Source organism: Thunnus albacares, chromosome 15, assembly GCF_914725855.1.
Source record: "Thunnus albacares chromosome 15, fThuAlb1.1, whole genome shotgun sequence".
In the NCBI taxonomy this organism is placed as follows: Eukaryota; Metazoa; Chordata; class Actinopteri; order Scombriformes; family Scombridae; genus Thunnus; species Thunnus albacares.
Window position 1 is genome coordinate 1,940,712 of NC_058120.1, and position 144,179 is coordinate 2,084,890.

At 38.9% G+C, this 144,179-nt stretch overlaps 2 protein-coding genes and 1 long non-coding RNA gene across 6 annotated transcripts; 1 reads left to right on the forward strand and 2 right to left on the reverse strand.

The window, feature by feature from the left end:
* Window positions 1–454: 454 nt before the first annotated feature.
* LOC122998707 lies at window positions 455–4,389 on the reverse strand. Its single transcript, XM_044375668.1, has 4 exons — window positions 4,147–4,389; window positions 3,675–3,941; window positions 2,000–2,137; window positions 455–1,501 (listed from the first exon to the last, which is right to left on the reverse strand). Exons 1-4 carry the CDS (start codon window positions 4,187–4,189, stop codon window positions 1,272–1,274), a joined length of 678 nt encoding a protein of 225 aa, XP_044231603.1. The 5' UTR covers window positions 4,190–4,389; the 3' UTR covers window positions 455–1,271.
* Window positions 4,390–14,824: 10,435 nt separating this feature from the next.
* Window positions 14,825–104,862, forward strand: rragd (ras-related GTP binding D). Of its 4 annotated transcripts, XM_044374941.1 has the most exons (8): window positions 15,017–15,102; window positions 16,425–16,617; window positions 23,610–23,905; window positions 26,342–26,541; window positions 28,847–28,961; window positions 62,173–62,315; window positions 80,587–80,735; window positions 104,237–104,862. In XM_044374941.1, the coding sequence occupies exons 3-8, from the start codon at window positions 23,663–23,665 to the stop codon at window positions 104,386–104,388; spliced, it is 1,002 nt and encodes a 333-aa protein (XP_044230876.1). In that variant the 5' UTR covers window positions 15,017–15,102; window positions 16,425–16,617; window positions 23,610–23,662; the 3' UTR covers window positions 104,389–104,862. The 4 variants fall into 4 exon arrangements, with proteins under 4 accessions (XP_044230874.1, XP_044230877.1, XP_044230875.1 ...); XM_044374939.1 differs by lacking the exon at window positions 16,425–16,617 and having other exon boundaries at window positions 14,825–15,102; XM_044374942.1 differs by lacking the exons at window positions 16,425–16,617; window positions 62,173–62,315; window positions 80,587–80,735; window positions 104,237–104,862 and adding exons at window positions 44,361–44,583; window positions 44,705–44,796 and having other exon boundaries at window positions 14,825–15,102.
* LOC122998200 lies at window positions 44,509–49,137 on the reverse strand. The gene is made up of 4 exons (XR_006407365.1): window positions 48,190–49,137; window positions 45,808–45,933; window positions 44,764–45,688; window positions 44,509–44,600 (listed from the first exon to the last, which is right to left on the reverse strand). It is a non-coding gene; the product is annotated as an uncharacterized LOC122998200 (long non-coding RNA).
* Window positions 104,863–144,179: the final 39,317 nt, after the last annotated feature.

A 144,179-nucleotide genomic window follows, 5' to 3' on the forward strand; every position in this document is an offset into this window, starting at 1 on the left:
ATAGCAGGTTTGCTTGGAGATACCCTTTATCTTTACATTTCATTACATTCATCTGGTAGACAGCTTTGTCTGACTGTTTTGACAGTTTTGTGATATTGGGCGATATAAAGTTAAAAACCTGCCAATATGGTTAGTCGCCTCTCTCTTCTTCTCAGCAGACATTCACCCTGCAGCACCTTCTTCCACATCCCACACTTGCATGCATGCTTTCAATTCTGACGTTACTGGCCTACACACACTATTGTTTGTTTGTGTTCATGACTTTAGTTTTTAATAAATGACTTAGATTTGAAGTATAACTTCTGCATGAACTCCCTCCTTGTGACCCACCTCGACCCCAGTGCGACAGCAGTAGTGGAAGAAGAAAAATGGCAGAAAAAAATGGAAGAGTAGAAAATATAAATGTAATTATTTTTTTGTTTATTTACAAACAGTAGTACTTGGACTATAAAAGAGTGATAAATATACATGATGTAAACAACAAATAGACTAGACTGCTAAGTCAAACAATATTTAAGAGTTTCCCTCATCCTGACATGCCTACTTTTACATTGGTTAATAATGTCCTACATTTACCAGAATGCATTTCTACGACCCTCAGACAGCAGGTAAGGCTGAATGGCAGCATGCCCACAATGCACCACTGCCTGGAGAAAGGAAGACCTGCACATAATATCACCTATAACTAGTTAGGTATCTCTTGAAGTAAATCAATGAAAATATGATTACAAAGTTATATGATCAAGTTAAAATATGATCAGTAATAGCTGCTCTTTAAGGATTTAAAGCAAGACTGTGTAACATTTGCTAAACAGTGTCTACTGTGGCCTCAAGTGGCAATTACAGAATAACAGCACATTGAGTTGAGAGGGAAGCTGTGTCCACTTTCGGCCATTTTGTTGAGTTGTTAGAATGATCAGTGTAAAGTTTATGCACTAAATATTGCCTCCAAATATGTCCACAATGGACGGAAAAAGTAGTGTCCATAGCATGTGCACCACTTAAAGTCTGCTTTTGATAGCTGTGAAAATTACAATTATGTTCCATTAGAACATTCCAATGATGACACAAAATGATAATGATGTATAAGTGTCTGTAATATCAATTTATTACTTACTATTGTGTAAAGTCATGAGTGTTATTTATTATAATGAATGAGGGAGTGACCACAGTTCTGTAATAAATGGATCAGTGTAAAATGGCAGCACCGGAGAGAAGTAATTTCTCTTCTGAGAGACTTAACGTAAAACCTGATGTTTACAGTTGATATTTTAAACTACTGAAACTTGATTGGCAAAGAAATTGGGATCATAGTAATTTCGATTCCTAGATCTAATCCACTCTTCCCACTGGTCCTGGTATTCTCTGTTTCTCTTCAAACCCTGTATGTTTGCAGCTATCACACTCTGTAGATCTGGAGAGGTAAGAGTCTCCATCATCCTGGTAAACTGCTCAATCAGCTGTGGATCAACTGTTGGTGGAGGGCGTGGCTTCTTCTTGACTACAAGGAAAATTGGAAACACAAACAACAACATGTCATTAAAAATACTTTATTCCTGTGTAGTAAGCAGGGATATTTGACTGACCTGTGTAACTGTGTAGGCACTCAGATTGGTACAGCAGACTGCACTTAAAAGACACTTGAAACTTTGCAAGCCTACAGTCACATCCCAACTGCTTTAACACTGTTTCAAATGTCTCTACTATGACAACAGTAAAGTATACTGAGAGGCAGATTTCATGGCCTTTTTGTGCTGCATTTCAGGCACATGACACAACTACAGATGCATGTAGTGTGCAGATATTCTGTGTGGTACTCAGCTTTATGCCTACATATTTATTTATTTTAAAGTACGTTGTGTAGTAAAGAGACTGTACATTCAATGTATTCTGTATTCAGAAAACACGCTTGTTAATACACAGAATTTGAGTTAATTAATTTTTGTAATGTGTTTTTTGTATGAGTTTTAAGAGTGATAATAAAAATAAGAAGTCTTACCACATTTAAGCAGAAATATTATTCCACAAGAAATCAGAATGATCACAGAAACCACGGAGCAGAATCCAGTTATTATAATAAGAATATCCCATTTGTGTAACTCATAAACAAGGTGTCTGCCATCAAGGGTACTCCCATCTGAAAAGAAAGAAGATTCTGAAAACATTCTGACCACTGAGGTTAGCCATCATGTCAGTGTAGGTATTTACAATCCTTAAAACTATGATTAAGAGAACTCTAATGCCAAAAATCATACACAATACCACCAGAACAGAGAGTTTGAGGGGAATTCACTTTAAAAAAACAACAACAAATACAGTGTGTATATATTCCCCCCACACCATCACCAGTTACATCATAAATTGTTGGTTTCACATAGCATCATGTAAATCTATGTTTTGATTTTTCTCAAAATACCATCTAAAGTATTTATATTTTTTGGAATTCTGTGATTAATTTGAGATTGAACAGATTGAACACATCAGGAAAGAAATTACTTCTCTCATATCCCCCTCTATCCTACACTCCATTTACATGTTTGTTATCATTCCAAATCAATCACATGTTCCAGATCCTATTCCAGGCAACTGCATAAAGGAACCAGCCAATTACCAGCATAGCATCCAAAGAAGCATATTTGTATTTAGCTGTGTTCAGACAGAACACAAGGCAGATTTTTGTGCAACTTTGACCTTGTGTTTATTTGCCCCAAACATCCAAAATACATTACATGCATTTGCATTCATTCACACCTCCTGGGGCAAATTCTCATCTACTTGTGTCTTTGCATTGACTTGTGCATTCTGCATAAAGGAACAGTTCACTTTGCTGAGAAGTCCTATTCTCAGAATCATCAGTAAGTCTCATTTTTCTGGTATCTGATACTGAAAAGACCAATCCTTGATCCTTAAATATTCAATCCAGTTGCAATAAATCCAACCTTTGTATGAGTTTTAATAAAGTAAAGAGTATAGTTTTTGCTAGTAGAATATGGCTGGTAGTATGTACAGTAGGTAGAGTATATTTTTACTTATACTGTATATTGCCATTTGTAAAGCCGTAATTAATATCAGTGCTGAATTACCAGCCTAGCATCCAAAGAAACATATTTGTATTTAGCTGTGTTCAGAGAGAACACAAAGCGATTTTTTGCATGACTTTAACCACTGGATCATTTGTGTTAATTTGCTCCAAACAGCCAAAATACATTACTGTATATTAACTATAAGCTAGCTAGCAACAACATGCACCACGTATTCACGTTCACTCGCGCTGCCGAGGGCAAATTCACATCTACTGCGTCTATGCGTTGACTTTGTATCTAATCACGCTGTGCGAAAAATTCAAATTGTCTGAACACACTGTTAGATGGCACAGCTCACAATTTACATCCCGTGCCAATATAGTTTACATGCCATAATCTTTCCCTAACCTAAACCATAGGCTACTATGCCATGCACAGATACTGGTAAAAAAACAAACAAACAAACAAAAAAAACAAAGGCACTGAATGCTGGCATGTTGTCACTGAACATAATCCAGGTTTTTGCATATTTGCTCAATGTCAATGTTTTATCATTTATTAGTGTTAGGATTCATAGAATACTGAGAAAAAATTAGAAAGACAGAATTTTAGAAATGCAGGTCTATTCATTTGTAAAATGTTAGGTCTTACCCCAAAAGACAGTGATGTTGTCACCTCCAGTTTGTACTGTGCAGCCGTAGGTGTTGGTGTTTCGGCTCAGTGAGATCTCAGCTGTCAGTCTGATGATCACTGATCCATCTCCAGAAGGCAATGGTCCAGTCACTGTGATCCAACGGGCCCTGGAAGCCCCGTCTCCAATCAGATGCACTGACCTCACTGATTTGTCCGTACTTGTCACGTGACATCTCAGCAGTACCTGATCTGTGTTAGCAGTGGACTTTGCAAAAACACGCAGTTCTGGGGAGAATGAAATAATACATCAGCATTATATTCCTTTAAATTAGTGTGTGTGTGTGTGTGTGTGTGTGTGTGTGTGTGTGTGTGTGTGTTCATGTCTGTATTTTATCAGGACAGCTCTAACCTGCCTTTCTGTTTCTGACAAAAGGTATTTACATGTGTTTGTGTACATGTGTATATTTATCTGGATTGCTCCAGCTCTCACCTGTATTTTGCTTTATTGGTTTTAATTTAATCCTCTGAATCATTTGTGTACATTGGTATCTGATGAAGCCTCTAAATATTGAATTCCTTGCTTTGTTATTGTTCCAGAGATGTTCAACAGTTTTTGCAGAGGGAGACTGGGATGTCCATCTCTGGGATTCAGGGTCAAAGCTTATGAAGTCGCTCCCATTCACTGCCCAGGTATCAAAAGCAGAGACAGTCTCATTGGTTAACTGGATGCAGCCACGCCGCCGTTGCACGATATCTAGGAAGTATAAGATTCATTAGTTTTTGTTGCATAATATCAGACACCAAAATGAAAGTTATTTACACAGAAAGTTATTTGGAAAACTTACACACTGAGCTGTTGATGTATTTTGGAATGTTATAGAGTGATTCCACAATATCAACATAATCACAGCGTGGGGATAAATGTTTGGATTGCAGGGATTGTTTGAACTCTTCTTTCTTGGTCAGGCTGTCACAGTGAGAGATTGGGGTTCCATCAAATACAGTTAGTTGCTCAGTTAATGGAGGATCTCCAGTCCTAACACGTCCTGTAGACAAGAACACCAGAGAGTGGGAACCTGAAAAAGAAAAGATATTTGAACAATTGAAACTCAGACACCCTGATTATCTGTGTTAAATGCACTGACACATATTGATTGAATTCATTCAGTGATGTTTTTAAGGTTTGGGCTTTATCTTGAGGCCATGACACTGGACTGAATGTTTACCATTGATCATACTGTACACAGGTTTGTAGTCTCTCTGAGGACAGTCCACTGTAGTGAGCAGGACCTCACCAGGGGAGTTGTCTAATCATGTAATGATGTAGTGAGCAGATTGTTAAGTAAAAATTGGTAAAATAGTGTAGCTCTAATAGTTTACAAGTTCTTGTGATCTTCCTCCAAATCCAGCTAAGCACACAGCACATACTGCTATCACAACATCCTTTAACAGAGCAGCGGCAAAAACATATTACAGAGGACTGCAACCAAACAGGTTTTCAAAAGCACATCAGTGGGCAGACTGCCATGATATGTACCACACACTAATGCTTTCGATTTGGATGTCTTCATATGATTCACATCTAGGCCCCAGTCAGACTGTCAACATAATATTTAAAACACACCCGCATGAAGAACACCATATGTGCTCACTGTCATACCACTCTGAACACAGCCAGTCATCTGATCTATGAAGATAATACAGTCCCACATTTTCTACTATTTTATACATCTTCTCCACTACATTACAGAGGAAAAATATTGTATTCTTTACTCAGCTACATTTATTATATAGTTGTAGGCCCTAGTTACCAGTTGTTTTGCAGATTATTCTTTTGTATAAAAACATCTGATGACAACAGAGCCATAATATTGTGAAACTGATTTCTGCTTCATAATGAGCACCCAGAGATCAAAATACAGATCAACTTTTAAAATATTTTAAATCCTGCAGTTTACATCCATCTTGATTCTTTGTCAACACATTACTGTCAAACTGTTGATCAACAGGACAGTCAGCAGACTAATAAGAACATTTCTCCATAGTGGACAAAAACTCCACACAGTACCTTTAATTACAGACCAAAATCATTTCTTCAGTGTTTCTCTAAAATACTAAAAAGAATTCTTTTTCATCTGAAACTCTATTCTTGGTGCAGCTCAGGGGCCTCCAGCTCATTTTTGTCCCTTCCTGGATGAATACAGCCTGAGCAGCACAGCAGAAGGTAATTTTCATGGCTTCAGTTGCCAGAAGCGCAAACACACAGATCTCTCCAGAATCACAAAACACTTGTCTGTATATATGCTGAGTTTTGCCTCTTTCATTTTGCTGTACATTTTTTCATCTCCAACAGATTAACAAGTGCATCAAAATGCAACTTAATGTGATGAAGGCAAATTAATATGTGGTAAGGTTTTTACTTTCAGCCTTTCAAAAACATCAATACTTGGTCTGGTCTGTTTTACACACCAGGCTGACAAGCTATTTCCAGGTTTAACAGTCATTCCTCTGTACAGCAGTCATGATACTGTCTGAAGTCCTTGTTCCTGCGTATTTATACTTTATACTTGATTACAACTGCACCATGAAGCATGTTGATGTTAATAAATCCAAGAATAACCAAGTTACTACAGTGTTATCCTTAATGCAAACATCTTTGTGAATTTGCTGTAGTGGATGTAGCTACAATTAGGATTTAAGTTATTGCAGCAAAGTAGTTTGATCTCCATACATCAATCACATCTCAGGACTCTCAGACAAATATGGTTCTCTTGACAACATGCAACACATGAAAAGGTAACATGATAAAGCATTTGCTTTAGTGAAATCAGCAATACCACTGTGTAAAAGAAGTCCTGCATTTCTAATTTAAAGATCCTGCTCTGAGATCAGTTTAAGAATTACAATTTCCTCTAAATACAACTTCTACTAAGTCTGAGACAATACAGTCTTGTCTTAAGTGGACTGCTACAGTTCTGTCTTTACACAGTATGCCTCAATTCTGCAGTAGCACTGATAAAATGTCACTCACCACATCCAGGTTTCAGACAGAAAGACAGAAAGAGAAAAGAGTGAATTAAACGTTTAATCCACTTCATCTGCATCCTGTGGCACCATCGTCTTGCTTTTCAAAAAGAGTAAAAGAGTGCAGGAGCAAAAATCAGAGTACGCAGTCAATCTGTCATTTGTTCACCACTGAGTTTAACTGAACAAACAGGATAAACAAGGGAGGGAGGAACAGACATGATGTGCTCATGCTGCCACTGTTCAACCTGCTGACAAGCTGGTATGAGGAAATTAAAATATTTTCCGTACCGTAGCAACTACCAAACTATTATTTTGCCCTGCGGGTGTTGAAAGACTGGTTTAGAGTTTTTTAAAGGCAAGGAAAGTTTATTTGTATAGTACATTTCAACAACAAGGCAATTCAAAGTGCTTTACAGAGAGCATAAAAGGCATCAAGACATCATCTAAATACAATTAAAAAGTTAAAATTTGGAAATAAAAAGAAGTCTATTTTAATACAACACAGTACACATGCTCTTATGAAAGATAAAAGTGTTACTGGTCACTGTAATCATCTCTGTCTTATGTAGCCAAGGCTCTAAAATGACACCCTTTAATATTAGAATTATCCCTTTAAAATAATTCATCTTAATTGAGAAGCAAATAATTAATTGGAAAGTCATTAAAATCCTTAAAAACTATTTATTTTATTTTGAAACAAATAGATAATTAATTTAGGTTAATTATGTACACTAAGATGTATCATTCAATTAACTCATATAAATGACTACATCTGTAAGTTGTTTAAAATCATGAAACTATGTGCATAAAGGGAGAAACACAGCCAACATTGTGTTTTCCAAGCAGCAGTGAAGGGCTCAGTATGACAAAATCCCCAAATAACAAATCAATGGACCTGAAAGGAAGGATGTGTGATGATATCGTTCAAAGGAAGAGCTGACGAAGTTCTTATTTTGTAGACGTTTATTAGACGATGGCCATCGGGTCCATTCCATGTACAAAGATGGTCTGGGCAATGTACCACTGTCGATGCACAGCTTATATAGGGTTACACATCTGTATCTTATCATATGAATAACATGTTTTCCAGGGGCACTACCTCAGTTGGGAGTCGTCCATCAAGTGATTGACAGCTCCCTCACAACATATCATGTGTCACAACATACCCACATCTGGAACAGTTCCAAACTTGACCATGGATCCATTGTTTGTATTTAAAGGCCCCCCAGAAGGGCTATGCCATATTACCCAAGGTGTCATGCAGACTAGGGAATGTTTCTGTCACACGTCCAACATCCAAAATCAGTAAAATACATAGGGTCAGATAAAATCATACTAACAGGACCCCACTAGCCCCAGGTGATCGACCTTAGTTCCACTTCCCTGGAAAAGGGCCCAAACGCAATAAGGACTAACTTTGGGAACAAAGGGTATCTTTTATTTTTATTTTGCCGGCTTTATTATCTTAGTTTGTTATTTTTCATACATTGTTCTTTCCAAAGAGCTGTTGTATTAAATGTTGACCTTTTAGCTTGAAATAACAAGTGGCCACAAACATTCAAACCATTGTTGTCTGTGTCATTATTGATGTTCAAAATACTAACTCTGAAAAGCTTAGTGTCTTCTGTTACTGGTCCAGTTATTACTATTGACTATTACTTACCTGTGCTCTGTTATTACATCGTAACAAGGGTTACATTTAGAAATCCACAGTTCTTGTCAGACCACCAGGAACCATTATAGCTCAGTCAGGACACTCACATCGTCAAGGTTTTAACCATTTAGTGCAACAACATGCATTTTAGTTTGGCTCTCTTCAGATGATGTTCTGGAACAAATCTGATCAAGCTTGACACAGACTGTACCTGAGCTCACAAACCCCCCAGTAGAGCCTGAGACACATACCATTTGATGAACATTAATACATTAAAAAGAAACACTGAGAATTCACGTTAATGAACATGAACATTAATACAGGAAGAGACTGGGAGGTGGAGGGAGATCTGAAGCAGGCAGCAGTGTAACAGCGAAGACATAACTCTGAATGAGCACCAATTGTGAGAGATAGTTCATGGACATACATAACTGACTTCAGTTCCTGCCTGAACTACTGCGAGGTTCCATTTTCATTTCCTTTCATTTGCATCACTTCATGGACAGTATGGACAATCTGTCAGTCTGTCCAACACTTTGGTCCAGAGCAGGATGTCATTCCTCATCATTCCTTACAATCTAGGTGACTAACTGACCTTTCCTTTAGCATCACCAGAGGGTCAATGTTTCTATTTCTGCAAAACAAATATCAAAATCTTGAAAGTTTATTTTCACAGTTCTTATATTACAAGAGTCTGAGAATCTACAGCCGTGCTAACAGCTCTGTGAGGTTGTATTGAGGCACAGTGGTGCTTGAGCTAACATCTGCATGCTAACATGTTTGCAATGACAATGGTAACATGCTGATGTCTAGCAGATAATGTTTATCATGTTCATCATCTTAGCTTAAAGGACAAGTTCACAATGTTTCAAGTCTGTCTCAAAACAACAGTCAGGAGTCCAAATGAACATATAAACATGTTTTTCTTGCTATAATCATTCCTCCTGTTCATACTGACCATTAGAAGATCCACAGTCCTCATTCTGTGCAAAAATGTATTTAAAAGTTTATCTGAAGCTAATATGAAGCTTCAGCATCCAAATGAGTCCAATAAAGTAGATATATTTCACTCTTTTTGTTACTATACTTCCACTGCAGCTGAACAGGGAAACACTGTCCAAGGAAACACAAAGAGGGAATTTGATGCTAAAGAGACTGTAAATGTGTCAGTATTATCTGAAGCTAATATGAAGCTTCAGCGTCCAAATGAGTCCAATCAAGTAGATATGTTTCAATCTTCCATTCTTTTTAGTGCCAAAGTCCCTCTTTTTCTTACTATACTTCCACCACAGATGCTAAAAAGACTGTAAATGTGTCAGATATCCACTTGATATGACTAACTCAGACTGCTGAAGCCTCATATAAGCTTCACATCAACTTTTTGCACAAAATGTGTGGACACACTGTGGATTTTGCCCCCAATCACATTTAAAGCACTTTTGAAGGGGATTTTAATATCCAGTATGAACAGGAGGAATGATTAGAGCGAGGAAAACCTCTTTCATTGTTCATAAGGACACCTGACTGTTGTTTTAACTTGAAAAATTGCCTGTTAGACACACAAGCGAAACTGAGGGGCTGCATAAAGGGCCAGTATAGGATAAATAAGGAGTTTTTTGAACTGTGAATCATGCAGCGCTACTGTAGTGGAGTCCCAGAATAAAATGTAGAGATGGAAATGAGCATAATAGGTCCCCTTTAAACATGTTACCATGCTCCACCTCCAGGCCAGAAGAGATGACAACACATCACCACATAGCAGCACAACAGTACTGTCTTCTCACCTTCAACTGTTGTTCCCTACTTTTCTTTTTCTTTTCTTAACAGAGCAGAGGCAAAAACAATATATTACAGAGAAAGACTGCAACCAAACAGGTTTTCAGAAAAAAAGCATATCAATGGGCAGACTGCCATGATATGTACTGCACTCTGCAGAGCACGAACTCTTTCGATTTGGATGTCTTCATATGATTCATATCTAGGCCCCAATCAGACTGTCAACATAATATTTAAAACACACCACCACTCTGAACACAGCCAGTCAACTGATCTATGAAGATATGTAGGGTTGGGCCTGGTTATTACATGGATTAGGGGACATTTCCATGTTTAAGTGAAGTGTAGCACAACTACTAACTGCTTTATACATCTTCTCCACTACATTACAGGGCAAAAAAATATTGTACTCGTTATTCAGCTACATTTATTATACAGGTACAGGCACTAGTTACTGGTTATTTTGCAGATTTTATAAACATCTGATGATAACAGTGCCACAACATTATGACACTGATTCCTGCTGCATAATGAGTACTTTACAGCTTTTAAAATATTTTAAATCCTGCATTGTTTACATACATTTTTACCTTTAATTACAGACCAGAATCATTTCTTCAGTGTTTCTCTAAAATACTAGATATAATTTTTTTTCATCTGAAACTCTTGGTGAAGCTCAGAGGCCTCCAGCTCATTTTTGTCCCTTACTGGATGAATACAGCCTCAGCAGCACATTGCAAGGTAATTTTCATGGCTTCAGTTGCCAGAAGCTCAAACACACAGATCTCTCCAGAATCACAAAACACTTGTCTGTATATATGCTGAGTTTTGCCTCTTTCATTTTGCTGTACATTTTTTCATCTCCGACAGATTACCAAGTGCATCAAAATGCAACTTCATGCAACAAATGAATGTGATTAAGACCTGGTCTGTAACAGGCAAATTAATATGTGGTAAGTTTCCCGCCATTAATCAATAACATTAGAACATTAGATTTGAAAGGCTCAAAGTAAATTTTGAAAGTGTAAATTGTGATAAACTGAGCTTGGAAGACACAGATTTATAACACTTTAAGAGTTACATTCAAATATTCATTTCAAATGTTTAAATCCTTTTTTTCAATCAGAAATCATATGGGAGATGAGTCCTGAGCTCCATTAAATCTGCCAGAACATTTTCACTATTAGCAAAAGTCCAAACTCTGCTTTATCGGGAGGATAAAAATATTTTTCTGTCAAGATGATTGTTAAGTTAATTACGTGACTTTTCTGGTTTGCCATTTACAATCATGTCTCTAAATATCTGCAGTAATGGCTTTATTCTGCACATTAAAGCATATCCATACTGAACACACACACATGCTTAAATAAGACCAAAATAAGACAGGCAGTAATACTGTGTTTCCTCCAACATAAATTCGGTTTAGGAAAGGATGTTGAAGAGGTTAGCTGGTAATGTCCTGCTGATTGTCTTAAGCAGAATTAATTAACTATTTCTGGAATTCTGCATCATTCTCCAATTAGATCCATACAGTTTGCAAACTTAATTAATTTATTTAGAGCTAATACTCAGTACCAAGTTTGTAAGCAGTCATACAGTATGTACAAGTCGACCACAGTTTTACTCTTCATGGATATAGTGTAGGTGTGTACTTATAATTCAGAGGGCATATCCTTCCATTGACAATACAATACTTGGATTCTTTAAAAATCAATGATTGATTCCCCATGCCTGTTTTCAGAATCCTCCAAAGAGGCTCTCAGGGGCACTTCATCCACTTCTTTTAGATAATCATCAGGAGCAGCTATCCTGCTATTGAAATCTCTGCAACATAAATTGTCTCAACTCCTGAACATATATATATATTTGACTCAGAAGATGATTACAGAAAAACAAAGCTTTCTTTCCCTATAATGATGTCTCTGGTGGCAAGTAACAAGTGAAAACAACAGACATTAAATCCTGATTTCAAATGTAAGAAATATAATACATTCCTGCTTTATTACTCCTGCTCCATAAATAATATGCATATAATAATATTTACATTAGCTCCTCTGTCAGTAGATTAAACTATTCATTATACTTGAGTTCACTTCTGTTAAAGAAAGATGTCTTCTAGTAGTTCTAACAGGCTGCTCTGTATTAATAGGATGATGTAATGTACAGTTTGTTTGTTTTAAAGGGTAAATGTGCTATTAATCTCTGCTGGTCTGCTGGGCCTTAAAGGATGAGGCTGGTGATTTTCTATTGTTTTCTTATTGTCAACCAATCTCATGTGCAGAGACAAACCAACAATGAACTGATCTTCTAACAAGTATTGTGTGTGTATCCAAAACCTGATATATCTTATTCCTCTGTGGTGTACAGCTCTCTTGTTGTCCAAAAACTATTTAAAAAATGTCAATGAGTCAAGCAGTGGTTACTGTAGCTTGTTGACACCTCCAGAGACTAATAACAGTGATAAGGTAGTAACTAGGGATGTGCACAGAGCCCACTATTTGTATTTGTATCTGTATTTGTTGAGGCAGCAAAATTATTTGTATTTGTATTCGAATAAAAGTGGAAAGAGGCTGTTTTTGCTTTTATTACAATTTTAATTTTAGAAAATTAAAGTGTTATAATAAGTGTTTCTGAATAAACTACCTTACGAAGGAGGTCCCCAAACTGAGTCTCGAACTGGAGTCTCTCAGATCATAGACGACTGTGCTGACTACTGAGTTAAAACTTTACTCTTCACCTCATTGCAGACAGACCTCTAATTAACAAATATTTTAAAAAATATTTGTATGACACAAATATTCGTAAACTATTTGTGCTTTGCCAAATAATGTATTTGTATTTGGGCACACCCCTAGTAGTAACCCTCAGGAGAGAAGATTCTCATACAGCAGACACCACTGAGCATGCACGGAAACACGGTTCAGTTTACAGAGCTTTGCTAGCTTGATGTGCTACATATCACAACCTCTTGACTTTGTACTGAAGTTCTTTGATTAATTTATGATGTAATACAAGGTCAAGTGGTTGTGTTGTGTTGCACAACAAGCTAGCAAAACTTTGTAAATGAAATGTTCCTGCGCATGTTCAGTGGTGTCTGCCGCACAAGGAACCTTTCAACTCTCATAAGGTGAGAGTTATTATTTTAATTGCTGTTTTTACTCTTTGGAGCCATTTCTAAACAAACTACAGCAACCACTGTCCTCAGGGATGAAGGAACATGTCACTCAGTGCAGCAGTGTGGCTCATTGATGTGTTTGACATCAACAGAGATCTACAGCACAGAGGAATTAGATATATTAGGTTTTGGATACACACACATGGAAGGGTGATGGACCAGGGGAAAAATGTGGTGCAGAACTTAAGTTGGAGGAAAAATATCCATGTTTATGCTTCTACTTTCAACCCAATGGATGATTTCACATATCTGGGCATAAAAATTGTCCCTGAGGTGAATAAGATTGCTCAGATAAATCATGACCCATTTCTGGAAGCTCATCAGTAGAACACTAGACATATTTACCTATTTCAATAATTGGCAGGATAAATATTCTAAAAATGAACATGCCCCCTAAATTTCTTTATTTATTCCAGATTATCCCCCTGCCCCCTCCCTCATCTTTGTTTACTAGAATTAAGAAATTTTTTACCAACTTTATTTGGCAAAGTAAAGCAAATCAAAACTTTACAGGTCCAGCTGGAACTTTTCATCAAATATAAGTGTTTGTATTCAGCATCACATTCATAGTGGCAGGGAGATGGACGCCAGTTTTCTTTGTTTGTTCTTCTGCAACATTTGTTGGATGGTGGATACAGACAATGAATAATTTCCTCTCATGCATGTTCAGAATGTTATAGGCATGTTGGTGGTCTGACTCTATCTTGTGACTCTATCTTCAGCCAGCCTTACAGGGCTTTCACACATCAAGCGCAAGTGCAACATCACATGGAGAAGGCCATCAGCTACGCTCTCCTGGACAGCTGCATGAAAGAGTGTTGCACACTGCTCTGCCAGGTTTAGCAGCCCAAAGTATAACCAATCTGAACTTTGACCTCAAATACGCTGACCCCCAACACACATCCAATGGCATTCCAGAAGTGACAAGGGGCAGAGGTTATAATGGTGAAAATTTCGCTGTAGGGCCAAACGGAGAAGGTCTCTGAATTATAGAGTTATACAAATTTACTTTGCAATCCTTGGGTGAAAAAACCTCAAGCTCTGCTTAAAATGTCTGAGAGGATGGAGACAACAGGTCAGAAAATTAATATTGTAGCATCATCGATAGCTGTGTCATACTGTAGTATAGCAATATCTGAAAACAATAAATGAACACAATAATACTGCTGATAATTCTTACTTCTTCTAGCTTCCGCCTTCATCATGTAATTCTAAAAAATGGTGCACTATAACATTTTGAGGACACATTTTTTACCTCTGTTCAAGATAATATTGATGCTGACCTGTATCGTAACCTTTTTCCCCACTTGATGTTTTTAATCTCTCTATACAATAACTTCATGGCCTCTGTGACTCAGTACCTCCTTTAGTTTGCTCTATTTTTTATTCAAATTAAATATTATATATAGCAGCCTATTTGTCATTTTTTCAGAAACATGATTTTAAGATTTCAACTATTTAACTAGCGTGGCTGGTTCTCATAAAATCACTTAAATAAATGTATTGACACCAGCTCACTCTGGTCTCCCCCCCACCCCCCACCCCCGGCTGCAGTGTGTCGGACAGGAGGCAGGGGGGGTGGAAGTTCACCAGCATGGCTCTCATATATCAGGTGACAATGTGGGAAAGTTGGACGCTAGAAGCGGCTTAAAAACACCAAAAACAAAACGACAGGAGAAGTGACGAGAACATGACGACTGAGAAGGTGTCCGTGCTGAGCGGGCAGGAGGAGGAGGACACGGCTCTGGGATATTACGACGACGAAGACGATCTGGAGGCGTTTTCAGATGCAGAGTTAGGCTGTGAGGACGGAGGTAGGCGGATATTTATGTTGCCTAGGAAGGTCACACACTAGCGGAGAGCGAGCAGAGACGCCACTTTCACTTCGGCTCTGTTGTATTCACAGCTGAAACGTCTCAGTGCGGAGTACTGCTTCTAACTTCAGCCAGCCTGTTCTCCTGCTAGCTTACTGAAGCTGCATTTCCGACTGTGTTCGTTTCTGCGTTAGCACGGCGTCATTTTTAAAAGTTACTTACCGAGGGGGAGTAACGGAGTACTTTTAGTGCAAGTTTTATACATATAACACTGACACTTAGTGTTTTTCTTGCCTTCTGGGAGACTCGTTTACCTCTCAGAAAGAAATACACATCTTGCTCCACCGACTAGCTAACGTTACATGAATCTGAAAATGACATTTTAGTGTAGTAACGTTAGATTAGCTAACGTTAAGTCAGGTTACTTTCTGCGTAGGTGCTGACATTTTACCTCCTATCAGCTTACAAGATATGAAGTTAGAGTTTAAACTAGATCTGTTACGGATTCTTTATGTTGGCTTCAATTTGAGATTATTTACTTAGCCTATATTTATTTACATTCATATTTTCAGTTTTATAGTATTGCAGTTTTGTACATTTGGTAGAGATGAAGTCTTGTGAGATCCTGTGCTCTATGATATCCATCAAAATATGTTGCCTGTTAGAGCCATTTATTTCTGTGTGGTAAAAAATTGTAAGCTATAGCCTATTCATTTATAAATTTACTCCAAAAATGTCAAATTTTCAGTTACTTCCCATCGCAAAAGCTTTAACACCAGCAGTTTATGAAGTACACCACCTTAGTTACACTGTTAAACCACTAAAGTTCATAAAAAGGAGAAGTTGACAAAAATCTGAGAAACTTTTGAAAAAGTGTTCTGTATGCTGCAGTATTGTACCATTAAATATAAAAACACCTCTGTAGGAGGACATGGTACCAAATTCATTTGAATGGATTGAGAATGTAAATGTTTGCGTGGTGTGATTTGCAAATGACCATTGGCTTTCAAAAATCACAAGAACCTTTTAAAAGCACACACCTGTTGCTGATCATGTGATGAGAGAGCCTGAGGAAGCCACAGTGCTAAACATGTTGTTCACTCACAGATCTGTAATCATATAATCATATGAAGATGATGTCGACATCCTTTGTGTGCGTTGTAATTCCTAGGAGTATTTTTCCATATTATTCCTGCTCCAGATCAGCACCCTGGTAGATGAATGAGTTAGAGCTATGCACAGGATCATTATCTGTTGATTTATTTGGATGACTCTACTGCTGTTTTTAATGACTATTGCTGAATCTCTGTGTTTTTGAGCAGGGGTTCACTTGCTGCTCAGTCTGTGAGTGGGTCAGGAGTGCAGAGTGATGAAGTGAGTCTTTGAGACAGAGGTTAGAGAAGTGGGTTGCCAGCAGGATAAATCTGCCCCTTCCTCATTCCCATCACTAAGCAAAGCTGTTAACCTCCAGTAGCTTCAGTGAGGCTGCTCAGTGGCCAACAGGACTACTTTCAGGTGTGACTGAGTGTAAGGGTCAGGTAATGTTAGAAAATAACAGGTTTGTATGACATATGTAGCTTTATGACAGAATGTTACAGAGACAGCCACCCCCAACATTAAGGGAGGGGGTTTCTGAAGCTCTTCAAGCACCCAACAAGCACTTCTGATGAAGCATACTAGCAGCTCAACTATGTGAGTGTGAACAGAGCCTTCCTGAAAAACAGGGCATTGAGAAACTTCCTACTTGGATAAATAAAACAAGGCTGAAACAAACAATTATTTTTATTAGACACACCAGCGGTGCTGGTCCAGACTGAAATATCTCAACAACTATTGGATGGATTGCCATGAAATTTTGTACAGACATTCATTGTGCCCAGAAGACGTATGATATGACCTTTCTTTTAGTGTCAATATGAAATTAAAACTATTGGATTGCTTACTGACATTTATGTTCCCATCAGGAAGTAAGTTGTGATCATGCTTGATTTTTCATCTAGGGCCATCACATACCATATTAAAAACAAAAGTCCAATACTTTGGTTTATGACAAAATACCAAATCTTCAGTAGACATTTATCAGATTAATCGTTTCAGCTCTGAAATAAAGGTTAATAGGATAAATGGATTAATAGGTTTTATATGATCATTTAAATCCATTGTACTGTATGTAAAAAAAAAAAAAAAAAAAAAAAAAAAAAAAAAAGTTTTGTAACTCTTTGTTTTTACCATTTATATGTTGTGATTTTAGTTACAGTTTACATCATGTTGAAATTCAGAAATGAAAAATGAAAATTGTTTGACTTCCTTTGCATTAGTCTTCAACTGTATTGCATTAGTCCTCTGTGATCGGCTTTTGGACCATGGATGTGGATTTTTATGATGATAAAAGCAAAAAGCTGTCTGTAGTCTGTAGACTTCTGTCTTCTTCACTTTCCTGCCCTCTTTGCCACTTTCAAGTGAATTCCAGTCAGGAGACACATGGCAGTGAAAGAGGCATGGAAAAGAGTGCGGTAATTATCATGTAAAGTTGAAACTGCTTTTAGTGATCACAGTTACAGTGATCATCTGCTTATATGGATCAAAAATCTCGGGACAGAATCATTCCTATATAAATGCTGTTTAAATAATTTGCTTATAGAAATCAATAGTCCACTTACAGTTCATTTTGGGTCTTTCCATACATGAAAACTTATGGAAAAAAAAAAATTAAACTACAGTATTTTCTTTTTACCTTACTACCATAGTCATCAGGTTTTGCAGTGCTCCTCTGCAGGGTTGTGTGGAGGTGTGGGATGTGGGTGTGATTATTTGTAACCGCTGTGAAACAATCGGAAAATAATGTTTTATTCCTCTCATTCACCGGCTTTCTCGCTACAACTGCTCGCTGTCCTCATCCACTCTCTAACTCGCTTGACCACTGCTTCTCTCTCTCTGTCTCTCTCTCTCTGTCTCTCTCTCTCTCTCTCTCTCTCTCTGTGTTGTCTTTTTTAAAATGAGTCAGGAAGCCCTCAGCAAAGCCTAACTTTACTTTTAACGTTATCAAACGAAGAGAAATGTCCTCCCCTCTTCCTAGTAATGTCTTTGTCTTCCCTCATGGCAAGGTTGTACAGCGTTACAGGTTGCATTTCTCCAAAAGTTGATTCTGGTTCAACTTTCTAGCTGCGGCGCCCATGCGGCCCCCACCCCCACAGCCTAAATGCATGACCCGTATGCTTCAGGCCTGGAGGCTGGTGCTGCATGCACATTGAAATCATGATAGGGAAAAGAAAAGGAAAAAGTCATTTTCTCTCAGTGAAAAACATAGTCTCCTTGAAACTTATGACAAAACTGCCAAAAAACGAGCTAACGAGATGCAGCAATGAAACAACAAGCATTTGAAACAGCTGTACTGTAAATAGCGAAGCTGTCCGTTTCATTACTTTATATTCATGTAATAAATATACAGATGTCAATCAGATGTTAATCTGCATGAGAAATTAAGAAAAAGAAAAAAAATTGAGTATAATAATCATCCGCTTATAGTGACCCAGATGGACGTGATCACTATTAAGCGGTTTCCACTGTAGTTGCAGATTCAGTAGCCTGGAGTGCTGCAGTTGTTTTTGTCCAGACTGGAATATAAAATGAGAATAGTGCATTGGTAATGCAAGGGAATCAGCAGGAGTTGAGATACAGTAGGAGCTGTTGTTTAAATCAAACACTGTTATTGACTCATTTCACTGTCGGGTGACTAAAGGTTAATCATTTGATACGCAGCTGATAGAGTATGTGTCTTGCTCAGTCATTTACAGCAGAAAGACTTTTTGTTAGAATGCACTTGACATTCTTCAACAGGGAGTGATCAAGGTCACAGTGTCAAAGGAGGAATGTGAGAGACACACACACACAAACACACACACACACACATGAGCTCATGGTCACTTTTGGGGACATTACATAGACTTACATTAATTTTCTGGAGACTTACCCTAACTCTTCGTTTTCAATACACCCCCGTTTTCACAGGTAATTGTTAGTCTGTCCCTCCCGCTGCAGGAAATAATGGATTAATCCTGGAAGGCTGTTGATGTAGCACTTTTCTCCTTATGAAAGTAACACAGCAGTTATCCGACCAATGAGAGTCAGACGAAAGCATATTGACCAACTAATTGACCAGTCAACCAGGAGACTACAACCCTATATGCCACGTACGCAACTCCTGTCTTTATGTGGGCACTCATGCGACACATCTTTGGAAAGCTAAGATTCTTGTGATTTGATTTATATAATTCATTTCAAGATACAGTCACAACAGCAGGTAAAATCAACGCCTCTGTCAGACCACTAACAAACAAACAAACAATTACGAAATTCACGCTACTCACCTATGAAGCCTCATATTACTCCACTGACTGACACAACTCCAACAAAAATGGTCTTGTTCCATTGGCAAAGGTCTAGTTGACCCAATCCAGTAAAACATTTAGTCCAAAACACATTATTACATCAACAAATATCCACAAACAGCTGTTGCATCATTTCAAATTAGCCGGCAGATGTCCTAATCTTCCAATGTATTGTCCATCATAACTCTCGTTAGCATGTAAGCATTAGCCACATCTTGGTATCAAAAAGGCGGCTCCACTCTGTCCTTTTGATTGACACCTCACTTGACCTAATAGGAGCTTCTATGTCCTGTCCACAGTCTACAATAGCCAACGAGAATCTGCGCTGAAATTATGTAAATATAAATAGTTTGCTGTGATTTACTTTTTATATGAACTGCCCTTCCACCATAGCACTTGTTTTGACTCTATACATACAAAGTTTCAACAGGGGAACAAAGGGCTATAATGTGTTTATGCTTCAGTTACAGGGGTTATTTGGTGTCTCTAAATGGCCTTTTTTTGGAAGACACCTGGACATACCTTTAGAAAAATGTGTAAAATATGAATTTTCTGTGGTATTGTTTGAACTTGGACTAGGTAAGACTCCATGCTGTCGTCCCATTGTGTTTTCCAGCTAATCACAGTCACAGCTATAGACCATCTGCAGTGATCTGTTTGCAAAAAAATATTCAGGTGGAAATAAAAACCTTATACTGAAGTGTGTTCAAACTTCTTTCAAACTTTGCACAGTTATGTTCACCAACTCTCTCTCCACCTTCCTACACTCACATTTTGAGTGTAATTCATTTACCAGAAAAGAGGCAAAACACACAATAAAAGAAAGTTAAAGATTATTTGACTGATAGATTTTTTTTTTTAATTTTCTATAGATATTGCTATAATATCGTTATTGTGAATTCTTTTGGCCACAATAATTGTGTTGTGAAAATCTGAAAAGATCATTAACGAGTAATGTCTTTAATAAAATTCATAAATTGAATCATTTATATCTTGACACTGTTTGGATGCTTTCAACTGGTTGTTTGTCTGAATTCTAAATTCTGCATTCTGCATTTCTAAACAAAATGAAAAAAGTAAATAATAGTCATTTTTACCCGGACAAGTGACTTTTGTGCCTGGAGGAGTAAATTTACTTGTCTGAAGGACAAGTGCCAAAAAGTTAATGTTGAGTCCCGATATATAATTCATTCATTCATCATACTGTTACAAGAGCTGCCTTTTATTAAAAAGTACAGAATTGGTTGGGTAACTTAATTTCCAAATAAAGCATGCAGTCAGTTTTCCATGGCCAGACAACTTGAGAGGCTTTTCAGCCACTGATTAGCAATGTGTGCTTTTTCCGTTGAAGGGCTGCACTCTTTTGTGAACACAACACTTCAGTAACTCAGGATGTCATTTGTTGGGGAAAAGAGAGACAGATTAAAAAAAGAGGAGTCAAAATTGAAGCTGCAGAGTCTGAGATATCCTGACTTTAAGTCCCTAGTAGAAACAAAGAAAGACTGAAACATACACTATCCATAATGCAACTCAATAGCATATTTTCTCAGACCATTCTTGAGTGGTGAATGGCCAGATCTTTCAACACAACAAAGTATATTTCAATATTTTATCACATTGTCATGAATATTGTTTGACAAAATGCAGTGTTTCCCACAGAATTAGATTTTAAATGTGGTGGTAGCTGACCGGGAAGGAATTAATTATTAAATAAATAAAAACTAATTTACTGTCCACACACACACACACACACACACACACAGCTGTATGCTTACTGTATTAGGTGGTAGCACTGGTGCTAGCAAGCTAAAGATTTCAGTAGCACAAAGAAAAATTTAGTAGCACACAGGATGGTTAACCCTTACATACTGTTCATATGCTGACCCTTCATAATATTGAGTGGGTCATTTTAGATCTGGTTCAAGTATCCCTTTTTAATTAGTTCCTGTACCAAATTTCAACCAAAATTGTATTTTGCATCCATAAATATTAGAGCCCGACCGATAATGGATTTTTGGGGCCAATACAGATAGTAGGGAGTAAAAAAATTCCAATAATGATATATCAGCTGATTCTTATAATACACAGAATATACATTCACTGGCCACTTCATTAGGAACACCTCTGCAATCTAACGGAATCCAATACAACAGCTCTGCCATAAATTCTACTTTTATGAAGCTTATACATTTTCAGTTTTTGTTGACATTGTCAGAAAGGTGATAATTCTTCTTTTATGTTTATTATTAGGTTCGTAGTGGGTGGCCATGGTGTCCTGCACTGAGTTGCACCAGCTGTGTGTAAGTTCAAACGTAGCCTAGTTTGAACGTAAATTCTTACTTTGGTCAGAGCTTACACGCTACTAACATTTTATTTTCTGAGACGATCGTTATGTGGTAAATTACAAAGTAATGATAATGAAAAATGTTCACCACAGATGTAATGTCACAAAGTTACAGTCTATGGACCTAACGAATAGCAATAATGTTATTATTTGGTTAGTGTTAATGAAATATGAAAGCCCTAAATTGTGGTAGGCAACAACCTTATCCCAGATTGTCAGCCTGACTGTTTTCATCATGTTTATGACAACATGGTAATAAACACTGAATCAAGGATTCAGATTCAGATTCTCTGATTGGCCACAGAAAGTGAAACGTCATTTTCTGCAACAAAATTTTGGTTAGTGTGGACTTTACGCTAGTGTAGGTAAGATGAACCTTACGTCTCCATGGTACAACCAAACATTGACACAGATTTGATATCAACTTTATAACTAACTAGTTTCAACATATCATTTAGTGTGGACTTTACACCCTAACTTAAGAGAGAACTTATGCACAGCTGGAGCAACAGGCTAGTGAGGTGCATTATGTGGAATGGTATTCCTAGTATTTTGTCCACTCCATTAACATACATGAGGAAGGCAAAGCATTAGGAACACTTTTCCACTCCAGTACACCACCCACTACAATCTCAATAATAAACATAAAGTAGAAGTATCACCTTTCTGTCATCATCTTTCTGAGAATTCACAGTGAGCAAGTGGGCTACAACTGCTTGCTACCATAAGTTTAACAAAATCCGGCAGTAAGGGAGATGGTATGAGCAATTATCAAACAACTGTTGAACAAGCAGAGCATAAACTTAAATACAACGTCTTTGACTTCCAGCAGTCAACTCCTCTCTCATCCTCAGCTGCTATTTTACACCTCCTCTGTTTCACCACGGGTGGGGCTGAGTGCTCCACACACACATGGATCTCAGCGGAACAGAGGAGAGACAAAGAAGTACTCAAGTTTATGACAACTACACTTGTTACATTACTGTAAGTGCAGCAAAAGTTTTGCAAATAAAAAGCAAATAAGTGTAATTTAATCCAGGTTTTAAGTCTTTTTCCAAAAATGAGTCTCAAAAAAGGGGGAGTCATATTATAACAAGGGCCGTCTTATATTCAGATCATTATGGTAATGTTTCTTTTGCTGATTTCTACAGATATGATACCAGCGCAGCCCACTCGCATGTGTGTGGATTATTTCTTTTTGCACAGACTAATTTTTAATAGCGTATGCGATCAAAACAGTCGCTCTGTACAGTCCTGACACACACACACACACACACACACACACAGGCTAACATGCTAACGGGCTCAGAAAGCTGTCCAGAATTGGACTTGTTCGGTTTTTGCTCAGTTTGTCTTTTTTTTCAACTCTCAAATTCTCAAATTCGTCCCCTTGAGCCCTGCATGCTTGTTAATAACTTATTTTAAGAGTTGGGTCTTTGAGATTGTGTTAAGAACATAGAAAGACTAACTTATTAGAGTTCATATGAATGCATCAGTTTTGGGCACATCTGTGCAGAGGTGTTTATGATAGAAAATCAATATGTAGCAGGCAGTGTTGATATTGTGGTGGGCCGCTACAAATAAATGAATGTATGGGAAACCCTGAAATTACCCTGCCATATCATGATGTTATTTTAAGGCACATCAGACATCACTCAACTCTGCTGAATAGAAACCTATTACTAGCGAATTGACTGTGACTTGTAAAATCAGTGTCTTGAGTTGCCTAATATAGGAGTTTATTTACAGTAATTTACTGTCCCTCTGTTGTCTAGTGTTGGGCTTCAGTGACTCACTGAATGGAGAGGTCAAACCTCGCATCCTGCTGATGGGCCTGCGGAGGAGTGGGAAGTCCTCAATTCAGAAGGTGGTTTTCCATAAAATGTCCCCAAATGAGACCCTGTTTCTGGAGAGCACCAACAAGATCTGCAGGGAAGACGTCTCCAGCAGCTCCTTCGTCAGCTTCCAGATCTGGGACTTCCCCGGCCAGATCGATTTCTTCGACCCCACCTTCGACTATGAAATGATCTTCAGAGGCACCGGAGCACTGATCTTTGTCATCGACTCACAGGTCAGGTCACAAGGGCTGCCATAGAGAAGTGAATCATCTCCTTAATTATCTATGATGACCCTGCTGCTGTGATACCATTATTACAAAAGTAGTGGGGTTTAGAGGGTGACTACCAGAAATGCTGCTGACATTAGCATTCATGCCAGGTGTAGGTCCAGGAGTGGGATTTTACAAGCAGCAGGAGCTGACAGATGAGGAGGCTTGCCCTTTACAGAAACATACACTTCCTGCACCAAGAAACTTCTTGTAGAAAGGGCCTTACGCAAGTGGTGCCCAATAGTTCATGATTGGCAGATCAGCTCCACAATTGATGGTCAATAGATTATTTGGAGTACTTGTGTCTATTGGCATATGTATGAGTTAAAAGATAAGTTTTAGGGGTACAGTAATGTTTTTTTTTGAGATATAATATTAATGCATCTCTTTTTCAACATTACACATACAGTGTACACAAGATGTATCTAAAGCTGATTTAACAGAGCTGACTAAAGAATTTTGAAATATACAGAGTAGCACTTGGCAGTGTCCCATCCTATCGTGGGAATGGTGCGCCTTTGCTGCAGGTAGTACATTATTTTTCGCATTCCACGAAGACCAGCCCTACTCTGCTTCTGATTGGCACGTACTCGTTGCCCTTCAGGTGTCATGTATTGAAATATGCAATCCTGAGGGAAACTGCTAGGGTTGGTTAGGTTTATGTATAATTATGAGGAAAGGGTTGGTTAGGTTTAGGTATAATTATGAGGACAGTGTTGGTTAGGTTTATGCATAATTATGAGGAGAGGGTTGGTTAGGTTTAGGCATGAAAAGTGAGATAGTTAGGATAGATCTATCAGGGTTAGGGCAATAAACAATGGAAATTGATGTGTTGCGTCTCTCACACCAACACATGAAACATCATCAGAAATGCAGGCAGAAGACTGAGCCAATCAGAGGCAGAGTAGGTCGGGCCTTTGTAGAATGCAGGTGGGAGAAAAAAATAACGTGGGGTTCACGCACTTGTGCCACAGAATAGCATGTGTTACAGTATGTTGTCAGTAGGGGGTGCTCTGCTTACACACAGCTTCATACAGGTAAATAGACTACTGCACTGTTGGTTGGGATGTGATGTCACATCATGCCGCATTGAGAGTGTAGCAGCAGTGGTGTCATAAAATCTAGTGGTGTTCCTCTTTCCAAGATGAACCCTTTGTTGCCCATGGTGACAAATATCCTCTGACTGGTTGACTTCTAGCCTGGTGCCGCTGGTTATAACACAATGTTGATGTAGTGATGTGATATATGATCGGGAGTCCGCACACAGTGTTTTATTTTGAAAATTGAGCGGATGCTTTATGCTGTTCCTGTGTCTGACTTCCTGCCTGGCTCGATCTGCTCTGTGCAGCTTGATGCAGCTTCTGTCAAAAATAGACCAGGCGCATATGTTTAGCAGAGCTGCTTCTGGGATGCTTCTGAAACTAGAGTGGCTGCGATCAGCTCTAGTGGCCGTGTCGCACCCGGAATGCGACACAGACACACCCAGTGGGTTCAAGCCGGTAGTTCAACACACTGTCAAAATCGGGACGGCCAGTTTAAATGTAATAAACAGCTGTATTCAGTGTCCTAAAATCTGATGCAAAGTGAGGGAAATATCAAACTCTGTTTATTCGTGGAGAAAACATTTGTGCATGACCACCATCGGAGACAAAGAGATTCACATTCACACCTATAGCCAGTCTTTAGTTTTGAAAATGATCAGTGCTGCTTGTAGGGAAGGTCTGGGGGAAGGTCTTAGGAGTAACAGCTGAGATCCAGCTTTCCTCTGATATGTACTCATTATGCGCCATGACACACACTGATGGTCACTGATAACTTCTCTGTGAACAGTACAGCTGCTGTCATTGACCTTTATTGTTTGGTATGTTAGAGGACTTCATGATATTCAGATGCTTGATGATTGTTTCAGTCAGCAGTGTGGGAGTTCAGATCTTTTGACACAAAAAAGCGTTTTTATTTTTTCATTTCACCAGTTAATGTGAATGAAGAGGCAGTAATGCTCACACTGTAGAGCCCTGCCGTAGGACTCATCTGTTTTACCATGTTGGAACATTCCAGTCTCTCAAATGGAAACGTCCATTTGGTCTAGAGAGATGGAAGGGGATCACATATATGTTGTTAATAAAAAGTTGTAATAATGATATGTAGTGAGTAGGATGCTGAACGGTGTAAAAAGAAACTATGTAATGGAGACAGTTTTTAAAAAACCTCAAACATACATGTCTGCCATTTCTTTACTGACATATCTTGTTACTTCTTGGTCAATATACTCTGATAACAAAATCATACAAATCTAAAATTACCCACAAAAATGAGTGTAGTTCAGATCAATTAACCTGAACTGTAAATGTTACTGTTTTTTTAACAGCATCATTTTTTCCTTTCCCTCCCGCCTGATAGGATGACTATGTGGAGGCTCTGAGTAGACTGCATCTCACAGTGACCAGGGCTTACAAAGTCAATCCAGACATCAACTTCGAGGTGTTCATTCACAAAGTGGACGGCCTGTCAGACGACCATAAGATCGAGAAGCAGAGGGACATTCACAAACGTGCAAATGATGACCTTGCAGATGCAGGTCTGGAACGAATACACCTGAGGTGGGCTTTACTTGCAGCTTTTGGACTGTTTTTGACTTCAGGAAGGATTATAGATTAAATAGATACAGTAATACAAGCTAATTTAAAATGATATAATGAGTCATAAATCTTTACAGTCCTTTAAGCCCAATGGTTCTAAGTATTTTGATGTCATGGAAAATGACAAATAACACTATAGGACCAAAGCCAAAGTTTTAACCTTGAGACCCACATAATCTGGAACAGGCTTAATATTGATTTAGTTCTGAATTGCAGAGCTTTCTTCACTGTACTTGGTGATAGTGTAACTTGTGGTTAATGTAGTCATTTCCACACTTTCTTTGGATAAATCATTTGTAGCTAAATTAAACTTCATATTCAGGGGCGGAGCTAGACTCTCAGCACAGAGGTGGCAGAGCATTCTTGAGGGGCCCTTCTGATAAAGTTATTTTAAAATTCACAACTGTAACATAGCTGATATATCCTATCCTATCATATCCATTAACAGAAATTGTCATGTAGTGAGCCAAGCAAGCCTCTGTTTAAGAGAACATACAGTGAAGCCACTTTGTCAGACAAGCTTGCTCTGATGAACAAAAAAAGAAAAGAGTTTGCCAGTTGCATGAAATGTTTCAGCACCGAGGACAGCAAGCAGAGTCTACATGCATTGATTGACGAACGGTTAAGCACCACCGCCTGACTGAAAAGTATCACTACATGTATCAAATACACAACTTACTCACTCTTGTTTCTATATGCATGAATGAATTATGACAAGCAACAAGCAGACAGAGCTTCTGCACAGGCTCATTGTCAAACCACGCAGTGAACAGGTGACTGAACCACTGCAAAACTGGGGAAAATCCACCTTATTCAAAGCCTCGGCAAGCTTGTCAGTCCCAGTACAAAATCCAGTTCATAACAGGGCCATACAGTGCGACAGTTTTGATCACATGTGCTATTAAAAACTGTTCTGTGTGATGAAAAATATTGCGCTGGTATCATATCTGTAAAAATCAGTGAAAGAAACGTTACTATTCTGCCCTCTGTTTGAGTGCAAGTAGTTTTTATGTTCTGCAGTGTCCCCACCTGGTCATTCAACAGAAGTAGTTACACAACAGGGAATTTCCTTCAGCGCTAACCTGAGAGTAGAGAGCACATGTGCTGGCATCTGCTGCTGCTATTTATTTTTAACATTGTTGCCTTGGACACTATTTGTCCGTTGGTATTGTGTGTTTTGTGATTTCTTTACACTATATGCATGATATATTCACTGTGTATTTGTTTTGTGGCAGATTAGGTCTAGAGGTGACTTAATTGATGGCTAGCATAGCTGCAACCTGTTAGCTAACCTGCTTTGCTCGGTGACACAGCGTTTTTTATTTCTTATATAGTTATGTCAGTGTAATGAATATTGTTCAGATTCTGATTCGTGTTTGCATTTTGTGCTTTGTCGCAGTTTTACAGTAAATGTGAGTCTTCATTAAACATGCAAGAAAAGTTACGCCTTGTTTTTAATGGAGGACTGCAGACTGTTGGCTAACTGTCTAGCTTTGGATAAAGACTACTCATTGCGAGGACAGTATAATTACCGTATTGACCCAAATGTAAGACGACCATAAGATGACCATCACTTTTTCAAGACTCATTTTTGGAAACAAGACTTAAAACTTGGATTAAACTACACTTACTTTCATTGCACTTACAGTAACGTAATAAGTGTAGTTGTCATTAACTTGAGTACCTCACCTGGTTCACTGTCTCTCCTCTGCTCTGTTGAGCTGTGTGTGTGTGTGGAGCACTCAGCCCCGCCTGTGGTGAAACAGAGGAGAGGTGAGAAACTCAGCATGACCATAAATGATGGTAAGATGCAGTTTATTATGCTATGTTATGTTATTTACCTAATTTCTGTGCACTTGTTTCATTTCAGTTCAGTGTGAGACTCTACTGCATTTTGCTGTCATTTATGGTCGTGCTGAGTTTCTCTCTATAGTGGTGGGCAGCTTTCATAGGACTATAACCTGAGTGCCTATTTCACTGATTTGGTGGATTGGTTAATCTAAGATGGAAAAGGAGACAATGAGTGGAAGAGAAATCAGAGAATCAGTAAATATCAGTAAATATGATCATTAGTCTTCTCCTTATATTTACATATTATCTAGAAGTTTTTCAAAGAATCTGATGACCTTGACATGCTATTGATTGGTGACTGTTCTCTTGTTTTCTGTCCATTTCTGTAAGCAGCTATGAGTGATGGAATTGTAAAGTAGTGGTGCTGTAGTGCTGTACTCATTCTGATTCAGATTATTTCCTCTTACCTTTCTAGCTTCTATTTAACCAGTATATACGATCACTCCATATTTGAGGCTTTCAGTAAAGTGGTCCAGAAGCTCATCCCACAGCTGCCCACGTTGGAGAACCTGCTCAACATCTTCATATCTGTGAGTAATCCTACTGCTGTGGCAAACAGTCAGCCTGGCACTGCAGAATGCATTTAGACTAGTCTACTGTTAAGCGGTGCAAATGTATCTGAATATTGAGACATCCTTTAGTCATATCTCCATGGAAACCTTGCACCAGTGTGCTTCTGTATTTCCCCCACATTTTAATAGTGGGACTATGCACATTATAGTTGTATGCAAAAGTTTGTGCAATTTTTGACAAATAACATATTTTGGTGATTTTTTTTTTTTTTGAAAAGATGTGAACACAGCCTCTCTAGTAAATGGAGCATAAAACACAATATTTTCAGCAAATATTAATGCATATTTACTTTTTATGTCATAAATTGAACAAAAAAAATAAAAACATCATAGTACATAGTCAATACATAGTAACACCCCCTCAGGCAGATATTGCAGCCTGCCAAATGCTTTTCATAGCCAGCTAAAAGTCTTTCAGTTCTTGTATTAAGAATTTTCTCCCATTCTTCCAGGCAAAAGGCTTCTAGTTCTGTCATATTCTTGGGCCGTCTTGCATGCACAACTCTTTTAAGATCTACGCACAGATTTTCAGTTAATTTTAAAGTCTGTGTCAAGTAGTAATAAACATGTGTTCTGAGTCTGTCACACCACAGAAAAATATGTAATTAACCACCCAGCCAAATTTGAATGATTGAAAAAGTTGCTAAGTATATAAAGTAAGGTTTCAAAATCGTGGAAAAATAAGCTCTGAAAGGCTGGGGGCGTGTCTGCTGAAGGCGCTGAAAGCACGGTCCAACTGAACAGCCTCTGAGTTAACAACGCTCATAATAAATTCCTGTATAGAAGTACACTATTTAAAACAGGCCTTGCTTGTAGGTGTAAGGCAGCAACATGGATGATATTTTAAAAATTAAGTAATGTTAGGAACCACTGTTTAATTCGGCACATATTTTGTATGTAAATGTGGATTTGTTTCAGTAAAAATGTAACTTAAATGACTAGTTAACAAGCAATCCATCACCAACCATTGTTATGTTTCATTACTCACTTCTTTGCTGAAATGTCCTTGACCGTCACCTTTGGAGCAGAAGCCTCTCATGCTGTGCTTTTTAGTGAAGTGCTGCCCAACAAATGGTGTCAGCCACTGCTGCATCAATTGACTCGCCTGTCCTCCCAGCTGAACAGCTGGTGCTGAAGCTGAAGTGATGGGTGGTGGCCAGTGTTGGCTGCTGCCAGCGCCACGTGCGTTGATTCTACCCGTCCTCCCAGCTGAACAGCTGGTGCTGAAGCCGATGCCGCTGGTGGCTCCACCCATTTAAGTCAGGGGACTGTGAGGGCCATTCCAAAACTCTCAGCTGGAGTCTCTTGAGGTAGTCCATGGTGGATTTCGAGGTATGTTTAGGGTGATTATCCTGTTGTAGAAGTCATCCTCTTTTCAGCTTCAGCTTTTTTTCTACAGATGGTGTGATGTTTGCTTCCAGAATTTGCTGGTGTTTAGTGGAATCCATTTCTCCCTCCACTCGTGCAATGTTTCCTCTGGCTACAACACAACCCCAAAGCATGATAGATCCATCCTCATGCTTAACAGTCGGCAAGGTTTTCTTTTCATGAAATGCTGCTCCTTTTTTTCTCCAAACATACCTTTACTGATTGTGGTTTACTGAGTGTGATTTACTGATTGCTGACAGTTTTCTTCAACTGACTCTTCCATGAAGGTCTTGTTTGTACAATCATCACTGCAGAGTGGAACAGTACACCACCACTCCTGAGTCTGCTAAATCTTCCTGCAGGTTTTTGCAGTTAAATGGGGGTTTTGATTGAGCTGTCTGACCAGCATATGAGCAGTTCTCTCTGAGAGTTTTCTTGATCTTCCAGATCTCATCTTGACCTCCACAGTTCTCCTAAACTGTCATCTCTTAATTACATTTCACACTGTAGGAACTGCAAGCTGGAAACACTTTGCTATCTTCTTGTAGTCTTCCCCTGCTTTGTGGGCATAAATAACTTTCATTTTCAAGAGTCTTACACAGCTGCTTAGAGGAACCCATGGATGCTGAGTGTTCACAAGGTTTGAAGAGTCAGTTAGAGTCTTTGAAACTAGTACCAGCTGACATTTCCTAATGACAGTTGTTGACATGCCTCAGGCCTGACGAAAAAAAAAAGTATCTGAGACTTTGGAACTCTTAGACTGCCCAAACTTTTGCACATGCCACAAAGATGTTTTTGTTTATTCATTTATTTATTTATTTATTGTTCATTTTATGACATAAAAACTATCTATGCATTAATGTTTGCTGAAAATATTGTGTTTTATGTTACATATTCTAGAGAGGCTGTGTTCACATCTTTTCAATTAAAAAAATCACCAAAATATGTTATTTGTCAAGGGGTGCCCAACCTTTTGCATACAACTGTATATTGCATGTGCATGTCCTCCTGCACGCCACAATCCAGTCACTAGGTGGTAGTGACACATAACTAATAAACTGGTCATCCTGCATGAATGCAGACATTGCATGGAACACCGTAATAATCATTCATGAATGAAGGAAAACCAAAGCATCTAAACTAGATTTGCCCATTGACATGCCTGCATCACTGACTGTTACATGCTGTTGGCCACCACATTAACATGATGCCCCAACTCCTGTGGTACATAGTTTTCCAGAATCTCAATGATTCCAATTTTTATTTTCATTCATGTTCTATATGCCATACTGAATGAAATATTTGCAAACCCTTACTGATGCCATTTGTTCAGGCTCTAAATTTTCAGGTGAAATCTTATTAGAGTGTCCATGTAGTATGTATTTGGCTTGGTTTACACTTTGTCTGTGTTGTTTACTCTCCCATGCAAATTCACATAAGTGCCTGTCAGGTCAGTGTCATGTAAATGAGCTGAAATGATAATGAGCTATAACTGTGTCTATTACTGAGATTCTCACTGTGCTTTAAACCAATCCTCAATGACTTAATGGCATTTAATATACCCATGTAAATTATGTTATGTTATGGAACCTATACAATGTCCTCTTCATGTCACAATAACGTGCCTTGCACAAAAGTTAAAATAAATGAAAAATGTATCTTTTCTTAAAAAATGCAGCTGGACAGCCTACAGTAGGCCTTTATTAAAATTATTAGTAAAGTATGTGTAATAGCAGGATAAGTCTACATTAACAAAATACAGCCTGTATCACAGCTTTTTTACAACGTAATTTAGACAGTTTGAAGAAAATTACATCAACAAAATACTAAATTCCTGATGCAGTCTTATGATGAACAATAAAATGTTATATTTCATGTGAGAAATTGTGCTCTGCAGGTCACTCACTTTTAACAGAGTTTACAAAGCAAACACACAATCAGAAAAGCATTTGCACTCTATATGCTGTAGCTGACACTGTTGCATCAGAACATACCTGGATTGGCCTTGATCCAGATTGGATCAGGATATCTCTATTGGTTTGTTTTCATCAGCTGTTGAGTTTTAAATGCTTTCTTATTTCCGAGCTGCGGTATAAATATTATTTATTTATACTGCAGCCGTATTCCACCCACACAGGCATTGATATTGACATTGATTGATTGACTGAATAAGTATCTGAAAATTAAACTGCAATTCAGGTTTGCCCTGCTGTAGTTACCATGATGGAGGGTAAAAACACAGTACATTGCCATTGTGATCCACCACACAATTGATAGATCAGAGATTAACAAGAAGTGTTAATTAAGGATACATGCTCTTTATAACACAGGGCCGTCTCTTCGGCTTTTGAAGGGCTCTACATTCACCGTAAAGTAGGACTGTACCCGACTCAGAATTTTGTCAGTCGAATCAGATTTGGCAGTTCAGTACGAAGATTTGACCATTCGCTCCTTTTTTCCCATATAGTCTATCTGGCAATCAGAAAATCTATTGGCATGAGTTTCAGTGAAGATTTCAGCCATATTAACATAGTCTAATACAATCATGGGAACATATTTTTTAGATTTGAATTGCCAAAATATTATGTTGAAGTACCTTATGGATTTGTCGGAATAATCAGACAGGCAACACGCATGCATTTCTGTTTAAATCAAGCTCTTATAGCCAATTGTTTTTATTTCACTTTAAACATTAAAAACAACGTGCAAATTTATAATCAAATGAAAGTGTTTAAAATAAATTCACAGCATTACCTGCTATGAAATAACCGACACCTCTCCTTCAACAGGATAGGCCTACTTCTTTATTTCTCTTTAAACATAAAAACTAATAAATACATCCAAACAAGAATAAATTAACAGATGCAATTATTTAAAATTGGAATTATTTTTAGATGAAAATTAAAACAGTTATCTTCCTCTCTCATTGTAAATTAGGGCTTTGAGGATTGTTTTAACTGTCATATGAAAAGTTTCGAACTTGAAATTAAAGTCCAAACTTTGCATGATGTTTTGACAAGCCACAGAACAAGAGATGTCCTTGCTAATTGAATATTGAGCTGTGAAGACAACAGATGACAGTTCAATCTCTCCTCAAGGGAAATTTAATTGAAAAAACAGTAATTAAGAGGCAATACTTAACTGAGCAAAGCTTTCCATTCGGTGATTTTTCATTACCTTTAAACATACCTGCACATTTCAAGGACTGCTATTGAGTTACGTCCTAAATAGATGTGAAGTGGTTCACAGTGAACTTGTTAGAGTAGACATCATGTGTGCATTTTATTATAACAAAAAATGATATCTTTCAAGATTTACTCTCTATCAGGCTTAGTAATGCAAGAGTGCAAATGAAATAAACTTGTTCCTTTTCATAATGTGTCAGACCTCTAACAAACCTGTTTAAGATGTCTTAACCAGGGGGAGAGTCAACCACACATTCATATAAACAGATAAACCTGAGCCCCAAGACCTGTTTTTTGTCCAAACACATTTCATAGTGCTTCATGTGTGGACTCTTGAGGCTGTTGTTGTAGAAATTTGTGTTTTTCTTTGAGATTGTACTAAAGCCAAATGGTATATCTAAAAAGGCTTTGCTTACTGTTTATATTCTGTACGGCTGACATTAGTTGTCAAACTACATTATACTGTAGTTATACTCAAATATGTTGATTGGATGGACTGTATGCTGTCTACTAGGGTGTGAAAAACATATTAGAGAAAAAATACTACGACGCTGAGACACAACCACAGATCTGTAGCACATTTTGCGCAAACATTGTCAAAAATCAATATGGCAGTCAAAAAAAGGCAGCTTCAGGTATCTCTTTCTGTGCTCCTGTGCCTCTAGCACGTCTTTGTCTGACTGTATGTGCAGCCCATCCTTCCCTTGCTATGTTCTTTCACCCTCCGCAAGAAATAGCAACAGACTCCACCGTGTGCAATGTAGCATCGCTACTATCATATACACCAGCGTGGCACCACTAAACTCACTACTTGGACACACAACCGAAATGAATGATTCAACCACTAACAACACAACAACAGCTGCAACAAAACTCAAAGAGTCAAGAGCCTCCGATTGTGAACCCACTTTGGCTTTCTAGCTAATGTCTTCTTCTTATCTACAATCATGAACTGTATGATGATGTCTTATAAGAACTGGGTAGCGGACTCTAAGATGGCACCCATTCATTCAAATGAAAATTGCTTGCTAGGCGCATAAGTAAAACATTTTCTAGTTTGGTTATGGGTTGTGTGGTCCACTGCACATGCTCATTAGTGTTTCCACTGGCCCCTCCTGAGCTTTCCCGCTCAGCCCATAGACTTAACATCAGTATGATGACACTTACTTTAAATTTGCTTTTCTAGGCTCTGGGAAAGTTTTACAAACATGAAGCATTCATGCATTATAAATTGATAATACAAAGAGAAATAATTGATCTTGTATGTAGTTTGAAGTGTCACGTATTTTACAGACATCGTTTATATAATGGAGGGTCTATGGGGAAAATGATTTTTGGGCAGCGGGAGATTTGCAAGTGACCACTGGGACAAATTGGCAGTAAGGCTGAGTGGTGGCATGCTATAGAATAATAGAGTACTGATGGTAAAGTTTTTGGCAGACAATGTTTTGATCCTACTTGGATCTTTGTCAAGTCAGAATGTTTTAAAAATGGAAAACACACACATATTTATATAATGCACACCAATAGGCTGACAAGCTCTATGATGGCAGGTGTGGTTAACCATCCAAACTGCCCAGGGTCATAAACAACCCAAAACAATTAGCAATTCAATAAAATACATAGAAAAAAGCAGTAATACGAAAGTCATACTCTAAAAATCAATACATCAAAAACTAATATCAAACATTTATATATAAACATTATACCGGATACATCATCCCTTTATCACCTAGCTTCAAAAATATATTGTAGTAAGTTAGGAAAAAAGAGAAGAAACCTTAAATTCTTCTACAGAAATTGGGTCTTAATATCCTTCTATGGGAAGTAGCACAACATTTTTTCATTTTTTCAAATATGTGTGTCATGGTCTAGAAATATAAAAAAAAAAATAGAGAGAGACATCATGATACTACCATCATTTTTGTTTGATCTCACACTCTTGATTCAGACCTCTAGGTGTGAGAGTCTGGAGAGTGAAAATATAAAAACTTTCTCTTTGGAGTAAGAGGGTATTTAAATCGCCTCCTCTTCTTGGAGATCTAACGTGCTCGATGCCAAGGTATCAGAGAGGCCACTGGGTGATTTGCCTCTCTGAAATGCACTGACACCGGGTTATGCTGCAGCTCCTGTGCTCTTGGTGTTTTTCCTACATATGCTAAACCACATGTGCATTAAATAAGATAGATCGCATTTCTTGTGAAACAAGATATAGTGCATCTTACTTTCATTGTTTTTCTTATTATTGGGAGGGTGTATGTGGTATACTTATGAAAAATTGCATTAGGTGCATGAACCACACCGACATTTCCCCTTTGGGTATCAAGGAAAGTTGTGTTTTTAGCAGGGATGAGATCAGATTTCATCAGCATTTGTCTCAAATTAGGGGGACGTTTGTACACTATATTGGGTGCATCTTTGAATTCATTTCACTCAAGTTTTGATTAAGGTTTCACAAAGATATAAGCAGAACAGCACAACAACATCAACACAAAAAATAATACAATAAGTTACTCAAAAATAACAGTGGAGTTGCCTTAGAGTATATCAATATTCATACAAATATATTTCAGTCATGTCTCATATAAATGTTCCATTTTTTCCAGTTCCTTTTTGAATGCATTCTCTTTGATTCTCAAGAGGTATGTCAATTTTTCCAAAAATGTCGTGGACAATTTCCAACCACTGTTCCCATTTTGGAGTGTCTACATTAAGCCAGTTCCTGATACAAGTAGAACTGATCAAAAAGAGATCTTTTTTCATTACAACATCCTCAGTGTTCCAAAGATACATCACAGGCCAAGTATTTTGGATCTCATATCCCAAAATATTTTAACACCTGCATTTACATTTTTTCAATACATTCATATCTTTGTAAAATTCCAGAAAATATGTGAGTGGTCAGCCTCCATGCTCCCACACAGCCTCCAACAATGTTGTTGTGCAACAAGTTGCCTTCTTTTTATTTTGGGTGTTATATAAACGCGAGTTAAATGGGTGCAAGGCCAAACTATTTATTCATTAAATTAAAATGTGCTATTTTGTGCTATATTGGGATAGGTATCATTATTGGGATATGAAATGATCATATTGGGATATGAGTTTTCAAATTGTTTTTTCAAAATCTTTACCCAGAACTGAATATTTTAAATAGCACCAAGGACCATTATTTGGTTAAGGTTTTTCTTTTTTGATAAGGCACTCTTCCTGTGTTACAGTGCTGAACCTGTCTTGGGTAGCTTTTAACCAGTTTTCATTATACCTATCGATTTGTTTAGTGCAGGTTCTTCTCATACGACTGAACTCGCTGATGGGGAGGCTTTTTCAGGTGGAGTGAATGGAATGATTGCCCGTGTTAGAAAGAAACATTTGTTTCTTTTCTATACAGGTCTGTCATTAATGTCCTGCCCTCACATTTTACAAGAATGTCCAAAAAACTGATTTGTTGTACATCATGATCAATGGTACATTTTAAATGTTCATGGCAGTGATTGAGATACTCATAAAACTGCAATAAACTATCAACAGGATCATCATAGATCATGAAAATGTCATCTGCATAACGCCTTCAAAGTTTGATGTGGGTATGGAAGGGAATTTCAGAGAAGACAATCATTTTCAAAACAGGCTACACATAGGGAACTGAAGTTTTGCTGCCCGTGGCAGTCCCTCTGCATCGCCTATATAAAGAAGACACTTTTTTTTTTTTTTTTAGAAAGAACAATCTCTCCCAGTTCCCTTAAAAAAAACAGTGAGAGCTGCATCCAAACGCATATTGTTCTTTGCAGATTGTCACATTCACAATCCAGTGGGATTGTGTACAGCATGCGTGCGTGTGACACAGACCAGCGCAGAATATCTAAACACAGAGCATTGCTCAACTTTTGCTCATAGTTCTGAGTGACAGACAAAACTTTGGAATTCATCATGAGGGAATAACAATGGTAAGATTTATATTATTGTTCTTGAACAATATAATCAGTGAAAATGAGTTAACATAAACAGTGAACAGATTAACAACAGTTTGCTACAGATGGTAGCTGGCCAGCTAACTTGAGCCTTGCATTTGGCAAGTTCACATTTAGCCTACCAATTGAAAGTAAATAACATGTTATTATTAAAAGAAAATAACACGCACATAGACGTATAATTGTGTCCGATTGGCTGTAGGCCTAACTGTTAGCCTGTGTGCCCGGCAGTTGTGTAAAACAGTGAGAGTGACGGTTTTTTTACCATTTAATATTTATCTCATCACTCCTTGCACTCTTCACTTCTTTGCACTAATTGTATCCTGTTTACAGAAGTGGTTTCACCTGTATAGTCATTCCTTGTGTATATTCCTGTTATTCTGTATAACTACATTGAGAATCACTAAACCGGAGTCAAATTCCTTGTATGTGTAAACATACTTTGCTCATAAAGATGATTCTGATTCTGATTTATACAATAACGCTGCAGGTAATTTACTATGGAATGCTGCAGTAATTTTGATTAAATGTTAATTAATTGTTAGATATGTCAACATATTTAATCTGATAATGTCCTCTAATGAAGCTGTAAGTTGTGCAGCTGTTTGCTGTGTTTAATTCTTTGGATTTTTTTTGGGCCGGTTGTTGAATAGTGACAGAGGGGAGCTCTTGGCTCTTGGCTCTTGGCTCTTAGCATCATTGGGTAAAAAATCCATAATAACCTTTCAGCATATTGTGATTTAAGTGGTCTCAGAGAACACTAGATGTCTGTACCTACTCTTGACTCTGGATTCAGGCTTTAGAAAATATATCCTATGACAGGATATTTAAGCCAATCACGGGTCATTTCAGAGAGCGGGGCATTCCTATTGGTTGTTCTACAAATGCCATTACACATGTTCACGTCAGTTCAGATGGTGAAGCCTGATTCAGTGGTGGCTGAGCTGGCCATTCTTCTCCTGGACAGGTAAGCTACTAATTTCATTTTACTGTAATATCTAAATGTGTTGTTTACCTTCAGTAAAGACTGGTGCACAGCAGAAACTATCTGAAACTTTTCAGTGGGCTCATGCAGGGCTGTGTACAGTTATACTGGCAGTGTGTTTATGGCAACAGCAGGCTAGGCTAAGCTACATAGCTGCTATGTCACTTTCTTTTATTTCCAGTAATGAGAATCAGTCAGTCACATGCTTAGTAAACTCACATCAGCCATGCTTAGTAAACTCTGTCACAAGTCCCTCGTTCTGCCTCGTTCTGCTGTCACTATCTTGTATTACAGCAGAATTGATTCGTGATCGGTGAGTTCGATTTTTTCACCAGCTGAATGTGTCTTAGTATCCACTAATTAGGCACTTTTCCCCTGGGACTCTGGTTGTTGCTCACCAGTTTGTGTCGCTCTCTTCAGTTTACACAACGATCTAGCCACAGTCAGGAGTAAGTTTTATTCCTATCAGATGTATTTTAAAACAGAGAGTGTCAGTTTTAAGGGAGACAACCCACTTCCGGTAAAGACCGGTGCACAGCTGAAACTTCCCAATCTCATGCAGAGCTGTGTGTCGTGTGGTGGGAGAGTCAGACCAGACTTGTGCTGCACAGCCTCCCGCAGTTCAAAAACCTCCATAAAAATGACAAACATACCTGGACACACTGATCGTCAGAGAGAACACGCAGATGGAAAACAGAACAGCTGCATAACAGCACAGATGTCTGTGTGCGTAATTTCCTCACCTATGTTTACAATCAGTGCTCATAATACAAGCAGTGAAAAATGTCATGCCAGCCTGGTATGTGGTGTTTGCTATACAGTTGTGCTATCTCTACTGTAGACTAGGGATGGGAATCGAGAACTGGTTCCAGTTGACAACCGGTTCCAAATTGTCCAATTAATTGGAATCGATGCCTCTGAATTTATCAATTCCTCATATCGATGAGTCATGTGATGTTAACGGAACGAAAAAGGTGGAATTCAACTGCGAGGGAAGTGCAGCCTCTGGACTGTCTACAGTGCACACATACTTAAGAGTTATCTTCAGCTATCTTGTAATTTCATCTTCAAAAAAGGCAGCGGTTACAAACATTTTTTGATTTATGAGTGAATAATTACCTTTGCAATACGAATGTGAACTGTACTGTGAACTTTCTACGCTGTCACTCAGAGAGTAATGTTAGCAGAGCAGAGCAGCGATCAGCTGTAACAAACGAGACCAGCTGACCAACACACACTGCAGCATTAAACAACTTAACCGACTCTTAGGTGAAGAAAATAACTTGGTGCTCAGTCTGTTTCACCTCAAAAAACCCTGCGCCCGCTCAGCGTGTTGGACAGCGATGTCTTTACCCGGAGCTAACAGTGCAGCAGAGAGGCTGCTCTCCACTAAACTGTAGAGATAATAAAACAGTAGCGTTAACTCAAACCCTGTGCAGACCTACTTTTTTTCCACACAGAAAATTGATTCGATAATGAATGATAATCGATAAGGGAATTGATAAAGAATTGGACTGATAAGCAGAATCCATATTGGCATTGGTATCAATAAAATCTCAACAATTCCCATCCCTACTGTAGACGTGATGTCAGCCCTTGCCAGCCCATGTATTACATCTCAGCATACACAGTATAACAATTTTCAGCACATGCTATAAACGACACTGTGTGTGTATTAACAACAGAGATGAAGACATCCTGTCAGGAACTGAAGGATTAGCAGAAGATGTTCTACTGCAACAGCTGGGAACAAGGCTGGTTTGGTTCAAGTCTTACTATTGCAGATATTGATTTTTATTATTTATTGATATTTACTGTTGCTTTACTTTTTGAACTGTCTTTTTTGTTTTGCCCAAATTGTCTGTGTGATTTTTAGTCATGGTGTTTTGCACCATGTTACCTGCCACCACTGAACGCTGCCCAAGAGCCACAGCAACATCTGGACTGAGCAAGACTGCACATCAGACCCTGATCTGTGGCTGAGGGATGTGGAAAAGTTCTTGCCTTTAAGGTAAGTAAATAGTTCTGCATTTTTAGTAATAAAGTGTGTGTTCACAATCACATGGTTCACTGTGGACATATCAGGTGAAGAAATCAGAGAGTATTTTATCCCTCATCTATTAGAGAAAATATGTTTAAAGTGTTTTATAATTTGCCATTTGTATGACATGTAGATCAACTGCAGAACTGGAGTCAACATCTTGATGTACACTTCCAAGAAGCCTGGATCATAACCATCATGTCCACAGGCCAGCAATGACAAACCAGGATGACTTTTTGCTGTACGTTAAGTCCAGTTACCTTAATAAACCACTGACTTACATGTATTTGCAAATCAATTGCTTATTTATCTCTTTTTATGTGCCAAATATGTCAAAAAATCAGTACCAGAGTATTTTTACATCAGAATTCCCGTCTTTTCTCTCCATGTAAAACGGTTTCAAATGTTTGATGATTCATCCTGCACTCAGTTCATCCAGTCAAATATGACTTTAGGCGAGTAGCAGCCACACCGGTCATATAAAACCACACTTCACTGTTTGTGGGCCGTAGTAGCTAACAGAGCAATATGGAGAGAGATGGGAAGAGATGTGCGTTTGGATATTAGTGGTGCAAAAACTTCATTCATCTCTCCCTCATCGTCCTTCTGATCTAACAACAGGTGAGGGAGGTGTGTGTGGAGCCAACAGTCCTCTGTAGCTCACTTTCTCTCTGCAGCTCCATATCACACTTAACTCTGTAAGCCCACTTTTATAATGGTCCAATCAAATGCAAAGGGTTTGACTTAAATCCCTCTTAATTGTGCAAAGCTCAAATATTCTGTTTCTGTCATAGTACAGAAGCTAAAGATGCGCTAACTTCTGTTTCTATTTGCTCTGTACTAGTAGGCCCAATTTAGTCAACACAGTCAAGCCTATGTGAAATTTCTTAATAACCTAAACATGGGTGTGGATGGATGTGTTCTAAGGCCAGGCACCACAGTTGATCAGATTCTTCTATCAGAGTGAAACTCTGACCCTTTTATAGACCCTTTTTTTTTCATTAAATTATGCAAATTAGGCAAACTCATGAAATAAGTCAGAACAAATGGTGCGTTGTCTTCTCTTAATCTTATATGTATAATAATAACTAATAATAAAATAAATATAAATAATGAAAAGTTATGTAGATGGTTGATTATCTGAAAGAAAAAATGAGACAAGCTTTTGCAAAAAAGAAAAAGTGAATCTGTTTCATTTCATAGATTGAAAATGGCATTGAAATGACAAAAAAGAAAACTGGCAATAGAAAAGCTGTTCAAAATCATCTTCTTCCCTTGAAACACTATGGTCGAGTATTTAAACTAGGCTGCATTAGAGAACAGCAGCAATGGTTATGTGTGGAGTGATGCTTAAATCTTTTACATATTGTGGTATTTGTATAGCAGGTGTCAAGTAATGTAACCTGTAACATGTTTTATAAATTGCAGATGGGGAATATGACTTGGCTGCAGCTGGAAGAAAAATTTCAGTCAAAAGATTGCAGGTTTTTTGGGGGTTTTTTTTGTAATCTTTGTTTCTAACTTGCTACAATATATTTTTGAACGTAGGTGATGTAGATTCTGATATGTGGGTTGATGAATCTGATGTGTTTATATATAAGATGTATGTTTGATATTTGTGATGTCTTTGGTGTATTGTTTTTTGAAGTATGGCTTTCGTATTACTATTTTTTTTTCTATCTACTTTTTTCTATGTACTTAATTGAATTGCTAATTGTTTTGGGTTGTTCATCACCCTGAGCAGTTTGGATGGTTAACCACACCTGCCATCATAAAGCTTGTCAGCTCATTGGTGTGCATGATGTATGGATATGAGTGTGTATTCCATTTTTAAAACTGACCTGACGAAGATCCAAGTAAGATAGAAATCATTAAACTTGTGTGGCTTGGAGTAAGTGTGCAGGCATTACCTTTTTTTCATTGATGCTGTTTTGTGATAGCCTTGCACCTACGTGATGTGTGCATAATTACTCTCTTTCAACAAAGTTTTAGGCAGAACCAGTCAACCCAAGCCAAATGTTGCCAACTTATTGGTTTGGTACATTAGTAAACCGCGGGGATGTGTTGCTTTTTCACAGTGATAAGAAAAAATCCATACCGCCACAGCCCTAGTTCCTATAGCCCGATCCATTTTCAATTCAGTTAATGCTTGACAAACACTTCGAGTTAAGCTGTTACAATGACAAATCTCTTGTCAAGCCTACCAATTTGTCACTCTTTTTTATTAGCAAAGAGTAATGTAAACGTGTGTTTGGAGACTCTTCTCTAGAGAAATGATCGGCTGATTACCTCACGTCAATCTCACAGTTAAACTTTAATTCATGTCATATCAGGTGCAAAATTGCCACAGGAGATTGGTGGTCCTGTTATATTTGTAAATATTGTAACTGACACATCATCAGATTCCCCCAAAGGCTGAAAGAAAGCTAATTTGTTCCCCTCAACATTAAGTGTTAGACTGACTCCAAGATGCACTGGATGTGTATCATTCACAGAAAACCTGCGTTCTGTCTGTGTTAATGTCAACCAGCAACAGTGAACACAACATCTGTTAGCGCATGTATCAAAGTTTTGGGTCTGTTCTGTTTCTGTGTGCACCATTCACAGATCTCAGATCTACACAAGTTCTCTCACACGTAGGAGTGGCTGTCATTTGATTTTTATCAATTCCGATTCTGCTTATTGATTCTGGTTCTAATTGATTCCGGGGTTTCACTTCCAATATGGTAAACAAAAGGTCAGATGTTTAGATAACAAAACTATCTTTTTTCTTTTTTGCATTTAATTTGACTTTTATTGTTTCATTAAAATAAGTAAATTCAAAGTCTCTTGTTATGTGGAATTTTCAGAAATTACTTCTCATTAACACCAGTGGTTGTTAAGTGAGCTGCAGTCAGCATCCTCTTGCTCGTGCATGTGCTCACACTCCGTTACCACAAGTGAGCAGCAGCACTAGACTATTGCAGGTGATGTCTTTTTCTTTGTCCATTTTCATTGTCCATCATCCTGGGCAGCTGCCAAAACAGTGATGTGACATACATGAGACTGTTATGATATCATGTTGATAGATGTGGTAAGTAAAATTAAATTCAATTGTTATTATAGTTTGACTAACTTTTTTTTTTTTTAATTGGATTTATAAAGCGTAATATCATTATCAGCTTGCTAGCTAGCAACATACAGGCTAGTGAAGTTGAACATCTCGTTGCATGATACATTAACTGCATTTACATGATATGCCGTCATTAGCTAGCTAGCCAGCTTTATCAATCGCTGTTTTTGAAGCTTTCACCGAGCAGCCCAGCAATGTCAGCATAGCTAAATTTGCTGGATGATAACACTAAGGGTTAGTGAACTAGACAGAATATTATAAATAAGAAATGTTATGCTCTTTATTATTGACGTGCTTGTTTCCATCACAGCTCTTGTTTCGCTGAATCAATGCGCTAATGTTTAAGCATAATAGAATAGACCTTTTTATTGTCAACTAATGTTACTGTACTGAATGGGTCTGGCAGTTGGTTGAGACAGCGGTAATCTTAAACTAACGTTAGTTATAAACAGATGATAAGAGTGGGATGAGTAATGTTAGGCTTGAGATAATGCACATAAAATGTACAGTGTACCAGGTTCTAAAGAACAGACATTTTTGGCATTATCCTGGAACATAGTCATGTATCATTGTAGCTTACCTTGCTGTATCATTTGAGGTTACCATTGTTTCTTTCACTTTCAATCAGCATACCTCAAATATGGAGTGTATGACAATAAAACTAGCCATTTTATACATTTTCATTATTTTCATTTCAGGATTCCAGTGCTGAAGGCTTTGCAGCTCTACTAGATGAAAGCAGTGACATTGATGCTAGAGGGGGAAGGGGGAGGGGGAGAACAAGGGGTCAAGGCGCAGAGGTGCAGATGGAGTGCAAGGCAGGGGAAAGGGCAGAGGCCAGGGGAGCAGTAGTTTGTTCTGTCACTGAAGAGGACAGACTCGGTTGCTCAGCTGGCTACTGCCTGGACAGCAGAGATGCAGGTTGGTCAGTCATAGATCTTTGGTAAAAAAAAATATATATTCATAAATAAAAAATAAAAAGTGCACACCCACTTGAAATGTGAATCTAACATCGAAACAGATTTTCTTGCTCAATTTTCAGACAGAATTGCAACAATTGACCCAAGCAGAGAAGGATGAAGTCCTGTAGATGATGGTCACCTGTCATCCAGGGGTTTTTCCTTGACATTACGGACTTCCGGCAAGCGACACCAGGAGCACCTATTCCAAATAGAGGACAGCAAGCATGGTACAGGATCCAGAGAGGTGTCTCAGCAGGAGGGCCCATATGGAACTTAAATGTCTCAAAGAGGACATCCTGCGTCTGGCTCAGCAGACATGGACATTCTTGCACTCAATGACTGCCAGGATCTAGGGGCCGACAACAGAGACTATCGATACTCTGCATACCGCCAGTTCACCTTTTGGCAACGTGGACATCTGGGAACCAGGAAGCGGGTGGTGATACAGAGCTGCAGCATGTGGTGGATTAGAGAAAAATACCCTGACCCCTTTAGTAACTATGTTGGCTTCAAGGAAGCACCATTTAGATGAAATGATAAACTGTGGTCAGTGTTCCTGCGTGTGAGTTCATTACCTCATAGTAAACTACATTTTATTTGTAATACAAGGTCTTTTATTTTATAAAAGTACAAACTAAAAAACTACAAATGGTACTATAAACCATACTCTCAGGACTTCTCGCTTTCTTGCTCCCATTGTCTCTCATTGCTCATGTGGCTGAAGCTATGTCCTTTATGGAGAGAGAAAAAATAGCAAGAATTAGAAGCAGTGTTTCCTCAACCCAGTCCTACAAGACGCACCTTCCAGGAAGTAGTTGTTCCACCTCTGCTCCTGCCTGCCTGATCCAATTAAGGGCTGCACTGTGTGCAGTGAATCAAAACAAAATGAACTGGTGACAACTGAAACGTGCTTCATTTTAAATTGGTTGTGTTACCTTGTGAAAGGCCATTTTGCTCACCATGATATCCTCTCGATTGTCCGCCTTCTGGCAACAAAACCAAAAATGTTTGACGTTATTCTTCAAACAGACAAGTGTGGCTGACCGACCAGATATCATCCCAACCTGTGAACAAATTTAAAAAAAAAAAAAAACAGGCATTTTCATCGAAATTCAATTTACAGAAGATAAAAACAATAGGGCAAACATGTTAGGAAAAAAAACAATGGTACACCGGTACTCACTGAAATGAACAAAGTAATGTCAACTTGTTTTCACTTATATCATATGAAGTTTCTTGGTCAGATTTTTGGCTGCATGCCAGATGTCCAGTGAATGGATTACACCTCAATCTTTGTATCTTCCTTTCTCTGAGTCCGAAATAAAGAAAAACATTCAATAACAGCACACACTAGAAGATTTTTTAAATCCTATTCAATTTTGAAACTGTGTTAGAGACTACACACTCTTTAACACCCCAGACTACAGGATAATCTTGGCAGATAATCGTTTCTGACCAGCCTTAAATGGGAACGCCCCTGCTATTCTCAGTAGGGGCAAATCGGCCTGATAATCCTTTAGTATGCATCTAGCGTTAGTTATTGTGTCAATCACAATCAGACATTTATTTGGCAAAAAAGATATACCATGGCAGTTTTGTCCCCCAGACAGTGTGCCTGCTGAACAGCAACATTACACTACCACTGCTATCACCCACATCAGTCCTGCCCAGTACACATTACTTCCCCTCACAGTCCGCTGCTATACAGCGGGCGCACACCCAAGACCATGCACACACAAGAGGAGGTACTGTTTTACACACAGACACACGCACACACACACACACACACACACACACACACACACACAGCCTTCCCCTTCTGACCTCCTGAGGTCTGGACTTCTTTTCTCTTCCCACACTACACTACATCTTTTTTTCTTTTTCTTTTTTTTTACTGTTCATAGATCATTTATATATTATTGGATTTTATAACGTGCACATTTCAAATATATTGTAATTATATTCTGTAATTATTTATTGTAATTTATTTTGTAATTTTGCACTTTTAGAGATAGAAAGTGATTGGAATAAGCATTCCAATGTACCAGTACTTAATACAAATGGCAATTGAAACTCGTGAATCTACACTCACTCATCAGTGATGAAATCTGTGTGAGTACATCTGTGACAATCTTTTTGATGTTTAGTTCCCCCAGAAGCCTGTCAATGTCTGTATGAAGGCGCGCTTCTCCATGACCACACTGTTTTGGTTGGACTGTCGACTGTAACTACACTGATTATGTCCATGGAGTCATGGTCCATGGTCATGTAAGTGCAATATTAGCTAGCAAGTAGCAGGCAGCTAACAGACATTAAAATATCTAGTTTATACTAGTTAATACTATCTAGTTAACATCTAGTTAATACCCACCCAGTTATGCAACCTATTGAGAGAATAATTAATGATGGAGAGCTGGCTGGGACCTAATACAGGAAGGAAGGATTTAAGAAGAAATTTAGTAGGGCTTATAGGACTGGAGGGAAATAGAAGAAAATTCACAAACATTGAATGGCTGAATTGAGCGTAGGGTAACAGTAGGGGTAAAATGCGACCTCAGACCATCGAGCTTGCCTAAAAACAAGAAGTTTTTACAGTCGGTAGAAGGTGAGGCAGGAATGGGAGAAAGAGGGATTTACAAGCTGATTGACAGTGCTAAACAGAAACCTTGAATTATTTCTATTACTGTTAATTAAGTCAGAAAAATAAGCCATTTGTGCATCTTTAATAGTTTGATTCAGTTCAAGCAATAACGCCTTCATATGAAGATGATGAAGTTTAAGATTATTTTTTTTCCATGTACGTTCTGCCTTCTTTGCTGTCTGATACTGTCATTGATCCAGGGAGTTGTGTTAATAACTGGGACAGACCTGGATATGAATGGAGCAGATTAATTAAGAGTTGATGTACATAAATCATTAAACTGTGGTAGCAGCAGCAGAAGAGGTGGAACCTTTCTTTACTCTGCTTATCCTAACTGCTGAGAAGACCTTCACAGCTTCCCTTAGTTTTTTTTAGTTTTAAAACACATCCACCAACACCTATGCTTAGGTTATTAAGAAATTTCACATAGGCTTTGCTATGTTGCAGATTTGGCCTATTAGTACATAGAACATAGATGATATGAAGTAGGGATGTCAATGATTAATCGATTATGTTAATTACTGTTAATAATTTTACAAATTAAAAATATATTAACTGATAATACAGAGGATGAAGGACATAGGGTGTAACTGTCAGAAACTGTTCTGCAGATTTGCTTTAGCGCTCGGTTGCGCCACCAGGTGGAGTCTCTTACTTTTCATTGACATTGAGTAACAAGTGTGTTAGGTGACTGCCTGTAAGGGCCACCCGAACTGTAAAACGAATGCACCTCCCTGCCCTCCGAGGAAAAAAAAGTCACAATGTGCCTCGATAAGATAATTTTTTACACTGTTGTGTGTACATATTGGTAATGTTGACAATGGCACTGACTCATCTTCAAAATTAGAGATTGAAAACAAACTAACTGGTCAGATTCTTTTCCATTTGCTGATGCTGGATGGTGCAAAAAACCCGGTCACTTACATGGTGTCGATGTAGTTGGACCCTGACTTTGCTGTGGTTGGCTTCTTCTAATAGCTGGGAAAAAATACAATCATATTTAGAATGCTGATAACATTAGCGAGCAAGCAAGTCAAGGTTAGCAAGATAGCTGTAACTTAGCTACTTGGATATGTTGGTTGCTTTGTAACCTGTAACGTTAGCTGATAAAATTATTTGCAAACAGCAAGCTAGCCAATCTACCAGCCAGATCAGCCCCGGGAGTCTTGATGAATTAGCTAACGTTATCCACTGAAGACAGTACTTTACGTTAGCTAGATAGCAATTTGTCCACGTTAGCAAGCAAGCTAATGTTAGCTAACATTAGCCAGCTAAACCCACAATGTCACAGTATATTTCACATTCTTTGCAGTAATATTAGCTTAGCTGTCCAATAGGAAGAAGGCCTGCTCGCGGTCAGTTTTGATCCCCAAAATCAATGAAAGTCCCTCCATGTCTCGAATGTACAGCTGATGTTGACCCTAGTTTTCCCCTGACATCAGTCACATTGCCATTTGGCCAAATGGGCTTCACTAGATAAAACTTTTGTTGTTGTTGTTGTTGTTGTTGTTGTTGTGCTGAGGTCGACTTTGTATTGAACTCTGTGTTGTGGTGGGTGCCGGTCCTTTGTTGACTTTTAGCAGACTCAACTTCTAAGCTAATGTTAGCTAGTGTTAGATCCTGTTGGCACTGTAGGAGGGGCGGGAGTCTTTTACATAGAAATCAGTGCACAGGCTGTTATAGGCAACCAAAAAACTTGGGCAAGGTCTCATTTTTTAAGCTATCAAATAATTAACTTAAAAACCACTCTTTTGTTACACTTTTCAGCAGACTTTGATCCTATCGGCTTTATGAAATAATTTGTAATTGTTTTTTTTTTTCCGTTTTTATCCCAGTCTAGACACACATTTGATCACATTTTCTCAATCTGTGTCATCTATTAGTTATTATAGCTCTATCAGCTGTACTGTAGTTTATTCCTACAGTGATAAGACACAGAAGGAAAGTGATAAAAGTAAATTATAAAAACCAAAAATGAGATTCAAACAACCAATTTATGCAAATTAGATTAAAGAATCTGATGTCCTGGTCTGTCATTATCCCAAACATTGTGAAATAAAATATGATAATAATAATAATAATACTAATAATGATAATAATAATAATAATTCAGTGTTGGATCTTGAAACTTGAATATAAGTTCACCACCAGTGGCAGATTTTTCTGAGTGACTTGTAATGTGGGTGAAAGGTCAGAAACATGTCTTTTAAATCACTGTTGGAACAATGACATAGAAAAATGCCAACACCAACATACTGTATTGGCCTGTTTGGGAACCAATGTGGACAGTAAAACATAAAACCATCAGGAGAGAAAGACCCAATAAAAGCTCATGAAATGGGCTGTTGTAACACCAGTTACAGGTATGGACTCGTATTGCCTTTGCTCCCAGTTTTCAGCCAATATTAGTTGGCTAATTTACACCATTAAATGTATGCTGAGTTCTCTATTAGCAGTTCCTGTTTGCACTGCACTCATGTTGTGTGTATGTTTACATGTAGCTGCTTCCTATGAGGACTTAATGTTGATCTTCACAGATAACACTATGTTTCTTCCCAGCATGAATAACAGAAGTCATTTGACAGCCAGCTTATACTTATACTACAATGTTAGTCTGAATGATTATGGTTTCTTTTATTTGTAATCACCATTATTGAACTTTTTGCACAGTTTCACATTTGCTTCCAGTAATTTATTGGAAGTGTGTTTAACTGGCTGCAGAGTTGTGCACCTACACTCATAGTGAGGGCAGAAAAAGTCACACTGAATAATAACAATCAAGTGTTTATGTCTGAAACATGTGTTGATATTCATGATTAGGCTTTGTCCAGCTGGATATTCATGTCTATTACAGACCACATCCTGTCTTTTCTTCATGGTTAAAATGGCGTCAGGAACCATGAGTTGACTTACAGAGGAGCACAGAGATAATTTGATTCCCCACCTCCTCCTGTGATGTTCATCCTGTCTGAATGGAACTTTACTCTTGTTTAAATCATAACATCATATTTGACAGCAGAGCTTCTACTTTCTAACATTCACAGTATAAAGTCATACAGTTGTTGTTTTTTATTTTTTTATTTTTTTATTTGTATTTTCATCAGATGTTTGTGATCAATTGAGGTGTAATTTAGTAGTTTCCAATCAGCCTGACCTGCATGTCTTTGTGTTGTGGGAGGAAACCCGAGAGCCGGGAGAAAACCCACGCAGACACGAGGAGAACATGCAAACTCCACACAGAAACAAGCAGAAACAGGCAGGCGGAGGTGTTTCTGTGAGGCTGCAGTGCTGAACACTGAGCCCGCGTGCTGCCCTGAAGAGGGAAGGAAGGAGGTTAGGAGAGGTGGAGGGGGGGTGGGGGAGAGGGAAGAGAGGTAGAAGGGGAGAGGAGAGAGGGTAGGGGTGAGGAGAGAGGTTGGCGGAGAGGGAGGAAAGGTAGAACCGAGTAGGAAGAGGGAAGGAAGGAGGTTAGGAAAGGTGGAGGGGGGGTGGGGGAGAGGGAGGAGGGGGAGAGGAGAGAGGTTGGCGGAGAGGGAGGAAAGGTAGAACGGAGTAGGAAGAGGGAAGGAAGGAGGTTAGGAAAGGTGGAGGGGGGGTGGGGGAGAGGGAGGAGAGGTAGAGGGGGAGAGGAGAGAAGGTAGGGGTGAGGAGAGAGGTTGGCGGAGAGAGGTGAAAGGTAGAACGGAGTGGGAAGAGGAGTCGGGGGTAAAGGAAGACGAGGAAAGGGGGGAGGGTGGGGGTGAGAAAGATGTAGGAGAGGAGGGAGGATGGAGAGAGGGAGGGAGGATGGAGAGAGGAAGGGGTTCTGCTTGTTTTTCGGCCTGCGCTGAACAACAAGCAACTTCTTCCACCTTTCTGTCGCTGTCGCTCTTCTTCCTGCGTAACCAGCCCCAAAAACCTGTTTTCTTCTCCTTGTTTTCTCTCTGTTTCTCTGCCATTTTCTCCTCCTTTTCTTTTTTCTTTTTTTCCATTTTCTCCTCTTTTTGTTTCTTCTTCTCTTCTTTTGCTCTTTGTTTCTTTTCCTCCTTCTCCCGTTTTTGTCTTGCTTTCTTTTGTTTCTTGTCCTCATTTTCTTGTGGTCTCTCTTCTGTCTTCCACTCGTTTTCTTCTTGTTTCTCTTCTGTCTTCCACTCGTTTTCTTCTTGTATCTCTTCTGTCTTCCGCTCGTTTTCTTCTTGTTTCTCTTCTGTCTTCCCTTCATTTTCTTCTTGTTTCTCTTCTGTCTTCCACTCGTTTTCTTCTTGTTTCTCTTCTGTCTTCCACTCGTTTTCTTCTTGTATCTCTTCTGTCTTCCGCTCGTTTTCTTCTTGTTTCTCTTCTGTCTTCCCTTCATTTTCTTCTTGTTTCTCTTCTGTCTTCCCTTCGTTTTCTTCTTGTATCTCTTCTGTCTTCCCTTCATTTTCTTCTTGTTTCTCTTCTTTCTTCCCCTCATTTTCTTGTGGTCTTTCTTCTGTCTTCTCCTGGTTTTCGTGTTGTTTCTGTTCCGTCGTCTGGCTGTGCAGAAGTGTCTCCTCTCTCAGCTGGGCAGAAGCTAACAGTATGACTTTTTCTGCCTCACATCTGGCTGTGACCTTCATACACTCCTCCTTCCAGAAGTGTTCAGTCGTGTCGGCCTGCCTGGTCTTGTTTTGGAGACTTTCTCTGAGGGAGGAGATGAGAGAATCTCTCTCAGAGATGTCCTCTCTACACTTCTGGAGCACCTCTGTCAGTTCCCTCTCCTTGGACTCCAGACGTTCCTCCAGCCTTCTCATGGCTTTGTTGCTGGCATGAAGCCTGTAGTTTGTAGTTTGGGACCAGTCGTTCCAGTCAGCAATCTGCCTGTAAGCCATGTCGAGGCAATGTTGCAGATATCCGCAGTCGCGGCAGGGAGGCCTTCCAGCCGGTGGTCTCTGCCAGTTCGGATGCTGATCTGGATGCTGATTAGGATGCTGATGTGGTGCAGCATCAGCAAATCTGCCCTGACGTCTTGGGTTATCTCCTCTGTTCATCATTTTAACAAAAACAATGTCCAGAGGTAGTAAACACTAAGATGTCGTAGACTGTAGCGGTAGACGGTAGTTGTGCGTGAAGGATGGCCTTCGTTCTTCGTTCTTTGATAGAATGTCACTCTGGAACACTATACTCGTGTGCAGGTGTGAGATGAGATGAGATAAGATGAGATGGTCTCAGCCTTATTAATAAACTCCCAGAATCTTGCATCATAGAGCCGTTTGCCTTTGATGTGTGACAGATTAACAAAGGTCACATGTCTGATGACATCCGGAACTGATGACATCATGAGCTCAACCATGGAGGAGGTCATGTGACCTAACAGCAGATATCAGATTAAAAAAATAAAAGATGGATTAAAAAATAAAAGTTGGATTAAAAAATAAAATATCAGGTTAAATCAGATTTAATCTTAAATCTCTTTATTTATCAGATTTAAAGAGATTGAAATCTTTGGAGCAAAGTTACATTGATGTTGACATTTAAATTACTGACTAATGATCACTGAACCAGCTGATTTCTACTTTGTTTTGGAAGCTGATTTATCAAACACCTTTAAGTTGAACTTGCTTTGTGATACAGACCCCTGAATAATTTATCTAGTTAAAGGCTGCTGTCAGTGTTGGAGGGATATTAAAAACACAAAAACTCAGTCAGTGGTCATCATAATGCAAAAATGAGTGCAATAATTGCTGTTCGAGACCTCATTGTCACATCAGCTTGACAATATTTACTACAATATTTGCATTGCATTTAGTGGTGAAACGCATCGTAATTTATGTGCTGCAGCTGAGCAGCTGATTAGCTACATAGCTGCTAACTGACGTTAGCAGTGCACTTTTCCCCAGTGAATGTTTTTTTTAGTGGCTCGTTCAACAAGCTGCAGGACACGACGTGTGTTCATGTTTGTAAGTTATCATCAAGTTTTGATGATGTGGACACAGAATGTTGTTTCATTCACCACCATGTTTAAAAGAGGAAGGTATCAGGCCTCATATTGCAGTTTAATTTAACAATTGAGCATTGAGTATTTTATATATTTTAAACATTAGACATCTTGAATGTTGTTTTCATGTAAGACCATGGGCTAAAGTTCCTTGCTGTAAGTGTTTGACAGAATATATGGAAAACAAAGTTTTATTTGTCCCTCCCCCTTTTTTTTTTTTTGGCTGATCCATAAAATGATCTGATCCGTGACTCAAATCCGTGATACGATCCGAACCGTGAGTTTCACCCCTAACTGCATGTATGTCAGAAAGATTAGTGTCAGCCTAAAAAATATGGCAAACTGTTTAGCATGAATAATGTAGTGTGTAGATTTCATTTAGACCCCCATGACTGCCTGTGGTTGCAGAGAGAAACAGTCTCTAGCTACAGTGAAGCAGCCGCGCCGATGAATGAATATGAATTTGGTGCTAATTACACTGTGAATAATAGTCACTGAAATGTTATTAACACAACAAAACTTGTAAAAAAAAAAAAAAAAGTTAACTGATCTCTCCCACCCCACGCCACCAAATGATGTCTGACTAAATGAATTAAAGGTTCCATGTGGAATTTTTTTTTGTAAACAAACAAAGCTTCTGTTTGCATTCAGTGTTCAGTTTCTCATCACAACACATTGATAACATTGAGTAACTAACAGCCACTAACAAACATGTTACATTACTTACATCCATGTTCACTAGCTGCAGTCTTCTTCTTCTCTGTCTTTGCTCACACATTTTTGCAGTACTTGGTGTGTTACCACCAAATATTTTAATGTTTGTTTACATTTTGACAAACAGTCTCCATTAAAAGTCTGCTGAATTAGCTTTTAGCAAGTCCTGTTTGTAATGTAGCCATGGATGTCCAGACAGCTATCACTGGATTACTTTCATACTGAAGAAACCTTGTAGGAATGCAGGAATGTCAATACAGCAGATATTGTGAGACACTGCATTTAAACAGCAAAAGTGATAACTGTAATTATAAACTCGACAGGACAGAGGAAATAGGGTTTGGACTTGATGGAGCTCAGGATTCATCCTGAGAAGGGTGGCTTTATTCCAAACTATGTCACTGTATAAACCTGGAATCTGTGTTGGTGTGTGTGTCTAACAGCTGAGCTGCCTGATGTGAAGAACACAGAACATTAATTACAGATAAACAGGTAAACCAATAGAATCTTTGTATGTGTGTATGTATATATATAGAGAGAAATTTCTCTATTCACTGATTAACATTTAATCAACATTTTTTATATTATGATGCTCATCTGGTGTTCAGGTGGTGAACATTAATTAGACTGCTGTAGTGTTTCTGAAAGCAAAAGATTACATCTTTGGGTTGTAGTTATTTTAGCCTTCAGTAACTCACAAATGTTGAAAGATAAACCTAATAAGATTCAATAAGGGATTCGAAAGGAGTCTGATTTGATAAGTGAATTTGATACTGCAGTTGAGTTCAATAAAATGCTATCGAACCCCATCCCTACTCTGATTGTATCTCAAGCAGCTGAGAAAAGCTGCTCGTACAGGAGGCATGCACAGAGATGTGAGAAGGCCTGCTGTGAAAGGAGATATCCAAGAAAGGATGAATATCTGTCTTATTCCACCCACACAGAACAGGGTCCTCACAGGTCATCATGTGGCATATTTCATATTTTCATCGTTGTCTGTGAAAAACTCTAGAAGTGTCGTCTTGGGCTTCTTGAAGGTTTGTGGCTAAAAAGAAAATCTAGTGATTTATTCAGTTTGTCTTATATTATTAAATCACATTAGTTTGTTGACATTTATTTTTAATGTAATAATGAATTTAGGCAAAATTGCAAAGGACAGTGTAGACAAATCTGATGGCTGATTTATATGTTGCATTCTCAAGCACTGCCACCATTGCTGCGGTGGCAGAGTGGAAGTGAACACATATCCACTGACTTAATCACAGTCAGCAGTCACCCTCTTTGAGGGAGCATGAATGTGTAAGTCACTCTGAAAACACTATTGTGAAATTAATTATGACACAGGCTTTGTGAAAAATTAACATGAACGCACCACTTCTGTCCGATCTCCAAGATCTGGATGTGAAAGTGCCATGGTTTCTTGCCTCGTAAACAGAAGAAATGCATCATTTACAAAAAAGAACCTGAAACACTTGATATTGTAAAAGTGGAATTCTGTCCAGACAACATAATGCTCATACCAAGATCAGAGGGGTGGCAGCTCACCATATAGATTCAAAGGTTCCAGTGCACACCAGGAGCCTTATTTATCAATCATTTTTAACTCAACAGACCATCTCTACTATCAATCATGTAATGGACAGATTCAGGTTTATGAGTATGTACATTAACGCCTCTGTCTTGTTTCTCTGCGTCACTGATCACTTGTGGCTTCTTATAAAAGATCTAGAGGATCTATTATTGCCATTCAGTTGTAATTCATCTGCATTAATAATGAACTGTTATGTTTTGGTACCATTCGTTAGTGTGAATGCTGAATCAACAATTGTTCTTCTAAGGTTAATAAGTCTTTTGTACGTTTTTTTCTTGACTACTACCTCAGCATACTTTCAGCTAGTGCTGCCCGATAAAACAATCTCGATAATTATGATGATAAACCTCAGACATTTTTTATTCGATATGGATAGATCTAACAGCCTATCACACAGCAGAAATAAACGCAACAACAGCCAGTTAGTCTGCAGTTTTTGGCTTGCACGTCAAAATACACCATACCATTTCCTACTCAAAGCATTGTTTGAGCTAGCAGTGAAGAAAGTGGATGTCCTCTGGAAAAGAGGAAAAAAATGAGTGGAACCGAGGGGCACGAAAGCAATATGATGATACTGCAGCACCCTCAGAATAGCCTCAGTCAGAGTCTGTCCCTGGGTTAACAGCGAACCCAGGCTAGTGAAGAGGGACATCTGCTGACAAGGTTACGCTAGCGCTGACATTAGCAGGGCTACAGCTAGAGTGCCTGTCACGTCTAATGTAACTTTAGCAGAAAAAAGCTTCTCTAACTCACGGACACTTCTCTGCAGTAGACATCCTGCCTGCAACTTTGGAATGGTCATCACGCATTGTTTTAATGCGGCTGTCTTGACTGTGGATTCACAAAGCTAACTGCTAAGCTAGGCTAAGTACAAAGCTAAGTAAACAGAATAGCAGCGAAAGGCTAGTTACCTTTTAACACTAGTCTTGTTTCATTAAAAAAAACTAGTGAATCTAATGATATGTGAGCAAAGCACAGAAAATAATGTAGTCAGTAAGATAAATTAAGAAGATTTTATATTTATACAGTCAGACTTTTGGACCGAACTGTATAAATAAAGTCGTAGCATAATGGCTGGTTTACAATTTTGCACTTTTTACTCAGATTTCTACCTCAAAAACTGAGAGATGACCAGAGGAATTTGTTGTGATGGTGGTCACTGCTTTTAGTTTCATTTAAATTATTTTAATAAGATACAAGGCAAGCTAACTTACAAGGCAAGCTAACTTGTATCTGCTTTATTAGGCAGATAAAGCATGTTTGCAAAGTTAAATGTTTACAGTTAAATGTTTATATTGTGATATTCTATTTTTTTTATGTTAAACAATTTTAAAGTTTAACTAATGAACCTTCTGGTTTATTCAGGCTTCAATCATTATCAGGATACTCTTCAAGCTGGAAGCATTATCAAATTATACATTGTGATAAATATTAATGTTGATCAATATAGAAAAAATCATTGTGATCATATTTTTTTTGCCATATCGGCCAGCCCTACTTTCAGCTACAGAAACCATTCGAATATCACATTGTTCAGCTCTTTAAGGACAATTATGCTATTACTTTTTCTTCTTTGTACCTTTTGTACTTTTTTAAAATACTAAGCTTTTTTCAACAATTTTTTACAATGTAGATCAATGGAAGGAATGTTGAAAATTTGAACATTCTGTCAAAATTGAACATTCTCATTTTCATTTTCAACTGTTATCTGCTGATTCATACTCTTCATGACTACGCTCCTCTTCATCGGGGCTTTCCACAAGGATATAGAGTAGCTAGCCAGCGGAACATAGTGGGGGGATCTGGGGCCATGAAAAAATGTGTCTGTAAAAGCACAAATTTGGTGGCCTCTGGTACATTCTAATGCCACTATTCCATCCTATACAATGATCTTAATTACATATTTTAATGAGTTTGACTACCCAATTATAAACATGCAGTGAATTATTGTAGAGGAGAATTAGGCTTCTTGTGCGTTTTAGCCCATACAGTCTGTAAATAGCTCTTAATATTTAAAACCACACTTTTGTAATTAAGAATCATTAAACCATATTTATTTTTTAATCATTTATTACACCTTCACTGTAAGATTATCAAGCCATGCCACAATGATGGTTAATGTATTGTTTTACTAGAAACATAAATGCACTCCTATTCAACGAAAAATAAACAAGGTTATTTTAAGGGGGAACATGTTTTTAATCCCATGTCTTATCTAGCCTATTTATTGGTTTTAAATGAAATTATTTATAAAATAAGGCTATGCCAAAAATAACTCTAAAATAACAAAATGTGTATCATTTGACTTGAATCATGTGAATCCACTGAATCAACTCAACTTCTAGTCATCTTTGTCTTCATTATCATCCTCACTATCATCCTGTGTGTGAGGCTGAGGTGTAGCCCGCATTTTCCTCATATGACAAAGGCCTGTTACCTTGACAACATTGCCTGTTTTAGTGTGTGTTTGCAATGCACCTTAGAGATGGCTCTGCTGTGAAAAGCACAATGTAAATAAAGCTTTCAGTGGACTTTTTAATAGTTACTGCGCAATTGTCAAGTTGCTGCCACCCGTGTTTTCCAAAGTAGCTCATCTAATCAGGATGTCCCGTCTGTGCAATCAATGCAGTTCTTACTGTGTTTTGTCATCAGTTATTTTGTGAACATTTTTCAAACACTGAAGATGACTCTCCACTCTACTCAGCATGACACAACCTCTCAGCTGAGCGCACACACACACATTCATATAGAGCTTGTGGGGGCAAGACTGATACAGACAGATAGGCATGTTTCTCTATCATCATGCTTACTTTGTTTTGAAGTGGAGGCATAAATGTACATGCATAGCGAATCGCAACTTGTAGTCAAAACTATTTTATTAGAATCAAAAATAAACATAATTAAATATCCTTGTATCTTAAGTCAAACTCAGGATGAGGCTGTTTTTTCAAAATAAAAGCCCAAGATGGTTTATTATAACAGGTAAGTCAGGATGAGCCAAACTTTTCAAAATAAAAGTTTACAACTGTCACTGAATGGTAACCTGGAAATTAGGAATGGACCCATTTTTTTCAAAATAAAAGCCTCAGATGGTAACTGTATCTTAAAAGGGAACTCAGAATGAGGCTGCTTTTCAAAATAAAAGCCCCATAGAGTCACTGTATCTTAACAGGAAGCTCAGGATGAGGCTTATTTTTCAAAATAAAAGCTCCCAGATCATAATAGGAGCTTACTGGACAAGGCTGGAATTTCAAAATAAGTAATTCATTTTAAATGTCTGTTTTTCGGTCGACTGCATACACTAAGCTGCAGAAACTATTCAAATTATAAACTTGTTCGTTAAGGATATTTATGCTTCTATTCAACCTTTTTGTACCTATTATACTTTTATAATATTAAGCTTTTTTCAACAATTTCTTACAATTTTTTATACTATTACAATTTATCTTCTAGGTTTTTTAGTATTTCAGCTCATAGCTTCCTTAGATAATGCCGTTCAGCTTCCACTTCTAGCAATGCATTTCACAATTCTGCATTTCCAGCAATGCTTTGCAACTCTTAGCTCTTTAGGCTGATGCCTTCTAAGTGTTTAGCAATTCAATTAATCTGTGTGATATTAATACAAAGTATTTCTTGTTTCAGCCTTTTGAGGCAGTTTATTTCAACCTCCAGCTTTGACATTATTAAAGTGTAGCTTCCAGCTTTTCTAGCTTTTCTAGTAATTCAACTCAGCTTTTTAGGTAATGCAGTTCAGCTTCCAATTCTGCCAATTTTACATTTTTCAGCTTTCAGATTTTTCTGCAGTGCAGTGCAATACATTTGAGCTTTTAGCTTTTTAAACAAAATTAATTTCAGACTTCTGCATTTTCAGCAATGCTCTGCGATTTATTTCAGCCATCAGCTTTTGCAGGAAAATGCAATTTTCAAGTTTTAATTGATTTAACCAACCATGTAAATTTTCTGTTATTCTGACATTGTTAAAAAAGTGCAACAATTGAAATGCTAATTTGGAATCATTTAAATTTTATTGACTGCTTCAAAATACAGAACAGCTGTTTGAAATGCTTGTTTTTCGCTGCTGCATCTCATTGGCTCATTTTTGGCAGTTTGTCATAAGCGTCAAGGAGACTACTTTTTTCTCTAAGAGAAAATTACTTTCTTTTTCCCGTCATGATTTCAGTGTGCATGCAGCACCAGCCTCAGGTAGCCAGCCTGAAGCAGATGAGTTGTGCGTTTAGGCTGCGGGGGTAGGGGCTGCAGCAGCCCGCAGCGAGAAAGTTGAACCAGACTCAACTTATTCAGAAATGTAAACTGTAACTCTGTGGTGGCCAACCACAGCTGGAGATCTGACTGATTAGAGATGTACAACCCTGCCATGAGGGAAGACAAAAACATTACTTGAAAGAGGGGATGACATTTCTCTTCATTTGATAACTTTAAAGTAAAGTTAGGCTTTGCTGATGTCTTCCCGACTCATTTTAAAAAAGATGAGAAAAGGAAGAGAGAGAGAGAGAGAGAAGCAGTGGTGGACCGAGCTAGAGACTGGATGAGGAGAGCAAGCAGTGGTAGCGAGAAAGCCGGTGGATGAGTGGAAGAAAACATTTTTTTCTGATTGCTTCATAGCAGTTACAAATAAACACACACACACACACACACACCACACACCTCCACACAACCCTGCAGAGATAACCCTGATAATGGTGCTGCAGCCACTTGCAGCGTGTATCATGAGAGTAAAACTGAATTACCGTAGTTTTAATTTTTTTCCCATATGTTTTCATGTATGAAAAGACCCAAAATGAACCCTGTAGTTCAAGTGAACTACTTGATTACTGTAAGCAAATTATTTAAACATCATTTAAGTGATTCTGTCCCGAGCTTTTTGATATAAGCAGTTTATCACTGTAACCGTGATCACTAGAAGTGATTTCCACTGTAGTATTTTACTCTATGTCCTCTTTACTTAATTAATTCTTTATCTGAGCATCACGTAAAGTAACTTATCTATCAGTCACCTGTCTCCATACTGTATCTATATAAACAATGAGAGGTTAGAGTGACACTTATTTGTGTAATTATGTCATTCTGTGTGAAGATACTCAGGTAGTGTCCTTATGTAGTGCTGAGTGCTGTAAGATAGTGACCAAGTTCAGCATAATTACTGCAGCAATGTAGTAGTACATAAGTATATTTTGTTTTTTGCTCATCATATATCATATTGTTTCCTCACAGCCTGGTAAATGTTGGGTGGCCTTTTACCTTTTTAGCACCCTGGGTTAGAGACCACTGTCTTATATCATAAGCTTTGATTGATTGATTTTGTGGTTTGTGTGTGCAAAGCAGCCTAGCTTACTGAATGTAAAAAAAAATGTTATTACTACATCCATGTTGTCTCTGACATCTACAGTAACATCTTCATTTTGCTTCCATATATTAATTCAAAATGTCATCCTTAGAGTTTGACAAGATAATCTTAACGTGAGGTCTACTCTCTATGTACACAGACAGTGTTTGTTTTGAGGACTATTTTTGAGGTTTCTTCAGTAATATAACACACAATAAGTTTAATCTAATGATCTGGTAAATGCTTGGCTAATTATCAGAAGTTACTTTTCTGACATTTTCAGATCAGATATTATTTTTAATTTGTTCTCATTGTTCGATGTAGGGATTAAACAGCAGAACAGACTGTCCCTTGAGAGAGGCTGGTATTTAGGATTTTCTCCCTTGTTCACTTCCATGGAATAAATTTGAATGACATTACCTCAGCAAAGCAAATTTACACTAAATACAGCTAAGCTAAAGTACACTGTAATATCAGGAGTAAACAATATGAACAATTAAAAAACAGGAGACAACTATTTAAATGTATTCTCACTGTGTTTCGCTGCCCTTTCCTTTAAAAGCTGAATGGAGTTTCTCTGTCAGTAGCTCACCTGGGGCTGAACTGAATTACACATTGTGTTTCTATGGGAATCTGCAGATTTGTAGTAGATAATAGATTTTTAGTTACTTTATTTATCATCACTTCTCACAAGAGTAACTGGAAATCAAATTGGCTCTGCACACTGGCTAAAGCTACAGCTGACCAGACTTCGGCTTGCTTTCAACCTGTCGACACATCTACCAAAACAATTCCACCCTAATAGTTCCTGGACCACAGGCACATACTGTCTCAGGAGCAGGGACTGTTAGGGTGGCAGGAACTTCAGCTTAGGAATGGATTGCACCTAATATGCCATTATGGGTTATTTAGGTTATTATCGTTGGTGTATATTTCTGAGTAGGTAATGTTTATCATTTGAATGTTGTAAAATGCCATTTTTAAATGACACAGGTAAAGTGATGCGCCATTCACATAAGACGCAGGTCTGACCTGGGTCTGCTACAGTATTTTGCACTGATGTATGCATAAATACGTACAGGAATGAACATGGCGACTATGTGGAGCTGTTCCAGGCAGTTATCTATTTATGAAGCTTTATGTTCTTTGTGCAGCCACCTTATGAAACATTGATCAAAAAAAGATTGTGGGGCCCAGCCATTTTTAACAGTCAGTTAACTGGGATACAAACAATATTCAGAATTCTCCCTGCATGTAGTAGTGGCCACCAGATCTCATGTGTACTAACTTCAAGTTCTTCTTTGTCTCTGCCTCTATTATCAGAACTCAGGTATCGAGAAGGCCTTCCTGTTCGATGTGGTCAGTAAGATTTACATCGCCACAGACAGCAGTCCGGTGGACATGCAGACATACGAACTTTGTTGTGACATGATCGATGTGGTCATTGACATCTCCTGCATCTATGGGTAAGCCAATGGACACTCTTTACAAACCATAATAACACCAGCCATGTTTGCTTATAAACTTAGGGCTTCCCCTTGAAAGTGGATGAGTTGAATTGTGTTGGAGACCCCTCAGTTGACTGAGATGCTAGTCGAGCAGTTGTCTAGCAGGTCTATCCTGTTGAAGACGAGATGTCTGTCATTTCATAGTGGGTAATGCTGTGAATTTATTTTAAACACTTTCATTTGTTTATTCATTTATGCATTGTTTTAATGTTTAAAGTAAAATTTTAAAAAATAGGCTATAAGAGCCTGACCTAAAGAGGACCTATTATGCTCATTTCCAATTCTAAATTTTTATATCTGGACTCCACTAGAGTAGTTTTGCATGATTCACAGTTCAAAAAACTCCCTATTTATCTTATACTGGCCCTTTATGCAGCCCCTCAGTTCAGCCTCTGTCTCTAACAGGCAGTCTTAGCTCCTGTCTCTTTAAGGCCCCCCTCCCAACTAGCCCACTCTGTTCTGATTGGCCAGTTTTCCAGAGGCCCGCTGAGGGGCAGCCATATCAGAGTCCTGTTAAGTTACTGTTGATGCAAACCCAACATTTCCTGCTTTACTGCTTCAAATTAAAAGCTTTTAAATGACTAAATAACAGGAGACTTTTATTGTGAAGAAGTTACAGGAAGTGAAAGTGTTCCTCACTGAAATAGTGGAGCTTTGTTAAAAATGCTATAATGTAAAGCAGATGACCATATAAAGAGATCCGTCACGACCCGATGTCGACTCAGGCTGAAAATAGAAAAAAATGTTGGAAAGGACTGAATGTTCAGAGCAGTCTGAAGCTGGCGCTTTTTGCTCACAGGAATTACTTCTACATACGTTTACTCCATTATTTGACACGTCGGCCACTTTTAACATGACCATCCAACACTGTGACATTACATATATGACTGAAAATAAAGAAAAGCATAATAAGTCCCCTTATTCCGACAAATCCATATGGTAGCCCGACATAATATGTCGGGAATTCAAACAGTCTGCAATTCAAATCTTGCCTTGTATGCAGCTGTCTTTTATTGTTTTTAAATGCTCAAGTATATGTTCCCAGGACTCTGTTGCATTTTACTATGTTAATGTGGTTGAAATTATCACTGAAACTCATGCCAATAGATTTACTGATTGCCACATAGACTATATGAAAAAAAAGGAAAGAATAGTCAAAACTTCATATCGAACAGCCAAATCCGATTCAACGATCCATGAGAAACGGTGATGTTTGACCTCATAAATGTCAAAAGAATGTAAAGCAGGAAAAATTGGAAAGTCTCTGAAGAATTGAGTAGTATTGGACATGCTGTTTTTGGTCTTCAGTGCCAGTTAATGCTTCATCTTTTATATGAAGATGAAGATGAAAACAAAGTTGTACAACCATTTTCTACATGTTATTAAAACCAATATGACTCTCAACTGTTGATCATGAAACAAACTGGACACATGTTTCAGAGATAAAAAACATTAAATTCTCTTATCACAGAATATGCCATTTTAGATAATAATATCATAATATCAACATGTACATCAGAGATATTTAGTAGCTTGTTAATATAGTCAAATGTAGATCATTTGATGGTGTACATTGTCCTTTAGCTTAACTGCAATGCTCAGTAAATTTCCTTTACTAACCAAATTTAAGAGATCCTTGAAAGAAAAATGACATTAAAATATATCACTATCTGAGTTTTCAAATATCAATATCAGGATCAGCCAGACTCTACTTGTCTCGTGGGTTGAAATCTTGTTGATCAGTCTATTTTTTAACAACACTGACAGGAATAATGATCTTAATTACATACACCTTAGTATTCTTGACATGTTACTTTATTGAAGGAATCTTGCACTTTTGCCGGCATCCTGTTGCTTAAAGGATAAGCTGATGCAGAACCAAAACAACATTTAACTCATCCTACTTACAAGTATTGTGTGTGTATCCAAAGCCTGATATATCTGATTCCTCTGTGCCGCAGACCTCTGTTGTTGTCCAAAAACTATTAAAAACACGTCAATGAGTCACACAGCTGGGTGACATGTTCCTTGTCCCCGTTGAGCGTGTTTACAGTAGTTCTTTTAGAAACAGCTTGAAAGAGTAAAAACAGCAATCATGTTTTCATCCCTCTCTAGGAGAATTTCCTGTAAAGCAGACACCACTGCACATCAGTTCATTATTGGTTTGGCTCTAAACATTTCTTATTGTAAGGAAAATACAGGAAATTACCAGCCAAATCCTTTCAAGCAAACCAATCACAGAGCAGCTGAAATTCCATTTCAGTCTAAAACCAAATATATAATCGGCACATAAGATAACTGCCCTTTGAAAAACACTGTGGTAGACCACAGGTAGATTTGGTAGTAAAATGAATGAGGTCAGCGCTATTTGATGCAGTAATAATGACTTATACGTGACCAGGTTCTCTGCCAATAAGCCACCTGTGTTGGAACTGTTCACACACCATCCTCCTGTAATTGACTATTTTGGTTGCATGTATGAGGTGTCAGAAAATATGACCTGTCAGTATTCCTGCTAAATGGACCTATGTTAAGTCACAAATTTGATCTGTCATTCATTCCCAATTGAACACCTGTCACATCAGAATTTGTGTATTTGAGAGATGTTTTAGAGAGAAACTTCATACATGAATGATGGCTTTGATGTGTTTGAGGACAGTAGAAGGTTTGTTTGGTATACTTTCTATACTTTACATATACAGCCAATAGATCCTATAGAAGCTGGACATGATAACCTTGGAGAGATGTAGCAACTTAACAGTGTCATTTATCACTGGGGCCCTGTTTTAATCATGCAAGCAGAGTGGTAGGTGTTGTATTATCTTCACAAACTGCTGCTGCAGCAGCAAAATCATGTTTTGATTGCCAAATAAAATAATCATAATACAAATTTAGAAATGAATACATGTAAACATATACAACCACTGATTTGAACACTTATTCTTAGATGAAAGAAGAAAACCTTGTATTTTCCTTATATTATAAGTGTCAATATGGGACTTAAAAAGACATTATTGAGATAAATCAATAAGTAGAGAAAGGATTTTATGAGCATGAAAGGCTTGGGATTTTTTTCATATAGCAGCACATAATCCATCACTTTATCTGAAATATGCAAAGCTCGGAAAGATGTGTGTAGATAAATTAGAGCCTTGAGGGTATGAGCATATGGAAAGAGACTAAAAGAGAAATGATCAGGATGAAATAAATTAAAAACATGAATCAATATCAGTGTGTTTAAACCGAATGTATAAAGAAAATTAAGAAAAACTATATGTGCAAATTCTTGTACATATACAGGACAGGAGATCTGCTCATAGTCACACTGATCCATCTATATAAGTTCATATAATATGTACAAAATGTGTTGAGGTAGATCGATAGTGAAGTTATTACACCTTATCAAATATATATACAAAATTTTCCACTGTGGATCTTTAAATGGGTGCTATAAATGCTAGCTGTTCATAATTAAAGCCTTCATAGAAGTAATGTCAACTGAATAGTGGCAGCTTGCACAGATATCTGTACTGTTTTACTTGAAGCAGTAGTTATTAGTATAGAATAGATTTTATTGAGATGATGCAGTAGTTGATGACGTATCTGAAAGCGCTGTCCTTGTCAAGGTGAAGTATGCTGGGTAGCTGTGTGAATTGGCATACTGGAAATAATAGTAGTACAGAGCTGAATGTCCTCTGATCCCCCAGCAGATCCTCTCCGATCTGCTCTATATTCTCACTTCAATTATCACTCCAGCTGGGAGTATAATTAGGTCCTAATCTAGATCTGTGTAATCCTGTAGGATAGGGTACAATTAAAACCTGAAAAGGGAATTAGTGTGCTGTGGCACGTAATATAACCTCCGCAATCATGGAGGGATCAGGGGAAAGCTTCTCAATATATCTCTCATAATCAATATCAAAGACAGACTCATGTTTTTGACAATAAAAAAATACTTAAAAAGTTAAGTAGCTTGAAGTATTCCTCCTTTTGCTTTGGGTGTCAAATGGCCCCATATCCACATTTCTAGGGGATCACTGATCCATCCAAGGGTCATTTAACAACAAGATGCTAAAACTGTACATCTTACATCCAGAGTTCTACAAAAAGATTAAAATGATTTAAGAATTGGTCTATTATAGGAGACACAAAGCTAATGTTTTCAAAAACCTAAAATATATGTGACCTTTTAGGAAATTGTAACATAATTTAGATTAAAAAATAAGGTTAAGTTCCACTGACTGATATATTTTATCATTAGTTTACTTGGTCCTTCAAAGTTCATCTGTATCTAGGAAACTAGACCAATTAGCCCACATAGCGCTAAGCAGGGTAATGGATAGTAGGATAATAGCTACATTACTGGGAAACAGATGTATTTATTATTCTCAAAGATAATAATCATTACATTCAGGAGTGTTATTATATTCAGTGATGATTACTATAATTTTCCACTTACAGTATTAATGAAAAACTGCTGGTTCATCACCTTAAACACTTAACACTGACTGCTGAGCTAACGTAACATTAACTAATGTTAGGAAATGTTACAGGCTGAAGACTGGCAGGACAAGCTGCTGATCAGTGCTGAATGTTCAGGAGGTCCAAATTAAAATGTTGACCTTCTAATATAGAAAAACAAAAGTATGATGAAGATAATAAAAGTAATGTAAGTTTAATTAAGGGATTGCAACTTATTGTTCACTATCCACTAGCATTAGCATTTCTTGGTCACTGCTCAACTGCTATCTTGTGAGAACATATGGGGCTAGAAAATAACGTCACTAAACACTAGATTGTTTATGTACCGACGCCTGTACTGTTTGCTTGAGTAAGATCCTGGATGGTGTGGGTAATGTGAACTGTAGAGCCTGCAGAGGGAGTTGTAGGGGAGGGAATGTTAATGTCTCCCTCGGGTGACACACAAGTGACGTCATCAGCCGCTAATGCCAGTCACAATTATCAAACGTGTAAAAGCCATAGACTGTATAAAAATATGGACGTAGTCACCGTGACGTCACCCGTTGGTTTCTGAAGAGCGGTTTTGAAGCTCAAAGTGAGCCACTCCGGCCATCGCCATCTTGGCAGTGTGTGACGCTGCCTAACTCCCAGCCAATCAAAAATGGGCAAAGAGGCGGGCTGAGTGGCTGAAACAAGCCACCTAGCGGCTGGCGGACCTGTCACTCAAAGCAGCCATGTCCTTCATTATGCATAACTTTACGACTTAATAAAATTTAAACAAGTGGGTTATAAAAAAATTCACCCCATGTACAGTTGTCATGAAAGAGGAAATTAGCTACAGAGACCAAAACCATTTTTTGTACCAGGCTGTAAACATGTTTATTTCTGCTGTAAAGTTGGGCATTTTAACATGGGGGTCTATGGGGATTGACTCGCTTTTGGAGCCTCAAGTGGCCATTCAAGGAACTGCAGTTTTTGGCACTTCCGCATAGGCTTCATTTTACAGCCCTGGAGGTTGCCGCTTGGTAAAAACATCTTTATGAGAGCGACTGGCAGTGACTTGATCTGAAGACTTGAGATTAGAATCTTTACATGTGACACACTACATGATTTTATCTGCCGATTCCCAACACCAGCTGACCCAGGCTGGAACAGACTGGCTCCAACTTGGCCAAGCTGGTAGCACTGGAGCTGGAGTCTCTGCGGTGGTGGAAGCCTTTTTCAGTAGTTTGTTTTTTTTTTTTTCTTTTTAGACTCAGTCAAGAGGACATGAGGTGGCATACTGACATGTTTTTCTTCAGTCAAATTGCCAAACATTTGATGGTTCTCAAATGTAAGAATTTGCTGCCTTACTTGGTCTTACGGTATATTAAATAGAATGTTTTGGGTCTTTTGACTGTTGGCTGGACAATACAAGAAGTTTAATGATGTTGCCTTTGTGCTCTAGGATATTGTGATGGCAATTTTTCATAGTTTGCTGACATTTTATAGATGAATTGAGAAAATAAACAGCAGATGAATCAATAATGAAAATAATCATTACTTGCAGCCCTAGTTTTTCTTAAATTAAACAAGGAGCCAGTCAGAGATAGGGAGAGAGAAGAGAGGTGGGGAGAGCAAGAGGAGTACATGATGGAGGGTGACTGAGACTAATGAACTGTGTGTTTAAATAAGATTAGGCATATTTTTACAATTGATTTTTATTAGTGTATTTATTCTCTCTATTCATGTATGAGAGAATCATGTCAGTTACAGAGCCAAGACATGAAAGAGCCACATCATCCCTAAGTCCTAAGCAGCCACAGAGACTGAATATAATGAAGGTGGGTTTATTTATGATGTGTAAAGATGTGCAGTACATACAGTTGTTATTATAGAATTGGAATTACAGCTTCAGTAGAACTGTTTTAACTGTTGAATGTTGTAAAGGAACAGACAGCTTAAATCAATAATGGTTGATACTTTGTGGACTTTTTGAAGAAGCACAAATTCACCTTAGATTAAAATTGGTAGGCTATACAATATGAAGTTCTGCAGTCTGTGGTGCACCACAGAAGCTGAAGTTTATCTCCCAGCAACACTGGCTCTCAGTTGCCAGTCAGCCGAATGGGAAACACCCACTCAGAGGCTGGATGCTTAAGGGGCTGGTATACTCATTCAGACGTGATTGTTGGATGGTCGAATAGCTTCAGAACACCCCCCCCCCCCCCCCCCCCCCCCCCCCCCCCCCCCCCCCCCCCCGCCGCATCTCTCTGTCGGCAGATAAAGGAGTGGCTGCTGTGCAGAGCCATTTCTGTAACTTCAGCTGTGTGAAGGTGAGGAAGGAGCCAGGATTTTATCTTCTCTCTCTAGGTCTCCTTTTTCATAACTATTTCTGTCACTTTCTAGGTGAGCAACACTATGCATGTCTACACGGAGAGACTGTCTGAAAATATGCACCATTATCCCTGTATTTATCAACCTACAAGACTGTATCGATTGAGCAGTTTGATACAAAAAGAGTGCATGTTGTTTTTATCATACAGCAATGCTAGCAGTGTTGATTGATGGTTTTCACAATTATATGAAACCCACCATTCAATGAATGTGAAGAATGCAACATTTGCATTCTTCATTTCATTGAAATCATCAGGGCTGTTATGCCCCATCTAGGAGTGTCCAAGACACACCGTGAAAGAGCCCCATCTTCCCTGAGTCCCAAGCAGCCACAGAGACAAATAACTGAATGTAATGAAGGTGGGTTTGTTTACAATGTTAAATGCACAGGGAGCAGGATTTAGTTTCAGGGTGGACAAAGGCCAACAAACATAACAAACAAAAACAAATCTCACTGAGAAGGTAACCAATATAACCCAGCAAAATCAAAGAAACTAGATTACAACAATTTATCTCAAGGTTAACCAAACCTGGCAGCCCACCCCTATTAACTCCAAAACAGAGGAACAGAACCTTAGCTGGGTTTAACTACATCATCAGAGTGAGGCAGTATGGCTGGTCGGGAGAGGAGGGAAATGGGAGAGGCCCCTGCACAGTGGAAACGCCATCTTGGTTCCTTATTTGGCTTCCTCTCAAAGCAGCCAATCACCTGCCAGAGCTGGAAGCTGGTGCACCAATTGCCTCCTTGTCCCAGTGCACACCTATTTACATATATGCACACACACACACACCCACACCTGACACACATCATATACACATCCACGCTGATGGAATAACACACATTAATGAAAATTACAACCACGGTCGTGACACCCGCCTTCCCAAGAATCACACATTCCCCTATCATGTTTAATTCAAGTGAAGTCTGGTAGGTCTGGACAAAGCATCATCATGAGATTTTCTGTACCTTGCTTATAATAAATCTGCAGGTTAAAATCTTGCGGAAGGAGGAACAAGCGCATAAATGCAACTGAGAGAGAACCTCTAAAGGTTTTTTGTCAGTAGAAGACTTGGACAGGTTGTGAACTGGGCCCAGTAAACACTTTCTTTTAAATTCTTTAGGGTGAGCATTAGATCGAGTGCTTCCTTTTTGATGGTAATGTAGTTTAGCTGATATTTGTTCAACTTTTTGTAGAACCAGCAGATGGGATGATTAATTGCCTGCTCGTCTTCCTGCAGAAGAACAGCACCTGCACCACACACACTGGCATCTACCTCTAATTTGAAGGGGCATGCAAAGTGTGACAGGATGCAGGGGTGGGCGCACTACACAGCAAAGCCTTCGCTGATTCAAAATAGCCTGGCAAGCAGGGGACCAATCAAAGCTATTTGACGGACTAACAAGACATGTGAGAGGAGCCACCACATCAAAAAAAATCCTATAAAATCCCTGATAACAGCCAAGGACACAGCATAATGCCCTTTTTGACTGTGGGACTTGGAAATTGAACCTGCCCTTGTCCCACCTATGCGTTACAGCACCCTTTGCCAAATTCAAACAGGTTTAGGGTAAGACAGGCCTCGCAGAGATGGCTGAAAATAAGGGACAGTGTTTTTAGACAATAGACAAGTAGACAAGTAGACAACCACATCATCAAAATATGCTTCACAATTTTTCATCCCAGCTAGGACGTTATGCATGAGGCTCTGGAATGGAATCAAACAGATGAGACAAGAAAAACTCCAAATGAATCAGTACCTCTGAATTTCTCATGCAAGCAACTGACAATGAAGCACTTTTTTCTGTCAACCCTTCAGTAGAGGGATGATATTGAGGAGGAGCGGCACACACGGATACCATCAGCTCAGCAGGGGTGGCTGAGGGGCCCACCCTCTGGAAAAGTAACATTTGAGCAGATTGACATACTCTGGATTTTCTTTTCAGATCTAGTGTGCAAACATAATCTGTATCACTGATTTTTTGTTCCACTACGTATGGACCTGAGAACTGGGCTGGATCCTGGTAGGGGAAGCAGTACCAGAACTTTTTCACCTGGTTGGAAAGCTCTTAGCACAGACTTTTTTGTCATAATGACGATACATTTCGTGGGCCAACTGACACGCATGATGGAGACGCTCCCAGAAAGCACTAACATAAGCATATTATGTGTGACTCAGACAACCGTTTTTCCTTGAGGAGCGGGAGGGGAACACACACTGTATGTCTGAACACAAGATCACAAAGACTGAAACCTAAGGATCCCTGGGTGGTTTCTATCATAACAAATAGCAAAAGGGGGAGATCCTCATCCCACTCTCTGTCGGACTCAAGTCAGAATTTTCGTTGCATAGATTTTAGCATCTGATGGTACCTGTCCGGTGTACCTTGGGACTCTGGATGTTAAAGAATATGTTTTTGTGGTTAATTTTTAGTTCTGTCATAACCTGTGAAAAATACCTTTGACAGGTAATTTGTGCCGTAGTCGGTTTAATAGTTGTGGGTAAATGAAAAATTGAGAAGAACTTGGTGAGGACTTTCACAACGGGTTTGGCTTTTAAAGTGTTTCCTCCAGGTTGACTGTTTTGGGCTGGCGGGAGATGGGAGAGACTCAGCACCCAGACATTTCTCCATTCTCTGTTCATGAGCAGCTTAGAGTGACACTAAACGGAGAATAGCTGGTCCTGAGAAGCTGCAGCAGTTATTAACTGACACACTGTAGTCTGTACTATACATTTACTGCCAGACTGACAACTTACTGCTAGCCTTTTCCTCTGCTCCACTCACATTCACCCTGACTTTTCCACCACTCACTCTACTCACTCAACCACACATTCACTATGCACACACATTATGCACTGCCCTAAAGGAGCTATGCTACTCTTATAACAGTACCTCTCACGTAGATGTCCTTAGATGTCCTGGATTTGATGCACTAGTCAATGACTCAAAACAATTCCATGATAACGTACGGTGTTACTGTGTTCGCACAGTGTGTGAGTGAAAATCATTCATTGCCCATTGATATTAATGATTGTGTGAAATTTTAGCAGCAGTGCTCATGATTCTGCAGCGGTGCACTGACACTGCATAATGAAAACAGGGGAAACACTGGGGGTAATGAGATGGCCTCAGGATACTGCGTAGCAGCGCACATCACTGTCAGGATATATTGATGTCCAGATTTAGTTTTTGGCAAAGGGCCCATTCAGTCTGATAACTGTCTCAAATGGCTCCCCAAGCACCGTGATGGGATGCAGGGGGGCCGACAGTTTGATTGGGCTTCACCACAACTTGACATGTGTGACAGGAGCTGCAGTATCAGCAGTATCAGCATCTGTTTTTAATCCGGGCCAAAAGAAATTATGCAACACACAGTGGTAGGTTTTTTTTAACACCGAGGTAAGCTGGAGTCATGTGCAAATCTGAGTACTTGTGGTTGGTGTTCTTTTAGCACTACCACCTGATTTTATTCATTTCACTGGAATCAGGTTTCCACTTTCTCATCAGAACACCCTTTTCTAGTAAAACAACAGTGAGTTGTTGGTTTCCCTTGGTGGCTATGGCAGAGCACAAACACAGAGCTAAGAACAGGTGATTTTGCTGAACATACATCAACATCTCTTAAACTCAGCTCTGCCTTAGTGGGCAACAGGTCAGACTCATTTTCACCTTCTGACACTTTTTCACTCACAGTATTGGAGGAAGCTGAACAGGGGAACTCACTCTCATCTAATGTAGCCATGAAGGACTCAGTTTACTGCTTATGTTATGTCATCCTGTTTCAGGTAACATGAGACTATAGAGTGATGGTAAAAAAAATTTATCCAAAAACAAACCTAAAGAATACACTCTCACTGCTCTCTTAGAGACTAATGAAGGATTGATCACCCATTTATTAATGACTGAAAAGGTATTTATGAATGCCAAATACATTTGTGGTTCAACATTTGGTATAGAGACTAATTATGAAGAGATACTTGGACTGGGTCATAGAGTGAGAGGTCAGAATATGAACAGTATGTAGATGTGAAGTTGATATGTTGAACTTGTTAGCAAACAGTTATTTCCACATCCAGCAGTTACGTAACAACATTATCATTCATTTGGAGTCGTGTTTCTGTCCAACTGGTGAATTTAAGTCCAAAAATTACTTTCTTTCAGCTCAGTTTTTGCTCTCAACAAACTCCTCAGGGGAAATATGTGGCTCTTTAGCTCTCTTGAGCTTTTTCTCAGCTGCCTGCTGTGGCTGAAAATGACGCTATGAGAGTGAACAGCAAAGCAGTGAACTGAAACTCGTTACAAAACTCTGTAAAGCTGAGGGTAACTGCAGAGTCACTCTCTATGAGTGACTCTTCTCACATTACACATCAACAACTGATATATTATTATTGATTATAGCCACTTTATGGCTCCAAATAAAATTCCCAAATGCCCTTTTGTCTGCCTCATTGCTGTATTTTTGTCAGCTTAGCTGACTCATAACCTGTGTGGAGAGATGTTCTCATGGAATTCTCTTTTTGTTAGATGCTAGTCATGCGCTCATGATATGTCAACTGGTAGTATTTAGATATGTCATTGATTTCTATATAAAAATAAGGATAAAGGAATAACATAGACGTGAGGACCACACTATAAACTTTGTCCCGTTAGAGATCTCCAGATTTAAAATTCACTCTTGTAACAATTGTAGATCTTCAGAGAATAGGTTGAAGCTGCTTTTCCACCACAGGAACTTAATGACCTGTAACCTGGAGCTTCCCATACTCTAGACCTATTGGAACTTGAAGGGTTAAGGTGGTTGGTTCTGTGTTGCTTTTCTACTATTTTTTACAAATTGGGAAGGATTGGATGTATGTCTCTTTTTATTTTCTTTCTTGATCAAAACAAATTCCATTTCATCACTATCAAATACAAAGCCAAAAATTAGACATCGTAAATTGAAATTACAATGAGGTCTTGTTAAAGACAAATAGAAAGGACAAGGGAAATGACAAGAAGAGGAAAAAAATACAGTCAATAAAATAATACATTAACATAAAGTAAAAGCAGATTAAGCTCTAAATGTTACAACATAGCTGTAATAATAATAATAATGATAATAATAAACTGATTCAATTTTAGAGAGTTTTGTAAAATATGTAAAATAATGAAGGAAAATAGAAAAATTGGTAATCTCTTTGTGAATAAATAGGTTCCCATTATAACTATTACATTTACTAAAAAATAAATGTTAGGGTCTTTGCATTTAAAATGTGTTATAACATGAAATTATGTGTATGTTGGAAACGACAACTAAAATCTGACCAAAATTTGGTGATAAGGTTACAACTGAAAAAGTGATGTGATTCATTTTCTTTCCATTTCCAACACATTATTATTCTGTCATTTAAAATTCCTCATCGATGTACACACAGAAGTGGAATGGTGGTTACTGCTGTGTTGTGTTTATTGTAGTTGAGCTGTGATGACACACAATCACAGACAACAGCCCTGTGAGCACCCCCCACCTTCCATGCGAGTGTCCAGAACTTGATTTAGTACAACCTCCTGAGGGATGCCAAAATGTAGCTCCTGGAACCAGGGACAACGGGTACAAGTTCAGTTAGGGGTCGCTAAGTTCCTGTAGTGGAAAAGGCCTCTGAGCAACTTCCTGACTCTCTCCCCGGCCTCAGCCTGGCCTTCTTTCATTGACACTCTGGCTTTCCAATGTCATCTCTCTCAACAAGTCTTGTCTGTAGCTGAAAGCAGCACTGGATGGTTAGCCTTGATCAAGCCACATAAGCCTCACTTTCACACTCACCTGTCATTATTTCACTTGTTTCCAACATCAAAGGCAGCAGTGAGGGAGCAATAATAGACAGCACACTCTTCCCATTGGCAGACATTAATTAGATAGACTGAGAAAGGTATCTGTCTCCAGGTTGATCAAAGAATTTTCCAAGTCCAGGACATTGGTTATATATATGTAGACTTAAGTGGCTTAAGTGATTAGTTTCTTTCTCCAATACAGCCTCCTATGAGAAATATAGTCATATTTCCACCCAGTTACTGCAATTACAGTAAAATCAAGCGCACCTGCACCACACTATCCTTACAACATGAGTCACATATTATAAGACACCTGTAAGACTTGTGTTTTCATACTGTTGTTCATCATTTGTGATGTGAAAACATCAGATTTCCACAGTCAGAGACGTAAAAAGTGTGCGTCTCTCCTGCTGGCTGCTGGCTGCTGGCAGCGCTGTCAGCTGAAAAGTCGACCACACTGGACAGTAGAGGAGGAGGCAGCAGAGACGCTGGTACGCATCTGTTTAAACAGTAATTTAGCCATCTTCATTGCATTTTACACTGTACAGCAGGAAACAGTCAGTCTGCATCGCGCTATCCTCCGTTTCCATCACAGTTATGGATTTAGGTCATTTAGAGACAAGAATATGTAAAAGTTCACAGCCTGTCATGCTGCATTATTCTGTATATAATGACTTGTCCAAAAAAAAGGCAGTGATTCGAGTGGAAAAAAATGCCAGTCAACTTGGGGATCTATCGACTGATGCATTGACTCAGTGACTTTTAGGGGGCAGCCATAGAAAAGACACTATACATTGAATTAAGAACAATCGTAGACACAGTCACGGCCAATGCTACTGTCACATCATATGGAAGAGTAGAGACGGGTAAGCTGACCGTGTTTACAACTCAAGAAGGTTGTACTGTATGATTGCAGAAGATCAATCATGCTGTGTATTGACATTGAAATGAATACAGTATTATATCCGTTAAATTAGGTTTGAATTACCTTGAACAATGCCATGGTTTGGTTTCCAGGCTCCTCTGTATTATTAATGTGAATATATTGCAGCTTTCAGAAAGATCAGACTGTCCCTGTTGTAATTTCAACTCGGATGGTGATGTGAACACTGTTTTTGTCATAGCCAGGAGTAATTGGGTACTCCCATATGACATGAACACAGCATAATTGTTGTTTGTGTTTTATGTAAGTGCATCATTTTTTCCCCTAAATTCGATATATGTGTTGTTGAAATGTTTTCTTTATTTCCTTGTGTTTTGTCTATTTGCAGTTATTTCAGTCAACTTCTGAGGCTTCACAGAATCTCTCTGAGTGGAAAGAGTTCAAGATCAAGTCACTGAGTTCAAATACATTTTGGTGACACTTTTTGGTGGGGCACACAGGCAAACGTAATAAAACCACCCAAACTGAATTCTGAAATGACGTATGGTCATGATGCCTCCCCTGGGCCAGGTGATCCTTGTTTGACCCGTGTTTGTTGTCGAGATAATAGAGGGGAGTGTGTGTGTGTGTGTGTTTGTGTGTGTGTGTTTGTATGTTTCACCCAAGGCAACACAGCTGGGGGTTTTAAATGAACTAGGCCACACTTGGCCTGAAGTGAGGGAATATTTAACCCATCACAGCTGTGTTGGGGAATGTGTGGCCAAGGGGACAAACAGGACTCCTGATAATTTCACATTTTGGCCCTGGATAGAGGTGGATGCCAGATGTCTGGAGATTATGTTTTGTTTTTAAACACAGGCCACTTAGTTAAATGTTCATCTAAGTAGCTCCTGATAATGTATGCACTCACCTGTGTCCTGGAATTGTTCGACGTTAACAAATGTGAAAGTGTTGCAGGTACCAGTTGGACCTGCTCAACCTAAATCAGTAGATTGTTGTACAGAAGGCTGCCATCATTATCATGACAAAACAGCTGGGATATTATCCTTAATTAGAGGCTTTAGTAAATGGAGTCTTTTTTCACCTCATTTAATTAATGAGCTCCTCTGGTTTGAGAAGCCTGGCATGCACCACACTTGGAAAGCTAAAACATCCCTTGGCCAGCAAACTGAGCCAACTCTTTTGTCAGTGAAATGCAATTATTTCTTTTTCTCTTTGACAACAATGATGAATTCAGAATTCTCTAAACTCACATTAGCTGTGCATGTTTCTCCTCTTTGGCTGTTTCCAATCTGTGGAGCACTGTGACTATTCTTAGCTCACATATGTCATCATGTCTAGGCCATTGGGCATGAAAACATGAGATTAAGTATGCGAGAGCGTTTTATTCATTTTGATAATTACATTTAATCCGGCATCTGTTGCATAGAGATGCTTTTTATCATATTTCTACTGTATGATGTGTTTGTTGCCAGCAGTGCCTCAGGTATAGATATGAGTGATTTATTATTAATAGAAGCTGAGCTTGGTGCTGTCTGTTTGCCCTTGTGAAGTGAGGATTGATGCCGGATGTGCAAAAATAATTCCCTGTGAAAGTGTTGTATTTTTTCACAGCTACTCAGACAGGTTTTGTGAAATGTATTCATTTCCCCAAATTGTTAACACAAGGTTCCAAAACAAATCACTCTGCTGAAACATCTAATCACTCAACTAAATACTTCAAATATCAAAATCTTCCCACAAGTGTGTGATGGGTAGTCGATGCTCCACATGTCATCTGGCTGATCCGATCACATTCTGATCACAGTGTGTTCTGAGTGCATTTACACGTGCATTAACATGTGTTTTTCCTCATCCAGATAAAGTATCCAGATGCAAATCACATGTTAATGCCAGGTGTAAATGGGGTATAATAGTCACAAAGCACCCAGTGGCATGTTGTGGGGAAGTTGAAGAAAAATTTTTGCGAATGTCCTCTGGTATATGGGAGTGACAACTGGGAAATAACCAAACAAAACGCGGAAAAAAAAACCCAATCGTGATGTGCAATGGATTCTAGACAATGGGGCTTGAATGATAACAACAATGTAAACACATTGCTCAGGAAATGAACTGCTTTGTTGTGTGCCTGTATAGTTGCACTGTGAGAAACATTCGGAGTTCAGTATATACCGTATATTACACACTAAACTTCACTTCAAAAGCTTCTTAAGCTTCAGGCTTGTTATAGAGAAGAGACAGCCTACATCTGCATACAAGCATCATTAGTGTTTAAACTCATGAGTTGATGCTGCGTTCCACAGATGCTGCATTCAAATTAATCCTGATGTTTTCTGATGGACTGATGGCAGAGATTGTGCTGCTGAACAGAACAATTGTGTCATTTCCCCCCTGAATGTTCCTTGAATCATTTTTGACACTGTGATGGGGAAGATTAACTTGTTGAAAGTACACATCATCTGCCAGAAGGGACATGAAGGCCATGGATGGATGAACACGTTACAGTGCACTATGGCATCAAAGTGTCCTTGTACAGGTGCAAGGCAGTTAAAAGGAGGTTTTTATTTAGTTTGTGGCAGTCACAAGCATTAAAAACTTGCTTTTGGAAATATTTCATGGCAGCATGTCTTTCTCAAAACAATGGGCCTCATGCAAGAAGCACTCATATGGACAGATTTGTTCTTAAGAGGCATGTACAAGCGATTTAAGAAAATCTGTGGCATCAATTTTCTCATACTTTTCTCTTAGGTACAGACTACATTTATGAGTGGTCCAGAGCTGTCGCACAAGTCATGAACCAATAGTCTCTGACTTTCTTCACAAGTGGAGAAACACTTGTTTGACTTAGAATTGTAATATCTTAATCTGAATGAATTTGGAGTTCAAACATGATATGAGCACACCTCACAGAGAAAGTTTGGATACAAATACAGAAATGTTTGTGCATTAGGCCTAATGTTCCTGTTATACCCAGCTCACACCCATGTGCCACAGCCACATTTTTTAGCGGCTCGTCCCACACATCTGATGTAACAGATACTCTTCAGTTTCAGTCAAAACAGCTGTGTACAATCATGGTGTAACAGCTCAGGTTTTACTTAACACATGTAACTGCAATCAGAAGTGTAAAAAGCTTCAAGTATATGTTTTTTCCAAATTACCCCTCATGTCCACTGGATGTAGCTGCATTGTTCCAGTTGCTCCAGGCCTGCGTCATGCTTTCAGTGTCTTCCATGTATTTGCAAAGCTGTGAGCGCCACAAACTACATTCTATTGTATTGGGGTGAAGGCAGAAAGTTCAAAAACTGCATTAAGAGATACCACTAGAGGGAGAGGAGAAAATAGGCCTTATTTATTTGATTCAACAGACCCTTTTAACACCCTCAAACTATTATATCTCACCAATCAGCCTGTGCAGCATTACCCATATGTGATGGGTTCATGGCCTTATGTTTTTCACATACCAGTGTGAGTCTACCAATGCACTTGTGCAGTTGGAATCAGGATTTATCAGACTAGACAATATTTTTCCAGTGGTCCTCTGCTGACCACACATTCAGGACTGCATAACATGTGCTGCTCTACCCTATTGTACTTTGAACTGACAACTATGAACTGAGTCCTCCACTATTATTCACAAACATCATCCAAGGTCTGCCTCTTGCTGATGCTCATCTTTGAGATCGCTGCCTTTAAAAAAGTCAGCAAATGCTCTTGGTTTCCTGGCTCCCACAATCATGTCAGATCAGGTGGGAAACCTTCTCTGGGTCAGGTAGCCGTGGGTAAATAAGTATGTAAATATTCAAATTCTGGTTGCTGTTTGAACTGTTATTGCTACTGGCAATGTAAAGGAGAAAGGTGGATTCAAAGTCAATATGTTAGATTGCAAAGAGTGCAGATAGTATCATGTCCTGTTTGTTTTTATTTCTGTATAGCAGAAAACAGAAGTTAACAAAGGACTGGCCCAGTTTAGGAGTTGTGTGGGAGTTTTCCTCATTTGAACTGAGGGTCTGACATCAATCATTTGGGCAGTTGTAAAGCCCTGTGATGAAAGGGCTATACTGATAGAGTTGACTGTTTATTTGGCTTTTTGGGATTCATTTTGTAACAAGAGTTGGTGCTACAGTGAAACTGTGTATGTGTACTATAGAATGAGAAATCCCATGTGATTCAAAAAAGGAATATATAAACCAGGAAAATAAAATGAATGTTCATCAGGTGGAATGAAGAAAATAAACAATGTTATCTTTTGTTTGTTGGCTTTCTTCATGAAAACAGAATAAATTACAAGTGAAAAGAAAAGAGCAGCATGTCCTTCCTGTTCAGTCCTCAGTTTCTCTCCATGTCCTCCTGCTCTGTTTGTTTAAATTCTCAGACTCCCATAACCGCCTTTTAAACTGCTCCTATCACTGCTCCCTCTGTTTCTCCCATCTCCACCTTTCTCTCTACATCTTTACATTCCTGTGGTTGAATGCTAAAATCAGAGGTCTGTTGTTTTTCGTAATAGCAACTACTGTGTGCTTCCTTTGAAATTGTCCAAAACAAGGAGCTGTGATAACAGGCTGAATGAAGTGTATAATGTTGCCTCAATAGAAGTCTTCCCTTTGTGAGAAACAGGGCCAGTATCGTGTTTCAGATGATGCATTATTTTTTTACTCATTGGAGTTCAGTTAAATGTGTTTCTTTCTTCTTTCCTCCAGTCTGGCTGACAGTGAAGCTGGGTTGCCCTATGATAAGGAGTCTATGGCCATCATCCACCTGAACAACACTACAGTCATGTACCTGAAAGAGGTCACCAAGTTCCTCGCCATGGTCTGCTTCCTCCGCAAGGAAAGCTTTGAGAGGAAAGGTAAGTCAGTTTGCAGTCAGAACACATGCACAAAAGAAACTGTTTTTTTAAACCTTTATTTTAGGATTTTCAATATAAAACACACACTCAGTACATCTCTTGAGTAACTGAGCCATGATTATCTTCACAAATACAGAAAAAAAAACAAATCATAGGACTTCAACATCACTATTAATATAAAATACATATAAACAGCGATAGAGGGTACACAGTTACACTGTCAGTCCACTAACCTTGAGGTACTCTAGTGCAGGGCTCCAAATTCTGAAAAATAGTCGACTCTTATTCTTGTTAAAGAACCTTAATCTTTCTAAGTGCAACACATTCATCAACTCTCTTATACACATATCATATGTTGGTGCGTAGTCTGACTTCCACAAAAGTGGAATATGTTTTTTTTGCTACAACCATACCACATGAAGTAGCCTATGTTTCATTTGCCATAGGTAACACACTCACCGCACCTAAGACAGCAACTAGTGGGTTAGATTCCCAATTCTTCTCAAAGCTTTAGAGAAACATTCACATACACTCTTCCAATAAGTTAACAATTTCTGCCATGACCAAAGAGAATGTGTCAGTGAGCCGTCAGCCTCTTTACACCTGTTACAGAAGGGGGACACATCAGAAAAAATCTTGTGTACTCTGTCTTTGGAGTAGTATAGCTGATGTACTGTCTTGAATTGTATCAGTCTGTGAGTTAATTGAACATTTATGCACACTTTCAAGGTTTTCCTCCCAAGTCTCATTATCTATCTTTTCGCCCAACTCGGTCTCCCAATTCTGCTTGAGCATACTTGTGTTAACATCAATATGTCTTTGTATGGTTTGATAAAAGTAAGAGACTCCCCCCTTGCTACGCGGATTGAAGTTGTTGATACTCTCAAAGGAGTTATGGAAACAAATTTTCTCAAAATTGGGGATATTTTTCCTTACATAGTCTCAGATTTGCAAGTACCTGAAGATATCTGAGGCTGGGACTTTATATGCTCTCTGTAGCTGCTCAAATGACAAAGTGGCCATCAAAGTATAAAGCGCTTATATCTTTGTTACCCTTAAGATTCCAATCTGTGAAAACTCATGACTCAATTAAGCCAGGAACGAATGCATGATTTTCACGTATTGGACTATCAGTGTAGGTATTTGGTGCTTTTATGTGTAATTTGATTTGCGTCCAGATTTTAAGAGTATTCTTAATGACAAAACTATTATTGTAATGTAATTTGCCTGTTTTTGTGGGGCTGTTAAGAAGGGAAGAAGGAAGGTCTTATTACAAAGAGTCTGCTCTAATGATAGCCAGACTGGGCAGTCACTTTAGTCATTGGCTGGGCCCTTTTTCCACCACAATATAATGTTTAAGTGAGCTACCCTGTAGTAAGCTTTAAAGTGTGGCAGTCTGAAACCACCCTTGTCTTCTGATTTAATTAGGTGTTTTTTGGTGATTCATACAGTTTTGTAGCTCCATATAAAGGACACAATGATTGAATCTAGCTGTTTAAAATAAGAAAGAGGAATGAAAGACAGGATGGCTTGGAAAAGGTAGAGAAATCATGCAAGAACTACCATTTTGATAGTATTGATTCTCCAGGCCATGGAGATATGGATTGTTTCCCAGAATTCCATATTTTGCTTTAGTTGATCATTTTTCTTCACCAGTTAACCCGTAGAAGGTCATCTGCTGTTTTTGTTATTGTAATTCCAAGATATATGAAGCTGCTGTAGGCTTTTTTGAAAGGAATGGTCTGCAGAAATTGTTTGTTAATATTTGTGGAAATGGGCATTAACTCACTTTTTTCCTTGTTAACTGCAAATCCTGAGAACAAGCTGAAGCTGCTAATCAGTGAGAGCAGTGGAGGTATTGATGTCTCTAGGCTTGATAGATAGAAGAGGATATCATCAGCATAAAGAGAGAGGTGTTGTGGGGTCCTCTGTAGGTCTAGGTTAGTTATTTCAAGGTTCTGTCTGATACAGATTGCTAATGGTTCCATCATAATTGCTAACAAAAATGGGGAGAGAGAGCAGCCCTGTGGGGTTCCACAGTGTATCTCAATGGGCATGAGATGTTTTGGTTGGTAATGACTGAAGCAACAGGATGCAAATAAATAACCTATCGATTTCCTAAATGAGGGTCCAACACCAAATTCTTCCAGTGCACATAGCATATACTGCCATTCAACCGGATCAAACGCATTTGTATGCTTTGTATATAGGCCATTAAACAGGTGACGTAGGTTGAAAAACTTGTGTCTCCCTGACATAAATCCAGCTTGATCTGGATGTATAATAGTGCAAATAAATGTTTTGAGTTTTTTAACTAGTATCTTTCCCATAATCTTAGTTTCTGTTGTCAGCAGTAAAATAGGGCAATATGATGAAAACTCTATCGAATCATCACCAGGCTTTGGAATTAGTGAAACATCTGCTTTATGCAAAGATGGTGGGAGTTCAGAAGCTTTCCTTGAGTGGTTGAACATTTGGAGGAGCAAGGATGTAACCATAGCATCATACGTCTTAAAAAATTCAATGCCGATCCATCATGACCCGGGGCCTTATTCAGAAAGGAGGAGATAGCACTACTTATCTCCTTTAAGGTACTATCTTCATCCATTGCTCTATCAACTTATTTAGAAAGTTTTGGCAGATCTAGACTAGAGAAAAAATTCTTTATGACATTCGCATCAACTCTACCTTGTGTTTGGTATACATCTGCGTAAAAGTCTGCAAAACACTTGTTTATTTTTTTTGGGGGGGGGGGGTCAAGATGGTGCCATTTCTAGATTTTGTGGATGGCCTTTGAGGCTGTGCCTGTCTTAACTGTCTAGCTAGTAATCTATGTGGTTTGTCTCCCAGCTGAAAGTATTGATGTCTAACTTGAGTGAGTAACTTTTCAACATTCTTTGAGATTATGGTGTTATATTTATATTGTTCACTATAGTTGTGGTTTCCCTGTCTATCAGTAGTCTCTAAGGGTGTTAACTCCTTTTCTATTTCAGATAGTCTCAACCTAGAACGTTTCTTTACTACCGCCTCATATGATACCTTTATCATTAGTGCTTAAAAATACAGAAATTTGCTCTGAGATGAATGTACAAACTGGATTATTTTATATATATATTTTATACAAAGATATTCAAACACCAGGTATAATCTCTCCTATTGATCTTCAATTCAAGATCCAACGAAACAGGGGCGTGGTCTGATATAAGAATGTTGTGATAGGTACACACGGAAACAGCTGATAGCAACGTTGAATCTAACAAAAAATAATCTATCCTTGAGTAACTTTTAACAGAGGAGAGAAATGAAAAATCTCTTCCTGTTGGAGGGAGTAATCTCCAAATATCTACTAGGTTATAGGATTGAATAAGAGTTTTAACAATGTGCTGCTCTTTGATGTGCCTGACTGGCTTGGTTGCTTATCTAATTTTGAGTCTAAAAGGCAATTGTTATCCCCTCTAATTATCACATTGGAGTTTGATAGATCAGGTTAAGTGCTGAATAATTTTTTTAAAGAAGATGGGGTCATCAAAATTCAGACCATATATGTTTACCACTGTTACTGGTTTTGAATTGAGAGATCTGTATACCACTAAGTATCTCCCGTTTTGATCAGAGATGGCTTGTGTGTGGATGAATGGAACATTTTTCCGTATAAGTATGGCCACCCCCCTCACTTTAGTTTGACTGGTAGACCTGTTAGCCATCTTACTGCTGACTTTTTGATGTGTGTTTCTTGAAGAAAATAAATATCTCCTCTCAGCGATTTCAGATGTTTAAAAACCTTTCCCCTTTTGACTGGGCTATTCAGCCCTCTTACGTTCCAACTGATTAATCTGATTTTTCCATTGTTATGTATACCTACATCAGCTCACGTCTCTGAGCCCTATTGTCATAAATAAATGTGTAACCATGACTGAGCAGTATGGATTGAAATAGCTTACGTTTCTGCAAACGGAGATCCACCACACTTACATGATGCAATAACAAACAAAATAAAAGAAAAGGAAAAACTGTCCTCACCACTGAGCTGGAGAAAAGTTTGCATGGAATTGCTAACAGGAGAAGTTCTACAACAGATAACTTGGAAAAGTCCCACTCATCATTTTAAGCAGGGACAAGCTTTAAGGCTGACTCTTATGGAAGCTACAGTGCCAATAACATTGTGTATTACAGTCTATTATGGGCTTGTTTCTTAGCCGTCGCCCGACAGCTGCTTGCCTGCTCATCACAATGTCATAAGCTACCAGTTAGCTATATATTGCTTCAGGAACCATTCTGCTTTGGCTGGCATTTCAAAAGTGTCAGTGTTGTTACAGACAGTGACGATGAACCTGGCAGGGTGTCAAAATCCATATCTGATCTTCCTTTCCTTGCACTTATCTTTGATCTCATCAAACTGGTGACATTGGGTCTGGGAGGATGTCCACTGTAGCACTTTCATAGGTAAGGAGGGACTTATACCTTGCCAGCCGCAGCACAAGCTGCTTGTAGTTGTGCAACCTCGCTATGATGGGTCTTGAATTTCTTTCCTGGGCAGGTTGAAGACATTTGTGGGCCCTATCCACTTTTATTGGTTTAATAAAATCTCAAAGTCAGATGGTTTACCTTCCTCAGCTTTCTCCTTGATGCCCATGATTCAGATGTTCTGTCGGCGGGAGCACGCTTCTAGCTTCTGATGCTAGGTTAGCACACCATCTTTCCAGCTCTTCAATCTGTTTCTCACACTATTGAGCGGCTTCCTGTGTTGACATTAAACAGACATTGATCTCAGCAAATGCAGATTTCAGACCAGAGAGGGTTGCGTTGATTTCAACAAATCTTTTGTCCTCAGAAGAGTTCAGTATGGCGATAGCCAATAATACATTATAATTTGTAGCTGAAGAGGAGCTAGCACTACTTATCTGCTGCCTTAGCTAATATATCGCCAACAGATTTGTCATCTGTAAAGTCTTCTTTGGGCTTTTTCCTCTGCCTGGTTATGTCATCTTGCTCAGGGTTATGTATACCACAATTCGTGAGCGTTTTTCAGAAAGAGTATTGAATATTTTAAAGTGAGTGTAAAATTAGAAATGTGGCGGAGCTCCCAAACTACACGCTGCTGCACCAGAAGTCCCCCACTATCAGTATTTCAGCAATCATTTGCCATGCCCTCCTACACTTGCCCTCAGCACTTGACATTATGTCGCACCGCACGTCATGCAAGTAGCCGCGCAAGAGCAGGGTCCGAGGGGAGCGCAAGATTTACAAATGAACACACTTGCGCACTCATTATTAATCGTCAATAAATTAAATGACAAAAAACAATACTGTTCAAAAATAATTAATATATTTTATAATGTGAAAACTCTGTGGTTAAGGTTTGGTTTGGCATAAAAACCAATCAGGTTACGTTTCAGGAAAGATATGTGTTTTTGGTTAAAATGACTACTTTGTCAAAATCCTCCTCCACTCAAAAATGTGTTTTGCTTAGTTTCACTGTGAGCTTCACTGTGCAGAGTAATGTATGTGCAGAGTTTGTTTTCACATTCATCTGCTGAAGGAGGAGGAAACTTCTCTGAGCTCATCTTAAGTCTGAGTGGTATGTGGAACCATGAAGCCTCCAGTGCACATACACTGAGAATGGACTTCACAGTGAAGTAAGAGACATCTTGTGTTCAGCAGTTTTTACTTGTTTACTTTTGAAATTAGCAATGTTTATATATACATAGATTTTTGGATTTTTCAATGAGGGAGAGGGAGGAGATGCCATTTTAAGAATTTCTAACTAGTTAACTGTTGGGTGCAAAGACCATATCAGACACAATTACTATTCAAAGCTGAGGATGTTTATGTCTTAAAACATGTCTTGAGGGGATCATTAAGGTTAGGGGACCTTTGTCGTCATGGTTACAGTGTATGGTTAAGGTTAGGGGATAATCGTGGTCATGGTTTTTAAAAAACAATGTTGACTCGTGTGTGGAAACAGAAAGCGAACAGTGATCTCTCAAGTTAAAGTCTGATGTATTGTTGATCCATCCATCCATCCATCTCGACCTCCTACATAGATTTAATAATTAGTATGACCACGAGGGCTGTCACTTTTTCAAACAGTCAAGTTCGAATGATTTTGAACTAACAAGTAATTTGTTCAAATTAATTGGAACTTGACCCATACACTGAAATGTGTCTGAGATACAATTTGCTGTGACTGTCATCAGCATATGTGGCCAGCGATGTCTATTCATCAGTTGTCAGAGAGGGCGTCTTAAAAAAAAAAATGGATAAATGGTTGAAACATCCAGCTTTTTCCACTCCATGTGGTTGTGTAAACTTGACCAAACCAAACTAAACATTGAAAGTTTAATTGTATGAAAATATTGTATATCTACTTCTATATGATTAATAGTTAAATAACATCCAGTCTGAAACCAATCCAAATGAACACATTTGGAACATAAATGGTGGATGTGAGGGTACCTCTTACAAAAAAGGTTGGGAACCACTGTCTTAGCAGACGCACTGTCGTAAAGGTACAAATAAATAGTATTTATATCACACTTTTCTGAAAAATCAAGTTAGTTTATTTCAACTGATGCTGGTTCTCACAGCCACACAGTGCATGGTGTATCACTGATCTCACAGAATTCCACTTGAGTACTGGAATGTCACTTAAAATAACAACATAGATTCCCCACAGGGAAAGTGATCGAAGGTTTGTTAAACCACCATTATAATGTCTTGCAGGCTACTCAGAGAAATGAGGTCACGCTGGTTATGGACAATGCTCTTACATGCACTATAAACTGGTTACTTTAAAATCCTAGCATTCAGAGCGATGGCACACTGAGGAAACAGGTGCTGTAGTGAGAGCACAGTTTTCCCTTACAGGGCGAATGTGTCTGAATGTTACAAACAGAAGTTCAGCACTGGAAACGGACTTCTTTAAACTTAATGTCAGCTTCAGTTTTAGTCAGACTTAAATTATTTAAAAGTTTTGAATATGAGGATGACTCTCTATGTGTGATGATCTTTCCTTTCATCCTGCTGTCATAGTGACACTTTTCCTGTCTGAAGTCTTTCAGCAAATCTACACAGGAACCGGCTGCGTCGCAGTTTCAGTGTTCACTGGAAGAGGAAGTGAAGCTTCTGTTCTTCAGCAGACACACTTATAATGTAGTTTAGAGTTGTTTTGCCCACATTTAAAAATGTTTTACAAGCACAGATACACATTTGTAGCCGCTTTAGATGGTAACAGATGCTTTGTGATGACTTATTTTAAAAGTCAATACAACAAATCTCACAGCGCTGCTGCTGTCATTAACTTGTGTTTTTGTTCATTTCATCTGACAATGCTGTGATAATGAAATAATGATTTTATCTGCAGCTTGGTAATGACTGCTGGTTAACATAGCCTAGTATTTTTGAGCTGTGATTGAATTTCATATTAGTTCTACTATCTAATAACAGAAACTAGAGAAACTGAAAATGAGAGAAACTATATTGTGAAATTTGCTGCAGTATGTATTTGCAGAGAGCAGGGTGAGACCTAATGAGCTGTCTACCTCCCTCTCTTCTCTCCTTCTCTCTCTCTTCCTCACGAACTACAAACAAGAAAAACTAGTTTTTGTATATGTATGACGGCAAAGTCAGAAACAAATGAAATGCACCAATGAAAATACATTAGAAATCAGTAACCAATAATACAGGTATTTAGCGTGTGAATGTAGCAGAGCAAGAGCCAGGCGTGATTCAAGGACTCAGTAGACACACACACAGCAGCTAGAATGGCAGAAGATCATCTCTGGCAGCCACAACGCAGCCGGATGCTGAGTACAAGCTGTGAACAAGAAATCAAGCTGACTGGAACACATAGTTAAGTGCATGTGAGCTGCTCTGAGGCAGTGACTAAGGACCAATCAGACTGGATTAAACAACACCAGTCACATCCTCCTCTGTGACTCCTCTGGTTTCTTTTAGCATCAATCATAATAAGGACACTCTTAACTGCATTATCAAACTATAGATTTATTGATAAATACTACAGAGACACATCAGACATTGGACCTCAATTTCATTAGATGATGATCCAAATGGTCTGTAACACCACCTTTATTCTTTGATTGGTATGAAAACTTAGGTAATGTATTGGCACTGTATTGAAACTTATAAATCATACCAATCGCTATTAATGGCAAAGTGTTAATCACACTGATACACCCCTTTAGGTGGCGTTTAGACTGAAAACAGTCCTGCCTTAAAACAATGCAAGGGGCTAAAATGGTTGGGTCATGTTGTTTGAGGTACTGGTGAGACAACTGCTACAGATGCATTTAAAGGCTTATCAAACACTGCACAGTGGTTTGTAATACTCACAGGATTCTACAATTCTGGAAAGTTATCACAGCAGCAAGTGACCAACACAATGCCTTGCCAAATGATGTTGGGTTGTGTTGCAGCAAGGGTTGTGCCAGGTTCAACTTTTTTGCCAGACGACCACTACATTTTTTTGGCGAGCTGTCTGCGTTGGCACCCCCCCACTGCGACTGCCCCCTTTCAAATGAATGGGAGGACTGCATTTTTTCATGTAGAGATGATGTTGGTCTGAACACCCCTTTCTATAAGATTCTATACAAATAAACTTCTCACATTGTCTCTGCTTGCCTGTGGACAGACAGCCTAAATAATATGAACAGATTCTTTTGTTCCTGAAGAAACCAGACAGATATCAGTGAGGTTGTGTGTATTTTCTGCTGCTGTAAGAGTGAGTGGTTTGTAATGAGTGAGCAGGCAGGTCAGATGCTGGGAGCTGCCCTGGAGCAGTGGGGGGTTCACTGCCTCACTGAAGGGTGCTTATCCACTGGCTGTCGATTGAGTGAAGGGCATTGCTTGTTCATCTACCCACATTTGCATACAGGCTTGAGGGATTTGAATCTGCAATTATTTGGTACCAGGTTGACTTCTCCACCCTCTACAGCAGTGGTTCACATACGGTCAATGCAATTATCTGCATTGAGCTCTGTTAGAATAGAAAACCAGCTTTGTTTGCACTCTGGCTTCTGAATGTGATTGAAACACACAATGACCAGAGTACATAATAAGCTCCAGTAAAAGGTGTCTGTGTCTCACTGACTGTCAGCCAAATGAATCAGAGCTGCTCAGCAGGTATGAGGACACGTGCTTCTGATGTCCTGAATGACGCTGGTGTTTAATCTGATTGCTGTGGTAATTATTTTTTCATGAGTACATGTTTTGTTCTGCAGTGTAGTTGAGGAGCCACTTTGAAGTCTGATACATCTCTCTCAGTTCATATTAACAGTCTGTCTCTTAGAATACAGCTTATGAAATGTTTTTTCATCTAAAGATCTTCAGCTGTTGAATACAAATCTTAAAATAAACAAATTTTATTTTTCACAATTCATCCAAACAAAGCCGTGTAGTAAATGAATCTCTGTATTGACAGTGGATATGGATGGCTAGATATCAAACCTCAGTACCAACTAAAGTGTCCCTAGTATATAAATGCATGCTCAGATTTGTACTTTTCTTTACTGAGTCTTTAATTAGACAGTTTCTCAATCAAATCAGAATTTTGGCAATTTTAGAATGTTTTATTTGGGAAAGTTTCTGCTGCTTGTGTTTAGCCAACATTTAACATTTGAGAACATCAGCTTCTTTAGTTACTAAATCTAGAAAATTGTTTTCTGGAAAACAAGTTTATATTCCCCAAAGGAAGGTATCAAAAAAAGATATCTTTCTGGCATCAACACTAAAACTCAAAAAGGTTTCAATTAAATTAAGACAATGAGGAGAAAATAAATCAGGATTCACTGTGAGAAGAGGTGACCAGTGTTCCTCACGCTCACAATCAATCCAAAATAACTTTTAAAATCCATCAGTAATGCAGATTGAGAGAACGCTCTCCCTCTATTATATCATTACTTTTTTTGGTCTCCAGAAGTGACAGCGCTCCCTCCGTGGACCAGGTGCCAAATATCGTGGGTGTTGTGTCCTATGACCTCCATCATGTCTAAATAAAGCCATTACAGAATATTCACATAACAGAGACCTAAAATATGTCTGAATGACAAAACACATAGATGAAGCCTGTAATCTCACATATTTCAGGACAAAAAAGGGTTGTGCTGTAAACAGCAGCACCATGGTAACATCCCACAGACTTTGGCACATTGTTGGTGTTAAGAATACATATCTATCCATACATAGTTCATCATTTTTAGCTGAAACATGAAGTGGTTCTTTTCTGTGCAGTGGTGACAGAACCAGTCTGATTCAGCACATCAGTGATGGGATGAATATCAATTAGACATGATTTCTGAGCTTTTCTTCTCATGAATGAACTGGTCAAACTTGAATCATGTGTCATAGCAGGAAATACACCAGAGATGTAAACCATCAACAGGATTTTGTTGCCTGTGCCTCTGAATCGAAGGGCAAAGCTTCTTCCTACGACTGCATTTTTCATTCTTCTTGAACACTCTACAGTCACACAGGGTGAACTCTGCCATTGAAGGGCCAGAGATATCAGTTTGTGTGTTTGCTGCAGTGCAGATCTGTCCTCAACCCTTTGCACTGGCTTTTATTGTAATTGGAACAACTAGATGTAATCCACCACAGCTTGTTCTCTCAGTTCTCATGCTTTTTGGATTTTCAAAATGTACTTATTAAAAGCTTATGTAAACGCTCAGCCACTCAGTCCTATTTATATCAAAGTGCAGGAAAGAGTTAATCTTCAACATAGCTCCCAGTTGTTATGACAGCTGACATTACTGCAAACTTGAGTATCAGAGCTCAGAGTACAATAACAATCAAATCAACAAGTCCTCCAAATTAAACTACAAAATATAAACCTGGTCTATTCACTCCAGAACGAGTCAAAGAAGCCTTTTCTGATCTGACACCCGTATGAGCTGGACCACATTGCTATTTCAAAAAACAGTTTTATGGTCTTCGTTTAGTCCATCTTCCAAGGTAGTGAGACATAGGGCCCTATCCTACACCCAATGCAAAGCAGCACCAAGCATAACACAAGTGTCTTTACTAGTTTAAGACCGACGCATTTTCCCATCCAGCGCCCACGTTGTTTAAATAGCAAATGCACTTGCGCCCATCTGAGCACCCATGGACGTGTTAATATGAGGTGTGGTCTACATATGTGCGCCTACATAGACGGGTGCACAACACACGCGGTGCATAAACATGCAAAAGATTACAAATAAAAGGATTACAATGTGAAAGATTATTATTGTGTACATTGACATATTTTTAAAAGTACATGTCATAATGGTCAGTCCTAATATTTATCAGAATTAACTAATCGCAGTAATGACGGATGAAATGGTCTAATTATTGGACCGAATCATGACAATACATGTAGGTATTTAAACAGACCCGTCAGGTTGATGGTGTCTGTCAAGACCCAGCAAACAGATCTCAACAAGGGATCAGACACAGATCGACTTTCCTGCTGCATCAATACATGAAGACATGAGGAACACATGAGGAAATAAATGAGGTGAAAACAATGATTCAACTAAAGAAGGAAATAAATCTGCACAGCTGCAGATTAGTTGCTGCCAGCAGCAGGATCAGAACCTTGGAGAGCGGATCAAGACCTGATAAGTGTGTTGATGATTCTTTACATGATTAAAATTAATGACTTAATATTTAACAAATATTCATTAACATGTTTGAGAGTACAGTGATCAGGTTTCCATACTTTCAGCAACTAAAACCCTGCTGATTTGACCTGTCACTCCATGACTGAACAAAATGATTTTAAAGAAACCAAATTAAAAAAATAAACCTTTTCAAAAAACAAACAAAAATAAATTTGCAACAAATGAATGAACAGGATCTTAAAGTGGTGGTCTGGGGCCACAGGAGGGTCCAGGAGCAGCAGTGTGTGTATTATGGATCGTGCACGGGTTCACAATTTTTCAAGTCTGTCTTAAAACAACATAATATCATATATATCATATATTATATATATATAATATCATAATGTACTTACAATGGAAGTGATGGGGGACAAAATCCACAGTCCTCCTTCTGTGCAAAAATGTATTTAAAAGTTTATCTGAAGCTAATATGAAGCTTCAGCGTCCAAATGAGTCAAATCAAGTAGATATCTTTCAATGTTAGTCTTTTTAGTGCCAAAGTCCTTTTTGTCACTATTCTTCCACCACAGTTCAACAGGGAAACACTGTCCAAGGAAACACAAAGAGGGAATCTAGCAGTGAGTTTGCAGATTGCAACCAACTGAATACCCCTCCCACTCCTTCCCGCTGCCCTTCCAAGCGTGTAGGAGAACCTAATGTGGCCGCATAACTCGCAAAAAACTCGAAAGGCCCCCCCTAGAGCCAGTGTTTGTTTTGTCCAGCTATTGTAGAAACATAGCGATGCAACATGGCGGGCTCCATGGAAAAGAACCCGCTCCCTATGTAGATAAAGAGGGCTCATTCTAAGGCAACGAAACAGTTCTTATTTTTATGAGATTATACCATAATTAAAACATACTTACGAATATTATATTCCATTTCTGCCAAGTCTGTTCTGCTAGATGCGACTAAATTCTACACATTGCATCTTTAAGTGAATACCACCAAGGTGATGATCGTCACAAAATTGTTTTTCACAATTGCTGTGTAGCTAGCTACGTGATGGAGTGGGTGCTCGAGCACATATGTGCCAATTACGAGTGCTCAAAAAAGATTGAGCACCCAAAGGGAAGGCTGATCAAGAAATAAATGAATAAATACATTCATTTTAAAAACTGCATCTTTCAAAAAACTGTATCTATTATTTCTATTATTACTATTACTGGTGAATGTTTCAACTATGAATCACATTATCCAGTTAAAATTGTTACAGCTCTGTGCGTGCGTACGCTTAAGGTGCTGTAGGCAACTTTTAGAAACATCACATCAAAAACACTTGTTAAATTTGCTGAAATTCTCATCATATCCTGATAGATATTTATGAGTCAAGTGCTCTGTGGAAAAAAATCAAGTCTCTCTGGCTCCGCCCAGTGTTGTAATCCCCATTTGTAAAAATCCACCTGCTCCTCATGAAAACACAGAGCAGCCCAAGAATTAGCACAACACACTGGATCTCTCTCTCACTCGCTCTCTTTTTTACCATCTCCTCCTGCTGGAGCTAAATTAACAGAAAGCAGCTGTTGGTTGTTTTAGAGGCGAGGCGGCTGTCTGGCAGCTCAGGGATCCCGTTTTGTCGTTTTCTTTCTTCTTTGTCAGATCTTGTCCCAGGACTGCTGCTGCTGCTGCACTGAGGAGCCGTACTGCTACACAGATAGACATGTTGCTCTTTGAAACGCAGTTTCGGGACGTTTTGAAGGTTTGCACCATCCAGCAGCTCCCAGCACCAACACCACACTGTGCTGCCCTGTGATTCTTTTTTTTTTTTTTTTTTTCTTGGACGGTACAAACCAAATGTCAACAAAATCAATTGTATTTTATGAAGTAAGAATAGGCTACTAAACACAAACATATTTACCCTTCCACCTTTTTTAAAAAAAACGAAATTTTCTCTGTATTAACTTGAAACTGACAGAAGTATATGGCATTCATCATTTTGTATTTCACGTTGAATATAACTGAAGCTTTGCTTTTAACACATTATTTAATACAGTAAAACAAATGAAAATGGCATGGCCAAAAATATAGGTACCCTTAACTTTTGTAGCACAGCCTTTGGAGACAATAACTGCAATCAAGCGCTCTCTGTAACTCTGAATAAGGATTCTACACTTCTCCACTGGCCTCTTCTTGGGCAAACTACTCTAGTTCTCTCAGGCTTGATGGGAGCTGTCTCCCAACTGCAAGTTTCAGCTCTTTCCACAGATGTTCAATGGGATTCAGATCAGGACTCATAGCAGGCCACATCACAATGGTCCAACATTTTCTTCTCATCCACTCTTTGGTGCTTTTTGATGTATGTTTGGGGTCATTATCCTGATGGAAGACCCATGACCTGTGATAAAGTCACAGCTTTCTGACACTGGGTTGTATGTTTTGCTTCAAAATGCTTTGATAGTCTTCTGATTTATTGTGCTGCACAGATTCAAGGCACCCAGTTCCTGAGGCATCAAAGCAACCCCAAGACATCACTGAGCCTCCTCCATGTTTCATGTAGGCATGGTGTTCTTTTCTTTGAAGGCTTCATTTTTTCTTCTGTAAACATAAGTTTGGTGTGATTTACCAAAAAGCTCTAATTTTTTTTCATCTGTCCAGAGGACATTCTCCCAGAAGGACTGTGGCTTGTCAACATGCATTTTGGCAAAGTCCAGTCTGGCTTTCTTCTGTCTCCCTCTTACAAGTGGGGTCTTCCTGGGTCTTCTACCATGGAGCCCACTTTCATTCAGATGCTGCGACTTGAAACTATTGTACCTTGAACTTGAAGATCAGCTTGGATCTGTATTGAAGTTTTCCTTGGTTCTTTCTAGACCATTCGAGCAATCATTCTGTTCAATCTCAGGCCAATTTTCCTCTTGCGACCATGTTCAGAGATGTTGTCTACAGTTCCATAGGTCTTAAACTTCTTAATAATATTGGCAACAGTGGTCCCAGGAACACATGCTCTTTGGAGATGGTCTTGTAACCTTTACGTTGACCATGCTTGGCTATTACTTTTTTTCTATTGTCTTCAGATCACTCGAGTTTTCCTTCTGTTTTCCATGTTCAATGTGATGTACACAGTGACACAAAACAGCAGAGTGAGTAATTTTCTCTTTTTAAACTGGCTGCATGAGTGATTATAAGATTAAAAACACCTGTGATACTAATTATAGTCTGCTTAAATTACCACTACAAATCAATTATTTCTTACAACTTCTAAAGGCTACCAATAATTTTGTCCAGGCTATTTTAGAATGTCTTTGTAGAATAAGAATGAATTCACTTATTTTCACTACTTTTTTGTTCTGTTCCACTGCAAACCAAACATAGACATGCATTGATAATAACATATCTTTTAATTTCAACACTATTTAGGGTGAATGGTGCATTATTTTAATAAAATCCGAGGGTACCAATAATTTCAGCCACATCTGTATGACTTTGCTCTGATGAGGCTGCTTCAGCTAAGGGAAAACTTGGTAGCATCCAGCCAGCATTTAGAGCTGTTCAGGCTGAAGTTTGATGAGGCGGAGCATTTAATTCGCCAAACAGGTAACATTTCAGAGATTCAGCCCTGTCTTGACATACAAAGAGACCAGTTACAGTTGCAGATCTCCTCTGGAATCTTGCGCAGGGAGATAGCAAGACGTTTTGGTGTGTCTTTGAGGCCCTCCATAGTGGCGGACAGAAAAGGCTTCAGCCTTGATTTAAAAGGAACTGAAAGCTGCAGTTTTCTAAGAGTTTGTTCTGATATGTGGCGCAATGAACTGAATGCTGCTTTGCCATGTTTATTTTTGACTATGTGAAATGAAAGCAGACCTGTCCCAGATGATCTGAGAGGTGTGGACATTTCTAGCAGCAGATCAGAATGTATTTTTTGCCCTGAAAGGATAGGTTCACAATTCTTTAAATATCAGTCAGGTGCAAATATGAACAGTGAAAGAGGTTTTCCTTGCTGCAATCATTCCATGATGTCCACACAGTCATTTTGTGCAAAAATGCATTTAAAAGTTTATCTAAAGCTTATATGAGGCTTCAGCAGTCTGAGTTAGTCATATCAAGTGGAAATCTCACACATTTACAATCTTGTTAGTATCAAATTCCCTCTTTGTGTTTCCTCGGACAGTGTTTCCCTGTTGAGCTGTGGTGGAAGTATAGTAACAAAAAGAGGGACTTTGGCACTAAAAAGACTGACTGAAAAACGTTGAAAGATATCTACTTGATTTGACTCATTTGGACACTGAAGCTTCATATTCAGATAAACTTTTAAATACAGTTTTGCACAGAAGGAGGACTATGGATTTTATCCCCCATCACCTACATTGTAAGTGCATTATGAAGGGATCTTCTAATGGTCAGGTATGGTATGAACAGGAGGAATGATTACAGCAAGAAAAACATGTTTCGATGTTCATTTGGGCTCCTGACTGTTGTTTTAAGACAGACTTGAACCATTCAGTGTTTTATAATCCAACAGTAGTAGCAAGTTCATTCTTTGACAGACAAGAGGTCAGTGTAAACACCTGAGAACACTCTTCCTGTCACAGTCTGATTCTAAAAAGTTGGTTCACTCATTCATTTCCAGTTGACTAGACTACTGTAATGGACTCTTTGCTGGACTGGCAAAGCAAACACCTAATAAACTCCAGCTTATTCAAAATGCTGCAGTCAGAGTATTAACCAAAACCAGAAGGTGTGAACACATCACTCCTGTTTTAATCTCTCTTCACTGGCTCCCAGTAAAGCAGAGAATTGATTTTAAAATACTTCTTATGGTTTTTAAAGCTATGAACGGCCTAGCTCCCTCCTACGTTGTTGACATGCTCTCTGAATACACGCCAGGCAGACCCTTGAGATCATCAAATAAAGGTCTCCTCACCATATCTAGAATAAATACTAAATCAGCTCATGGTGCCTTCAGACATTATGGTCCTGCCATCTTTTTTTCACAAGCTTTTAGTGAGGTTAATGGGTGAAACCTTCTTTTTAGAAACAGTATTAATATTGTTATTTCTTTTAACAATGATAATGATATTTATATTTTTTTGTATACTGTCATATGTTTTTATATGTTTTTATATATATATAACATCTTCTTATTGTATGTTTTATCTCATTTGTTTTCTATATGTAATGTTAATGTAATATATTCATTATGTATGATCTTTACTTGTTTTAAGCACATTGAGTTTACGCTTGCCATATAAAATGTGCTGTATAAATATATTTGACTTGACTTCCTGCTGAACCAAGTCTTGATCTGATACCAACAGTGAACTAACTGTATTTGCTGTCATGGCAACTAAACTGTGGATTGAACTACCATTGACACATACACATTTTCAAACTGTCTTTAATTAATAGTAATTATTAGTTTTTAGTAGTATCATTACCCTGCCCCTGATGTTCTTTGTTTAAGCATCTCAATCTTGTCCTTACTTCATTATGACTTTTTAAAATCACCTGCAACTCTTAAATTGGAAGAAATGAAATAACCTACTGTATATGGAACCATAACTTCCCGTGAATTAAGTTTATTCACTTTGTATTTAAAAGGGAAATTGTGACTTTTTGAAATGTTCTGTGAACAGGCCTGCAGCATTGACCAGTAATCAGTTAAATACTGCATAAAGAGATTATCTAAAGCATCTTAATCACTTGGTGTATTAAACTCTGCACCATTGCTCAAGAATAATGACAATACATACAGCCAATGACATTCCTCACAATCAAATCTCATTATGTAAGCCTGTTTTGGCACAGACACAAGTCACATTTGTCTGTAAAGAGCTGTCTCATTATCTCCATCTCTTGTAGTGTTGCTGGAGAATTTAGTGTCAGCTGTTATTGTTTCTGTGTCCTCCATGTGTCCCCTACCATCATATTTTATTTCATATAAGATCAGTATGACTTCACTGTCAATGTTTGTGCATTAAATTGTGTTTATGTGGTAGCTGTTTCTCCTCTCCTACAAGCAGTTTAGCTCCATTTCGTTCACATTTTCTGTACTTCTATAGTCTGCCTTATGTTGCTTGGTAATGAGCGGAGAGTAATGCTCAGTGACTGACAGTGGAAGTCTTTTTTTTTCCCTTGAATACTCCCCATGGAGATCATCTACTGTTGAGCCTCACAACTAAGGAGATGTGTTTGCAAAGTCAGGGAAGCACAGACCATATGCTGTTTATGCCTTGAACTTTGTATTCACTTTGTTTTTTTTTATTGTATTGCTGCACACTATGTTTTGACAGTCCCTAGGGTAGTTAAATATAAACTTGAAAACAGATTATTTGCATCTCTTGATCTGACATCCACAGGAGCTGATATCATCTGCCAGTATTTCAGATTTGTATTCACCATATGTCATTATTATTATTGATGGTATAGGTTGTAAATTCAGTCTCCAGAAACGACCTATAGTTACATTTGAGTTACAGTCATCTAGCTGCCGTAGTAATTATGTGCCGGGGAAGTGATGCAGGTCAGGTGACTTTCTCATGAGGAGGGACAGGTTGGATGGATGGCTGGATAGTTAGTTAGATGGCAAAAAGTGGACTTAGCTGTAGGAGACCGATATTCGCGTCCTGTTTCCAACCGCGAGTGTCATGTTTTCAACCACAAGTCAGGACATTTTTTTTAAAAACATAACGTGGTGTTTACTCTTGCCAAACATAATTATACAGTAGTTCGTAACGATTTTGGAAAGCGGCATATTACACTCCTATGGGTCGTTCTGGAGTGCAGGTACAATCAACCTGTGTGGTTGTTGAATGTGGAGGACTTCTTGCAAAGTATAGGTCTTTAAGAATGTTTAAGAATTTAAATATATAGTAATGATAATGGTTATTTTCCACTGTTGAGTGTTGTTTGTTTCTTATGCAGTTGACACACTAGTAAACTCACACACTAATTTTCTTAAAGTAACCCCAGTCATTCCCATCCTCTCTGACCCTGGCACAAATGCAGAAATGTTTTACCATAATCATCAAAAAAAATGTATCTGTACAGAATCTTAATGGGTGCTCCAGTTATTCAGTATGTCTCTTCCATAAATTCGGGGGGCTCACAAGGGACAGAAAAACCAGAATGGTCAAAACCTGTGCAGCAGTACCCGAGACGTCTTCACTTTTATTTAGAGGTGTTTTAAGTCTTTTGGTCAGTCTCAAGTCTTTCAGATGTCTTTCATTCTATCAGGACTGTGTATGCAGATTACAATGTAGCCTTTTCATCTGAACACATCCCTGCCTGATCACATTAAAACAAGGATAAGTGCTATAAGCTATAATGATTAGACAGCATCGTACACTTAAAAGTGATTTACTTTAAAAGTATAAAGAAACATAACTGAACTTAATTTGAAGTTGTTTTCTTAGTTCAGTTGACTGATCATGTTTAACATCATACCTACTATTCAGAACTAATGCAGTGTTAACTCATATTTTCATGTTAAAACTGATGTTTTTTACAGTATAATGTGGAGTGCTGTCTGATGATAATTAGACTGAATGCACACAACTGACCCAAACACAACATGGCTTTAATTTGAAATGTCAGAAGGATAACAATTTATAGAAAAATTGAGTTATTACTGTTATGAAGATCAGTGTGTACAGATCTGCACACTAGCGGCCATGATGGACTAAAACACTTAGAAGACTAATTCCAGAGCCCTGAAAGGCAAATTCTAACCAGAGAGCACATACAGACACACCATGTTGTATTCAACTTAACTAATAAGTTTAACTTCAGTTGTAATAGTTAGATTAGCTCTGAGGATAATATGCAGCAGTGTCCTGGCTGTGTGTAAAGGACACATGAACCGTTACACACAGGTGACAGATATGTTACGATCATTTTAAACGCCTTTTCAGCAGCTGCTGGAGCTTACAAAAAACATTTTTAGATATTTTATCACAAATTTCTTGCGCAGGAAGCAGCTGCACACTTCATTGTCTTGTTTAAATCAGCAGGATGGCATGAAAATTTGGTTATTTCTAATAATTAGTGCAATAGACAAGTGAAAACACATTAATAACACTTGTTATAACTATTAAATACTTAACAAAATCAAAAAGGATAATTTTTGATTACTAAAAGCAGGAACGAGTGGATAAATAAGTGATTTGTGTATCAGAATATTTTCACGGAGGAAAATAAACAATATACTTGAGAGGAGGGAAAACTATTGAGCTACATATTTATGTGTATAGATAGGCTAATTGGTTTTTAACGAAAGGCCTCTCTCATCTGAATATAGAATTTTCTACATTTTATTCTGGTGTCAGCGGCTGCCTATCTCCTTTATGTTGTTATTCATGACAGTTTTGCAGCAAAAGGCATAATGCATTCAGTGCAGCATTTTTCAATATTCATGAGTCACCAAGTCAAGTCTCCTCAGCTTTTTATCTTCAAGTAAGTAGTAAGTAAGTATCCTCAAGTAAGCTGAGTCTCAGAGCAGAGGAGTCCAAGTCTCAAGTCTCATATCTCCAGCTTTGGTCCCTGGTATGGGTCAAACTCCAAGACACTGGATCCCACATTTCCCCTACACACCCACACCCCCAGTTTAAACAACTCATTGTTTTTATATCGAAATCATTTAAACAAGACGTGATAGCTATCAGCTATTATTCCAGCTGTTACTCAGCTGTAGGTAATTAGTGTTAATTCCATGATTTGACCAAACAACAAAACATGAACTGTTGGTTGTTTTGTGGTTAATATGCTCTCTGCATGCCTGTGTCTGTAGTATTTAAACTCAGCAAGAGATGTTTTTATGAAAGAAGAAACATCACTCTGTATGCATTTGATGTTTGAAAAAAATAAGGAGTGGGCTGTTTTTTTCCTTTCGAGACCAACAGAGGGGCGAGTCTCCTTCTACATATAAACATAGTGTGGAGGAGATCTGAGAGGAGGAGAAGAGGTAGAATCTGTGATGTCATGGAACGAGTTGTAGTGAAAATCCTAAGGCAAGACAAGTTTGTTTGTGTAACACCTCTTGCAATTAAAGGTGCTTCACATGAGAAATTAAATGGCATTAAGAGAAACATGAGACAATACAGCCGTGGTCAAAAGTGTTGAGATTGACAGTATTGGTTTTCACGAAGTTTGCTGCTTCAGTGTGTTTAGATCTTTTTGTCAGATGTTACTATGATATACTGAAGTATAATTACAAGCATTTCATAAGTGTCAAAGGCTTTTATTGACAATTATATTAGGTTTATGCAGAGGGTCAATATTTGCAGTGTTGACCCTTCTTTTTCAAGACCTCTGCAATTCGCCTCGGCATGCTGTCAATTAACTTCTGGCCCACATCCTGACTGATGGCAGCCCATTCTTGCATAATCAATGCTTGGAGTTTGTCAGAATTTGTGGGTTTTTGTTTGTCCACCCTTGAGGCCTCTTGAGGATTGACCACAAGTTCTCAATGGGATTAAGGTCCGGGGAGTTTCCTGGCCAAGGATCCAAAATTTTGATGTTTTGCTCCCCGAGTCACTTAGTTATCTATTTTGCCTTATGGCAAGGTGCTCCATCATTCTGGAAAGGGCACTGTTTGTCACCAAACTGTTCTTGGATGGTTGGGAGAAGTTGCTCTCGGAGGATGTTTTAGTACCATTCTTTATTCATGGCTGTGTTCTTAGGCAAAATTGTGAGTGAGCCCACTCCATTGGCTGAGAAGCAAGCCCACACATGAATGGTCTCAGGATGCTTTACTGTTGGCATGACACAGGACTGATGGTAGCGCTCACCTTTTCTTCTCCAGACAAGCTTTTTTCCGGATGCCCCAAACAATCGGAACATTTTCTCTGATGAATAGCAGAGAAAATGATTTTACCCCAGTCCTCAGCAGTCCAATCCCTGTACCTTTTGTAGAATATCAGTCTGTCCCTGATATTTTTCCTGGAGAGAATTGGCTTCTTTGCTGCCCTTCTTTACACCATCCTCCAAAAGTCTTTACCTCACTGTGCGTGTAGATGCACTCACACCTGCCTGCTGCCATTCCTGAGCAAGCTCTGCACTGGTGGTGCCCCGATCCCGCAGCTGAATCAACTTTAGGAGACGGTCATGGTGCTTGCTGGACTTTCTTGGGCGCCTTGAAGCCCACAACAAGTGAACCTCTCTCCTTGAAGTTCTTGATGATCTGATAAATGGTTGATTTAGGTGGAATCTTACTAGCAGCAATATCCTTGCCTGTGAAGCCCTTTTTGTGCAAAGCAGTGATGACTGCACATGTTTCCTTGCAGGTATCTATGGTCAACAGAGGAAGAACAATGATTTCAAGCACCACCCTCCTTTTAAAGCTTCCAGTCTGTTATTCTAACTCAATCAGCATGACAGAGTGATCTCCAGCCTTGTCCTCGTCAACACTCTCACCTGTGTTAACGAGAGAATCACTGACATGATGTCAGCTGGTCCTTTTGAGGCAGGGCTGAAATGCAGTGGAAATGTTTTTTGGGAGGATTAAGTTCATTTTCATGGCAAAGAGGGACTTTGCAATTAATTGCAATTCATCTGATCACTCCTCATAACATTCTGGAGTATATCCAAATTCATAAGAACTGAGGCAGCAGACTTTGTGAAAATTAATATTTGTGTCATTCTCAAAATTTTTGGCCATGGCTGTAAAAGACACACTAATAGGTTTTAGAATAAAATAGAAGATAAAAATAAACTAAAAAAGAATGAGGCAGATAAAATAAAAAAGCAGCTCCAGTCTAGTCAAGAGTACTTAAGAATGTAGCTCAGTAATTGTTGAGTATGACTGACAGCTTGTCTGAATCTGTGAGGTTTACAAGGTCAACAAAACATTTTTTTTTTTCATTTTAGCCACATTGTGTTGCCTTTAAGGCACTAGTGCATTGCCTGTTCAAACCATGTCTGTTCAGAACGGGCTGATTGCTTATTATTTCTTAATCGCATATGTATGTATCAATTGACAAACATATAAATTAAAACGATAAGGATTTAATAAATTAAATGGTTTAAATCCAGACAGAAACTTCACCAGTGAGACTAAACTTAGGTTGAACCACAGAAGCAGTTTACAGCCTTTCATTGGTCGATTCTGCTGCCAATCAAATGTGTCTGCGCTCCTACTACTCTAGTTTTACTGCTTTCATCTTTGTTATTATCTCCTGTGTGCACTTGTTCTTCTCTCTCGGACAGTTTAACTGAACAGGGTGCGCCACCCCACTGTGGTGTGACGGTGTTTATATCAAACAGCCCCCTCTGCACTCAGACACGGAGCTGAGCGGCTTGCTGTTCACTTGTTTATTTGAAGTTAATTAAACGTGCCATGTGTCCAAACAACTACACACTCAACACTACACTTCCTTGGGTTCTGAGCAGTACACTCGCCAAATGGAGTGGCTTGCTGATTGCTTGTTTCTTTGAAATTTATTAATATTGATTGTGTGTCCAAATCGCACTAAATTCGACACTGCACTTCCTTGGGTCCCCAGCAATGCAACTACCAAGTGTGAAGTAGATCGGATGAACGGTTCTCGAGATATGCAAAGGACAAACATACATATATACAGACATACAGACAGAGATTCCTTGAAATACATTTTTGTATTGTGGATTTTGTCCCCCATCACTTACATTGTAAGTGCATTATGAAGGGATCTTCTAATGGTCAGTATGAACAGGAGGAATGATTACAGCAAGAAAAACATGTTTCAGTGTTCATTTGGGCTCCTGACTGTTGTTTTAAGACACACTTGAAAAATTGTGAACTTGTCCTTTAAGGTCTTAACCAAATTGCAATTTTATGGTTGAACTACTTTGGCTTATATTTTTCTAAAGCATGCCCAGTCTTTACCTCTGTGACTTGTGATAAACTTGACTCTGTCCTCTCTCTGACCCTCACAGGACTGATTGACTATAACTTCCACTGCTTCAAGAAAGCCATTCAGGAGGTTTTTGATGTCCGAGTGAAGGTTCAACAGAATCGTAAACTCCTCAGTCAGAGGAGATGGAGCAAACTGACTATGACCAATGGAGTGCTCAACAACCAACATTGAAGACTGGCAGCCAAATGTACCTGAACTGCACTCTGACAAATACAGTAGACTCAATCTTCATTCACAGGAACATCAACCTTTTGATCTTACTTGGAATCCACATCTAAAGTGATACATGCAGTAAGCACTGCTGAAGCATTCTGTACATTCAGTCTACAACTGAACCTGCGTTCACTGTCTATGTCCACAGAACCAGCTGTCTATCTTGTCAGCAGCAGCTCCTGACAAGCTGAGAGTACAGCAGGAGGACAAATTGTCTTCACAGTATACAGGAAGAAACTCATTCATTTATTTTATTTGTTGTCCTCCTGTAGTGGTTGGGGGGAATCTACCTACAGCATATTGAAATCAGAAAACTCATAGCAAAACTGGGGATCTTGATCAATCATTATAGATACTGTTAATAATGCTTATAAACAGCGGCTGCTAGAGATTACACTTCACTAAATGCACCATAGAAAAAATATAGACTCGAGGCGAAAAGAAAAAAAAACGTAGGGAGTGATGCATGTGATGCATGTGTCTGGGAGGCAGTGTGGATTGTTACACTCTATAAAATGGAAGCTTATCTGTTCTGTGAGACAGTGAATGACACTTTGTGTATGAATTCCCTTTAAACACCAAATCACTCCTGAGTCTCTGTGGAGAGCAGTGACTGCAGTGCTCCATGTACACACTGTTATTAGTGTGTTGGTTTCATCTGTATGGCTCACCTTTCATCACTGTTTGAGTCAATCTGAGAGGCATTATGAGCAGTTAACACCCTTAAAGGTATATTATGCAGGATTTTCCTAGAAAATAATATATATAGACTCATACAAAAGTAATCCCCTCATGGCTTTGTTCTCGCCAGCGCCGCTCGCTCTCTTCATTCACTCTCTAGCTTGCTCAACCACCACTTCTCTCTCTCTCCCTCTCTCTCCCTCTCTCTCTCTCACTGGTTGAGCTGAGGGGGAGGGGCCATCTTTGAATGCTGTGTTTACAGTCACCAACCAACAAATCCTGCATAGTACACCTTTAAATTATAATATTTAGCACCATTAAGTTGACTTGATGTTGGAGTTAAAAGTCACATATGACCCAAGAAGGTATTTAACCAGTTTAACACAAACTCCTTCCAAATGATTTGAAGTCTGATAATAATGAAGACCATGCAGAATGATACCATCTGATTGTACCTAATACATTTAATTTGTACCGCACTTTTCATTCATGGTGAAACTGAAAATACTACAGTACTAATACCATAGAACACACAACATAAAGAAAATAATAAGACTGAAGATGAAAAAAGCCTTTCTGAATAGAAAGTTTTAAGCCTTTTTTTAAAGAGTCTAGTGTCTGTGCTGCCCTCAGATGGTTAGGAAGGCTGTTCTACAAGCACGGTGCAGCAGAGCAGAAGGCTCAATCCTCCATGGTGCAGAGCTTAGTCCTGGGGGGCCTGGAGGAGCAAGCTGCTGGCAGATCTGAGAGTGCGGGTGGAGGTTTGTGCTGTGATCGGTTCCTGTAGGTAGGGAGGCACATGTCTGTTGATGGATTTGTATGTGAATAGCAGGACTTTGTAGCCGACCCTGAGGGAGACAGGGAGCCAGTGCAATGAAAACAGAATTGGTGTTATATGTTTGTGTTTTCGCACTCTCATCAGGAACGAAAACCTGACTGAAATTTCTCAAATAGGTTGTTATGTTTAAGGTGGTCCTGAAGCATACAAGCAACCACCTACTCCATCACTGTGGACAGGAAAGGGAGATTGGAGATGTAGCTGGCAAGAATTTCTGGGTAAAGGGTGGGCTTCTTGAGGAGGGGGCGGATGACTGTGACCTTGAGGGCAGATGGAACATCACCAGTTTTAAGGGAAAGGTTGACAGTTTGGGTGATCAGGAGGCTGAGAATGGGGATGTATGATTTGAGAAGAGCTGTGGGAATGGGGCCCAGGGTACAAGTACAGGGTTTCATCTTCCTGAGGATTTCCTCAATGTGGCTCTGCCTGATGCCAGTAAAATGGAGTAGACAGTGAGCTCCCAGACAGAGGGCTGATGACAGGAGGAGGCAGAGAGGAAGAGCTGGACATCAGAGTGGATGTTGTTGACTTGGCTCTGAAAAAGTCAATGAAGCTGTGAGATCACTCGTCTGTAGCCTCAATTGTGGCGGATGATTGTGGCTTCAGGAGATGATTCATGGTGGAAAAAAGATGCTTAGGGTTGCCAGGATTGTTATTAATTAGATTGGAGCAGAACTGTGACCAAGCATCTTTAAAGGACCTTGAGTAAGTCCTTTGATGTTCATGGAAGGCCAATTTATGGACAGTGAGCCCAGAGCGTCTGAAGCGTCGTTCCAGGACACGTCCAGCTGTTTTTATTTTCCACAGTTTGATGGTGGCGAAGTCAGTGGTGACCAGGTCAAGTGTGTGCCTCCTGGTGTCAATAGGGACATCAACATGCTGCTTCATGCCAAGACAGTCAATCAGACTCAGGAACTAAACTGCAAAACAACAGGAGGGGTTGTTGACATGTATATTCATGTCACCAACAATGTCAATGTTGGTTGACATGGAGCAGAGTGAGGTGATGAGGTTGTACATCTCAGGGAAGAAAGATGAGTTTGGTTTGGGGGGGCAGTAGACGAGAAGCACTGTCATGGAGTATGGAGAGCCACCACCACGGCCAGAGCTGCAGGCTTTTCTATGTAACTATAGCAGGAGGGCAGGCCTCATTAAGCACATAGTACAACCAGGGGACCCTGGTTTATGCCAGGTTTCAGTTAGGCACATGAAATCAAGTCCCTTGTCCAAGATGTGGTCATGTATGAGGAGGGATTTATCAGTGAGAGACTGTGTATTAAATAGTTCTATGGTGACATTAGACAGAGCTGGGAATGGAAGTCTCTGCAAACTCTGCAGTACACTGTGATCCACTCCATATTTTGCATCTCACCTAGTATAGGTAGTCTCGTGATGTTTCCAACAACGACACCCAAGTTTGTTTTGCTTCTGTATCCCACATTGAAACCATGGTGTGAGCCTTTATGGATGTAATGATATCTGTTTCTTAAAAATTCCGGACTCTTGGCAGCGGGTTAACAACCCCTTGTCAGGTGTAAGTAGGAAGCTGCGTAAACTTTGTAGCTGTGTGGCGGTGTACGACATCATAATTAAAGCAGTTGCATTGTCTAGGCAGAATGGCAGCGTTGGTAACAGCCAGTGACAGTCACACAGTGGAGATCATTACAGCAAATATGAGAGGAGCTCCAGCTGAAGAAAAACGCCAGTCACTGTCAGTGACAGTGCAGCTCTGGGCTATTTTCGTGCTGATAGAGAGTTCAGGGTAGCCAGATGGAGCTATGTGGCACACCTGAGCCAGCAGGCTGGAGCAAGAGACCACCATTGTCCTCCAGAGAAAAGGGATCCCAGTAGAGAATATAGGAAGCACTTTACATTAAATAATCCAAAAATCCACAAATCCCAGTAGAGAAGATAGGCAGTACTTTACTTTAGGTAATCCAAAATCCATCAGTTCAATAGAACGTATTCCAACTCAGAGAGTGATCATAACATGCAGACAGAAAACGGAAAAACACAAAAGCTTGAGCAAAAAGCAGGAAGACCACGTTCACCCAAGCAATGAAGTTCAGTCAATTGTCTATTTAACAAAGAGGAGCGTCAGTCAGTATGCCCAGCGTTCCCCTGTAATGTAGAATAGCCTCGCTCCCACCACAACACAAGCACCAAAACAAATCTATTTATGTCATGGGTTTGCTAATGTCCATTTTTTTTTGTACCAGCACTAATATTCATAGTGCTATATTAATTCATACACAATTTACCCTGAAGCAAAAACACATCTGAATTATACTGATTAAAAAAAAGTAACTTACCACTAAATCCACTTTTTAGAGTTAGTAAATTGTGTGTACAGTACCAGTCAAAAGTTTGGACATACCTTCCTATTCACTCCAATGAGAAAATGTGAACAAACCTTTGACTGGTACTGTACATTCACTTTATTATACTAACTGATTCTGGTCCCAGTATAAAATGTTCATTGCAATAGAAGTTATTAAATCAAGTAATGCTGCCCTGAGACCAAAAAGAAACTCACCATGAAGTAAAAAAAATATCACCAAGTTCACACTTGTGAAGTGCTCAAGCTATAACAGGGTGTTAAGTTGATCTTTAAGAAGGGAAATGTTTGTTTAAAAAGTAGATTGGATGGTTAAAAACTCAAAATTATTAAATTACAAAAACTGTTTATGAGACAATCAAAGCTGTAAAGATCTACAAGATGTCACATTAAAAACAAAATAACAGTCTAATGGTCAGACAATGAACTGTGTGTATTCAGATGTGTTTTCATTGCTGTTGACAGCATGGATGTTTGCATATATGAGGAAATGAGATGGAGGTGTTTCCAGTTCATTAACATTAGTCTGGTTTCCATCCAAATTGTTACAGAATTTACAGAAAATCTCCAAAAGAAAATACAAATGAATGCATGTTTCTATCCACTACTCTTATATGAATATTAGGAGATTAACAGCTGGTGGCACTATTTCTCCAGTCAGGTGCCATTAAACCAAACCTGCCAGTGGAAGCTCAAATGATTGAAAACCATGTGGAAATATGACATTTCTGTTCATTTCATGTATTAATCTGAGGAACAGTTTCCTCATCGTTCCACACAGATCTGAAGTCTGTTTCCATTACACTTTGTTTTCATCCAGCTAAACATCAAAACTTTTTTGCGATATTTCTTTTTTTTTTCACATTTAAAGCATTTCCACTGGAATGGAGACACACTTATTGGCCTTGTATTAAATGAAATAACAAAATGTTCATGTAATATAACATGGCCATTGTAATTTAATGCTAATATAGCAGCAATCAGTTTGGTCTGTTCTACACAGGGGGAAGAGCTATAGAGCCTGTAAGACTTCATTCTATATCAGAGTAGATAAGATGAAGCCATAATTGTAAAAATAATGAAAACAACCTTTCGGTCTGGACCTCCTACAGGGTCACTGAATATTCTGATGGCTATCAGGAGCCTTTTAAGACAGAAATATGCACTTGTTTGACATATTCTAGTATTTTGATGATAAATAGATTCAAAGTATACCGCATCATCATTTTTATGTAATGTATGTGGAGCTCCCTTGTGTTCTTGAAAGTAGAGCACAAAGGTACTCAAATTCACATGACAACTTGACAGCTCTAATTACTGTTATTAAGAGAATTTTGGGAGCTAAAAACAGGGTCACAGGCCAGAGAGAAGTTTAGTAACCCTCATCAGAACTGTCAGAATCTGTGTATGTGATTAAACATTTCAGTTCAGTTTGTGTCATGTACAAAGACGTTTGCACTGTAAAACCAAAGTGTGTTTTTATTGGTCTGAGGGTTTTTTAAATTATACATATGTTTTCTGAGCAGGAAATATAATCTCAGTGCAAGCCCAATGTAATATATTTCAATTAACACAATCAACATTATTTTTTTTGCCAAGCCTTTGATCATAAACCCAACCAAACCTGCTTTTAATTGAACACACACAGTACTGACACTGCACTTTACTTATTTTGTCTGGTTTGCTGTGTGATCAAAGACATTTCAGTTCACTGTTTGATAATGGATTTATATTTACTTTATTTATGTATTTATTAATGATTGTCATTAAATCTATTTTAACACTACCCTGACTCTGTTTCTTAAGCTGTATGAACACATGTTGAATGAAAGAATGAACGTTGAACCTCAGTTTTAAGCGAACAACATGGATGAAAAGTCCTGAAACCTACAGTTGCAGTTTCATAGCAACTGGTCAAACCCCATCTGCTGGTGAAGATCATGTGATATGACTAAAAGCTCCAGAATACACTAAATACACTTTATGGTGAGATTGTTTTCTCAACTACATTTTCAAAGTTAAAGATTTATCTTTGACCTCAATGTTGCAGGTTATTTCTGGTAATTAGCAGAAAACTAGACAGAAGTCTAGTGTTACCGTGTTACTAGTTTCATCAGTACATTTCTGACCTGAGGGAATCAATGCATGGTGCTCTGGCATTGGACACCTTAGGGTTGGAAGCCTGGAATTTGAATTTGTATGCAATACCCCCAGACCCTCAGGGACCCCGAAGGCCCCAGGTTCCCTGTGTCACAATTACTTTGTTGAAGTTGACAAAACAATCTAACCACTGCATCTGTACATTCATGACCTTAAAAACACTAGCTTGCACAGTCTCACGTAAGGTTCATTTAGTAGCAGTTTCTGGAGCTTGAAATCATATCACAGACAAAAAAAACAATATACAGCTGCTCATCTAGCTGATCAATCTACAAGCTAACTATAATCAGAATATCCGCAACGACTACTAATTGGACCTTGTAGTGACAATTTGTTTGTCAAATTTGATTAATTGCAAAAGTGAAATATGCACCACTAAAAACCAGTAAGAAGCTAAAATGGTTAGGGCCACATGATCAATGTTGCATTTTTTCCCCTGGCACCAATTTATTACACTAATTCTAGCCTCCCTTTATTGGCTCCCTATCCATGTTAGATCAGACTTTAAGGTGCTTCTGATGACTTATAAAATCCTAAATGGGCATGCTCCTTCATACCTGTCTGATCTTCAGCCTTATATTCCATCCTGAGCTCTCCGCTCCCAGAATACAGGGCTCTTGTGTGTGCCCAGATTTTAAAGAAAGTCAGCAGGCTGCAGGGCCTTTTCTTATCAGGCCTCCTTCCTCTGGAATAATCTCCCTGCTGACATCTGACAGTCTGACTCTGTTGAGTCATTTAAATCTAAACTTAAATGTAGTCTAAATATGAATAACAAACTGACTTTAGCAGATCTCTCTGCTCAGCAACACAACATAATACAAAAGAGCAAGAATACAATTTTATCTTTCTGTTTCCCTCAGGTCCCTCCTGCATATTTTTCCTGACTTTTACTGGCTCAGATATGATTGAGAGAGCCAGTTATAGTTATTAACTATTATAGTAGGCTATCTATCCAAAAGTAGTTGAAAAGGAGTTTTACCAAAAACTTTCCACTGATTTTTCATAACTCATTAAATCACTGATCTTTTCGTTGAGCTGAGAACATCAGAATAGTTGACTCAAATTTCCTCACATATAGTATTTCCCTTGCGGGATGAATACTGTACATGCTTGTAGTTACAACAGTGTCTTCTCTTCAACCAGTGTTCCAAGTTGAGCAGCAGAAAATCCCTTTCAATGGCACTTCAGACATGCTGGAAAGGAATTTGCCAATGCATAAAAAATGTGTGCCCCTGATGGTAACTTGCGACAGGCTTACTAAATATACCCCCTTGTGTGAGAATATCTTAAATATTTCAGGTGGAGTTTAGTCGGGGCCCACGAGCTGGTTTATCAGGTCTGTGTCTCTCAACCCAAAGCCCACTGCTTCCTATGGAAGACATATGTAAATCCTTAAAAACAGCTCACAAATACATCATTTTTCATTTAAAGACTCATTTCCTTAAACAGCTGGTCACTGCAGTGTTTATCCAACGTTACTACAACAGGAGGAAATAGTGCATCTGTTGTGAACTATTTTCAGCGGCGGATTAATCCACATTTGGTTCTGGTGAGTATATCTGGCCGCAGTAAGGTGTATGTGTGAGTGAAAATAAACTACAGTGTGTGTTCATGGGAATGAAGGAACATGTCACCCAGTGCATCAGTGTGACTCATGTCATTGATGTGTTTCTAATCATTTTTGGACAATGATGGAGGTATTACATTTTTAATTTTTAAATTAAATTTGCAGACAACACCACAATAGTTGAGCTGATTTTAGACAATGAGGAGACGGCCTACAGGTTTGAGGTTGAACATCTGGCTGAGTGGTGTAAGGACAACTAACACCTCTAAGACAAAGGAGATGATTATTGACTTCAAGAGAACAAAGGAGAGTGTCCACCTCCTCCTGCACATACATGGAGAAGCAATGGAAAGCGTTGAAAAGTTCAATGTGTCAAAACAGCTGACATGAACCCCCAACACCTTACACCAGGTTAAAAAGGCCCAACAAAGGCTCTTTGCTCAGGAAACTGAAACAGGCCCAGCTCCCACAGAAACTGCTGCTAAACCTCTACAGGAGCATCATTACCCATCATCATCCTCACCCTCAACCCTAACACACCTTCCTCCAAAACTGAACCACTCACTACTTACCAATATTTACTATTACTATTCAAATTTATACTACTGTCTACACTGCCTTTATCTGACCCATAGTGTATTCATATTTATTCATATTCACATGTATACTGCTTATAACTGACCTATAGTATATTCATATTTATTCATTATTGATACCACACTTATAACACTGTCGATACTGGTTATATCTTCTATTTATACTATTGTATACAGTGTTAATATCTGATCTGTAGTTGTACATCATATTCCTATCAACTGTGTATGGTAACCCTTACTGTTTATTCTATTTATATATTATACATATGTACACTACACTGCACTTTACTACTTCTTTTGCACTGCTGGTTAGATGCTAAACTGCATTTTGTTGTCTCAGTACTTGTCCTCTGTGCAATGACAATAGAGTTGAATCTAATCTAATCTATGTAGTAGGGATGTTCAGAGGGCCCAGTATTTGTATTTGTATCTGTATTTGTTGAGACAGCAAAATTATTTGTATTTGTATTCAAATAAAAGTGGAAAGAGGCTTAAAAATCCTGTTTTTGTTTTTATTACGCCTCTAATTTTAGAAAATGAAAGTGTTAGAATAAGTGTTCATTTGACATGTTTTTTTTTTTATCCTGAAAACAAATAATTTTTAAAATATTTGTATGAAACAAATATTCGTATAAAACCCACTATTTGTGCTTTGCCTAATAATGCATTTGTATTGGAGCACACCCCTACTATGTAGGTGTTTGTTCAATAAGGATGTTTTCCAACAGTGCCCTCTCTGACTCTCCTGTTAGCTCTGTTTCACCTGACAGCAAATATTAAACCTTTATCATTATGATTAGCAGATGGAGTCTGGTGAGCTCATGTAAGTCAGGGCAGAGCTCCACCCACCTTCTACCTGAACAGAGCTAATGAGCAGAACAAGTGAAATCACCTGTGTGGGAGTGCAGTGCCTAAATGGAGTGCGGGTGAGACACAAAGCTGCAGGTATGATTCTGAGTTGTACTGTTGTTGAACCAGAAACAATGTGGACAAAATGATAAACACGTTTAGCTGCAGTTTGTTAGTGTGTATGTAAGCTATGCAACTATCATTGAGGCTGAACTTTGTCGTCCCTTGAGAGCTTTTTAGTCCTGGCAGAGACGGCTCATTATCTTTTTCATCTGGATTCAGCCATGACAAGCTGTGTCAAATGTGTTTACTGCTCTATTGTTTAACTATGCTGTTAGTACTCATGCTTTTTGTTTACGTGTTGCACAAGCTGTCCTTTCAGGTTGGCATTAGTGAAACGTGCAATTTTGTGTGCTGAACTGAAATAGTGTGTAAACCACAATCACCACACACACACAAACCAGCACTGTGGGGGAGAAAACCCAAAACACATCATACAATCAGCAATCAACAGGAAAACAGTGACAGGCTTGTGAGGACCAAAAGTGGGAACAAATTCAAAATTAACCAAGTCCTCAAATCAGCTGGTCATACAGGAGCAGGAACATTTTTAACATTTTGTAAATAATTGATTAAAATATGAATGATATATACTGTATAAGGTACAATACTTTTCATTATTATCATTTTTTCTTAACTTCTGATGTGGAAACCAACATATTTGATCCACACTGCTGTTGTATGACTACATTCTCAAATGTTAAGACCAAAGAAGAAGCAATAATGAGCCCTGCAAATAAAGCTGGTTAATGCGCCCCTGCTTAAATCCAACCTAAAGGCCAAATGTTTCATATGACGGTTTTCTGATGTGTGACCTCTACAGTTAAAGATAGTGGTCATGGTTTAAAGAAACCAATGACTGTTGCTAGAAGACAGAGTCAGACACAAAAGGGTTTTGCAGGTTCCACCTTTGCTCCTGACAAACTTCATCCTCATGGCTTGACAGGAAAACCAAACTACCAATGCTGCTGTTTCCTGATGAAGACATTTCCAGTAATTAAACTGTCAATTAGAGTTAGAAATAAGTTGAGAAATGAATAGCCCGCTGATGGGTGAGAGAACGACAGGTGACATGATGAGCCCCTCACATCATAACATGACAGGCATTTGCTATAACTTTACCACCGTTTACAGATATAGACAGGTTCATTTGGCTTAACGAGGTTTCACACATGTCCATCAAATCAATCCTACACTCTTTAATTAGACTGTGGAGCTAGAACGCCTCATTAGAGTCTTTAAATGGTAATGAATCCTAACACAGGGACAGCAGCAGCATGATGAGAGCCCGTGCTGCTGTTAAGACTGTGAGATTTACCACAATACATCCTCACTGACAACATACTTTATCAGCTGTCGTTTGGATGTGTTCAAAGGCAAACTAATGTGTAGCTAACGCAAAGCATGGAACAATATGATTAAAAATATACTGCTGTTAGATGAAAACCTTCTATATCTCTTAAATACCAACTGTTCTGGAGCTTTAAGCTTTAACTCATAATCCTTGTGATTTTTTATATAAATCCCCATTTGTGATACTATTCATGGCCATTATAGCCATTCATTTGCTTCTGTAGTTTCTCTCTCTATAGCTTTAATTGTTACTGACAGGGTACGTCTCTTGTGCAGGATTCACAGGAGCTGTGTGTGTGTGTGCATGTACTGGAGGATGTATCAGGCTCAGGGTTGGGTTCAGCTTGTTTTTGTTGTGTGAAGTTTAGGGCTCAAGTCTAGTTTAGTTATTTTGAAATGTAAACAATAGAAAGAGAGTAACAGCCACACACTTACTCCAGAGCCACAATTCAAACTTTAATTTAAATAGATAACATTTCAATCAAAAACAGATCTTTGACCTGGCTAAGACCTGTTGTTAATAAATCTTCAAGTCCAGAGCCAAACCAATCCAAAGCCTGATATGTCTTATTCCTACGTGCTGTAGACCGCCATTAAAAACACGTCAGTGAGCCACACCGCTGCACTGGGTGACATGTTCCTTTGCCACAAAAATTACAGTTAAATTAGTTTGTTTAGAAACGGCTCCAAAGACTAATAACAGTGATCACATTTTCAGTCTCAAGAGAGAGACTTTGTATTGAAATTAACATTGTAGTACAAAGTTGAGAGGTTGTGATATGTAGCACAACAAGCTCTGTAAACATATCATTGTTCCTGAACATGCTGAGTGGCGTCCATCTGCCCTACACAGAACTACTCTCCAGAGACTGAAAACATGATCACTGTTATTAGACTTTGGAACCATGTCGAAACAAACTAACCAAACTCTTCATAATGAAGGAACATGTCACCCAGTGCAGCGGTGTGGCTCATGGATGTGTTTTTAATAGATTTTGGACACAGTGGAGGTCTACGATCTATCAGACTTTGGATACACACATAACACTTGTTAGTAGATCAATTCATTGTTGGTTTGGCTCTGCACAAAAATATAGAAAATTGCTGGCCATATCCTTTAAATATATGTGTGTGTGTGTGTGTGTGTGTGTGTGCTCTCTCCCTGTTTCTCTTTGTGTATGTGTGCACATGTGCAGGCATGTCGCTTCCTTGCCAGGTCAACAGTGGATTGCGTAACAGCTGCTGGTGGCTGTCGTCTGCACTACAATGTGTTACATAAGACAATTTGATGTTCAGAGTTATAATCCGGCCTGTGCTGCCTGAGCGCTCCCCATCTGGGATTTCCAGCCTGTCCTCGTCCTGAGCTCTGCACTTGCCTCCACTCAGAGCTGTCACACAGACTACAGTGCATATAAGCACAGGTCAGAATGTACCTTTTGAACACTTTGGTCCATGACAGGGTATCTCAAAACTAATGCCTGGATTTTCCTGGATATTGTTGTGGCTGTTCATGTTCTGCAGAGAGTGAACCTACAGAGAGCTGTAGCTTTACAGAGCCTTTTTATAACCTCTTTTTAGCTCATTGTTTTAGTTTAATGGTCAGCTTAGAAATGTAACAATAATACTGAGGGCTCTCCATAAGTTTGGGTACAGCCATATACATATATATATATATATATACACACACACACACACACACTCAGCAAGCACTTTATTAGGAACACCGGTGCAATCTAATGCAATCCAGTACGACAGCTCTGCCATACATTTTCAGTTTTTTGAACACTGTTAGAAAGGTAATAATTCTACTCTATGTTTATGTATGTTAATGGAGTGGTCAAAATATTAGGAACACTTTTCAGTAGTAGAATTATCACCTTTCTGACAATGTCAACAAAAACTGAAAATGTATGGCAGAGCTATTGTATTGGATTGCATTAGAATGCACGGGTTTTCCTAATAGTGCTCGCTGAGTGTATGCCTTGTGTGTATAAACAGCGATTGTACGTCATTGTGAAATGCCATTTTACTGTAAGGAGAGAGGTGAAACCTGTACCTTAAACCAACACTGATGGTTTAGCTCATTGGGAAATATATTTCAGTTTTAGTAAATACCTTTTTCAGCCCTGACTCTAAAGACATTCAAGATGGGAATGTGTTAACATAATCCTGTGGGAGTGTAGCATTGGAGCGACAAACCCAAAAGTCCCAACAGGTAAAATGAGTCCAATAAAAATAAACCCTCAATATACCACAGGTGTCTCATGGGAGGGCGCCGCCTGTGATCTGAGAGATGAGGAGGATGTCATAGTGAATATCCACCAACAGAATGTGAAGATCACCTCTGACAACCACCCTGCCTGCTGCTGCACACTGTAGGAGGTGGTGTGTGTGTGTGTGTGTATGTGTGTGTGAACTCACCAGGGTGCTTAGATTGCTGACAGAAAAGATGAGGGTGTTTTGAAGCCTGACTGTCTCACACACACACACACACACACACACACACACACACACACACACACACACACGCACACACACACACACACTGCATGCTGAGTGGGACCTTTATCCAGGTCACAGACTACATCACTTGACATAAACAAAGTCCCTGCATGTGTGGGCTCATTTGAAATTGGAAAATCAATTCTACTTTTATGCTACAAAATAGAATATTTACAGGCACCATGTGTAACTTCTACCTTAATGCTCTCATTTGTTTTTCACTAATGGATAGGCACTAACTGTAAGAAGTTTGAGCATTGATCTGGTGACTGTGAAGGTCATAACATATGATTCACATCATTTTCATACTCATCAAACCATTCAGTGACCCCTCGTGCCCTGTGAATTGGGGCATTGTCATCCTGGAAGAGACCACTCCCATCAGGATAGAAATGTTTCATCATAGGATGAAGGTGATCACTCAGAACAACTTTGTATTGATTAGCAGTGACTCTTCCCTCTAAGGGGACAAGTGGACCCAAACCATGCCAGCAAAATACTTCCCACAGCATAACAGAGCCACCAGATCCCCTCACTGTAGGGGTCATGCATTCAGACCTGGACCAGTTTTTCATTTCATTTGTCCCCCGTCTGTGTATGTATGTATATATGTATGTATGTGTGTGTTTGTGTGTGTGTGTGTGTACATATATATATATATACACACAATTTATACGCACAGTTGATTTGGTAGTTGTTTTCACCCCTCAGGCATGGTAAATGGTTTGAGTAGCCAGTATATACAGTGGGGTTCAAAAGTCTGAGACCACATTGAAAATCTCTAATATTTTCATGTAAACCTGGAAATAATGAAATATTAATAAATAAAGAAATATTTAAGATTCTGCACTATTTCTAGGTCAGCAATCAAATTTAAGCGAATTTGTGTCATTAACTAACTTAACTCCTCTGTACAAAAGGTCAGATTTCCTTTAGTTCCCTTCTATTGAAGCATGTGTTCAGATGACACTGAACACTGGATTTGATCTACTCATCAGAGGCTCGTTCAAGTTACTCAACTTGCAGTCAGTGTTCACCTGTTTTAAAAACCTGTGCCTCAATTTTCCAGCAGAACATTGCTCACTAAGTAAGATTGTGATGGTGGGAAACATGGCATCAGAAATAAGTGAAAGTGTCAGAAGTCAGATTGTTATTTTAAGCAATGAGGGGCTTTGTCAGCATCAAATCATGGCTAGACCAAAGGTTTCTAAGGGGCAGTGCATGGAACTCTAAGACGCTTTGCAGAAACTGGATGAGTTGTATCAAAAGCACAATCAGGCAGTGACCATACCATCAGAAGATCAATACATCAAGCTTAGTTCCCTGAGAGATAGAAAAGCAATTTCATCACAGATACAGAATTTGCTAAATAAAGAATGCAAGACTCCAATCAGCAAAAGTACTGTCAAAAGAAGGCTGTGTTGTAGTGGTCTCAGAGGACAAGTAGCAGTTTCTAAACCGCTTCTGAGGAGGGGAAAAAAGGCCAAATGCCTGGGGTTGGCTAAGAAATACCAGCATTTCACAGTGGATGACTGGAAAAAAGTCCTATTTACTGATGAATCCAAGTCTGAGATGTATGGCAAAAACAGAAGGGTGAATGTAAGGAGACGAACAGGAAAGAAAATGATACTGCAGTGTATTAAACCAACAGTGAAACATGGTGGTGTGAATATTCAAGTCTAGTGGTGTTTTGCCTTCTCTGGACTTGGACACCTGCACTGAATTGACTACAACCTGACCGAGGAGAGGTACCACTCCAATTCCTCTGAGACATGTTATACCCTCTAGTTTGCATCTTTGTATCTTGCATCTTTTTAATATGAAGGGACACAAGTGCAAGAAGGTTTTTATACAGTATAAATATGCATTTGATTTGAAAAAAGTCAAGAGACTGCTCTCACCAACTGGAGGTCAGAGTTCATCCATCATTTTACACTACTTAATACAACATAAGCTGTGTTTATCATCTCTTCACAGATTTTCAACACATACTTGTATTATTTTTTCCATTCAGATTACAAAGCTCCTTAGTTTGCCATTTTTAGCGCCTTCAGCGTGCCCGTCGTCTTATCACAGATTAAAAAGCCTCTGCCGTGGTGAAGTCATCAACAGCTCCAAGCGACAGATGTTAGAAAACATGAAACACAGGTTAAAGGTCAAGGCCAACACATGTTGTTGTCTGTGGTCAGTTATATTTAACTTGCATAAATACATTTCAGCCATGGGAAACACACATGTTAATCAGAGGTTTACCTGACTTTTTATTTTACCACAGCCAGTATGTTTCTATTCTTTGTCAAGTACAATGAGTAGATATGTTGTAACTGAAGCTCTCATACACATTTGCTTTCCTGACTTTGTTCATTGTGATTTATATAATTATATAATTATATAATTACTATATATTTGGAAAGCAAACAGGTTAGGCTAGTAATGACAATAAAGGTAGTTGGCTGGTCCACCACTTTGGGTCTGGACTTAAATATCTTGACAGCTTTAGACAGTGTTCAAGCAGTGGTATGGTGTGACTATTCCACTAGGTGGGGCTACGGTGATCGGTAGCTCTATGTATTTTTAGCTGTGAGCATGCGCCATAAAATGTAGCAGACAGCCAGCTGCTAGTGGCTAGTGGCTGGGCTAGAGGTTCAAAAAGTTTAAAGGGGCCATATTATGCACTTTTTCCACAAGTTAACACAGTTTCCTGAGGTCTTAATAAAATGTATCTGACATGCTTTGGTCAAAATACCACAAGGATCAAACACCACAGCAGCCTTCTGAACAGCCCTGTTCAGAACGGCTGGTTTGAGTGTAAATAAACTTAGATTTTGCTGTGATTTAATTGCAATAAACGGATGAAAAGGATGCCAAAATAGCTACATCATAATGTCGATTTGTAAAAAGCCTGAATTCATCCTTTGTCAGGTCTGTCTGCAAGACAACAAGCAAACAACTTTTAAAATGCTTGTTTTCTGAATGGAGTTCAGATCGATCAGAGCTATGCTAACATTGTAGCTGCTCCATCCACACTCAAAATAACGTCATCTAAAGGCATAAATATGGCAGTGACGTTATTGTTTAAACACATAGATATCTACATACTGTGTGACTTTAAAATTATATAAACTCACTGGCATTTAAGATGTTTATTATTGACAGCAGCTGAATTGGTGTGTGACTCCGGTGTTAGCTCCAGCTAGGTTGTTCCTCCAGAAGATGAGACAGCAACAGCAGCAGCAGTGACACAGGATTCTTCAGTTCTGCTCCTCGGCCGGCTCTCTCCTGCAGAGCTAGCCGGGGCTCAGCAGCCGTCTGTCGGCAAGCAGCAGGTCTGTCCCCCGGTCAAGCCCTATGATACATGCAAATTTTTCACCTTCAGCTTAGCCTAGCCTAGCCTTAGCCTAGCTTCACCCCATGTGACTTAAGAAGGGGCAGCAAATCTACAAGCAAGCCTACACCAAACTGACTCGGTGGTCTTATTTCATAGTTTGTGTGTTAGTAGGTACATCAAAGACCAAAATACATACTCACAATCACTAAAAAGTGAGTTTTTCATAATATGGCCCCTTTAAAAAAGTATATTTTGGTGGAAAAATTTTCAACTTGTTAGGACACATATTCATGTCAGTTCATGCCACCCAGAGCGAATTTGCGCCTACTCGCATCTTTGCATTGACTTTGTATGCAATCGCGCCTCATGAAAAATTCGCTTTGAATTCTGTCTGACCACAACTTAAGAAAGAAACCTCCTGGCTAGCTCAGAGTGCAGAATTAGCTGTTGTCTACAGCAGTCTGGTGGATGTATGTTTGTTGACAGACTTTTCTTTCCCTGAAATCACAACTAAAAATCACAGGAAACTGAACCACTGAAACTCAGTAATTGTATTAAATTATTTTGATGAGTTCATGAATAATCAGTAAAAATTATTTCTTTCTCTTCACACCTCTTCATCTCCCCGTTCTCCTTTTCATTTTCTTTGTCCTCCATTTTTGCTTTCGCCTCCTTTTTAATCTTTTTTTTATTTCCCTTCCTCTCATTTCCCACCTGCTCCTCTTTCTGTCTCCTCCTGCTCCATTTTAGCCTTTTTCTCAAACGGCTGCTTCTTTTTTGTGTTGAAGGCAAGCTTGTGAAAGGAGATTGACAATATATTCTATACGCAGTGAACAAGCACACAGGATCTTTTGTTTAGTAAGTTAGAGCACAGAGAAACACCAACATCTTTTTATTGTTGACAGGAAGTAAACATACTTTTCTCTTGAAAGTAGTCTAGGAGGAGAATGGTGGAGATGACACAGTTTTTCCTGACAACACCAATCAGTGTCCTGTTTTACTATTTACACAGCAAGGGCCCACTTTTAAAGACATAAAACATATCAGTGAACACAAAAGCTCTTTAAAGCGATGGTGAGCTGAGCAGCGAGGGAACACTATTTGAAGGTGAATGGACTTAAACACAAGACCAGGACAGAATACATATGACATCCCTCACTAGACAGTAAACTGAAGTCTTACAATCCTTACAGTATCTTGCTTGTTTAACATATCTGCACACACACAACAACAGCAAACCATCATTTCCGCTCAAACACAGGCTCACACAATGCTGTACCAGAACCACTGGTGAACTCGGGTGCACCAGTGACAGGTGCCCTTGAGGACAAAAAATACTGCAATAGAGCTCTCTAAGGGGCCCTCATAGTATGATAAAGTGCTCTCTAAGGTGCCCCCACAGTATGATAAAATTCCTTCTAAGGTGCCCTCACAAAGGAGAGAACATACCAAAGTTCTGTAATGACTGTCTAGTTATGGGTAAATCAGGATGAAGTGAGGAAGGCCTCTATATGTGACAATCTGGAATGAAGTGCCATCATAGTGCCTTTTGAGTGGAAGAAAATGTGAAACAAGAAAACATGATGTGCCCTTTAAATGAAGAAGATGATTCTGTGCCTTGTGATTCTGTTGTAATGGGGTGAGGTGCTGGCTCTGTATGAGTGGGCTCTAGTGAACAAAAAAAATAAAAAATTGCATTATATATATATATATATATATACTAAAAAAATGCTATTTAGGGTTCCCCTAAGTCTAACATACTGAAGTACAGAACACTGAAAAAAGGTACCCTATAGGGTGCACTGTATGGGAGACATTGTGAAGTGGGGTCCATTAAATGTATCAGGTGTCCTTTATATTCTTTTGCCCCTGCCCCTGAGACAACCTGAGTCCACCACTGACCAGATACAAAGACACTATCAACATGCCAAAGAGGTGAGCAGATGTGTTATTACCATACAGCATCTAGGCCTGTGCCTGACTAACATTAAAGGCACAGACCACCTAATAAACTAAATTTGTCAGCTGTTTTCCAACTCTGAAAATAGTCTAATAGTAAAAATAAATCAACATCCCACATCATCTCATTCAGCATTCCACATTGTAGATCCTGTACTGGTTCCAATTACTAAAATGAATGAATAAGGTAGGACTCATTCTATAGACTCAAAAGCCTTCGCTAGAGTGTTTCCTATCTTTTCCATTAATTCAGAAGTGAGAAACATATGACTCCTATAGAGAAGATCCTGTAGAATATAGATTTATTTTTTCTATTAGACTATTTTCAAGGTAAGAAAATAGCTGACAAAGTTTGAATTCTGGGTGGTCTATGCCTTTAAGTAGTAGCTAGGCTAATGTTTCAGTCTTCAAAGTATATTCTATCAAATCAGTTTTACCTTAAAAAATTGACCACAGAGGTTTGGGTTGACTGTCCTGGGCACACACAATGTTGAAAGATGAAAGCCAGCTTTCACACAGGACATCACAAACGGAGTAGGGTCATGAATCTCCAAAGGTGGTACACTGATGTCCACAAAAAGAAGAGAGGAAAGAGTCTTTGCGTGGAGCCTGTTGCGAGATTTCCCATCTGTATCATTAACTGCTGAAAATCGCCTCTCATATTTGGCAGAGGTAGCCAAGTAGGTCTTACTGGCAATCAGAAGTGTCCTCAGAGTCTCTCCTTCCCGTATCCCTTGTAATTTAAACTCTCTGAAGTCCTCAGTTGCTTCTCTGGTTGGTTCACCAAGGAGTTTGGCCATCTTGTGCACCTCAATCTCACCAAACAAGACAAGCTCTTCATGTTTTTGTGGCCAGCTGGACTTCTCAAGGGGTCTCAGTAACTGAATAAGGTCATCACTTGGCAGGTGGGCAGTCAAGCTGTCAACAACTGTTTGGTAAAATTGAAGGCTATTTATTGTCCCTGTTCTCTCACCAATAACGCTCATGCCTTTTGCCAGGCCAGCCAAGATGCTTTGTTGAGCCTTTGCTATTGACTTTCCACCCTGCATTTACGTTGCAGTTAAAATTTCAATTATCGGTTGGATGTAGTGGTAACTGTCAACAAGTGTTGTGTCTCTTTGCTGCAGCTTCAGTGAGAGGCTCTACAGTTCCCTTAAAACATCTTTCATGCAGGTCAAATCACACAAAAAACTTGCATTGGTGAGGTACTTCTTCCAGTGTACTTCTTCCTCACACTGTCAGAATGAGATTTGTCCTCACTTTCAGTTTTAAAATGTTTTGCCAGAGCAGGGAAACTCTTCCACACTGCTCTCACTGTGTTAAAACTGGCAACCCATCTTATGGTGAAGACCTGGCCAATCTTCAGAATTTGAATGTTGGAGTTTTGTGGGACTGATGAAACAAGCTGTATAGCTTTGAGATGAACATTTTGAAATGATTGCAGCCAGACACAGATTTCAATGAGTCATGTACAGCAACTCCAATCTGTGAACTAAGCAATAAATTGACTTTTCATAGGGAAAGTCACATTTTAGTTTAATGATGACTGCACTTTTGTAGCCCATCAAAAGTGAAGATCAGCTGCAATGTTAATCATTGAAGCCAGCTTCCTGTAAACTTCTTCTCAATGCATTATAAATGGAACTGGCATCAGTGCCCTCTTTCAATTCTATGGGATCTAGAAAAATGTCCGTCTCCAATTACATCACATCTGATGAATATGATCATGTATGATAGACCAAACACCATGCTCTCATAAATTGTTAAGCTAATGCATGAGTTCCTGTCTTTTATATTTGACACCATTTTTTTTTCATTTCATTTGCTACATGGTCCGCAATATCAGCATGGAAGTGGTCTGATCAAACATTTCCCACTACAGTGCCATTCAGTTCTTGCAGCTTCATCAGTGGAGTCACCTTTTAAATGCTATCAAATCTTTCTTTTGCAATTGCAGATGCAGTTCTGAATGAGTTTGCTGTTTCCTGGATTAAACTTGCATTAATTTCCATCCCTTTTTTGGGCAGCGTTTCCTTCTGTTTCTGGCTGGCTATTTCGGTAGCCCTCTCATGTGATGCAGTACCTCTGTGTATGTAAAGTTCTTTACCAGTGTCTTTTTACAACTACTGCTCACTACTCCATTGATCCATTCATCAGAAAAGTACATTCCAGGTCCTTTCTCAGACAGTAACAAAGTCTTTTCATCTCTGTATGAGTTGCATCCCGATTTATCATCCTGTATGTACAACCAAGGGTTCCTGTCCTTCCAGCCATGCCACTGCTCTCTTGTTCAGCAGTCAGGTGTCTGTTGTCCGGTCTTCTCTGGTGAATCATGTGATGGTGGATCATTTGGTGGTGATGATCCCCAGTTCCTTTGGCCTTCAGAAAGATGTTGATATTCTTATGTTGTCAAGACACACAGAAGGATAAGACAACCGTGATGGTGTAATGCTTCCTTTACTATCAGTAGCCAACAGCATATAAGTTGAGAACAGCTTTCTTAATACAACAGCACATAAATGTCAAACTCATCAACACCCATAATACCCTGTTCATTATTAAGCCTGCATGACAACCACAGAAAATACAGGCTGCATTATCATCTCAAGTCCCAGTTCTTAATAAGTTTCAACTTACTCTTTTTTAGCACCAAAAAAGTGTTGGATATTTCCTGTCCTCTTGCTCATGTTGACCCTATGAATGAAATCTAATCTGAGTTCACTAAAGTAGTCATACATTTAAACTAATACAAATACTCAGCCTTCAGCACACATAGATTTTAATATTATTCAATTACCAAACTGGGTAAAACTCCTGCATTCTTGAGTGAAAACAAAGGGGTTGCCTTATTATTAACGCTAATATCAAAAAGGCAATAGACTAACTAAACCACCACAGCCACACTAAAGACTATCAACTCTAAATTGATGCTTTAGCTTTAGTTAGTTAGTTAACATAAGGCGAAAGTTAGAAACTTGCTAACGTTAGCATTCATCCGCAGACACTTGACACAGTCTAATTCAGAAACTCTGAAGGTAAGAAAGTAAAGCATATTAAAAAGCTAGACAGCTAGCTACTTACACTAACCTATAGCATCTCCATTGACTTGCGCAACACATGCGAACATTTACTTTAATGAGGACACGAGCCACTGCAATGATGGGAGTGAGGCAGGCAGACAAGATGCTCAACTAGCGTCAAGGTTAAAAAATGGTATGGTCCACTTGCCCAGATTCTTCCAGGCATAAATATGGGACATATATTGTAATATTTACGATTACAGATATGAAAGATATATAAATGCCCCCCCCCCCCCCCCCCCCCCCCGACCAGTTATTTTACCTCTTTTGGGGGGTCCAAGACTTAATTAGGGGGGTCAGACCCCCCATGGTGGTTCATACATACTGCAATAACAGCTTGTCAACTGCAGCCAATCATCTAATCAGCTCACTGTGGCTGCTTCAATTACCATTCCAGTTTGTCTACTGACAAACCCAAAAAATCTGGTGGCCAAAGTCTACAGTGGATTTGGAATTTTCTCCAATAAGGCTTATCAAGCCCTCTAATCAAGGCTCATTGAAAAGCTGTTCTTTTTTTAATTTTAGGAAGTCCACACATCAGTTCTACTAATCTGTCTCCTTAGTTCAAATGTTATCTGTCTCCACTGTATTATTAGGTTGGTTGATTTGTCTCTAAGATTGACTACAGCTGTATCAGACATCGCTCACTTATGCACTCATTCACTTCTCCCTATATAATAGACCCTCAGTTTACTCAATAATGAGCAGCAAATCAAGATTTCAGACACTGACTTATTGTCATCATTTTGTGTTGTCACCATCAGTTGCAGAGTCGCATGATGGTAGTTTTCACATCTCTAAAATGTTGAGCATTGCATTGTGGGATTTTTAGTATAAAGTTGTGTACATGCCATAGACACTACTTTTTTCATTCCATTGTGGAATTTTTGAGGGCACTATATAGTGACTATATTTACTCGGGGTGTGCCCGAATACAAATACATTATTCAGCAAAGCACAAATAGTGGGTTTTATACACATATCTGTTTGATACAAATATTTTAAAAATGATTTGTTTTTGGGAAGAAAAAAAAACATGTCAATCATCAGGGGTAAGTCCCAAGGGACTCTCCATAACCTGTTATTCCCCTTCTTCTTTCCACAAAGTTAGGTTGTAAAAAATAGGCAATAAATGAGAAATGCAAAGCAAGAATCACCTTTGAAGTTCTACTACTACTACATGGTGTGCTGTCTCTGTGTTATGGGTGTATAAATAATCAGAGGTCTGCCTGCAATGAGTCGATGAGTAAAGTTTCAGTTCAGTAGTCAATGCAGTCGTCTATGATCTGGGAGACTCCAGTTCGAGACCTGGTGTGGGAACCTCCTTCGTAAGGTAGTTCATTCATGAGCACTTATTGTAACACTTTCATTTTCTAAAATTAACAGCGTAATAAATACAAAAACAGGATTTTTAGGCCTTTTTCCACTATTATTCGAATACAAATACAAAAACAAATAATTTTGCTGCCTCAACAAATACAGATACAAATACAAATACTGGGCTCTCTGCTTACACACTCAGCATCCGGACACAAATAATGGCAGGTGGTAAATGTAGTGAACTATATGGTAAATAGGGAATGACTGTAAAATTGTACTTTAGTCATCTGTTTCTTAAGTGACCGGAAGATGGGGGAATGGTTTTGTGAAATATAGTTTTCTTTTATAACACGTAATACAGTATGTAGTTTCACAGTAATGCGTAACTCAACAGACCATTATTGTAGCTCCTCTTGTCTCTGCTATTTTGTCGATTAGAAAGTAAAAAGGGTAGTTTATACTTATTCATCTTTTCATCTGCAGTGACAATACAAAGCTAAAAATGCCCTTGATTGAGGCTGTGGGATCAGAGCCTTGAGTGGATGAAAGGAAAGTCATAGGGTGGGTGGATGGGTCAAGAGGATGAAGCATGACAGGCTGTGGCATTTGTTATATAAAATTCCTTTTCTTGTCTTTAAGCAAAATAATAAGTACCTTCCGTGGCCACATGAAGTAGTTCTCAATGAGTTTCTTTTTGTGGTTTTTGTCTTTGGTACCAAGCTCACAGCATTGTGATGGTTTTACAGCTCTCCTACACTCCCACAGAATCGACGGCAGTAATGCAGTGTAGAAGTTTGAGTTTCTGTGGCACCTTTTAATTAGTTGATATTCATGCTAACTGCCGAGTTCTCTCTTTGTTTATTCTAAACAAACTTGAAAAAGTAAAACCTATCACTTCTAGTGCACCAATGGGTTTCCACTGTAAAGACCTTCCAAACACTACTATGAATGTATGTGAGGAATCTCAAAATTAAGCAAAATACTTTCCTGAAGTTAGTTAATTATCAGTGTTATGCCTGGTAAAATTGACAAATTTGACAATACTATTCAATAATGGCAAAGAGAGAAATAATGCAAACAAAGAGATTTAAGCTCTTAATTAGAAAAACAGAACAACAGGTTAGTGTATTTAGGGGATGGTGTCAGGCATGGCATTAGAAAAAGACAATGTCTACAGTATTTAATTGAATAACTCACAGCTCATTTGTCCATCATATATTGCTAAATATACATATAATGCTAATATACAGACATCATAAAATGTGATTTCAGTTTTATAGTTTCAAATTTGGAAATGTAGCATACTATAATAGCAACCATGACAGACGTGAGCTACCTTTTTTTGAAGGTACATATACTGCTATGGTTCCATGGACATTATTGTAGTGAGGTTGTATTCACTTGTTGTAAACCACTTCAGATAAGCAAATGAATGTAATGTATGGTGGTACCTTATACTGATTTTGTTTTTGACTGGTGAAGATAATTTTATTACCTTTCAGTGATTCCCCTATAATTAGGGTGGCAGCCCGCCAGGCCAACGAGAACCTCCGCCAGGCCAAAAAAAATTTATTTTTAATGCCAAAAATAATGCCAAATATCCATTCATCCAGAAATCAGTAGCGTTTGGGAGCCTCTGTGCAGCTCTGTTCTGAAACGTGAGTTAAGCTCTGTGTCATTGCCTGGGAAACTCCTGGTAGCATAGCTCCTTTTAAGGAATAGGGCAGTGCACAATGTTTGCACGTAGTGGGTGAGTGAGTGGTTAAGTGAGAGAGTGAGCGTCAGAAAAGTGACAGTGGATGTGAGCGGAGCAGAGGAAAAGGTTAGCAGTAAGTTGTCAATCTGACAGTAAATGTACAGTACAGGCTACAGTGTGTCAGTTAATAAAGGCTGCAGCTTGTCAAGACTAAGAAAGGTCACGTCTGTTGTTGTTGTTGATAACTGTGACCGAAAACATCTGAACCCATAGCAGCAGTGTGCTAACCATAGACTGTATAAAAATATGGACGTAGTTACTGTGACGTCAACCGTTGGTTTCTGAAGAGTGGTTTTGAAGCTCAAAGTGAGCCGCTCCGGCCGTCGCCATCTTGGCAGTGCGTGACGCTGCCTAACTCCCAGCCAATCAAAAATGGGCAAAGAGGTGGGCTGAATGGCTGAAACAAGCCACCTAGCGGCTGGCAGACCTGTCACTCAAAGGAGCCATGTCCTTCATTATGCATAACTTTATGACTTAATAAAATTTAAACAAGTGGGTTATAAAAAAAATTCACCCCTCGTACAGTTGTCATGAAAGGGGAAATTAACTATAGAGACCAAAACTCTTTTTTGTACCAGGCTGTAAACATGTTTATTTCTGCTGTAAAGTTGGGCATTTTAACATGGGGGTCTATGGGGATTGACTCGCTTTTGGAGCCTCAAGTGGCCATTCAAGGAACTGCAGTTTTTGGCTCTTCCGCTTGGTGCTAACATGTAGCTGCTAACAGCTAGTGCTACACTGAGTGACTAGCGGCAAGTAAGGGTCTCACCTCAGCAGGGATGACAACTGTAGCCATGGCAACAATCAACATGTTATATGTCCTGCTAACATTACGATCCACATCATCCTCTCAAACTGCAGAAAATACAGTCTGATTGCTGCTAGTATGTCTCTTAGCTCTGTTTATAACGATGTAAGTCACATACTGGTGAGTTAGCGAGCAGATTGTAATTCACAGAAGAGCTGATAAATGAATGGAAACAGGATGCATCTGTCAATAAATGTGGACACTATTAGTGGCAATTGTTACAAAAACAAACACAGTTAGGCTAGACTAGCTTGTCTATACAAAAAGCATTTCAGCTGCATCTTTCAGTCATCTAAACAGATACACTTCCATTTTAATCAGTCCAGCTGTCTACCTGGGCCATGTAAATGTTGTTAGATTCAGGCTATACATGTGTAAACGCATTCTGACCATACTTTTAAGCTTCAAGTCTATTTTACTCTGTTAATGCGTAACTATAGTGATTGTATGTTGGGCCCTGAGTGCTTCCAAAATGCGGGTGACATAAACAGAGCACTCACTGCTGCTGCTCTGTTGACATGCTGATCACACTATGCCTCCTGTATAGACACCATGGATGTATTCAGAGGTATGGATACAGTACTGCCACTCAGCCTTGCTGCCAATATCCCTCAGTGTACACCGTTATAGAGAGACATCTGTAAAACTTGAATTTGTCCTAAAAAAAAATTGTCCTTGTCTCGCTTCATCTTACCCAAGCACGAACACACACCCACACACACAGACACACGCACTATTCTGCAACTGTTCTTACAAACTTCTTGTAATGAAGTAATTTTTCACCCGGTGCAACAGTATGACACTTTTATGTGTATATTAATTTCAAGGTACAGAGCCAGAAGCTATATCAGTCTGTGGATACACAGACAACACTATAAATGTATTGTTGATATGGGGCTGTTTAGGGGATTTGTTGATAAAAAGAGAAAGGCCAACACTGGTTCTTTTAACATAGTCATCTGACAGGCACCCTTCTGAGACTGGTTGACCAGGGTTAGACTGTAAAACGCTCACTGAGAGCTCCTTACACCTGGGATACACTGGATGCGTGAGCAGCGCATGTGCATCGCGGAACCTCTCGCTTTTCATTTCGGTGCCCATATTAACAGGTTAGAGCAGCCACACAGCCCTTCTCACGCGCTCAAGTTTCCTTTCAAACAAGTTTCCTTATTATCACATAATTTTCCCACTGATGGAAGAATACCTGAAGTGTTTTTGCTGGAAATAGAAGTCCTGAAAGGCTTATATTCTATTTTTTTTCCATAAATGTCAGTTTTCCAAACCTGAAGGTTACTAGCTATGAGCTCTGATTGTTTTTTGTCTTTATTATTGCTCTGCTGCTTTGAGATCACATATGTCTATTGTAACTTTTTTAACCAACTACTTTAAAAGTCCAAAGGCATGCTCAGGTGCAGAGGAGGTTTTTCTTCAGCAGTCAATATTAGATTCATCAAAGCATGGAGTCAAGATGGTCTGATGCTTTCATTTCAATAATAAGTGTTTTTTCTGTTTTCATAAAGTAAATAGGCTGGAAACTACACAAGGTGAGTCATGACAGTTATTAATGCTGACAAGCAACTGAGGCTGTTTTCCTTTTACAGCAGCAGCAGCAGCAGCAGGTTTCTGCAGGTCAAACAGTATCCAGAAAGAAAAAGTGCTTATGTTGTTTTGTGTGGACTGACCTTTCGGACCCAGTGTCACGTTCGCAGCAGTTTCAAACGTGTGTGGCCACAAACGTGTGTCGCCCTCAAACAGAACAGCATCTAAGCTTTTAATGAAACAGAAACACCAAGCAGGAATTGTACATGTCAAAGAGTAACAGAATAAAAATTGAATTTGGACAGCAAGAGAACATCTTAATTGGTTTTAGTTAAATGATCCACAGCAGCATTAAGATCAGAAGCTGCTTGCTTGCAAAGAGTGCAAATATTAAATGACGCTTCTGATTTTACTGCAGGAGAAAAACAGAGCAGTGGCTGTAAAATAGCATGCAGACTGGCAGATTTAGATGATATCTAATTTCTTTTTCCTATCAACATTAATATCTTTTGTCTCTGCATTGATTTGTTTTTCACTAAGTCCTTGGTTTAAATGACTACTGCTCTCTCGCACTGGTATCAGTCATCATGAAGTGCTTTAAGCAACTAGTCAAAACCTGCATTTGCTCCTACCTTTCTTACACCTAGGACCCTCTTCACTTTACAGACCAAACACGGCCACAGATGATGCCATCACCTTGACTTACCCATCTGGACAAAGGGAATACATATGTGAGAATGCTCTACATTGATTACAACTTGGCATTCAGTACCATCGCTCCCTCAAAACTCACTTTTTGATCTTGGACTGGAGACCTCCATCTGCAGCTGGATATTCGACTTCCTGATGGGCAGGCCCCAGATGGTGTGAATCAGCAGCCACACCTCCTCTTTGGTGACCCTCAACATGGGCGTACCACAGGGCTGTGTGCTCAGCCCGCTCCTGTACTCCCTGTTCACTTATGACTGTGCTGACAAGCACAGCTCCAATGTCATCATTAAGTTTGCTGATGACACAACCATCCTGGGCCTCATCATGGACAACAGTGAAACGGGGAGGAGGTGAAGACACTAACCAGCTAATGCCAGGACAACAAACTCTCTCTCACTGTCAGTGAAACTGAAGAGATGATTGTGTACTACAGGAGACAGCAGGGGGTTGGACACCTCCCAATCCACATTGGTGATGCTGAGGTTGAAAGGGTCAGCAGCTTAAGTTCCTCGGTGTGCGCATCACGGACACCATGATCAAGAAAACTTGCCAGCTGCACTATTTCCTGAGGAGACTGAGGAAGCTTGGCATGAACACCAGCATCCTCAAGAACTTGTACAGGTGCACCATCGAAAGCTTGCTGACGGGCTGCATCACGGTCTGGTACTGGAACTGCTCTGCCTACAGCCACAATTCACTACAGAGAGTGGTGGAGGTGGCACAGTACAGCCATTCAGGATGTCTTCCAGCAGCAGTGCCTACGGAAGACACACAGCATCATCAAGGACCACAGCCACCCAGCATGCAGACTGTTCTTGTTACCATCAGGCAGATGATACAGGAGCAGGGCTGCACGTACTACCAGACTGAAGGACAGTTTTTACCACCAGGCCATCAGGCTTCTCAACTCATATATCTAAACACACACACATTGCATATTTTCTTACCTACTTGTCTGCACTGTCTACAGTTTATTGCACTGCTTAACAGAAATGCACAATCAACCATGACTGCTGCTATTGAACTAAGACTGCTGAATACCCAGTGTGCAATACTGTTGTATACATTTGTCACTTTTACTTATACATAAATCATCATGTTCATATATGTATATAGTGTTATATTTTATTTATATCACATCCCATCTTTTTATTTTTTTTTTAATCTTATATTCTATATTTTATGACTAGTGCTCTTATTGCTGAGCTGACCTGTTTTCTCATCCAACACATTTCATTATACCATAAACCAATAAAACTGAACTGAACTGGTTTGTACAGTAAGTTTTTATTCCCTCAAAGTCACAACACTCTTCCATCAAGACAGCAACTGCAGGTGTCTAATTTCATCCTTGCTGCTGGGGCCCTACCATGAGTATCTCAGACATCCATCTATCCACAGCCTCAAGAAAGTGCAGAAGGCACAGACAAATGTTTACCTCTCACTGAACCCCTGAACAATGCACCATTTAATGCTTAATGCTGAAAAAATAGTCTGCCTGTCACAACTTTCTACACAATTCTACAGATTGATGAATTCAACAGCTAAAGCTCTCTTCTTTTTAGTCCTTCACATGCAAACCTGTTGCCAACATTAAGATAAACTCATTTGCTTTTCCAGATATGTTTTTTACTTCTTGTTCCTTCAGTCGGATGTTGTTCTCTGTGCAGAGTTTGTTTTGACATTCATCTGCTGAATGACAGAAGTTTCTCTGAGCTCACCTTGAATCTGAGTTTAAGATGTGTACTTATGAGCATGATTTGTTACAACACAACTAGTTTGGAGCCAATCGTGGTCCAGTATGCAACTTATACAAGTGTGATGTGGAAACTTGAAGCCTACAGTACACATACACTGAGAATGGACTTACTAGGAGACATCTTGTGTACTGTCAGCTTTTAAAATGAATTTGAATATTCCTAGATTATGGATTTTTAACAAGGGGGAAGAGGTAGATATAATCTTTAGAATTTTAACGAGGCAACTGAATTTTTTTTTTTGTGAAAATTCATATTAGGCACAAATTATTATTCTAATTAGAATATTTTGAATCTATCTAAAAACATGTCTGGAGGGGATTTTTTTTGTTTATATTAGTTTAATTTATGCAACTAAAACTATTTGGTTAAGGTTATGAAAAGATGATGGTCGTGGTTAAGACTGCATGATATCAGACTGATAATGTTCCAACCACAGGGTTGTTTTTTTTTTGTTTGTTTTTTATGTTTGCGTCTCACCTAGTTTGACAACTTCTACAATGTGTTCTGTTACATTAACTTGTAGGGGCACAGAGTGCTCTTTATGCACAACAGTAAACATGACAAAGCAAAAAAAGAAGTTGTTGGTATGTCAGGCACCTTTCTGATCACCGAATGTATAGGTACTATCTTTCACTTTGTTAATTATTATTGCTCAAGTCACAGCAATGATTTTTGAATCTAAATTGCCCAATCTGACACAGAGACATCTCAAAAGATGAAAAATATCATATAGTCTGATTCCGACATTAAAGAAACCAACACAATCTATTGATGTCAAAAGTTAGACACTTTACGCAGTAAACCATCCACCCCAACATCCTCCCCTAAAGATTTCACTGAATTGTAATCCTGCTGCTTCTGCCTTTGCTTCTGAGAGACAACAGTCATTATTTGCACACCCACATGAGGTCACTTGTCAGCTAATTCGCCACTTGAAGCATTCGAACAAATGACTGATACTGTCTCCTACATGTTAGATTAAGGCTACTAAATCATATGTGATAGGTTTTGAACACAGACTATATGGACGCAGCGAGGTGTGACATCACCTGTTGGTTTTATTGGAGCCAGTATGAAGCCCAGAGTTACAGCTTCTGGTCGGTGCCATCTTTTCCATTTGGAGTCAGGAGCTTCCAAATAAGGAGTGTGGGGTTTTGCCTTTCACACTCTGGAAACATGCCCCACTACCTCAGACCTAAGATAATGCTAGTAACATTAAACTAAGTGAATTATTGCACTAATAGTCCAACTCAGTGCGAGTCCCGGAGCTGGGGTGAACAGCAGGTCAGCCAACTGTCGATCACAGCTGTCAATCATCACCCACATGGCAGTAGCATCAAAGCTACAATAAAGTCCTCAAATCTTCTTAATGGAGCAATAATTTCCAAAATAACCACCGGCTCACTTATTAAAGGGTCTGAGATTAGAGATTGAGACTATAATGACTCGTTTAAAAAAATGATTGACTCTGATTTCTAGAGAGAAGTTGAGGCTTTTTGAGTCAGTTGGAGCATCTAGGGGCTGTCTGTGGCACTTTAAGATACTTCCACATTAGCTTCAGCCTCAAGCTGTGGTATATGATATGCAGCTTGGGTTTGAGGAAGCTTTTTTTTTTCAGTGCCTTCCATCTTCTTTTTCAATATTTCACCAAAACCACCATCTGGAAAAGGTTGCCACAGGACAAGCAATGAACTATCAGGCCACATAGGAGACAACAAAGCCATGCACTGTCTGGCCTGTGTCCATGTAAAACTGACTCAGGATAGCAGAATATAAACACAGGTCCTTGGTGTTAAAGGGTTTTCAGGATCCTCATCCAGAAAATCCCAAGTCTGGCAGAAGAAGCATTGCTTTTTGTAAAAACTATAACGGTGGCGGCAGTTATACTTGGTTTGTGGCAGAGCAAAATCATGATTGAACATTATTTCTGATCACGTTTGATAGGGCTTAGTCCAAATAAATTATTTGTTTCAACAAAAACTGTTCTTTCACAACACTCTCTTGATAGTGTCTTGACTAGATTATTATGGGGAATTGTCAGTTTATGCAACCATGTAAACGGCTTAAAGTGACTCTTTCAATCACAGTTTTGACAGCAGTGACATCACTGTTGCATGTGGAGACTGCCAAAGCCAACGGAATACAGCTTCATCAATCACTTTCATAAAACAAACTAAATGCAACCAGCAAAATAATGGGACAATTTCCACATCTGGTCCCTGAACTAACAATGGAGTACATTGTCTTCTTGATATTTGGGCAGATACAGTAGAACATTTTTCAGGACCTTCTTCCTCTGTTTACATTCTTGCTCCCACGCTAGACACAATTAACCAATGAGAGGAGCAAGCGTTCTCACATGGTTTTTAGTAATGCATTTTGGTTCACTTTAATTTTTTCCTGTGTGAAAAGAAATGTAACCAAGAGTCATCCACTCATCCACTGATTCAGACCAGAACAATCCACACATCCTCTCTACCCAGCTGGATTTGCCCCTGTCAACTGTAAGTGCTGTTTCTGTGAAGTGGAAATGTGGAATCAACAAGCAACAACAGATGAGCACCTCTGACTGCTTAAGTGTGTAGCGCTTAAAAATATTTTTTCATCACTTGCAATACTAACTACTGGGTTCCACACTGTCTCAGGAAGCAGCACAAGTACAAGAACTGTTTGTCAGTATCATGACATGAGTTTCTCTGGTCAAGCCTGAGATCCATGGCAATGTGCTTTACACCACTCATGCAGACACTTGAAATTGTGCACACTGCCGTTGGACTCTGGAGCAGAGGAAACGTGTTGTCTGGAGTGATGAATCACACTTCTCTGATGGAAGAATCTGGTTCTGGCAGTTGCCAGGAGAAGGTCTTATCAGCCAGTGTCAGTGTTGGACCTCACTAAAGCAACTGCAGGTCCAACATCTGGTGAAATCCTGGCTGTTTCACTAGCTGTTATAGCAGGTATTTATTCAGAAATGGTAATTAACATGACCTTTATTTAAGGGCAAATATCTCACCCATACTAGCATTGCCCTTTCACACCGTCACAGTATGCTGCTGTTGTAAAAAAAAAAAAAGGAAATGATTCAGATATTATTATGGTCAGAGTTACTCACTTGATGCAAACAACCGTAAATCCAGACGCACGGACTGTATATTCACCCTCTTGTCATCATCATACACTGGCAGGCTGTATGTTGGCTAAAGGCGTATAGATTTAACAGCTGTCAGACTCTTTGCAAGCTTGTATCATCTGAAGTGGGAACTAGTACAGTCTGTCAGTCAGGATCCCCAACAGCTTTTAGGGATTTATTTAAATATCTTCATTTAAGAAATAATCTCCTTCTCGCAAACGTATTCCTGCACATGTGCCCAATGTATGATTAAAATTTCACACTCACACAGCTTCACGCAGGACTGAAATCTGGTTACAGAGAGTATTTTAGGAAGTAGTGTTTACATTCAAGAAAGCCTAAAAACATGTCTGTGTGAAGCATTAGCCAGCTGCTGTACACCCCAAATTAAATTGAATGAATTTGGTTCTAAAAAAAGGCATATTTGTTCTGTCTAGCAGACTTGTCATGGTTTCATCAGATTCCTGTTCATCTGACCAAAATATCCCTGGCTTGCTCTTATAACAATGCAGTACTAAAGGTGGCATGAGTCTACCACCGTCTGAAACCCCCTCCCACACACCGGAAACGGGGGGGCTGTGTCTGACAAATTTTTGTGTCGTCCTACAAAGCATACAGAAGCCCCTACTTACAATTTGATATTATTGAAGCATAAATTAACATGTAGTGATGTGATGAAATAATGATTCACATTCAAAAGGACTACAGGTCTAATCCTCAGTCAATGGCTGCTAGATGCTACAATATCTTGGATGAAACAAACAACACAGAGGAAAGGCTATTTGATCATTAAAATGGAAAAAAGGCGTATCATCCTGAGAGCATGTGCTGTACAAGCTGACATTTTGTCTTTAAAGTGGCACCAGAAAATGGTTCTCATCGTGAGGAGCATGAATGTGCTCAATAATGTTCATGGCAATCTGTGTACACTTAAAATACAGTATTTGCCTGAGGATGATGATGACACAGAACTCTATCTCTTCATGAACCCTTTCAAATACTCATTTGCGGCACATGTTGATGTTTTTATCGTATTGGGATTTAAAGAGCAATACAAAACAAAAATGTAATTATGTCATCTGCTCAGTCTGCCCTCCTCCCTCTTCAACCACTGAATCTCTCTCTTCCCAGTAAGGACTGCTGCGTTCCAACTCCAAACCCGGAAATTCCCAACCTCCTAGTCGAAAAAGTATGATGGAACAGCTCTCAAAGTCAGATCTCCGACTGGGAAACTCGGGCCTATTTCAGCATCCAAAGAAGTTTCAAATGGTGTTAAATGAATAGTGAATATACGGTATATTAGTGAATGACATAGATCAGCCATGTCCTCAGACCAATCACAGCACAAGGGCAGATTTTATACAGTCCATAGCTTCTTTCTTAAAATGTATTAATTATGGCCCGCTAGCACTGTCAAACTGAATTAATAAATAAATGCAAGTTCAAGTTGCAAGGGTGTGTTTGCCTAATTTGCCAAGAGACTGTTGCTGTTCCTAAAGAATTCAATATAAAGACACACTATCAGACTAAGCATGCTAATACATATGCCAAGTTTTCAGAGAGCGACCGCTCCGATAGAGTGAAGAAGCTCGAAACTGTCTTGGCCTCCCAACAATAGCTTTTAATGCAGGCTTGTGAGTCAAATGAAAACAGCACCAAAGCAAGCTATGAAGTGGATATGCTAATCACCAAACGTGGCAAGCCTTTTACAGAGGGTGAGTTTATCAAAGACTGTGATGAAGATAGTGGATAACATTTGATGTTTTCCTGGTTCGTAACACCGTGGCACAAATAATTGACAAAATATCTTCAGACATAAAGAGACAAGTGGGTGACTTTGATTTTTTTTTTTTCTTCTAGCCTGCGATGAAAGCTAGGACACATCTGACACTGCACGATTGCTAATTATTTTAGGAGGAATTGGTGATGACCTCAACATAACAAAAGAACTGCTTGATCTCCATAGTCTCAAGGGCCAGACAAGAGGAGTGGATTTACCTGACTCTTCTGCTGTTGATGACATGCAACTGCCATGCATTAAAGTTAAACGTTACAGTTGGCATGCCTGCCATGGCTGGTGAACGAAGTGGATTATCCACACTGATAAGTAACAAAGCAAACAGCAAACAGGGAAGCAATGCCATTAAACTCCACTGTACAATTTACAAACAAATTCTTTGTGCCAAATGTCTGCAATTTGATCGTGTGGTGAAACCGGTGGTCCAAGACTAAGACTATTAACTTAATTCACTCAAAAGTCCTATACCACTGCCAGTTTCAGCAGTTCCTGTTGGACATCAAGGCAGAATATGGAGATGTTATCCACCACAACGATGTGAGATGGGTCCATTTTGGTGGAAAAGGGACAACCTATGCAAGAACTGTCCGACCCTGTCCAGCTGGCAGATTTGGCTTTTTTGGTTGACATAACAAAGCATTTGAATGCTATATCAGCCTACATGGGTAAGACTCACTGGTGAGACAGCTATGTGCACACATCAAGGCCTGTGGTACCAAGCTCCAACTTTTCCAAAGACACCTGTTACAAACGGAGCCCAGCACCTAACATTTCCCTGTGTTCCATGAGATCATGCTCAGCTTTCCACAGGACAATATTAGTGTGCAAATGAGGAGGTATGCAGCAGCCATCGCATATGTCTCTGCAGAGTTCAACGGTCATTTTCGGGCTTTTGCTGTTCTCCAAAAAGACATGTTGCTTTTTTCCTCCCACATCTCCATGGACCCTGATGATGCCCCGCATCACCTGCAGCTGGAGCTCTCGTGAACTTTTACTGGCAGCTGGACAAAGGCAGGTTTCCTGAATGCAAACATTTGCCAAGAAAATACTGAGCTTGTTTGGCACAGATGTTAGGACTGGCCCTGAGTTATAAAGTTTGATTCCCACTTCCTCTGGTCCTGAACGTCATGTCTATGTTGAAGTAAAAATGTATGTCACCGTGGACAAAAGCATCTGGAAGGTAAGTGTAAAGTCCAAGCCATTTCAGCCTGCATTTCCCCACATCTGATCTGTGATGGAAAAAAGAAACTATCACATGTTTTCTGTATCTATTTTTCAAACAATTTAGATATTATATACAGGTAGTGTTACTGTAACTAGGATGATAAAGTGGCAATATATGTAGAAAATCCACTATAGTGTGTGTGGGTGATGAAATAACTTTGTTTTGACAAATGGTTAAACAACAAGTCTCATAATGGTCAAAATCTCTTTCAAGAGAAAATGTACAAAGAAGAAAACTGGTTTTGTAACTCATGCCATGTGTGAGGAGTGCATCAATTAAAGTCAGTTTTTCCAAGACCAATTGAACATGCGGTATATACTAAGATAATGGACCATATTTTTGTGGAGGCGCAATGACCAGCACAAGCAGCGCTCCGACTGTTTGGTATTTTCCTGACCTTGAAACTCACTTTTTGTGGTATTTGTGTGCCCAGAGCAGAGCACATGGTGCACAGGTGGGATGACAACAACAAACAGGTGGAAGGTTCATTCAAATGAAGCAGTGCAAAACCAGTTGTTGTATTTTGGTTGAAATTTGGTCCTAGAAGTTGCCCTGAAAATAGAACCACATCAACCAGTTCTGTCAATCTGCTGCTTCTTTGGTGATTGTATCAATAGGATCAAACTAAATACTTGCTGCAGACGTGCTGCAACAACAGATTAATGGTTGAAATATAAAGAGCTTATTTCAATTAATCACTCTCCAAATTAAATCAGCACAGAAAATAATGGTTAAAGCAGGAAAGTCAGTAAATCAGTATCTGTTGTCCACAGCTGCTTTATACTGTATGAAAAGCTTCTCCCTCAGTTCTTTAAATCCCTGATGCCTCCGATTAGAGAGGTGCTGCACCAGAGCACAGTGCTGTTATGCACGGACGTTCATTGTGTTTACCTTCATTAAATCACCTGAAAATAATGTAATGCTGCTACAGAGTAACCACACACACACCTCTACACACATCAGACTGGTCAGTTATAACTTGACATTGGGTTAACAGGGCTCATCTTAGCCTTTTTTTCCAACTTTCTTGTGAGCAAAAGTATGTTTTATCTTGAAATACATTGTGGTGCAAAAACTGTTGTGTAACATTAATGACTAAACTATGTGATGATTTAGGGGGTGAGATACATTAGAAATTATGGCTGAAACAGCCTCTCTGATGTAATCATAGAAACAGCTTCACCAAATATTTTTTTTTTTTTTTTTTCATCTCTGTGGTTAACTGGAAATGACTCCATCTGTCTTTGGCTGCAGATTTGTGGTGATGTGTATTCATGTCGTAACGCTCTGAACCATCCAGACATGTCCTGAAGAGAAGCTTTCTATTTGTTGAGCTGTCGTTGTCATGGTTAACTGTGACTGGCACAACAGTTTCAGAGCTATGAGAGCAGTGATGTGCACTGTTATGAACAGAGTCAAGAGGCTTTAAGCCGGAGATGAAGGCATGCATATATAAAATATCACCACAATCAAGTGCGGAAGTAATTGTAGATTCCTGTTAGCTACTATACATTTGTAACATTTAACATCTTCAATCTAAGAACACTGAAGGTATGGATGTGAGCAGTAAGCAGGATTGTCCTCAGTGACCACTGATACATTTTATTTTGTGAGCATTTAAAAGACACTTATGTTGGATGAGAGAGATCTGAAATGCATCAATTTATGATTATTGTTTTGAACTAACATCCTCGAAACACCAGAAAATAAAACACTAAAAAACCACGGTACAAACAGGATACAGGTATTCACATTTTTAGGTTAGTGTTTTCTTTTTTATGCTTCCTTAAAGTTTTTTGATCTTATCTCTGTTGCAGGATTAGCTCTGAGCCTATTATTTAAACACAGCATCTTGCTAGATTCATGTGCTGATGGAGGCTTGATGTAGAAAGAGACTGTTCTAAGTTTCAGCATGTGCCTAAAACAACATATGTTTACCTTCAACACCATCTACCAGGCTGTAGTTCTGTTTCTCTAATCTTAACAAAGTATGTATTTTAATCCACACCATCATCTTTCCCTAACCCAAACCTAAAATTATTCATTTTCATTTTGGAAGGCACATACAAATGATGTGGTCTTGCTGATAGGGGTGGCATATCAGAAAACACTCCATGGACTTCATGGACCTTTTGTCATTTAATTCAGAGGACTTGAGTAGAAATGATCCAGTCACTGTGATGCTATTTATCTGCTTTGTCCCTCACTGGTTGTGCAGGTGTAAGGGTTACAGTATGAGTATGGACTGTACCCATTACCTGCAGCTGTACAAAAGGAAAAAAACAGATGAAAAAAGCAAGAGCAGATGAGGTTCAGGTGCATGATATAAAAACATGTAGATGAATGGCAAGTGTAACTGCTCTCTATTTCTATAGTAATAGAATGGTAGAAAACAGTCTACCTAATTGCTGTGTGGGAGTAAAAGCAGCTTGAATAAGGAGAAACTGACTGATTTGAGGTGGTGTGTAGCATGTGTCAACATCAATGAACGTATTGCTTTACAGTATTTTCAAAGAGAGAAAGCCAAGGCTGATTTAATGTTGGATATTTAATAACAGCGGCCAGTGGCTCAGTGGTTAGCGGCTCACAGTGAGGCGGGCTTTGTAGACTGCAGAGTACAAGCTCTCCCTGAGTTCATGTGGCTTTCCTCCGGCTGTTCAGTTTTCTCCCACGCCTTAAAGATACAGAGATAATTAAAAAAAAACTTTTTCCTAGTTCTAATCATGTGTCTCTGTCTTAATCTGTTGTTATATGCCAAAACATGTGAACAAATCATTTTCAAGTGCTTTTATGTGTTTTCATATAACAATATGTCTTCTCTCTTCCTGTAAAACATTGTCATGTTTTTGATGACTCATCTTGAAGTCAGGGGCATACACAAAAATGAATCCAGTTAAATGTAATTTTGCACGACCAGGTAATCACATCCATTTTATAAAACCACATTACAGATTGTGGGTCTTACTAGCTAGCAGAACAATGTCTCTGAGGGTGGTGTGTGTTTGGATATCAGCGGGCAAAAACATTATTTTCATTTCCAAAAGAATGTGGCTGACGTCTGATTTATTTATTTCTCCCTCGTCCTAGTGATGTAACAACATGGCCAACAGTCGTCTGGAGCTCAGTTTCAATCGGTCTGTATCATAATGTATTCAGTAAGCCACATTTTAGTGGTCCCATAAAATCTGAAGGATTTGATTTAAATCCCTCCTGTAATTCCACATGTTCCATTTCACTAGGAAATATGTCGCAGTACTGAAGCTACAGACACTTGACTTTAAAGACATGCAGACCAGCAGACCAAGTGGAAGAGAAACTGTACAATGTGCTTCATGATGGAGTGGTCTTATAGGACAGATTTGTATTTTTTCAAGTCTATCTTAATACAATATTCACAAATCAAGTGGGTGATTTGCAAACTTACGTTCTTTTTAGTACAAAATTCCTTCTTTTGTCTTCTCTTGCCTTAGATGAATACATCCTGGTAGTTGCATGTAAGATTTCTACTTACTTACCTAATCCTCTTAGTCCCCTGTGGGATATAAGGCCACAATGAACTGCCTCTGTCATCTCCTATCCATGGATAAATGATGAGCCTAACCCAAGTTTGGTTCATCTTGGCTCGCTCATCTGTCACAGTCCTGCGTTGGGTCCTTTTTGGTCTTCCAGGTTCTCTTTTCCTTCAGTCCATCTCAGCCCAGCATTTGGAATGCGATCTGCCTCCTCTTGAGTTACATAGCCGAGCCTTCACAATTATGTCTGCCTTATTTCAGTGATGTTTTTAATTTTTGTTTTTTCTTTTCGGGTTGTTGCCAGAACAAAACACCAGCAATTAATCACTGAATATGGTTGTGGATATGGTTGACTCTGGAATTCTCCATCTAGAAATGGTTCTAAGGGGATGATTGAAAGACGGTGAGAGAGTGCGCAGAGAGAAAAAATAACATTTTATGCTACATACAACCAAGGATGGACTTGGAAAAAATAATGGCCCTATGCTGTTTTATGTGGGCTGGCGCATAATCAAAGTGGGCTAATCTCTCGCTCTTGTTTTTGGCCTACTCAAGCAGCCCACAGAGCAACCGGCCCACCAGCATTTCTCCTGGTGCGCCCAATGGCCAGTCCAACTCTGATTACAAAGGTACTTTTAAAGGTAAGTTTTAAGTCAATGTTTGAAAGGCATAACTTTAAAAGTGATATGACTAAAATGTATATGCTACTGATAAGTTAAATGCTTATGCCACAGTTAGCTAAAGTTATCTAAATTAACTTGGCAAGTTAACTCAGTGGTCAGTGAATGAGAAACAACAACATTTCTGGCACTCTTGGCTCTTTAATGTTAACTTGCGCTTTTGCAGTTGCTAGTGTGGTTTCCAGGGAGCCAAAGTGCA

Excerpts from the sequence above, each read along its gene's own strand:
- LOC122998707 (XM_044375668.1), bottom strand. The coding sequence starts at position 4,189 with ATGATTCAGAGGATTAAATTAAAACCAATAAAGCAAAATACAG. Across the intron at positions 3,942-4,146 it reads ACCAATAAAGCAAAATACAG|AACTGCGTGTTTTTGCAAAG; the intron begins GTGAGAGCTGGA and ends CATTCTCCCCAG. Across the intron at positions 1,502-1,999 it reads AATATTTCTGCTTAAATGTG|TCAAGAAGAAGCCACGCCCT; the intron begins GTAAGACTTCTT and ends TTTTCCTTGTAG.
- rragd (XM_044374939.1), top strand. The coding sequence starts at position 14,979 with ATGACGACTGAGAAGGTGTCCGTGCTGAGCGGGCAGGAGGAGGAGGAC. Across the intron at positions 23,906-26,341 it reads TCTTTGTCATCGACTCACAG|GATGACTATGTGGAGGCTCT; the intron begins GTCAGGTCACAA and ends CCCGCCTGATAG. Across the intron at positions 62,316-80,586 it reads GACATCTCCTGCATCTATGG|TCTGGCTGACAGTGAAGCTG; the intron begins GTAAGCCAATGG and ends TCTTTCCTCCAG.